The sequence below is a fragment of the Lytechinus variegatus genome, chromosome 2, assembly GCF_018143015.1.
Source record: "Lytechinus variegatus isolate NC3 chromosome 2, Lvar_3.0, whole genome shotgun sequence".
Classification (NCBI taxonomy): Eukaryota; Metazoa; Echinodermata; class Echinoidea; order Temnopleuroida; family Toxopneustidae; genus Lytechinus; species Lytechinus variegatus.
In genome coordinates this window covers 61139564-61271934 of record NC_054741.1, presented here as the reverse complement: position 1 = coordinate 61271934, position 132371 = coordinate 61139564, and the positions used below count along the sequence as shown (strand labels likewise).

Sequence of the window (132371 nt, the reverse complement as noted above, 5' to 3'; positions counted from 1 at the left end):
ACAGAAAATTAAGACTTCTCCTGCTAAAATTACAAACAAGAATAGCTGCAGTTGCAAGAAAGCAGGGATCAAATTTGAATGAAGGCTGTTTAAATGGAGTTCAGAAACACTAGCTGCATGTCAAGAACTTCTGTGAGAACTTCTGTACTTAAAAAAAGAACCATTCAAACTTGATCCTCCATTAAGAAACTTGGCAGTCCTCAAGACAAGAACGTTCTGATCCAGAATGAGGGCGAGAGAAACTCCGGAGTAACTGATTGGGCTACTTCCTACGAGAGTTCTGACTGAACCTCCTGTCACACGCACCAAAATGCTAAAAGCGAGCGAATTCATGACTCGTATCAAGCACCCCCTCTACTGTTTGCATAAAGAGAAGGGTGAGTCATGTGATGTTGGCACATGGAAGTGAATGGTGTAACTTATGCCTACAGTAAGCAACACAACAGAAAGGCCAGCTAAGGTTCAATTTCATGAGCATGTATACTACTATCACCAAAATAATAATGGGGAATCTCTCTGCTTTTCTATGAAAATTGGAATTTCACAATTAATATCAGGATAAATGACATAAAATACAGCCGCCTCTTTGTAATATATATTTATTTCACACTGAATTATCCAAAAAAGCTGTACTTACTTGGTTTTTCCTATACCATGCTTGTTAATTTGTTTCATAACAATCCCAACAAGAAAGAATACTAATAATGACTAAATTCATACACAAATTCGAATTTAAAGGAAAGGGACCTAGCATTTCCAATTCAGACAGTTTAATTGTAAACTTTCTTCCTTCACATCAGACTTTAAGTTTCCATACAAAATACATGCGTTTAATCTAAAAATGAATTGAAATTTTGTAAACGAACAATTTTAAGATTTCAAAACTTGATACAGGCTTTACAATGATTCAAACCAATACTCTTACTCTTTGTCATCAAAATAAAACTTCTTTGGGACTTTCTGGAGACAACGTATACCTTGAAAGTCAAAGACATTATTAACATACATGTACTAGTACATGTGTAAATGTAATGATAAAGCAGGAAGTGCCATCTATGCAGTTTCACTTGAGTTTGATTACCATCAGTGTTACAGAGGTTATCAAAAGGATAATATTGACAAATCAATGATGGGAACTATATAATGTCAAGCTAAATATAATACAGTTGATTGTGTATATAGAAATGATTAGGCTTCACAGAAGTGTTGAATATTCTGTCTCTTGAACTTATCTCTTTTTAATGTTTTAATCTTTTATTGTGGGCACATATCAAATAAATCTCTCGCAAGTATTGTTGAACGAGTTCATATGTATGTAGTTGGGTGCAAGCACTGTAGGTTACTCGTGCCTCCCCTGCTAATCAGACATTACTGTGCACGCTCGTAACTCTGACAATTCACCCTGAAAAGATCTGGTTCGGATTGGTGTGAATGTGAACAAAATTATCAAGTGTTTATTACCCTAAAAAAAAGTTCATGTAATTTAACAGGTATTTGGTGATCAAGTCAGTCTGAATACGCATAATGTTTGACCGGCCCAAAATCCAACATCACATAGGCGTGTGTGCTTGGGCCTTGGGAAAAAAATATTTACAGCCTTAAATTTTAGGTGGAAGTGAGCAAATCTAAAGATGCCCAAAGTTTGACATTCGTGAGAAGAGCTTGGTCTGAACATGGACCTAGTACTAGGTCCATGGTCTGAAGGACTTGCCAAGAGTAGATTTAGACCTGACCAGGGCCAACCATAATCTTGATTCTAATGAGAAATGGTTATGAAACAATGTGCAGTGTAAAGTGGAACCCTGTACATAACAGGATAGGCCTTGATGCATACCATGTACAGTATACTGTATATCAGCAGGCACGGAAAGAATATCTTCAAGTGGACAAGGCTCCATACTCCCACTCAGTCTACACCCTTTGCATTGTACCTCAATTTTTATATATCGGCCTATATATATCTGATATCATATCACCTGGTTTACGATCTACCTGCATATATCTGACTCTATTTCAGCTTTCCATTCCTAGTCCCCTGTCGTGCGTGCAAATGTAATCTAATCCAGGCTGACGCCTACAACAATGATATTTCCTGGGTTTTTTTCTTTATAGCTTTCGCTTTTGACGGATCGTATCAATTTAATTTCTTGAGTGAGAAACTAGATCAATCTAAATCATGTTTGTATGATGAAATGTATTAATATATGTGCAGGTTCCTCCATCCCTTTTCTATTGATACCATACAGTGTGATCAAAGAATGTTGAATAATACACTTCCTGTTTATAAAGCTACAATCAAAATCATGATTATGATCTGGATGTACGTATTGTGATCAACCATGAGGTAGGCCTACATGTTTGCAATTAAAATCCAGTCAAACCAAAAGTATTTCTCAACCTTAGACATCTAAATCTCACAGGGAAACAGTATCCAAATCATGAATTTGAAGATTGTATGGAACACTGGCGGATCCAGGGAGCGAGAGGGCAAAGCCGACCCGTGCCTCCCCCCCCCCCCCCTTTTGAGAGGCACAATTAAAATTTTCAATGTAAAAATGCTGTTAAAACAGAAGTGTGCACCCCCTTTCCAAAGTGAAAGAAGACCTTTTTTTTTTAAATTTCTGCTTGTCCAATTGATTTATGATTAATTTTCCTTTGAAAAATGTGCTCCCCACCTTTTCGAAAATCCTGGGTCAAAGTTCTGTGTAGAAGTTTTGAATCCCCCACCTAGTGCTATCATATGAGGCAAACAGAGTTGAAATGACGAGGAAGTTCTAAGCATTTTGAAATTGTGAACGGATGCCACACCAGTGACACCACAGCATAAGCTCATCTGGCCCAAAGTGAGATAGAAACACAAAAGATTTTTAGAGATATGACGGAGAGTACAATGAGAGTTCAGTTGCATGAAGGTTGTTTTGAAAGGAAAGCTTTTAATAGGATATCTTGTGATCCTATAATGAGTGACCATGTCCTGTACAAGTATGCAAACTAAATGTATATCCTGTGTTCACGCTATTGTCCAAGGGGACAGATAATTCTCCTATATATGTAGAACTCTCTCCTCTTTCCCTACATTAATATTATTAAAGGGGTTCAGAGACAAAATTTGGAAGATGGAGGGATGTAAGTGTGAACTGATGGGGCATTCACATCAAAGCAAAATGTAATGAATTGATGGCATGCCATTCAAAGCATATCAACACTGTTCGCGAATTGGAATCTGTGTCCATACCACAGAGTGTGAAAGGTAGATCCGTAGGGCTTGTCTAACAAAGAGTTGCGATTGATCCGTTCGCAAAATACATGTTTGTTCAACATATTTTCTAAAAATGATATATATTCATACATTCACTGTTTTCTGGACAATTGCTTCTCTTTGTTTGAATTTCAAAGGACAGTGAGCAGATATCCTAAAGAAAAAATTGTGACACTGATGGATTTACATATACTTATGATACTTACGATTGATCAGATCAATCGTAACTCTTTGTAAGACAGGGCCCAGTAGGTCAAAAGAGAGATAAATGAATGGGAGGAACCTCCTCTCATAATCTAAACCTGAGCTTTACAATTCAAGTTTTGTTATGTTATAATTTTCATATTACTCGATTGCAAACGGACAATAAAAATATCTGTATCTGAAAAGAAAGAAACATGTATGTTGATTACATGTACATAAGGTCTGAGCCTGTAAACTAAACAGAAGCTACATACATACATTGTACTTTCAACAATGTCTAATCAGGGTAGGGCATAAAAGTAAAGACCCCCTCTCCCCCTCCCCCCCCAAAAAAAAAAAATTCTCGAAAGGTAACTCACCACATCTAACGATTCCACACGGATAAGTCTGGCCATGGTGTTTTCCTCTGTATATTAAATCCACTTTAACACATTCTAATCGATGATTTTTAAAAAATTCTCTCCAAACGAACGATTCCAATCAATGCTTTATATCCACTCTAGATTCCAACCAATTTATATTTCAAATTCACTCTAAGAGATTCCAATCAATGATTAAAATCCACTCTAACAGATTCTGATCACTGTTTCAATCCTGTTTCACAGAATCAAGTCTCAGATCCACTCTAACAGATTCAAAACAATCTGGAACAATTCCAACAATCCTGTCCTTCCAAGAAACAGATTACAAAACCACTGCACAGCACGAGCAAGTCAAGAAAATAGATCAAGAGCAGTACATCCAAAAACAGAAGCAACTTGCAGTAATTGGTGCAGCAATGGTATAGGCCTAGTGGAAACGTGAATGACGGAGCTATCAAGTTTTGCACTTGAGGAACAAAATATTCATCGATACCTGCAATCTAACCATACCTATCTATCATGACTATTATACTGGTATGATGTATTATTGTTGAGTATGAGAGAGAGATTCCCAGGTAATGGTGTGAGTTTTTTGTTGACAGTGGCACTTCCCTAAACTTCCTATTCATGTTCATTAGAGCTTGGAAAGGAAATCTACCTGGCCTTAATTCCACTCACGTTCCTGTTTTTATCTCGGTCGGAAAGAGAAGAAAATAGAAGTCATGAACGTTGTGTCTATTGATCTGATCCAATTTTTTAAATGTGTATGTAGGAGTTGTACCAGTACAATTATGTGGAAAGTACACCCACAACATTTAGAGACAATCATGTCAGATTAATGCATATCATGTATACATGCAGAAAATTTGAAGGGTTTAGTGATAATCTGATATATTACCTCTATTGAAAATATTATGGGTGGGCCTCTTCACGTATTTTACATTAAATCAGGGACAATTAAGAAACCTGGCATGAATTGCATCCAAGAAAATGATATCCACAAACAACCGAACTAAAAAGTAGTTGGCAATATACATGTAACTACAATCCATAGACATTTTCTGGAATCTTCAAATCAGGCCCCCCCCCAAAAAAAAAAAATGGCGTAGATAGGTCCTCAGACATTGGGAATGATCTGACAAAAGGGGTAGACGACAATGGCCCGAATTCACAAAGGTGGTTTTGAAACCCCACAGTTGAGTCCATGGTTTATGCAGATTTTCTGTATAAATTACGCTAAATTTACCGCGTATCGGGCGCGTGTATAAAACATGTCAAATGCTGATGCGCGCTTTTGTTAGTGAGCCAAATTGATGCCTGTTACAATGGTTAGATACGCTATTTTATTCATGAGTCCACTGTTTGAAAAGTGGACTCATGAATAAAATAGCGTTGATAACCACGGCAACAGGCATCAATTTGGCGTACTGTGACAAAAGCGTGCATCAGGATTGGACATTTTTCTTACATGAGCCCGATATGCGCTAAATTAAGAATAATTTATATAGGAAATCTGCATAAACCGTGGACTCAACCGTGGGTTTTCAAAACCACCTTTGTGAATTCGGGCCATAATGTTTAAATAACTCTCCCCACACACACATACACACTAATATACATGTATATGGACAAAGAACAAGCCAGAAATTGTTGAAATCTTGAAAGCAAAGCACATGCGGGTTTTTCCACATTGCAATATCAATATTTAGACAATTCATTGCATGATCGGATAAAAAATAATAAAGCATAAGGTCAGCGATATTTTTAAGGTCTGGCGGGATATATGCCAGTGAACAATTTTTTGTTTGGCCTTATTAAGAATAAACTTTGGACGATACCGCAAGCCTAAAGTGGGCCTAGTTGCCAGAAATCAATGAAGTTTCTCTCTCTTTCTAAGGTTAGCACAAAGCACAAGTAGCCAAAATTTGAGTTTCAGAGTGAAGCAAATAAGTCCATGAATATCAGGTATAATTATTACCTAAAATATTATGTGCATATTAAATCTTGAATTTTTGAGAATTGTCAGTTTATGACTTAGACATTACCTGGAAAAGATCTTGATTTCCATGAATTAAGGAAATTTACACTGATCTAGTATTAAAGTCACAAACAAAATTATCTATATATCTGAAAGCAAAAGGACAGGAAACTTGTCAACTGCATGGAGTATAAAAACTCTGAAAAGGGGAGATTTCTTAGAATTAATGGGTGGTTTCAGACTGCCTCGAAGTTCATCAATTCCAGGTATTTTGCAAATGTAAAAGCAAATCACGTGTTATCTTTTTGAAAGAAAATACCTGCTAAATAGAAGGTACTTGTCAAACTTACTAGAACTTTTGCGGGGACTTTTCCAAGGTCGCAGGTATTTTGGCAATGTGGAAGCAAATTATGGGAACTTTTAGCCTAGCGTGTAGTTGGGCGCAGGTGCCGTGGAAGGCTGCTGATTTAGCGATTTTGAATCTTGCGCCTTGCTTGCTTTCGGACCATACTGCGCAGGCTCGGAACTTCAGGAACTTATCCCGAAGGGTATGTTCCAGGGCGGTGTGAATGCAGGAACAATTTTTAGCCTGAAAAAGTTCTTGTAATTTAATGGGGACTCTTGTGATCAAGGCGGTTTGAAACCACCTATCTAGTTCCATTCTACATGTATGCACCTCCTGGACACCTGGCCATGCAAATTACACGGTACACTGTTGTATGGGGTCAAACCAACAAGACCACAAAAAGGAAATGATGTCATTCTTCTAACACACTTGTTCACTGTCTACACATCCAGAAGTAATTGTGAAAACCTTGGGCTTCTTTGCTGATCGTAAATACATAATCACCTACGTGTACACATATTAATTATTTGGACAGTATACATGCACAGTACATTAAAGCTTAAACTGAAAGTCTGCCTAAACACTTTCAAAGAGTCAATAATATGAATTATGCTTCATCTAGTCTAATCTTACAAATGTGTCACGGCCATTGAATCTTTTTTTAATTCAATAATTCTTCATGAGAATTCATGTTTTGATGCATAACATATCAGCACCCCCTCTCTCTCTGACTTTTTCTTTTAAATGGCCCTATGACCGATGAAATTTATTGGTTGGATATTAAAAAGCTAATACCAAAATTTGTTATGTTGTATCCTGCAATTTTTAGACCCTTCCATGCTTAAAGGGATGCTCCGGCTGAAAATATCTATATCTAAATACATAGAGTAAGGTTCACAGAGCAAAATGCTGAATATTTCATCAAAATCAGATAACAAATAATGAAGTTATTGAATTTTAAAGATTGGCATTATTCTGGTGAAATAGCTATAGGCATGTCTTCATAAATATATTCATTACGTGGGCTGATGATGTCACATCACCACTTTCTTTTTTTCTCATGCTATTTACATGAAATCATAATTGTTTCATTTTTTTAGAAGTGTGTAAATGATGTGTCTCTTTATTATGAAATCAGTTGCAGCAAGAAATAACTAATGCACTTTATCAGTTATCGATCCAATTGTTAAAGTCCTTGGTAGAAAAATTTTGAATAAACCTAATTTCATATAATGAAATACAAAAGAACAAGTGGGAATATGACATCATCAGCCCACCTAATTCATGAAAAAATGCCTAAAACTGTTTCAGCAGAATTATTCAAATCTTAAATTCAATAACTTTGTTTTTATCCAATTTTGATCAAATTTTCAGCACTTTGTTCTCTGAATTTCAATTTATTTATTGAGATAAAACTACTTTCAGCCTGGAGCATCCCTTTAAAAAGTAGTTTTCAAAAAGAAAAAAAAAACCATCCAGATATTTATTTTCATCAGGCAACCAATCAAACTGAAAATATTTTTAAAATCAAAGATATCACAAAACATGTCCAATAAAACATGTATGCTTATTTCCTATAATCCTTAGCATCATAGCTTTTGATTGTAAAACGTGTAAATTCTAAACTTTTCAGTCACATAATCAAGGCTTTCTAATAAAAAAACTTCTTTGTTACCTACAATATACGTTTGCCGAGCATGCAATGATGCATGAATGATCAATCAATTAAAGCTTTACTCATGAATATTCATGAAATCGACTACTCTGATTGGTTCATCAGGTTAGAAGTTGTGGTTTCCCCAGCTTTCTGGGTAAGCTATTTTGCATCTGATTATGGACACCAAGTTGGCAGCAGAAGTATAATGCAGAATATTTAGAAATGAACTAAAACAACCACTGTTTTAGGTCTCATACATGTACATTGTAGCTAAAATTTAGGGCGTGTGCAGGAACAGCAATGAGTGCCTTGGCTAAAGGCTACAATGCCCCATGCTTAGAAATATTTGTTTTAGTTTTCACTTTAAAAAGATTTTACTTTTTAAGCAGGACCCCCTATTGTTACCGTAAGCCGATTCTAACTACTGATGGGGCTACATTGTGCCAAAAATACTATAAAAAAACTAATAAATACATAAATAAATAAATAAAAATAATAATAGCAATTCATGAGGCACCTTCGTAATTTGTGAGTGCCTGATCTGTGTGTGAAAAAATTCTCTACATATTTAAAAACATCTGTTCAATATTAGAGGTCATTATACATGTAATAATAATAATTATTCTAATTATTCATAATCATGTATTAAATTTTAGTATTTGTTAAATAATAATTTTCATCTATAAGTTGTTCTTCAAAACGGCATTTTGTAACATCACTAATCGTAGCTACATCATAACAAGCAGTTCAAGGGTCAGACTAATTGTATTTGCTTTGTTGACAAATGGATTGAGGGATCTACATCGGTCTGGTAAGAAACCTTCAATTTTTCGCCTTTTCATTAACAAATTTTTGAAACCTTCGTATGCATTAGGCATATGAAGGGGTAAAAATAAATAAAATCACCACATTTACGTGATTTTTATAGAATATGGATTCCCTAGGGGAATCCACCTTTGTTTTGGTGAGTCTCTTACTGTATAGGCAGTTCAAAGTCAAAATATAAAAAAAAACATCATCATCGACTTCCTCAAGGCTTGGAACAACCCACTCCCACTAGTACAAGGTTAGTAGGCTATGTTATACTAACCTCGTACACCGAACCAGGTTTGGCCCTGGATTTCTAAGTAGTCGTCAAACATCGCTTCATTGCAGAAGTAATATTTGCCGAAATTCTTTCTCGCTACTCACCAGGGTTCTTTCTGGTAAGTAACCATATAATCATAACCTTGATATTAAATTTGTAAATAAAAATCATACAAACAAGAGCAAATTTGCTTACCTCGGCTTGAAAAGTGACCTCGCACATCTGTTCTACAAAAATTAAAGGAAGCCCGTTGGTGGCGCTAATAAATTTCACAAACTTGATTCAGCTCCTTGGTAATTTTATAACTGTGTCTAAGTTCTTTGAATGCGCAATTCTTATGATTATTTGACTAATTATGGGCACCAATAATATTAATATCATCCTGCGGAAGATCTCATGTGCAATTGGTATATTATACAAAATAAGATACTTTGTTCCTTTGAAAATATTGATTAATATATAATGCTATTATCCTTCCCCATCTGTCTTACTGTATTGTAACTTGGGGGCATTGTGCTAAATTTCTTCTAAATAAATTGTATGTTTTACAAAAAAGAGCACTACATGCAATTACAAACTCTCATCCGAGAACTCCATCTGGACCTCTTTTTAGAAAATTTTATATGCTAACTATATTTCAAATAAATGAACTGCAAGTTGGATCATTATGTACATGTATAATAAAAACTTGCTTCCCCACATTTTTTATGATATGGTTAAAATGACAAAGGATGTCCATACACTTAATACAAGACATGCTGATAACATGTATATTCCTCTGTTGAAATATCAAACTTCACGTTAATCGGTAAAATATTCTGGAGTAATTACTTGGAATGCAATACCTGCTAATATAAAAATTTCCCCATCTATTGCCTCATTTAAACGAAACTACGAAAGTATAAAATGCATCTCATGAAGGAATCTTAAGTACTATGTAATTTACCCATCACAATTCAGACATAAATGTACCCCCCCCCCCTTTCTACATGTCTCTCTATATTATGTATGTTTCAATATGGTATTGGAGCCCAGCCTTTGAAAGGCCAATGGCCTCTGCTGGCTCCCCCATATTCTTGGTATTTATATTCATATGTTTTCTTTTTGTAAATATTTTATTGTATTTAAATGTTTTTTACCAGAAATGGAAATAAATAAAATGAATGAATGAATAAATAAATAAAATACCTTCAAAAACATAATTCAAGATTATTATTGGCGATAACACTTTTTTGCAATAATTTGAAATGATGACTAATAAAAAAATATTTTAAAAATCTATGCACCTTGAACGAAATCAGAAGTACAAGCTTTGTTCGATTGTCAATAATACGGTCTACCGAAGTATATACAATAAAAGATTGAACACTTCACGGACTTCGCATAATGCTTTGCGTCGATTTGCGTGTAAAATAGTTTTATAGGTGCCTTTCCCTTGTCATGTCTTTGATATGAATATAAATCACACGCCCTCTTTAGGCCAAAAATTGATGTTAGTGCAGTTCTACAGACAGCGATGTCAAGAGCAAGAAAAAATGAGGAACAGAGCCGGGAACAGAGTGCTCAAATACACCTGTAAGTCACCAAATGTACTACATATTGATTGGCAAGTGAAATGGAACAATATGAGATATAAAATTTCTTGAAAATTATCTTTTATGTGCAATCACATGAAAGCATTTTATCTGGACTCTAGGAATCTCCAAATTCTGTTTCTGTTTGTGGCAACTCACATAGGAATTTGGCAGGACAGCATTTTGCTGGTCAACTCCAAGCTGGTATGTAACCAATTACCTAGGAAGCATTTTACGTCTAGGTTAATCAGTCATAGTGGCTGAACGACAGATATTACTCTTGGTGTTTTTTTATTAAAGTGGAGACAATGGCAGAGTTGGGATTCCAACTCACAACCTTGCGATTATGAGTTCAATGCTCTAACCACTGGACCATTCATAGAGAGATGCAAGCGTCGTGCCTTGATTTTACCGGCACGGCGGTTGGGAACAACCTACCTCAAGCGATGTTCGTGCAGGCCTAACTCCACTTCACTACCACCACACTACGTTCCACCTACCCGAATATCGAGCCTGTGAACTTGCTTGGATACTTCGAGAGGCAAAAGGTGGGGAAAAAAATATTTATTGTAAAAATTACGGGGAAAAAAATATAAGAAAGAAAAATAGCTTAATTTCTTGCTCTACACCCTTATTTCACTCCATGTCCATTCCCCAGTTATCCTCAATATCAGTGATCTTGGCCAGAATCTAATTCCTCACACGTATTGTTCACGGCCGATATCAAAACATCACATGCGAGTGTCGCAGGTCAAACAGCATGAATATTTAAATTATATTGGATGGCTCAGAAATCAGCCGTGAATAATACGTGTGAGGATGGAATTAGATACTGGCCCAAAATCACCAATTTTGAAGATAACAAGAGGATGGACATAGAGTTATATTTTTTTTTTTACAATAAATATCTTTTTTTCCCGCCTTTTGCCTCTTGGAATATTAAAAACAAGTTCACAGGCTCGATGTTTAGGAAGTTGGAGCATAGGGTAGCAGTCGTGAAGTGGAGTGGAGCCTGCACGAACATCGCTCAAGGTAGGAACAACCAACATAAACAGAGACCAACATGACCGAAGCAGTTTGAGTTTTGGTCTAACATGTCTAACGCAAAACGTTACACAATTACAAATAAAATATTTTGTTATTTTTGGTGGGGAGGGGTGCATATGGAACTCTTTCCAGAAAGGACATTAGAACAATACATAGTCGGATCATGACGTAAAAATGAACGTTAAGCGTTTTATGACGTTTTATCCAACGTTTCTCCATGATGAGTTCGCCAGGCCAGGCCAGGCAGTGGCAATAGAGTGGCTGGGAATGCTGAGCCTCGGCCCCGGCGAGCATCCCGGGGAGCTATGGCGAGCTAGCGCTACGAAGAGCTGGCGGCTGTGTTTTGAACAACTTACCAGATCCAGAGTTGAAACGGTGGAACTTGCATTGCTGTTACTGGGAGACCGTTGAACTGTGACGAGTGACATCTTCAACTTGATGATATCTTATTTTCTTGTTTTGATGATTGAAAATTTAACAATTCCTCTCAAGATCGAACTGTTTACTTGGCCTGGGCTTGGCTGCGATCGAATCACTTCCGTAGCAGCACAACATATGATAGTTCGCTGTTCATCACATCAACGAAATATCCATGTCGATATAGCATCAGCGAAAAAAGGCCCCAAAAGGTCGAAAGGAGAATGAGGAAAAGAAAGGGAACGAAGAACACCGAAAAAGAAGACATTGGATTATATTATATTATAATTACCGTATTATTATCATCATCATTTATTCGGCATAATAAACATGTAATCACTGCGTAGGTCAAATGGATGCCGGTTTCTAAAAGAAAAGATTAAATTATTCTCACATTTAGCGACAACGGCCGCGGCCCCCTCCTCACTCCTTTAGCAGTGGCGTAACTACGGGGGGGGGGGGGGCATGGGGGCACGTGCCCCCCCCCCCCATCGGCTGGTTAAAAAAAGAAAGAAAGAAAAACGGGGAAAGGGAGAAAAAGAGGAAGAAAGGAAGAGAAACGTAGTGGGAAAGAAGAAATTATTAATATTCTATTATATTATAATTATGTTATATTACTGTATATTATTTTTGTCATAACTTTATGAAACATAATTTGCTCAGGGCATATGTCTTCATTGTTCTTGGTGCTCGCATTGTCTGTTTAACTAGATATAATAGATCAAATATTTTTTTCGGAATACTATACTTTTCAAGTATATTTGAGAGACGTGACGTTGTCATCAAGTCAATATACACCAAATATGTTTCCTCGCTATTATTATTTTATGTAGTGACATATGCTTCTTTTTTCATGACTACTTAAAGTGATCGCCCCATTTTAAGGTCTTGATATAAAACATTTCCTGCCCGTGCTTACGTTCGCATTAAAGGATTGGTGAGATATTCATGAATTCGTGAGTCCTTAAATGTCCCTTTTTCTGATCTGAATATCAAAAATTTTCAGCTCACGCTTCGCGCTCGCATCAATTGGTTAGTGATATACGTATGGTCTTAGTAAATTCCTACAAACAAGCCTTAGAATGTAAAGGTATTAATGAGAGCCCGGGATATGGGCAAGTAATAGTTTGGTCAGGGTTAAACTTTTCCTTTTTGAGCTCCCAAGTTTTCTCTTAATTTGACTTGAAAGAGTTTATGGAAGTGCTCTTCACTACTTGATTTGGCAAATTATTCTAGTCAGATACTACTCGATGTGAGGGAGAATTTTGTCTATCTTACATATATAAGCTCTAGTTCTGGAGTCTTCATTAAATTGGAAGAATTTTGAAGTCTCAATCATCGGTCCCTTGAATTATTCGGAACACTTGGATAAGATCTGCTCTGTGACGTCGGTAGGATAATAAAGGTAACTTTAATTGATCCAACCTTTCCGGGTAACCCTTGACCTGTATACTCGGAACTGCTTTTGTAGCTCTTCTTTGGACTCTCTCGAGTTTCGCCTGATCCTTCTTTAAGCATGGATGCCAAATCTGTGAACAACGTAGCTTGAAGCTCTTAGGTTCAAGGAATGGGAAAGATCTCTCAATAAAATCCTAAACGAGACGTTCTTCTCTCTTCATACAAAATGTTGCTTCCGCGCTCCGCGCGTGAAAACTATAAAATTGCTATTCACTTTTGTTTCCCACGCTTTTTTCTACTCCGTTTTTACCCTTCTCGGTTGTGGAAATCGTATATTCTTGCCAGAAATTAAAAAGTATACATGGGTGCAAAGAGTATGATTTTTTTTTTCACATTACATTGACACAAAATTTTGGCTCTTCTGTTCGGAGCGGGTAAACATACCACCACTCCCCGAATCCCGAAATGCTATTTTTCTTCCGCTTTTCAGCAAGTAATTTTTGGCAAAGCATCTCTTCGAAGGGGAGGCATTGAATTCGTGCCGTGCTGTATGCAAAAGTATGTACGATACTAAACTTTATTCTATATCGCTGCACATCCATCTCCTGTCTTATTTTGCGCCATTGACTGGACATTTTGATTATCACTGAAGTTTCTTAAACAAAAGGAAGAGTTAAATATGAGCGAAATTACACATTTTTTCCCAAAATAAATTACAGAGGTTTCGGTACATGGGGAAGAAAAAGTCCCTCTTCTAGCTTACACCATTCCTTTCACATTTCGAGCTCGTTTTGCTTCTTAATCGAGTTATACATAATCTAAGAAATATCAAAAATTAGAACAGGTTAATTTTTTGAGAAATTTCTAAAATTCAGAGCTACAACATGTTTAATGCCATTCGCGGGAAGGAAAGGGTCCGTTTCCTTCTAAATATACCCGTCTTCTACTCAGTTTGAGACTTGAGTTAACGAAATTTAATGTGGATAAACTTGTTACAATCAAATCTGATGTGACCAAGGTACACAACAGTAGGCCTGTCATTTATGTTCTCTATTGTAGGTTTTAAGCTTCCGCGCTGGCGCGGTAAGAGGAATTTTTTTCAAAATTCTTCAATCAATTCCCATTATTGGGGCGCTCATTATTTATTTAGAAAGCTATTTTCTAATCACAGCAAGTCAGTATTAGAGTTGAGGGTGCCAGATACGCAAGAGACGCATTCTTTTGATTTTAATTTGATGAAATATCAAAAACTCGTGCTCCCCGCGGGAGGGGTGAAATTCCCCCCTCCCTCCTAGGAAGTGCGCTTCGCGCGCTGTTTAAGTGTTGGCACGCCTTCGCGTGCACTTACCGCCCTCTCCAAAATTAAATCCTGGCTACGCGGTTGCATGTATGATGTTCAAAATACAAATTCACTAGGATGTTTTTCTTTCGATGAATCTTTACTTAAACCGAGTAACTCCTATTTCCTTTTCCTATTATCTTTTTGCTTTCTTTTGCTTAATTACCTCTCTCGCGAACGCATGTCATGTTTGAAAAAATTGCCTTTTTCTATTCCCTTATCTTGTTCCTTGCACACCAAAATGCAAACTGTCTGAAATAAATCTGTTTTACAATCCTTTTCTAACAATGGTAATTGCTCAAAATTAACGATAGCATGATATCGGAGGAGAACCAGAGCATATAACAAAATAATTAATAAAGTAGAAGATATCACCCCCTTATTTGAACGAAACTAGTCTTTTACGCTTTTAATTGCATCAATTTTGCACAACTTGGTCGCTTTGGTCTCCCGCATAGGCCTGAATGATTTCTCTCAGAATCGCATTATTTAGAACCTTGTCTAAATTAAAATAAATAATTACTACGAGCGCGAAGCGCGAGCAGATGTTTTTAGCATACATTCTGGCCTGATCGAAAAGTAATCTGTTAATAATATTGCTTGCAGATATATATAAAGACCATTCATATTTCAACAATCAAATAATGAGAGCGCAAAGAGGGAACAGAAATTCTTTGACATTCCGACCAAAAAAATGGACATTCTAAGCACTTTTTTAAATTATGAAAATGATTGCAACTAAACAATTGGTGTGAACGCAAAACGCGAGCGAAAAGAAAAAGAGAGATTTAGAACTAGAAACGGGACACTCTATTCATGTTTTGTAAATCATGTAAAGAATGGGTAATTGAGTGTTTTCCTGCATTAATAATATGAGCGCGAAGCGCGTTTATAAAATTGTTGAAATTCTTATCTGAAACTGGATAATTAAAGCACGTTTTAAATACAAAACAAGCTGCGTATCTCAATTAACATGCGTGCGTAATTCTGAATACATTTTTTTAAATGAAAATCAATGTTAGCGCGAAGCGCGAGCTGAAAATATTTGTTATTCTGATTTGAAAAAATGATGAATTCAAGCACTATTTCAAGCACTGTAAAGGAAAGTTGTGAAGTGGATATGGATCGCACTTAATAAAGGATGCAAGAACGAAGCGCGAGCTAGCTGATATTTTATTATTATTTTGACCTAGGGCCGAGACATTCTAAGGACATTTGTCATTATGGATATGATTAATATCTTCCTATCCCTCTTCCTAAATGCGAGATGAGAATTACTCATTAATGAGATCTTAATAAGGCCAATGAGAGCGCGAAATATGAAGGTCCGAAAACTGGACATTTTACTTCTCTAATTATGAATAGGATGCATGGGTTAATATATTTTTAACAATTATTAGTGCGAGCCGAAATTTTCAACACACTGTCATGAAAAGGTGATATTAATATAAAGGTATGCATAATTTACCAATCAAAATGCGAGCGCGCAGCGCAAGCTGACACAATTTGACAATCAAACCTATGAAAAGGGATTGGGAATACACGTGCAGGTATACTCAGTTGTTGTGTCCTTACAATACATTTTTAAACAGCCATTTGTAAAAGTTATCAGCAAAGTTTCATCACTTTTAATACCAAGTGTTAGGCAATAAAAAGAACGAATTGAAGATTACAATTGGAGAAAAGAAATTGTGTAAAATCCAAATTATACTAGGATCCTAATTAATCCTACTTTACAAATCAAATAATGCGTGCAAAACAGTGCGAGATGAAAATATTGACAGTCAGACTATTAAACGGACATTTTACAGAGCCCTTTTTTATAATCAATTTGTAAATCAAACAAAATAATGAAAGCTTGCTGTCCGAGCTTTAATATATTTATATTTTGTATAATGATTTCAAAACTTGATATAAAAGTTCCATAACACTTTACTGAGCAAGATATGTAACTCATCGAACATCTAATGCGAGCAAGAAGCGCGAGCAAGATATTCTGAAATGATTCCCCCCGAGCCTTCCCCTGATCTTATTTTGTTCACTCGTTTTCCTCTTATTTTTTTCATTTTGTTCCTTCTCTCTTCCTTTTTTTTCTTTTCCCCCTTTCCTTTTTTTTGCTCTGCCAGTAGGGGGTGGGGGGGGGGGGGGTGGAGGGACTGGATCCGCCTGTGCAGTAGTGCACGTTTTTATGTAAAGCAACATTATGTCCAACTGAGAAAGTTTAGAACAGTGAAACATGTATTTTTAACCTTTTACGACTGGGATTGCGATATACTTTTACTGGGTTGGATTTAATTTTATCATTATTGTTATTTTATCTTATTTATTTATTATTATCATTATTATTATTATTTTCTTCTTTTTTTTTTTTTTGGGGGGGGGACACTGCTTAACCTTTAGTGCGTATTATTTTGTCAATTTTTATTTATTAACTGTTTCAAAGAACGTGTAGCACAAGAAGGTGAGAGGATTTGAAATGGGGAGGAGGAGGCTGATCAATACTAGTCTGCTATGCAGACTCTGAATGGCTCGTGAGGTGGGATCTGCTACTGGTTTGCGAAGCAAACCAGCCTGAAAGGGCGAGCGTAGCGAGCCTCTGAATGGCTCGTGAGGTGGGATCTGCTACTGGTTTGCGAAGCAAACCAGCCTGAAAGGGCGAGCGGAGCGAGCCTCAGTAGACCTAGTCTGCTATGCAGACTCGTTGAATCAGCTAAGGTACACACACTGCAGATGTGGGTCTACATTTGTAGACTAGATCAATACAGTGACAGAGGAAGAAGGAATGAAACGAAAGGTTTGTCAACGAAGGAAATTGCGGTTTTGTCAAAATGATAAAGGTAAACCTTGAATATGGCGATTCCGGACCAAAACAAAATGATCAATCACATCAAAACGAATTTATGAATAAGGTTGTTGCTGTCGGGTAACATACTCGTGGATCAGGATTTCATAAATGGATTGCATTCCAGCCCTTTCCAATCAAAACAGCCGTATAAATTTTTTTTTAGACAAGTGACCAACAAAAACAAAGAATTTCCTAAAAACTGTCTTACTATAAAACAAAAATCAAGCTCAATAATTTGTTGGGGCAAGGGGGTAGGGTGGCAAGACCCATGCAAATTGACCCAAGACAAATTAAATTACTTTAAAAAGAATCAAATCAAAGGTATCTAGCACTCCATGGCTATTGTTTATTTCATTTTTTTGGGGTAAAATAATATTTCATCATTATCCCTTTAAATCATTATTTCTGTTAAAATTTTAATCATTCTTAAAACTTTGTTATCTTTATATTTTCATTTATTCATTCAATTTTATTTATCTATATATTTTATTTATTTACTACTATTATTTATTGATTATCATTATTATTATTTTTTTTGGGGGGGTAGGTCTTGCCACACCCTGCATAAATGTAATCAGCAAAGTACTGAGGAAGAATAAAATACAAAAAGAGTGATGGAATATATATATGTTTTATGAAGGATGGGGAAAACAACAATAGATTGATGATAAACAAGAAATTGAGAAAAGATAAGAGAAAGAGATATAGAAAATGATGAAATTTATCTTTAATTTGATAAGCTTATTTGTAGGAGGAAGCATTGTCATCCAGGTAGGTGTTTTGTAAAGCTGTTTGTAAGTTGAGAGCGACTTTAAGAACGACTGGTGATCCATTATTGTGGTGAATGGTACATTCATTGGCGATGGTTTAGCACATAAGAAAGGATCACCAGTCGTTCGCAAAGTTGCTCTTAACTTACGAACAGCTTTATGAAACTGCCCCCAGGTTATGAGCAAATACCCACACAAGTATGAACAAAGAGCAAAGTCATGTACAAAAGCAGTCCATAAATTCATCACTTTCTTTTATCACTTAGACAGTTTATTACAAAAACAAAAGAACTCCATTTTCCATCTCATGAATTATAACCATTTGATAAACGTGTGGACATGGACAGCTTTGTAAGAATGGTTTTTCTAATATTTAGCTTACTCAGCAAAAAAAAAGAAAAAAAATTGAGGAAACCTCACATATTTCATAAATATCGATGTTACTTGCTATAATTTAATTTAGAAACACACAAATAATACCAGGTCCCATTGCATCCATACACTTTTGTGACATAAAACATGTAAACATGAGCAATGAAGCCATATTCAATTAAGATGCAGTGACATGCATGTAAACTGATAAAGCATGTGCCCCTACAAGGAAAGTGTGACATATGTCACAAGGGGGGCAATAGAGTGTCGCAGTGTGACATCATGAATTTTCAATTTGGCATTTCAGCATTTTTTTTATAGCATATTTTTGGTAGAGCATGATAAAAATCCTGACCCAAATATGGTGGGAATCGGTCCGTGTGGCCCCAATATGACCTCATGCATACATACTTAGCCCCATTGAAGTCAATGTATAATGGGCCTGGTTCTAATGTTAGGAACCAGGCCAATTATATATTGACTTTATAAGGGGCTAATTATGTATTCATGAGGTAATATCTCAGGCCCCCGTGGACCTATTCTCACCATATTTTGAAAGTGGGGTTTTTTCATCATGCTCTACCAGACTATGGCATGAAAATTGCTGAATTGCACCCACAAACACACAAAAAAAAATTTAAGACGGCATTCCTTCGGTACTCTATGTATTAAAGCTTATCCTTTAGACCATCAGCCAGTTTGCAGTAAAAAGGCTATGAACAAAAATGACAATCAAATGTGTGACTTAAATAACTACAAACACTCTTAAAAAAACCTTACCAGGTACCTGTAAAATAAATGAGGCTTAATATTACTATCTATGCCTGGCCATACTATTAGGAATTCATTAAAAAAAAACTAAGTACATATATAAAGTCAGACTCGTGAATTAATAAATGAATATATCATATCTAATTCAGTTCATTAATTCATTTATATCACCAATCATTAACATTCATTTATATGTTAAAAAAATTATTCAGTAATACACTGTTCTGAAGAATTTCTCTTGTATTTGTTGCTTTCTAATGTATCTTTTTTTATAATTGTATGTGATATATATGTAATGTTTTACTACAAATGTTTATATTGTGAGCAACATGAATTTCCATGTGGACAATAAAATGAAATTGAGTTGAATTTGAATCATTCAGTAAATATATATGGCATGATTGCATTCCCATTTTATCATCTTTTCAGTTAAGGGGATGAGTTCTGCTTTATGACATCAATTATAGGGGAGTATGCATTTGTGCAAAAATGCGAACGAAACCGATCTGGAGGTGTGTATTGATGCGAACGAAACACACAAAGAGTTCATTGCAAATCTTTGAGCAATAGGGCCCTTGCAGTTTCCAACACTGTATTATAATTTGGTATTGAAACCTTCTCTTTTGAAACAGGGCTTCAGCTATTTAACTCTCCAAGAGGTGAAATGCAGTTCGTACAGTATATTCATATATATATATTTTTTTTGTACAAACAATCTGCATCTGACTTCTTTCATAATAAACTTTACAAATAACTATTTATTACAACAATACAAGTTCTCTACATAAATTGCATTTATAATTTTGCTAAAGCTGTCCAGTGCCCACGTGGTGCACCCATTTTGACACAAACCTATTACTCGACTCACTCGGAGATAACAAAAAAATTTACAGGACATACCAGACATAAATACAGAAAGCAGAAAAATCACTCATTCTTCACTTCTTCGGAAAATACCATACTTTACAATAAATACAAAAGAAAGGCAGAAAATATACAAATGTACCAGAAAACATGTACCAGAGCACATATACCACATTGGTGTAGGATCTCACAGGGAAATTGTCAAAGAGACTGAATCAAAAATGAAAAAAAAGGGTTAATCACAATACTTTAATTCACCCTGTGTTAATAACAAGACTGTAGTTCAATAAATAATGACATATTGTATGAGGAATTACAACTAAAACAATGCTTGTTCAGATACCAAACATCTTGAATTCATTCTTTATGATCAAATAAACCTTACGGAAAGACTTTCATGGAGTTCTTAGAGACCCTCTAAGAATTGAAAAAAATAAATATCAGTAGATGATTATGGCATTAGCAAACAACATGGAGATCTGTGTTGGTATTTCCATTGAAAACACATAGTCTAGCATTTCTAGAATTACAATGATATGCACTAAAGTGAAACTGGCTTGAGCAACCACCTGTACAGAAGGGCAACCCGTAGAGACTTAGGGGGTGTTGCAAGAAAACATTTGCAATCAATTGCAAATATTCTGCTGCAATTTTACATTGAATAGATCAATTTTAACAATAGAAAATCAGATTATGCTGCTTGTTTCAAGAAGCATACTAGCAATCAATTGCAAACTCACAATTAATTTCAAACCTCATTACTGATTTAGGGATCGGAAAATAGACTTGCCATTGATCGCAAGTTTCTTGCAAAGCCCCATAAGTTTAGTTCCTCTTCAAAAGATTTCTCCACTGACACATTACAGGAACCTGCTCTTAAAGACCACCAGCTCATGAAGACCGACCTTCTTGTCTTCCTCAAGTGGTCTTCATATTAAAAATGATTCACTATTGAGCTAGATTCAGTGGAAAGGAATAGCTCTTGAAAATCATCTTTATCTTTGGAAATAAAAAAACTGCAAAACAAAAATATTAAAGGGGAAGTTCACCCTGAAGAAAACTTTGTTGTAAAAATAGCAGAAAAAATAGTAAAATATATTGGTGAAGGTTTGAGGAAAATCTGTTAAAGAGTAAGAAAGTTATTAGAGTTCAAAGTTTTGGATTTGTGACGTCATAAACGAGCAGCTGCCCCATGTGTTATGTAATATAAAATGCATAAATTTCAAATTTTGCATGGTTCCTGATGACTTAATTTTGTTTTCTATTCATGATCGGGTGTGAAATGATTTGTCTATTGATATACAAAAGGTACAGTGAAAACCATTTTCAATTTTCGGAGAAAATGAAATTTCAATGATTTATTACCATTCGCTATGTAGGAATGCTGCTCGCATATGACGTCAAAAATCAAATAATTGAAATTCTAATAACTTTTTAATCATTTGATGAATTTTTCTCAAACCTTCGGCAGGGAGAACTTCCCCTTTACAACAGTCATTATCTTGATGATATCCTCCAATAACATAAATGATCAGTGATTGGTTCAAGCCCACTCTTCCTATGAATGACTGAATGGTTGCATTACATTCTATCTCACCATCACTAAGCCCATTTACTATCCTGTGTTATTAGGGTATGTCAAGTTGCCTTAGAACACTTTAGTCTATTGATTAGGAGGATGGGGGGGGGGGGGGTAGCTAGGGTACTCTACTTAGAATTCGGTACAAATTCAGATCGCACATGGATTACCAGCTGTTAAACGAGACACTGCAGTGTATTCATAAATGGACCTGGTGGGTGTTTCATAAAGCTGTTCGTAAGAGTTGAGAGCGACTTTAAGAACGACTGTTGATCCTTTCTTGTGGTGAATCGTATACACCAAATTGTTCATTGATGATGGTTTAGCGCATAAGGATCACCTGTCATTCAAGTCGCTCTCAACTTACGAACAACTTTGTGAAACAGGCCCCTGAAATGTAAAGGCAGTTCAATTACTTAGGTGCCGATTCAAGAAATTATACAGCTGAAATCTTGCAATATATTGATCAGCATTAAGCGGACATCTCCAACTTAAAAGTTTTGATTTCTGCAGAAGTTGAACATTTTGTGATGGTTTAATTTTGCTCATATTGTATGAAGTCAAACATCACAAAAAAATTGACTTTTGTATAAGCTTCATATACAAACAATAGCACAAACAACAACTCATGAAGAATACTGAATAATACACAGAGCAGTATATCTTGACCCAAGTGTGGCATGTATCCACTCATTTTGTTATTTAAAATTTCTTTGCATACGCTTCGGAGTATTAGCAATATTAGTAAGATTCATTTAGTTTCATGAATTTATTTTCCATTATCCTAAATATTAGGAGCTCATTAAGAGCACATAAAGACCTGTAAAAGCAATTTTCATTGTGTCCAATTCATTGTAAATAGTGGGATTATCATAAACATCAGGAAAGACAACCTTTTACACAGCATTATTCAGAGGAATCAATTGATTATAGAATAGAAAATAAAAATACATGAATTTACCTTTTTCTTTATTAAAACATAAGTAGCAAAACAAGTTGCATAATTTATTACATGGAAACTACATTACGTGTGACAGTACAAGACAAAAAAGTACAAAAGAGCAAAAAGCTGGTATCTCGACAGCTGATTCCCCTAAGAATCATTAACATTCTGATCTCCTATAAAAAGAACATCAATTGTACCACTTTCATGCTGAAGTGGAGTTACTCTGGAGTCCAGAAAGAGTTACTCCACTTTGGAGGGCAGTATGAAATTCTAAGATGATTTCGATCTGGATTCAAACCGGAGTACTCAACCCACTTCGAGAAGAGAGTTACAAATGGAGTTAGTCCGCACCGGAAGTGCAGCATCGCCTATCTCGCGTGTAACTTCATTCAATACCGCATAGGGGAGATTCTGCGTGCCACACATATGGTGCAAACTCGCTTGGAAACTTCTCCAGACTTCACCGCTGCGGAGTTTGCCAATTTGAAAGGGGGTGTAATGTTGTCCAAGCATATCAACTCAACCCGGAGTAACTCCACTTTGCCTGCAGTATGAAATCACCCTTAAAGAATAATCTGAAATCATTGAAACTTTTCTTTCACTTTTTCTGTAACAAAATACATTCTCTACATGCAAAAAAAAACTTTTCAAAAACACTGATTTGGTGAAGAAATCGTGAAAAAAACTGACAGACAGGGTGCAAACAACTAGCATTAACATTTACCTTGTTTATTTCATGTGTACACAGTTTACAGCAAATAGACAACTTTAGAATGTGTTTTAGCAAAAATAAGGTTGACATACATTGGTTCCTTTGATATATATAAATATATTCTGGTGGTGTTTCTTAAAGCTGTTCTTGAGTTACACATGTCTAGTGAATCATTCTTTTGTCTGAACTCACTCAGATTAATGAATCCTTCTTAGCCATTTCATAATTTTTCTGTAATTTCTACATTTTCCCACCTCAATTTAACATATCTATTGTAGTTTTGATTGAAGTGAAAATATAAAGGTTTTCATTTATTTCCCTTCAAACAAGTTCTCGCATAAAGTGATAGGTCCTGATACAATACGAACATGTTCAAAACATCAAGATTTAGCTCTTCTTTTGATATATATTTTGATTTATATCAGTGCTTTTGATGTAAATCACACCTGCACACTTTAGTTTTCAGTTATAGGAAAAGTCATGTGAAACTTTCCGATCAGCTTTATGAAACAGCTCCAAGAGAACATGGAATCACTCTTTCTTCCTCTTTCATCACACACAGTGGTTATGCGAGTTTTACACGTTGGTATATAACAGGGCAGTGGTACTTATTATCTGTCATTCCAATATAGTGTAAGATTTACATATCTTTTACAAAGTTCTGTCAGCAATCCTTGAAATTAGAAATATAAGCGTACATTATGTGTTGTGATTGTGAACCCAATATAAAGTGCAGTGGTGGATCCAGTCTTGTATTAAGATGCAATACCACTTCACAGACTGTATTTTTTTATAATTAAACCTAGGTTCGACCCTAGTCTAATCTATAATGTAAATTCACACTTCTATGGAATGCTGGGCTTCAAAATATTTCTTCCATATTTTGTGGAAATTATAATGTATCAATCAGTTCACTAAAATTCACAAAATTTGTGTATTTTCCTAATTTCCCCATATAGGCCCCAATTCACAAAGGCGGTTTTTAAAACCCTCGGTTGAACCCATGGTTTATGCAGATTTTCTGTATAAAAAAGGTTTATTTACTACATATATTAAAATCGTAATATTATTTTGTCTAATGCTGATGCGTGCTTTTGTCACAGTGCACCAAATTGACGCCTGTTGCCATGGTTAAGTATGCTATTTTATTCATGGGTCCACAGTTTAAAGAGTGGACTCATTAATTCAAAATAGTGGACTCAGGAATAAAATAGCGTACTTAACCATGGCAACAGGCGTCAATTTGGTGCACTGTGACAAAAGCTCGCATCATCATTGGACATGTTTTAATACATGCGGTAAATAAGTGTAATCTATAATCATGGGTTCAACCGATGGTTTTAAAAACCACCTTCAAGACTCTAGTGTTATTTTGACAATTTTTTTTCCAGCAGAATAAGAATAATAATGAGTTGACAAACAGCACTCCATAAAAGTGAGGTCCAAGTAACCCCAATTTGCACCCATAAAGCATCCTAAAGGTGTTTCACAGAGAGTGAAGCGTGATTTAGAACCATGCTGAAACGCCAGGGCAAACATGATACTGAATGCTTAAAACAAGTGGAATGCCTCTGGCCGTCTCACCTGCATCACGCGATTCAATATAGCAGCAGTGCTCACTTTGAATACTACTCTAACTCGCACAAGATGTTCAGTGATACATGGTTACTCTTATTTCCCTTTTTTATGAACTAGACCAATAAACTTACAGAGATATGATGGTTATTCAACAAAAAACCCCAACATGGCCAAAGTTCATTGACCTTACATGACCTTTGACCTTGATCATGTGACCTGAAACTCGAACAGGATGTTCAGTGATACTTGATTACTCTTATGTACAAGTTTCATGAATCAGATCCATAAACTTTCAAAGTTATGATGGTAATTCAACAGATACACCCAATTCGGCCAAAGTTCATTGACCTTTGACCTTGGTCATGTGACCTGAAACGCGCACAGGATGTTCAGTGATACTTGATTACTCTAATGTCCAAGTTTAATGAACTAGACCAATAAACTTTCAAAGTTATGATGGTAATTCAACAGATACCCCCGATTCGGCCAAAGTTCATTGACCCTAAATGACCTTTGACCTTAATCATGAGACCTGAAACTTGCACAAAACTTTCAGTGATGCTTGATTACTATTATGTCCAAGTTTCATGAATCAGATCCATAAACTTTCAAAGTTATGATGGGAATTCAACAGATATCCCCAATTCGGCCAAAGTTCATTGACCCTAAATGACCTTTGACCTTGGTCATGTGACGTGAAACTCATGCAGGATGTTCAGTGATACTTGATTAACCTTATGTCCAAGTTTCATGAACTAGGTCCATATATTTTCTAAGTTATGATGACATTTCAAAAACTTAACCTCAGGTTAAGATTTCGATGTTGATTCCTCCAACATGGTCTAAGTTCATTGACCCTAAATGACCTTTGACCTTGGTCATGTGACATGAAATTCTAATAGGATGTTCAGTAATACTTGATTAACCTTATGGCCAAGTTTTATTAACTAGGTCCATATACTTTCTAAGTTATGACGTCATTTCAAAAACTTAACCTCAGGTTAAGATTTGATGTTGACGCCGCCGCCGCCGTCGGAAAAGCGGCGCCTATAGTCTCACTTTGCTTCGCAGGTGAGACAAAAACCTACCTTATGCATGAATTGAAAAATTGAAGTCCATACACACTGTTACGTTATGCAAATCTCCCTCTCTTCCCCCCATGTTCTTGTACATGTGTACATGGCTTTTGCAATCATGACATTTCAATATACAGCAAATATAGGGAAGTGGTGATTTTCAGCAGGTAGGATAGCGACAATGAACAACTCCACTAGAAAATAAAATAACTCCTGATAATATGTACAATATTCTTCTAATAAATCTGTTAGCTTCATGAATTCCTCTATGTTAAATACATGTATATTTCATAACTTTTTTTTATTTGTCTCATATCTTTGTTATAAAAATAAGAGTTGACGATGATGGTGGTTGCATGACCGACAGAAACAGCGATGAAGGAATAAGTATTGTATCCACTGCTATATCAGGCAAATGTAGCATGGTGGCACAGATCCCTGCAAGTGACGTGCATCCCAGTAAGTGAAAGAAGTTGATTCTTAGTGGTAGACGTTTATCTACAAAACAGAGACAAAATGGGAGATTTCAGCAATACATGGTGTGTCTCAAACAGACACTTCGTACGTCATCATTTGAGTCCTATCTTCTCCGTTCGCTTGCACTATGTGGCTTGCATTATGACTAGAGTTGTAACTTGTATTGGAGCGCTTGACGGTGGGCGCCGTGTGATTGTTGCGTCCAACGTCCGCCTTGGTCGATTTACTTCTAGCAGGAGCGCTGTTAGCTGGCTTCTCCTGCCCTCGCATCATGGACTCCGCCTCCTCGTTCATCTTAAGCGCCGTGACGAATGAGATGGGTCGCCGGAGCCGCGACCCCTCCCGATTTCTCATGGCTACGTGCGGCATTTGAGGTTCGACATGGTTGGGGGCACTGTTCGCTTTATGATTGTTGTGCTGCGCGTGGATGTTGTTCTCGTGGTGGTTCACGTTATTTGTTTTCATGGCATGAACATTGTTCCCCTTGGTGCTGTGCGGGCTGTGCCTGTGCGGACTGTGCACGCTGCCCGTCGAGGGCGTGCTGCTCATCTCCCAATCACGGTGGTTGTTTCGGCGCGACGCAGGACTGTTTATCAGTTCGCTGCTCCCGTGCAAGGGTGTGTTGGACTTGCTCTCGTTGCCGAAGCTAGGGTCCCTTCTTGAGTAGCGTATCCTGTTGTCGGTCTGTGGGGATGAGCTGTTAACATCGTGATGTTGATATAAGTGGACCTGGTTGTATGGGTTGACGGATGATGGTGGTGGAGGTGGTTCGGCTTCGCAGTCGTCTCCCTGGCTTTCATCTCCTAGACCTTCTCTCCTGATGTCTGAGAAATAAGGTGCTGTGTGGTTGTTACCTACAGTAGAGTGTACCTGTCAGATAAAACAAATGCAAGGAGAGCATTAAATATAATATATGATTTATTTTGGTGAGATCCTTTATTTGTACTCTTATCAGTACTTTATGGCCTAGAGCAATTTATAAATGGAACCCCTATTTACAGGTCTATTAAGAAATTTCAGTGGCTTAAAAACTTTCAGCTCCAGACAGAAGAGAACACAAGGAGAGCACATTAAAAAAAAAAAAGTGGAATGCCTCTGGCCGTCTCACCTGCATCACGCGATTCAACATAGTAGCAGTGCTGAGTTTGAAAACTACTTTAACTCACACAGGATGTTCAGTGATACTTAATTACTCTTATGTCCAAGTTTTATGAACTAGACCAACATACTTTCAAAGTTATGATGGTAATTCAACAAATACCCCTAATTCGGCCAAAGTTCATTGACCCTAAATGACTTTTGACCTTGATCATGTGACCTGAAACTTGCACAGGATGTTCAGTGATACTTGATTACTAATATGTCCAAGTTTCATGAATCAGATCCAAAAACTTTTAAAGTTTTGATTGTAATTCAACAGATATCCCCAAATCGGCCAAAGTTCATTGACCCTAAATGACCTTTGACCTTGGTCATGTGACGTGAAACTCATGCAGGATGTTTGATGATACTTGATTAACCTTATGTCCAAGTTTAATGAACTAGGTCCATATATTTTCTAAGTTATGATGACATTTCAAAAACTTAACCTCAGGTTAAGATTTTGATGTTGATTCCCCCAACATGGTCTAAGTTCATTGACCCTAAATGACCTTTGACATTGGTCATGTGACATGAAACTCTATTACATGTTCAGTAATACTTGATTAACCTTATGGCCAAGTTTCATGAACTAGGTCCATATACTTTCTAAGTTATGATGTCATTTCAAAAACTTAACCTTAGGTTAAGATTTGATGTTGACGCCGCCGCCGCCGCCGTCTGAAAAGCGGCGCCTATAGTCTCACTCTGCTATGCAGGTGAGACAAAAAGCATCCTAACTCCCAATCCTGAGTTAAGCTATTCCTATGATTAATTTTGGCAAGATCCTTAATTTGTATCATCATTATTACCACCATTACTTTTTTACTAGCTTTCTTCCTACCACCCAAAGCACTTTTTGAATGAATTGGGTATTATTACTAATAGAATGGAACTAACAGGGTCTATTAGAAGATTTCAGGTGTTTAAAAACTTTCAGCTTCTGTGCATTTGCTTGCCAATTACAAATAATCGAGATTCGTATTAAAACCTCTTCAAACAATTATACACATTTCATACAAGAATAACATATTCCTTAAATAGAAAAGACAATCTGTTTGAAACCAAAAGTTCTCCTATTCATCAGCCTATTGTCACCCATACATCCACTATATACAAATTACAGATTACTATAAAAAACTTTGATTTATATTCAAAACCCTAAGAAATGGCATTTTACTTTTTTTAATATATTAAAAATTCACCTATTTCTTAATTCAATATTTTTCAAATTAAGGATGTATAAATAGCCTTAAATTTGCCATTAAAGATGTGTCTTGAGAGCTAGATGTGAAGATACATAAAATCTTCATAAAATGAATAAAAATTCTGGTACCTTATGTGTTTTCAAAGTTAATTATTGTTGGCGTACAGATAAATAGTATTCAGTAAGTGATTCTTAAAGGACAAGTCCACCTCAACAAAATGTTTATTTGAATAAAAAGAGAAAAATCCAACAACCACAACACTGAAAATTTCATCAAAATCGGATGTAAAATAAGAGAGTTATGACATTTTAAGTTTCGCTTAATAAATAAACAGTTATATGCACATCCTGATCGGTATGCAAATGAGGAGACTGATGATGTCATCCACTCACTATTTCTTTCATATTTTATTACATGAAATATGGAATATTCCAATTTTCTCCTCATTGTCAAGTGAAACGATGATTAATTCCTCCCTCAACATGTGGAATTAGCATTGTTCAAACAATATGGTTCAGTCAAGTTGTTCCTTATAGTCAAGTCTATGAAAAATGAAATAGTGTATAATTCAAACAATAAAAAACACAAAGAAATAGTGACTGAGGGACATCATCAACTGTCTCATTTGCATGACTGAATTGTGCCTATCACTGTTTTGTGAAATATATGCGAAACTTTAAAATGTCATAACTATCTTATTTTACATCTGATTTCGATAAAATGTTCAGCATTATGCTAGTTTGATATTTCTTTATTTATTCAAACCAACATTTAGGTAAATTTAGTTCTGTGAAAAGTGAAATGTATATGTATGATGTATCCGCAATCAAGTCTCGCGCAACTTTTGAGACCATATCTGCGACCCTTGGATAAGCAATTCGAAATTTATTACGCAACAGTTTGCAAGTGCAAGTTACACCCAAAATTGATCAAGTGTGCTTCCATATATATAACGATGCAAATTGTGCTTTTAGCAAAGATTCAATTAGATTAATTTATCGTTATTTCTAATAATGCTGATTAAACTTGATTCAATCTTGTTTATGATCAGAAGTATCGCTGACAATATCTATTGAAAAAAAAGGTATAAATGATCAGAATCACACAGTCTATAAACTGATCGCGCTTAATTTTTGCTTTTACATTGATCTATTACCAGACACCATATCAGCAGCAAAATTCTATGAAGAATATCACTTGTGCTGTAAAGCCTTACAGAAAGAAGAATATGAAAGAAATGTACAGTATTGAATTTGACAACCTATTCCATCACCTAAGTACCCTGTAACATAAAATAAAAAACAAATTTTATGATTCATTTTTAACTCTCTAGCATATGTCTGTCTTACAATTATTAAACATTTTTTTTTCAAATGCTATAGGTCTAAGAGGACATACATACATATTCAAATTAAATTCCAAGTATACACTTAAAGTTGAGATGGAATTTGTTACTTAAAATTTCCAAATAACAAATGTTTCTGTTTCTGTTTATGATAACTCCCGTAGGAACTCGGCAGGACAGCATTTTGCTGGTAAACGCCAAGCTGGTATGTGGTTTAGCAATTAAATGTGGTGTAGCAATCAAATATGGTGTGGTAATAAAAGAAATCTTATTTGCTTCCAAGAGAGTTTTCTATTCGATATAATGATGCAAAATTTACAGTGCATGAGTGTTGCAACTGGTACTAAGGATATGTTGATATACAAATTGCTTGATGCATGTTGTTAGTAACCACGGCAACCGGTGATGTGCTCCGCCATCTTCCTCCTCTTCCTCCTGATGATGGTCGGGGCGATGATGTTGGTGCGGGTTAAACGGTGATGCTCACTTCTACGTGATGAAAAGAAAAAACACAAAAAGATACACAGACCTCACCTGATGTTGTTTGTTATTGACGGATGGCGCCATCGTGCGTTGAGGTGTGACCGTCGTTCTTCCGCTCTCCACCCTCACATGGACCTGGCTGTCGGCGACACCATTACCCGTTGCGGTGGTGGTGGTGGTGTGCACCGGCATGTACATTGCCGCAAGCGACACCGGCTTACTCTTGAAACCAACATACCTGGAGAAAAAAATGTAAATGAAAAAAATTATGTGAATGATTACAAAGAAAGTGCCCTTTCATTTTCAAAGCTGTTCCTTTGACTGGCTTTAACTAAACATTTTTTTAAGATTATGCTCCTTACATGTCAAAACCAAAAACTTGCTAAATGATTTAAAAAAAAACCCTGGAAGATTCAAAGGTCAAATCCAACATACAATGTGAGAAAAAAAAAAAATTTGTTCTTCAATGTTTATCCAAACAAACCTGTTTGGGTGAAATTGGCTCTGCAAAACCTTCAAGATAATATCCATTTCAAGATGGGCTTTCCACACATTAACTTATGACATACAGAGTTATTGAACCCCAAACAGGAAAAAAATCAAGATGGATGGTGATGACGGAGATGACAATGATGATAGTGATGATGATGATGGTGCTGCTGCTGATAATGATGATAGAGATGGCGATGATGATGATAGTAATAATGACAAAGATGATGACAAAGAAGACAATATTGATGATGATGATAATGATGATGAAGAACATGATAATGATGGTTTTTATCTTATCTTATATTTTACCTTGATGGCTGTGGACCACAGAACACCTCCATACAATTCTTAAAACATCCTTTATCAAACGGATTGTGACCACTCTGGAATTTACCGGTTACCTGTAATAGTAAAATAAGAAACATGTTTGAAAACCTACTCTCTCATCATAATGGTAAAAATTAAACAAAGTTTGAAAATAAAATCACAACCCATCATTTCATACATTATAATAGAAACATAATATTTTACTTGAATGGACTAATCTAGAATTAATGATCACAAAAATATTGTAAAAATTTGTTATGGTGTGTTTGGAAATGACAAAATATAACTTTTTAAGATAATTTTGATTGCTGCCCTCATATAAAGAACCAGCCAGTATATTACTATTTTTTCAACTCCAGATGGCAGCAGACAAGTACACTTCAAGGACAAAGATTTTGCAATACTACAAGCCCCCTTGAGTTATACACTCTTGTCACAAAAGATCATATCCCCCAAACCCCAAGAAATTAGAGACGGATGTAAATTTATAAAAATAAATATAAATGAAACTAAAAGCCATGTCTAACCTATATGTACAAAGGTATCATTAAAAACCATGTATCATGTAATTAAAAAAAGTTGTTCATGGTGTTCTGGATGTCAATATCACCATGGGATGGCCTCTCTTCTTACCAAGAATACGAAAGGAAACTTAAAATAACTCTTCAAATTGAGCTAAGGAAATACCTTGAAGTTCCTACAAACAAAAGATGAAGTGTCAGGTCTAATTAGGCAAGGAGGGTGACAGGAAATGCAGGGGATGAGGGGCAGAGAACATGTCATAGGGTATACAACCAAAAGAAAAGTAAAATCAGGATACACTGAGGGGAAAGGGTCAAATAATATTCTGCTTTCATACAATGATTTACACTTACAATTTTCTCTGCCATTTTGCTTACATGAGGTAGTAAAGGGGAATGAAACCTTTGGAACAAGTAGGCTTGTGTCGAAACAGAAAAATCAAAGAATAAGAACAAAGAAAGTTTGAGAAAAATCGGACAAATAATGAGAAAGTTGTGAGCATCTGAATACTGCAATCCCTAATGCCATGGAGATCCTCCCATTGGCAATGTGACAAGGATGTGTGATGTCACATGTGAACAACTTTCCTTTGATGGACTATAAAATATTCCCCAAATGTCTCTTTTTGCTTTTTCTTACAGTGATACAAACTCTTTGTCCATGATGTATTCTTTAAAAACCTGTATTACATGCCCTCCTATAGAAAGAACACATGATCTACTGATAGATGTGATAAAAGAAGCAGTTTAAGTGAAATATATACTAAAGTACATGTAATGGGGAGAGTTGTTCACAAGTGACATCACAAATCTTTGTCGCATTGCCAATTTGAGGATGTCCATAGCATTAGTGATCACAATATTCAAATGCTCATAACTTTCTCATTATTTGTCTGATTTTTCTCAAACTTTCGTTGATCCGTTTCTTTGATATTTCTGTTTTCACACAAGCTATCTTGTTCCAAAGGTTTCATTCTCCTTTAAAGAGCAGGACAAACTTCGAGGAAGTGTGTGATTTTCCCTTTGGAACTCAGACAGTGCTCACCAAATGAATTATTGGCCCATTCCCTTCAATTTGTTTTTTTTTAACTCACTCATGCAAGAAGTATATCATTAACTTCTGAAAATGAAGGATGATATGCTTTATAAATATGTGTCATTTCTTGATTATAATTGTGATTAATTTTTGATAAAGGATTGATAAACTCAAATCTCTTTTCCTTTCTTTGGGATGCACATTAATCCTGGTTACTGCACTGTGGCTTGATTGCACAGTCTCTATTAAAGTCAAGTATGCATGGCTTTGTCAATGTCATTGCTATATAATGAGAACTTCCAAGTATGTATATATATGGTGAACTTCTATCCTGGAATGAAACTAGAAAAGAAAAATTACAGAATCAAAGGGAAAGGGAGGAAAAAAAAGTGTAACAAATTATAAGGAAACCAGGGGGCCATTTCATAAAGCTGTTCGTAAGATAAAAGCGACTTTATGAACGACTGGTGATCCTTTCTTACGCGCTAAACCATCGCCAATGAATATACCGTTTACCGCAAGAAAGGATCATCAGTCGTTCTTAAAGTCGCTCTTAACTTACGAACAGCTTTATGAAACACCAACCAGGAGAGGGGACATTTCAAAATGGCTATTCTTAAAGTTATGCATAACTTTACGAATAACTAGGACACCATTCACATACTTTCTAAAACTAGTTTACTGGAAACCGGTTCAGGAAACCAATTTGGAAGATCGCTTTGCTAGCGTTCCCATTTGATCATCCGAAAGTGTTTTTTCTTGTTGCTATGGGAAAAAACTCTCAGTGGGTTTCACGTGAAATTTGAAACCATAGTGAAGGCATTCTATATACAATGTGTGGAGTAGCGCGCTCCAAATGTGCGAAGATTGCTCCTGAAGATCGGTTGTGTCCTCACTTACACTAAAAACAATTTTACGAGGCAAAGCGATGTTCAAAACTGCATCGTGAGGTGGTTTTCTGAACTGGTTTGGAATATCGATTCCAAGACCGATTCAACCGTTCTCGTTACACGTTAAGGTGTTTCCAATAAACTAGTTTCCAGTAAACTAGTTTTAGGACGGTAGTGAGAACAGTGTCTAGAATACATGTACGTTCTGGTGCAGTTGTGCTCTATGGCAATCTTCAAATTTCCCTTTGTGTTCTAACAAAGTGGGATTTAATTCCTATAACAAAATCAAATTTCAACAAATAAAACTGACTTAAATTACCACAACTTGCAATATAATCATATTCCTCAAAAATCATATTTTTCAAATCAAATGACTCATAATGTAATTTAGCACAAGCACGTATTCCATTCGTTTGTAAAGTCATGCAAAAATTGAGGAACAGCTTAATGAAACGTCCCCCGGGATTTGCCGGGTGCTCAGGTGCTGCTATATACTTACCTGCTCGTTGGTGGTGCGTCCCTTACAGACGAGAGATATATGGAATACAGTAAGCACTATCACTGGTATGAAGCATAGGGTATCTATACTCATCACAACAATACTGACATAGCAACAAAGTAGAGTGAAAGCAGGTCAAGGAAATCAGAACATCTAAAAAAATATCATTGAAAAAAAGAAAATACATTTAAAAGCTTCATTTAAATGCTCACACACTTGGGTGAAAATTGTGTGAAAAAAGCATGCAGTGTTGCATTGCACATTGAGGAACTACAGTACTATATAAAAATAAACTGTATTATTCATTAAAGCTTGTCAAAATAACAGTAGGACATAGAGAAAACACAAAGTGAAAGTAACCTTAAAATCAAAGATCACAATATGTTCACAAGACAAATGTACTCTAGCCCAGCTGAACAGCATTATGCTCCATTCATTGTCAAGCAGAACCAAAAAAAAATGGTTTCCATTAAGCATTTTACATGATATAACTTATCATTTTTTTTAAAAGAGAAGAAGGAAATTATGTATGAGGCCATCAATTACTTGAAAAGAAGCGACAATAGAACGGATAGGTTTATCGTAAAATGCTGCCCATAATGAAGGGAAATAAAGCTCTCATCAGGTTACTGTATTTGCAAATTGGTTGGGTGACTCCATGCCTGAGTGATGCACCGACTTCCTGTATCATTTTGTCTCATATTTATCAATGAGTAAATGTGACAGTGCTGGTGAGAGAAAGCTGTTGGTAAAAGGCAGAGTGGGATGCAGACCTCAACAGTTTGGACTTTGATAATGATGGTGATGGAGATGATGATGGTGATGAATGATAAACATGACAACAGTGCTGAATGATGATGAAAATGATGACAGTACATACATAATGGTGACAGTAATAACAACGATGATGGTGATGAAGATGATGATGATTAAGATGATGACTATACTATGCATAAGTTGATGTAGATTAGGATTGTAAATGACAATGAAGAAGATGAATGATGATGATGGTGATACTATGCAGAAATTGAAGTTGATTAGAAATAAAGATGATGATGGTGATGATGATGGTGATGATGATGGTGATGAGGATGAAGACGATGACGACTACGATGACGACGATAATGATTGTGATGACGATGATGATGATCGTGATGATAAACGATGGTGGTGATGATAAATGACGGCAGTGATGATATTGCTGATGAAGATGGTAATCAAAATGATGACGACCATGATGGCAATGATGATGATGACTTGTAGAAGTTGAAGCTGACTAGGATGATGACGATGGTTCAGGAAGTCATGATTATGGCAATTGTTATGATGCTCAAAATATAATTTTCAATGTTAGGGATAAGAATAGTGAGTGATCTCTTTATAACAATAAACGTAGAGCAATAATAACAACAAAGACATGAAACATCCACCCATATAAGCAAAACGATAAAGCCATTGAACAAAATATTTCTATCTACATGTAGACTCCTCACTGCTTTTACATAAACAAATTGCAAATAATTGCATGAAGGTTAATCCATAAAAAAAATATAAAGGCCTATAGGACCAATATATGAACAGACACTAAAACAGCTTCAAAATCTAATGAAATCTAACACGTTTTCACAGCATCACAAAACACATTGATTTTGCATTCCATCTAATCTATCTACAGGAAACGGTGAAAAGTCAGAAAAAAGCATGAAAAATTAGCTATCTATTGACACAATGACAGGAATTGGGGGGGGGGGGGGGGTGTGGCGGTGTGACACGGATTCAGCTGTACCTGCTCGTAAGTCGTTCTTCCTCTGGATGAGAGCGAAACGTGGAAGCCTGTTAGACCGAACACAGGCAGAAACGTGATCCCTACTATACACATGATGACCACACTGAGAGTAAGAGTTAAGTCATGTTCACACAGTTTGTTAGGATAGAAAATCATGTTCACACAGCAATTGTTAGGATGGAAAATTATGTTCACACAGCAACTGTTAGGATGGAAGACATTCAATGAATATGGATTAATACGAACTGAAGATGGATGCTACAAATCTGTACAATGCAATATCAAATACAACGGCAAAACTCTTGCTTATGTGAGCCAAAACTAAGCCCCTCCCCCATAATTAAATGTGTACGATCCCCGGATTCAGAGGGCACTGTAGGACACACGGACGCACTGTGGATGGCCATTGATACCAACATCAAATGCCATGTATGTTCATATGGGAAGAAAAAACACCTACCCAATTTGCATTAATGATTTGTCCATGGTCTATACCCTATCAAATCTGTTATTTAGATTGTGATGAATTAAACAGATCTACAGACGTGCTCAAAAGTTAGTGAACCCCACCAGAAAATGGACATATAACTTTCCCGCACAACTGTATGTTGTGATAATATCTATCCTTAAGATAGATTCTTTAAAAAAATGATTAAAAATAAACATATTTTAAAATCAAGTAGTATGCCTATCATTCTGTTTTTTTAACCACTGAAAGTGGGACAGAAGGCTAATCATCACAGTTATTTAGTTAAAATAATTCTGCACCTAGCATTCTGGTTGTCAATTTTTTCATACATGTATCATTAATTCTTTGATCTCTGAGTTTATTTCATTTGCCAAATAAATGATGAAAATGATAATACGAAATCTTTAAAGTTAGACTTCAACTCAAAAACTTTTAGCAACCCTGACCCGAACATTAAAATGACATTAATTGAAGGTTGAGGCTATGTTCAAGACAGGTGAGACATTCCCTGATACATTTTCTCATTGAACTACTCACATCCAGAAATAGATTTTTGTACCACTTTGCGAAACAAGGACCATGGGCCAATTGCATTATATGAAATACTTAAATTTGTACTTCTAGTTGGTGGAAAATCAAATTTAGCTTTATTTTTTGGTTTCGTTTGTACTTCTATTTCTGCAACAAGTTCCTTGTCTAACTGTTGGATTTTCCTTAAAGGGGAAGTTCACCCTGATGAGGTTTGTGAAACTGTAAAAATAGCAGAAAAAATAATAGGAAAATATTGATTTTGAGGAAAATCCATCACGGATTAAGAAAGTTATTACAGTTAATTTTTCTTATTTTGTGATGTCATATACAAGCAGAAGCCCCAAGCGTTATATCAGGCATGTCAGACACCCAACCTATTAAATTTTGAGGCAAAATCAGTAAATATATCCAATAATAAAAAAACCATTACTGCAGATCCTTCACATCATAACTATTTTAGGGCACACACCATGATCTGGAATACTCCCCAGGGAGTGGAGGATGTGCGCACATTGTGTGCGGGAATGACAGATTTAATCAGAAGACTGGGGTAATAATAATCTGTAAAGCGATTAAAAACATGTTGTTCCGATGTATCAAGCGCTACATAAAAGTGGATTATCATTATTATCATATTATCTAGCAATGAAATTGAACAGTGATACGCATTTTGGGGGATTTTCTAAAAGTAAATATAGGATTCAAACTATTTTTTTCATATAAACTATAGTCTCATGAAATACAAACATTTTGTCATTACAAAGCACAAAATCAAAATCTAAGAATTCCCGAGATTAAGCTGATGACTTTGTGTACAATAGTGATGACAACATGGCTATGAAGTCAGAGGAATGAATAAACTTGTAGCGTCTAGGCTTACAGGCTTAGACAGCGCTGAAGTCAGAGAGTGACGACATTCAGAGGATCGCATTCAAAATTAGTCAGCAGACGATTGCATTAGAATGCGTTCCCTCGAGCACACGAGCAGCGACCATCAAAATCAATGCCAAAGGAATACATCTGTATGATGTGTCAAGAAAGCACGAGTTACATACATGTACTGTACTATTTACATGTCAGTTTTGACCTAAACCATCCTTTTTTTCCGCTTCAGTCTGAAATGACAAGAGGAGGGGAGAAGAGAGTAGAGAGGGATGGGGTGAGAAATTGTGTGGTTGAAAGAAATTATTTAATCACGATTCTCAGTTTGATATTCCAAAAGATCAAACACAGCAGAGTAGAGTAATGCTTACAAGTTAGAAAGCATGTGAATGCAATAATGAGAAAATATGTTTTAAACCCCAAGCGGAAAATAAATCACAAGCACTTGGACAAAAGGCCATTAAAAAGAATTAACACAGAGTGAGGTATTCATGTATGTAATACTAGTACACGATCCTCTTTCAATGCACTGCTTGATGTATATGACAATATCACCAGATTTATAATCGGTACTACATTGTGTACACACAAACGCAGAGTTGCAGTTATACTGCCGCACGTACTAATTTCTACCCCCCAAAAAGGGAGAAAAGAAAAATGACGTGATTGAAGTTTCATGTTGCATTTTGTGGATTAAGGAGGTAGCCCAAATTAGAAACATGTCAATATTTTGTCAGTCCCATATTCATTACTTGACTGTGGGGCATGCAAAATGACACGTGCTTTATACCAAAAGCTAGAATCGCTATTTTTGTTCCCCCTATTGTAATGAGAGAGTGTTGTGAATTTTTGCAAGAATGACTGAATAACATGTATCTGAAAGAGTTCTGGTCACAAGATTGGATAAACCCGACTAGAAAATGTTGATATTTTCTTTCACTTATAATAAAATGATTTGCTTAAAAATAAAATTTGTATTTTGTAAAATTTTATTCCTTTTTTCAGGCCAAAAATAAAATGTAGTGAATGCACATACACATAGAAATGCTTGTATGGGACTGCATACAAATATATGGTCCCATTAATCCTGTGCAAGTTTGCAGTAGACCTCACTAATTTCTTATTCTTCCCATATAACCATTAAAAAAATGTAATGAAACTTTCACTTATTCCACGACTGGGGGCGGGGCCCATTATCACAAAAACTAACAATTATCATGACTTTGTCACTAGCCAATCATAGCTTTGCATTCTTTGATGAATGCAAGAAAGGAACAAAAATGATTATAAACTCTCCCTTAAAAACTCCTTAAGGATACTCTTTATAATATACATGTAACTTTGTTGCACAAATAAATCACCGGAGGCTCCGGGTTTAAATCTTAGCTTGGAAAGAAGGGTGATACCGGTAATCAAAATATGACATCACAGGAAACTCTCTAAATGACGCTTGCTAGTTGTACAAGTTGGAAAACAAACATGACAAGCTCAAGCTCTAATTGCCATGCAATTGAACTAGTAACCCAGGCATGAGTAAGACATGACCTAACTAATGGGAATTATGGGACCATCTCTTTACACAAAAGTCAGTGGCAATCAGAGATTGCTGTCTTTTCAACATTTCCTCAAACACAATTTTTTAGTACTCTCGAAAGTTTGGAAACAAAATCCAATTGAAAGTGAGATCTAATTCTGTTCAGTATGACTGATGAAGGTGTCACTTTTCATTGCTGTAACACAACTCCCATTTGTTGTCTTATACATGCATGTTATGTTATATTGCTGTATCCAAATACATATTATATCGTCGATTTGACAGTCCCACAGGCTCAATACACCAACCTAGAAATGTTCTTTTCGAAGAAGTTTTTTTCTTGAGTTGTGTTCCTATGGGGTCCTAGAACAAATTCAGCTTGGTTGCCCAAAGTTGCCGTTCGGGCAATTTTGCTAATTTGCATAATTCCAAAATGGCCGCCAGATGACATCTTCAAAACCTAACTTTTAAACCCCTTGACCCAAAATGATGAGTAATGACTCTTTTTTAAGGGGTTTAGGGTGTGTAGAACCGATTTCTATCATTTTTGTAATATAAGGTCATCTTCAGGTCAAATCCAAGATGGCCACCAGATGCCATTTTTAAAAATTGACTCTTGATCCTTTTGCTCCAGAATGACGAGTAATACCTCTGTTTAGGGATTTTGGGGGTGTGTAAAATTAACTTCTGAACACTTTGTCCCAGAATCATGAATAATACACCTTTCCGTGAGTTATTGTTAAGTTGATTCCATTTGTGTGAATAATTAATATTAGATCATCTTCAGAAAAAATCTAATATGTTCACGATGGCTGCTAAACACCATATTACTACTTCCTGTGACTATTGAACCAGGTTGAAGTACTCTCCCTAAAAGCGTACACGCTGTCCTGGAAGAGGTTTTATGTGTAGGAGATCATGTAAAGGGAATTTCAGTAGGCGGTTTCAAACCGCCTCGATCACAAGAATCCCCGTTAAATTACGAGAACTTTTTAAGGCTAAAAAATACCCGTTAATTATTATTGCATTCACACCGCCCCGAAACACATCCTTCGGGATAAGTTCCCGAAGTTACGAGCATGCGCAGTGTGGTCTGATAAGCAGGCAAGGCGGGAGATTCAAAATCACTTGCCCAGCAGCCACCCACGCCGCCGCGCCCAACGACACGCTGGGATAAAAGTTCCCGTAATTTGCTTTCACATCGCCTAAATACCTGCGACCTTGGAAAAATCCCCACGAAAGTTCTCGTAATTTCGCCAAGTACCTACTATTTAGCGGGTATTTTCTTTCGGGGAAATTACGCGTAGTTTGCTTTCACATTACCAAAATACCTGGTATTTTCTGATCGGGGTAAATTTCCCGATCAGAGAATACCTGGAACTGGCGAACTTCGAGGCGGTCTGAAACCACCTTATAAGAATCATTCATTTCTTTTAATCACTCCATTTTTAGTTCGAGGTCAAGTCATGTCCAAGATGGTAAATGATAAGTGTTCACTCGAATAATCCTAAAAAAAGGTAAGTGTATGTACAAACCCATATCATAATCAATGATGTATCAAAATATGCATACAAATATGCAATTGACATGCCTACATGTACATATATTTGTATTCAAAGTGATAGCTGGAAACATTACACCCTTGTGGCCTTTAGCTACTTGTGTACACCAACGATGTCTCAGTAACAATTCCCTGCACTTACATGTACCCATGAAAAATTTTGGCTCAATGACAATTTCTTGAAGGGAACAAAGAAGTAAGACCTTGAAGACTTTGTGATGGAGGATCAGTAGTTGACATTGCCAAAGATATACATGAAAAATGACAAAACCTTCACAAGAACCTCTCTCCAAAAGCAAAACAGAAACTGGTGTATCTTCGCTATCCATGCTTTGGACAGACTGGTGTATTTTCATTTTTTTTGTTTTTATTGGGGGGGGGGGAGGGTGGGGGAGGATGGGAATGCAATCTTTTTCTGTGTGTGTCAATGTACTGAAATTTTCAGACTATTCTTAAATGATTTTTCTTGTAATATCTGACTAATATTATTAAAAATCATTTTAAAATTTTATTACAAAAATATTGTTGATTTTTATCTCACTTATTTTACCTACTCACAAATCAACAAATATTCCTTTGATGAACATACTAACTACTAGAACCTCATTCTGCATAATCCAGCATAGCATACACAGGCCCACATTGGGTCACACGAGGGCGTGCTGTGAAAGGCAAAACCAGAATACATGTACATGACTCACTTGAAAGGGAAGGCCTGCAACAACTATAAACATCAGTAGTGACACCAAAGGCTAATGACAACATGGATCTATGAGGACAGATGATACATATCCTTTATCAGCTTCAGTGCTTGACTTGTAATAATCAACAATAAGCTGAATCGATTGGAGAGATCTATGACTTAGAGTGAGGTGGAATAATTTGTTTTCAATGCTGTCATTTTTGCATGAGGAAGATCCGTACAGGATAACAGGAAATACTGTACATGTACAGACACCTTTATAAAGCAAATGCGAACCAGCATCCCTGTATATATAGCACCAGCTCAAGTCCTCAAGCATGGTCAGGTTCCTTACCCATAATGCAACATTGAGCAGAGTAGTCTTGTAATATAGACCCATGTGAATGATAACACAGCAATTCACTAATATCGCAATAATTATGTCAAAAAGTAGCAAAGAAGGTACCCTTCCTTTTTCTCTAAACAAATATGAGATTGTCCTCTGTATCTAGTTATCTCTAAGGGTATATCTTAAGACTAGTCATTTATAACATACAGTCAATGAGAGACAACATGAGAGTATAGGTCCGTTCACTCCCCCTTTAAAATGCTTGTGGCAGAGTTCTCAGTAAAATATTTACACCATGTGACAATGCTTCTGGCAGAGTTCATGTGACAATTCAAAGCTCTCGAGAGACAATGTAAAATGAAAGTTAATTTCTGATGAAGTAAAAGAAAGAAAGAGTGGGGGAAAAGTATAACTAACGTAGCTGAAACGTCTTTCAAATCATTATTTTCGCAAAGGTTAAAAAAGGGTGTTTAAACGCACCCCTGGGTACTTTCCCAGCTTCCATCTGTAACCATCTCAGGTAAAAGTGTCCCGGTAGGAATAGGCCTTACATATATGAATGCAATATTGTGTAAGTTTGGGGTTTTTTACTCCAAAATTACAAGCCACTATTTTTTTTCACAGCCAGTTATTGAATGTGAATAACATAGTGTTATTGACAATTTTCTGAGATAGGTTTCAATTGATGAAAATGGCAGAAAAATCACAAAATCAAATCGATAACCTTGACAGTGGGAGTGCAGAATGAAAATATTTGCCATTTCATGAATCAGTTGGCACTCATCATGTTTCAGAATGACTATGTGCAATTTCAAATGCACATTCCACATACAGGTTAGAGAAAAGACCCCGCACTCAGTGTTAAATTGGGACATCATTACAAGAACATGTAGAAATCAGTAGGCCCCACTTGGAAAGGTGAGTAATAATTTGTGAGTTTCACAGCTTTCCACGTCATTTTGCAGGGAGAATAAAAATAAAATATACACCGCTACGGTTTCCTCTTTTAATGCTTATAGGGTCTATATCACTAGAAAATATAAAAAGGAATTCATACACACAGACATAGGGATACAAGTACGGTTGTCCATCCATGTATGATATGGTGGTCCCATAGACACGTTTCTATTATCAGGCATTTTAATTTTTTAAATTTTTTTTATTTAATTCCTTAACTTGTACACTTGTTCATTCTTAATTGTTTGAAATATTTTCTTTTTCTAGATGAAAAATCCCATGACAAAAATGAACTCAACCTTTAATAGAAGAGAGACTTCCTAATTTCCAATGAATAAAGTAATTTCTTCCTGTGCATTCTCTATCGGACATATACATGTAGGCTACATGAATGATAACTGCACAACACTCACATAGACATGTGAATGTAGACACATGGGCAATGGAAACAATCCCTGCATTTTGGCACCAAATCTGACATTATTCACTTTCCTTTTCGGAGATAAAATTACACGCATTAACCCTATTCAATCGGCAAGTCCATTCCAGTCACTGACTTCACTCATTTACCTCCGCCTTTGGGAGTGGCAGGGTTAATACAATAGTCCATTGTTTCCTAAGGGGGATTTATAATGGACTTCCAAACAAATCCCCTTAACATCAAATATGATCATCCCTAAATCTGCTTGTATAAGCCATGGTATGGCAGTCTGACAAGTAAACACAGCATGGCCGATTTATTTCTACGGGGGTCACGTGTGAAAAACTGCAATAGCATAGCTCATGCAACATTGACTTTCTCACGGGACAATATATAAGTTCCATGTAATCTGAATACTAAGGAGAAAACCCCGGGGGGCCACTTACATTAACGAGTGGATACCATGTGCGACCAAAAAAACACGTAAAAAGGATGTCTTTTTCACGATAGGGCACGTTACGTACGTAACGTGATAAGGGTGTCAAAAACACAAAAATAATGAAAAAAGGGTATCTATTTCACTAGGAAAATTATGTGTTTAGGGTCGAATTTGCGGGATGATAAAACAAAATTAAAATGTTTTATAAAGGATGTCCTTTTTGCCCCAACACTTCGTGTTTAGAGTCCGATTTGCGCGAGGTGTAGAAGGTGGGGTCGTACTAAACCAAATAAGGTAAGCCGACGACTGAATGACCCGTTACAATGAAACATTCCTGTAATTGTTTAGGGGTTCATTTCAGGGAATATTTGCCAATAAGAGTATCGTTTTGACTTGTTTCCAATACTGGTTAAGGGTAGGTTTTCACACGCCAATACTTGTTAAGGGGTGCATTTTCAGAATATGGAAATTACATGTTTAGGGTGCTTTGCGAAACCTCGTGGTCGCGCATGGTATCCACTCGTGAATGGAAGTGGCCCCCCGGGGAGAAAACAAAGCATGCCAATGATGCCTTCTACAAATACAACCATTTCATCTGAAAGTCTCTTCAGTTTTTTAATTAAATGTGTTGAGCAGTTTAGCACTGTGACCTATATCTCTTTTCACTACATGCCATTACTTATTTTTCCCTTCTTTTATTTTCTACTCTTTCTCTTCTTTAAAGGACAAGTCCACCCCATCAAAAAGTTGATTTGAAAAAAGAAGAGAAAAATCCAACAAGCATAACACTGAAAATTTCATCAAAATGGGATGCAAAATAAGAAAGTTGTGACATTTTATAAAAGTTTTGCTTAATTTCATAAAAACAGTTATGTGCAAATCCTGGTGGGCATGCAAATGAGGAGACTGATGACATTATCCACTCACTGTTTCCTTTCTATTTTATCATATGAAATCGGGAATATTCTATTTTTCCTCCTCGTTGTCAAGTGAAACGACGATTAACTCCTCCCTGAACATGTGAAATAATATATTAGATGAATCAGTCAAGTTGGTCCTTATTGTCAAAACTATAAAAAATGAAACATTGTATAATTCAAATAATAAAAAACAAAGAGTGAGAGACATCATCTACTGTCTCATTTGAGTTGTGCATATCACTGTTTTGGTGAAAAATAAGCAAAATTTTAAAATTTCATAACTTTCTTATTTTACATCTGATTTTGATGAATTTTCAGTGTTTTGCTAGTTTGATTTTCCTCTGTTTATTCAAATAGACATTTTTCTGGGGTGGACTTGACCTTTAATTCATTTCATTCATCACCCCTGCTCCCACCATATGATACAACTCCTAATGAGTATTGATAATTCAAAGATTCACTTTGAATTGAAATCACATGAGAAACAAACCTGCACTCCCTGATGACACAATAGCTTGAATGAATTAAGATTATCAAACGTTGAGGTTGTAAAGGTTAAATAAACACTGCATGAGTAGTATCGTGAGAGGCGGATTCTTTTTTTTCTGAATACCCTCACATTTCATGCATGGCTCGGTCACAATGAGGCAGAGAGTCAGGGGAATACCCTCATCTTATTTGCATAGAGACCTCTCCACTCAATGATGTCATAATGACTACCTCTTCTCCAAACAACCTAGTCTCCATCACCAGTACACACATAACATTTACACCACATGTTTGTAGCTTGCATTGTGGGTATAATGCCTGAGCAGTTTGTCAAACCATGCAAAATTAATAGTGTGTTTATTTCTTAGAGCTACATGTAGCTAGAATTATAAACAAGAAGTATAATCAGAACATAAACACAAAACACAGTTTATGGAGGGGGAGAATATCAATTGCATTGTTTGTAATACCCTCTTTACCAATCACCAATTAAGTTTGACCTCAGAAGTAAATGTCACATTCATTTACATGTAATGTATGTCAGAATTGCATTTTTATTGCATTTCATCAAACTTTTTGCACCTGAGGTTCTACCAAATTCACTTTTCAAACATCATCTTTTTATACACTTAATATTTGTGTTTCAAGAGAGATGTTTATTTTAAGACTGACAAAAAAATGATTAAACATAATTATAAACCCTGATTTGAACTAAATGTCCATCAGTTTAAAAAAAATCAGTCATATTAGTTCAACAAGGATTTATCTTTTTTACATGGTATCACCAGACATACCAAGTCTCATGCTTTTATAGGTGCGAGACTCCCACCTTTGGGACTCCTTAGCCCCCAAATCTCCTTCTCACGCCTAGCTGGTCTTTGAACTTGGCATCTCTGCATTACAGCCAATGTTCTGATCAAAGTATACAATCTATGGTTATTCTTGAATATGAATGAGTAGAAATTGATTGAATGTATCATTCTGTTGGGAGATTACCAGGGTCCCTATCCACGGCAGCTAGCCTTGAGGGGGAACATGCGCAGCGGAAAGGTCACATTTGCCTCCATGGTCCCAGGTGCATGCTATCCTCTGGGAGATCTGGGCCGGGTAACAAAAACAAAGGGAAATTTAAATGGGGACTCGGGGCAAAATCAGCCCCCGAAATGACCTAAAGAGCCATGGAAAACTAATAAAAAGCCCCTGCATTTCCCATAGGTTCTAATATAAACTGTAATACAATGTAGCAAAGTTGAGCTGGTGAGCTAAAAAAATAGACTCGGAAGAAAAAATTCCCGAGGTATTAATTTTTTCCCTATAAGAGCAGTGACTGATCCTGTATGATATAGTTGATTTGTACGATTTATTTATAATCAGAAGCTCAATAAAATCAATCATTAAGTCATTCATATCACTGAACGTAAAGTCAATTACACGATTAATCAATAGGCTATATAGGCTACATGTATACAGGAAGGCCAAGAAAGCTGTTTCATGAAGCTTGTCGAATGTCACTGATTGTCATTGACAAGTGCCAACTGTCAAAGGCTCCTGAAAATGATCCTTCCATTTATTTGGCCTAGATTGAATTTGTCAGCGTAGGTATGTCTTGTACATTGAAACAATGCCTCTGGCATTTTACTATGATGATAAATCATTATCACGGTCAAGTTGATCACGGTCATTAGATCCTGTCTTGCCCGAGTACATGTACATCATATGCACATTCTCAACTCCCTGGGGAGCATTCAAGCAAGAGCTCCCAAGTTCAAATTCGTTTAAAGTATACTGCATTTGATTTTGCATCCTACGGGATACCATACACCCGGCAACGTGTACACTGTACATGTACATGTAGATGAATATCTTGCCAAAAGATGCTCTTGTCGGTGGGATTTGAACACAAGACTCTCCTGCGAAAGAGTCAGGACCACTACACAACACCTCCACCTTGCATCTCTCCTACCAATCCTCTCTCATCTTCCTCCTCCAATTCACCCATCTCCTGGATCATCCTTACTTCCTTGGGAAGGAATCGTCTCCCTTGTCAGACATCGGTGATGGGAGCCGAGACACCATGAGGCATACAGTGACTCAAATTCCAGCAAGATGATAGGAAAGTTGACATCCAAGCTCCCCTAATTCACCCCATATCCTCTCTACATCCTGAGCCCTACCTACCAAGAGCTTTCACACCTGCCTTATCACGATATACATGTATACCCTGGTCCCGACTTGCGATTGATCTGATCAAGCCAGCAACGTCAACGTCTAAAATGCATATTTGTTCGAAATATTTTCTAGATATAATGCATATTCATACATTCATAATTTTCTTGAAAATTAAGCGTGCTCCTCTTTGCTTACAAAGAACATTGTGCAAAAAAATTATGTTTATGGATTTCCCTATAGCTGACGAGGATTGGATCAATCATAACTCTTTGTATAAAGACGGGGGCCACGGTATTTTGCCAATGCAAAAGTAAAGTACTTGTAATATCCCCAAAAGAAATACTGCACACGCAATCGGAAGACATGTACTTTGTTAGAATTACAGGAACTGTCACAGGGGTATAAATTTGCAGTTATTTATTTTTTGGGGCCATGCAAAAACTTATGAGAGCTGATGATGAGAAGCAAGGAAAATGTGAATCTTTTATAAAAAAAAAATGTGAGAGTCATCTTAATTAATGGCTCATAGCTACAAAAACTTTATCTGGCACATAAAACTGTGGATACGGGAACTGAGGCCTGAAGAAGTTCTTGTAAGTTACAGGTATTTTTCTTTTTCCAATCATGTGACAGTAAATACATCCCTACTGCAGGAAAGCCCCTTAAGATTAAGGAAAAGAAATTATCATACTCTTAGTTAAAAAAAAAGGGTCAACAGAATTATGTAGCCATGCATGGTAACAAAATACTGTTCATGAAGTATTTCCAAATTGTGTAAATTTATTTTTCAATAAATTATTTATTCATTTTTTCATTCATTCATTCATTATTATTTTTTTTTTTGGGGGGGGAACTAAGTAGTCAAATTCTTGAATGGCTTACATGCAGTTAAACTCTATTGCTGTAATATGGCTGGGTAGAATAATGATAAAATATATGAAAGAAGTGTTTTTCTCTTGTATAGAACAGCCTCTTTATGGGCTAAGGCCATTTTTGTTGAGAAAAAAAAACCCAACACAAATATTACAGATGAAGATAAACCATAGCTGTCATCTATTAAAGAGTAAATACAGGCACATGAACTGTTACATGTAAGTGGTTTTATACTAAAAACTAGCATGTAATGACATTGAATTTCATGTACAATACTGTAGACGATGTATAATGTACACAATACATGCTCATCATTGAATGCTCCCAAAACGTATAAAACGACACCCTTGCTAATGCAGCTATGATGAGTATTATCCATCAGCAAGAGACACTTGTTGCATGCTTCTTTGGTGAAAGCATTGAACCACTGTTTCATAATCATTATTATGAAATACACCAGAGTTGTGGTGCATGAAGATCTTTCACTATGAAAATTGAAGTGAAATTATTATTAGCAATTACATTTTTAGTGTATTTTATGTTTTAGTAATGTACATGTATGTAGAGCATGTCAAATGTTATAAGCATTAGCTAGCTTAACAAATATGAGCCATGTTTAGATGCAGCGTTAGTGATTCTGATATTTACCTTTTCACATTTATTAATAAAATTGGAGGTTATGTTAACTCAAAAAGAGGAGACCGATAAAGTGGAAGAGAGAAAGAGAGAGAGAGAGAGGGAGATGGGGGGGGGCACAGAACTATACAGAGTATACCTAATAAAGGAGCCCCACTGTGACCTTTCAGCTGATTCTGGATACATTAAACTGTTTGGGATGTTATCCAGCGACAACATTTCTCCCTGGCCACAAAGCCAAGTTGTTCCACCCAGAACATATTCATGATGCATCAACAGAAATCATAACATTGATGCGAGTGTCTGCGAGCCAGCCATCTCTCTTAATACAGCTTCCGATACCTTGCCGGAGCCCCACAAACTACTGATATTTCAATGAAAAGATGGATGACGAGAAAAAGAGTGTTGCCACACGGGAGAAGATGAAGAGGAAGTAAGGGAAGACGTGATGGGATAATTATGAAGGAAGAGATTGAGGGCAAATGTAAATGATTATTTCTTTTAATTTCTTTAAAGAATAAACATCAATGATTTATTATTTGAAAGAAATTGATTTTGCATAAAAACACAGAGAAAAAGATTTGAGGAAGAGAAAGGTGGATACAGAGAGAGTACAGAAACAAAAAGGGGGAAACTGGAGAGGAGAGGAAAATGAGAGAGGCAAACAGAGAGGGATTTTTTGTGTGGAGTGGACTATAGGGGCCGAGCCGGAAAAACCAACAACCTTAAAAAAGAATCATGAAAATGGAGATGTAGCTTGTCCAGAGAGAGTACAGAAACAAAAAGGGGGAAACTGGAGAGAGGAAAATGAGAGAGGCAAACAGAGAGGGATTTTTTGTGTGGAGTGGACTATAGGGGCCGAGCCGGAAAAACCAACAACCTTAAAAAAAGAATCATGAAAATGGAGATGTACTTGACAAACCCGATGCGAAGCAATCATACTTTAACAACACCATTCCAAGTCGCTTTCCTGAACTGGTTCCCACTGGACCGAGCTAGAAGATTTAACACCATTCTAAGTCGCTTTCCTGAACTGGTTCCCACTGGACCGAGCTAGAAAATTTTGTTAGTGCTCAATATGTTCACTATGTCAGCAGGATTAATCAATCTTGTTGCTATGGTAACATTCTAATCAGTGTGCAATAGGTCAAAGTTTTCTCAATATTTATGTACTACTTCATAACCGCTGCCTTATTTACCTTTAAATATTTTGCACAACATATCACAGTACTTCCGGGTGAAGATGACTTCAGGTGAGCAGTACCTTTCAGTCACTTGTGAATCAGTTCATGAGGCAAAACGATCTCAAAAAGCTTAATCGCAAGGTGGATTTGGATACATTTTCACAATCATGCTGCACCGTTTCCTAATGCAATAGCAGTAGCTTTTACAAGAAAGTGAATGTGAATGGGGTCCAATTTATTCAAATCACTTTCAATACCTGATAAAAACAACAATACAAAACAGAACACTTCATATTTCAACAAACACCAAATGGTAATCAAGAGACATATCATTTTCCAGGGAGAATTTCATATAAAGAGGCAGTCCTAATTCCATGGGGAAATGTACCAAATTGCTCCTTTTCCCCATTTCGCATCATACCAACCACAAGAAGCAGGAGAAATATGAAGAAACAAGCATTATATTAAATAAGTAGAATTAAGAAATGGCAGTTGAAAATCACGAAATTCTGGATTCAGAGATGGGTAGCTGATTTGCAGTTTTGCAGTCATATTTTCATTTACATTCAATTTTCGGATTGATATGTAATTTTCTACAAAGGGCTTTAGAAAAATGCATGTTTTGTGTATAGTACAATGGTTGGGAAGCTTTGTGGAGAAAAATCAGCCTTGCACTTATTGTATTAGTAATATAGAAACTCCAACTATCAATGCATGGAAGATCAGAGAAATGAATATATGTATGAAGGAATATAAAGTGAGAGGAATAATTTAGAGATTAATTATTAATGGGATTATCAGTTTTGGCAGATAAAAATCTCTCTATACATACATGTATACATGTAATAATATATCATGCTGTACATGTTGATGACCCATAAAATACAAAAATCTGTTCAGTTTGGAAAAAAGAAGAAGATAGAAATCAAATGAAAACAAAAGTGGAACCATAGGTAAAACAATTCCACAGGATGTGGGGTTGTTTTAATTTTTTATTTTTAAGAAATTACTTTAAATCTTCTTACAACAGCAACATGTATGTTAAGGTACATAGAAATCAGGAATAACCAGATATTCTTTAAATAAAACTGGACAAATAGTGATGAAAAAATTTATTGGGAAAAGGGTAAATAGTAAAAGACCCAAACAGCCAAAATGGCATAAACAATCTCATCAATTAGTTGTTCACGCATGCAAGGAATCTAACAGCCCATATAGGATACAAGGTCAGCAGATAATGTTAATTTGTTGCCATAGAACCTCTGAAAGCACTTGAGAGGATGCAATTAAAATGCTTGAAATGTTTATAAAAGAAAAAAATTGTCTGATTTGAATACATATAGATAGACTGAACAGGAAAGGTCATTCCTTAAACAAGCATTTTATCATTCGTGAGACATGTAAATTATTTCAATTTTTTTTTAAATCCAAACTTCGAACAGAACCCCCCCCCAAAAAAAAAAATATACACTTAAAATAATACATTCCCTTGAAAATATCTTTCCATGTATTAGTAACATTGTGCACCCACAACAAACTAAAGCTGACTATTATTTTTCTTAATCTGAAATCAAATCTCAAAGTGGTGTCTGACAGCAAGATAAATCACCAATACTTATCGCGCAGATATCTAGTCTGCTTGGATAATCACCTAGTAACAAAGAGATATAGCGCTGCATATAAATTCCTATTGGGTAGCCATTTACCTCACCTGGGTCGAGTGTAGCAAATGTTGATCAACACATACTAAAAGATGTTAGTGCCGAGGCCGGAATTGAACCCCAAACCCTGTGAACTATAATATAGACTACAGAGACACATCTACTAGACCACGACACCTCTCCATATTCTATGTCAAATGGGGAAATATGAATTAAGAATGTGAGTTGCAGTACAACGGCACTTGGTATTGGTGAGAATTTGTTTTGAACACCCTCGACATGTAAACTGAATGTGGGTTTACAAAAATGATACCAAACCTATCAACCAATAGCCCGACACCTCCTGACAATGGTCCCAGCACCGGCCTCAGTTAAAGTTTGGTGCTATGGCTGGTGTAAAAACCAGTCACACACCAACAGCAGCTCCCAACATCAAACTTACCCAGTGGGTTGTTTCTATTCATCTCTTAAGCATTTTACCCACTCTATAGTGGATTTGGCATATCATACATTAAATCATATAAATTAATATCATTACTGTTATTGAATATATTTGTTGAAAAGGATACGATATAATTGTTTGGTAGTCTGAGATGGGGGATTTGGTCTCCAGCACGTAGATTAGACTGAGGACGAAGACGGACACCATGTGCATCGTTAATGAGAGAAGAAAAATAAAGAAGTAGCGGTAGTTTCTCCTCCCGACACAATTATTCACCCACGGACAGTGATGATCGAACCTCTGTAAAAGAACAAAGAGAAGAAAATATACAATGGGTGATTTCAAGTTTAGTGTTGACCTTTTGGTGTTGTTGTTAGGTCAATTTTAACACGAGTATTACACCAAACATAAAATTGAAAATTCTAAAGATTATCAATCTTCCTGTATAAATTCACTGTCATATAAAATGAGAGAGTACAGTACATGTACATCATAAAGAAGTCAGATTTATCAAAATATGTGATCTACAATCTGATATTCCAGGCTACAATTTAAAATTGACATGTCCAAATTTAAAAAAAAAAGGTTCACATAATCATTGGCACATTTTGCCTTTTTTTTTTTTTTTTTGGGGGGGGGGAGATTAAAAACCGCAAACATAAAAGGGGTGAATTGCAGCATACTACATGTATCTTTACAAATACATTTCTGAAATTATACCTGTATGTCCAGTATGATGATAAAATCTATAATATCAAGGTACATTCAAGTTTATTAAGAAAAGTAAAACACATGACTAATGGTTTGGAAAATTCATTAACTAAAGAATCAACAAATGAACAGTAAATATGCTTCTGTAACATTGTAATGATAGAATGATAGTCATGTTGAACCTTATTCAGAATTTCAGACTGACTTTAAAAAGACAAAGGAATTTAAGAATATGGTGTTATTAAAAAGAGGATAAGATGTATCCAAATATGTAACACTTTAATATGAAGTATATATGTAAATTACATAATCACTGAGTATACATGTATGTAATGGTGGGTGTTTCATAAAGCTGTTCCTAAGTTAAGAGCGACTTTAAGAACGACTGGTGATCCTTTCTTGTGGCAAATGGTAGGTTCATTGGCGATGGTTTAGAGCGTAAAAAGTGATCACCAGTCATTCTTAACTTACAAACAGCTTTATGAAACGGACCCCAGTACACATTGAAATATCAAATGGTTTTAAATTGAAAAACTCAAATGTAAATGATTTTCTTATTTCAATGCACACGGTGATGAAAACAGAAGTTGACATTTGTCTGGTTCAAACAAATAATAGCTAGATGGTGATCAAGGCTTTATTGGAAAGTAGATCAGTTGCTCTGGATGATTTCTAATATGCAGTATGAATACATATTTATCTTTTTATTTTAACAATGCTGTACATCCTTACAATCTTTATACACTCCATATTTTTTTTAGATTTCATTGTTCGAAATAGACATGAAATGAAATACTCTGAAAATTTGCTTTGCCCAATTGATTGTGGGCCCGGCAGTGGCTGTGCAGTGCAAGATCGACGAGGCTCTCTCCTTTTAATCGTCAAACGCCAAACAGGGTAGCAGCAACTACCATCTCTTAACATCTTTTGGTATGACGTGGCCGGGGTTTGAACTCCCGCCGACAATCTATATTCATTTCATACCATACATGTAATTATATTCATTTTCAAATTTCTTGCTTTCACTGTGAAGGTAATGGTCTCAAAGTTTCAAAATTTATTGATCAAAATCCACACATATTGGATCATTTTCAATTTTGCAAAACAAACACTAATGTGGACATTAAAGTGAAACACAAAGTTACAAATCCAATTACGGTCTCATATCCGTACATGTATCCATGTGGAACATAATTTGAGGAGGGGGGTAAGAGAGAATCTGCATTTCTGTTGTTTTTTCTGCTCCTGTTCATTCCAAATTAACTTTTGTATTGAACCCAATAGCTTTAATTCTGTTTTTTCTGGGCTTTAAAGCACTTATAGCCATACTGATTTTTTTTTTCGATGGAAGGGGGGGGGGGGGGGGTTAAGGGGAAGGCATGCAAACAAAAAAATGATGGAATGTTGGTTGCAAATGTCTAGACTTATGTTATGATTCATGCCAACTGTTTGCTGCTGCTACCAGTCCATACAAACCATCAAAGCTGTATGATAAAACTGTATTTGATGATGGTAAAAGATCACATTCTAGGGCAAAGCTGGCAGCATACCTGAACCAGGCATACAATATCATTAGCTTGGTTTACATGACACTCTTCCAAGATACAGACTGCCAAGGGGAGGGAATGATCTCTTCTGATCTTTAATAGGCCAATCTCTTTTGTGATAGCCCATTTACACACTAGGAAAAACGTGTATTACACAAAGGGCCTACATGTTACCTTTGAGATTCGCACAATGCTATTAGGTAAAGCAAAGTTATCATCAGTTGTGGGTTGCTGCGCCCCGGATGATGTGGCAATTCAGTGAGCCCCTTTTTCTCCTAGCGTGCCCAGGGCGCGGCGCGCTGTTATTCATCCCGCCGCGCCCGGGACGACAGATCCAAGAGCTCTGCAATATCAGCCCTAGCCTTATACGAGATTCATCCCGCCGCGGGTGGGATGAAATTACGTCAGAGCCAGCACTGGCCTTTCGTCCGACCCGGAGGTGGGATGAAATTACGTCAGAGCCAGCACTGGCTCTTCGTACGACCCGCGGGTGGGGCAAAATTACGTCAGAGCAACACAAAATATCAGTCGCGGCCGGCCCATATTTTCTTTTGAGGAGGGGGATGCCAAAATAAACTTTCGCTAGTGGTATAAAACTGAGTGACAATACATCAAGTTGATATTGTAAGTTTGTTTGTACCTCTCTTCTTTTCCCCAAAATTGCGTTTATCAACTTTCATATCTAATTCATCTTTTCTTTATTTAAATAAATGTTTTGTGTGTTCTTTTATTTCTAATGTTTAAAGGAGATTTGGATTTTGCGACCAATTTTTTTTATGTTCTGTTTTTTAGCAAAGCTACTGGGAATATTATTATTAGCAGACTAGCAGAGAATATGATTGATATGCTGAATACAATACAATATTATTTATATAACTTTATAATTCATGATAAAAAAATATAAACGAGAGGTAATGGTAGTGGTGGTAATGACGATGGAGCAGAAATATTCGGAGCTTCAATCCAGGGACACCATTTCATACAGTGTTTGGTAGACAAAATGCTATTAGGCCAAGGTAATGGATCGAGACTGTACTGACCAACTAGATTGGTTTGAGACAAATTAAGAATTTATTGTATTTGATTATAATAATAATAATATAGGGTATTTATACTGAGCACATAACCACCTTGTTAGGTGCTCAAGGCGCTCCTATATTACCCGGCTAAGCTAGGCTTTCAAAGCGCACACAGCTTCTTGAGGAATTACTTCTAACGGTATCATAAAAATCATATATATATATGCATTTTTCCCTTTCCCTTTTCCGATCCCCGGTTTCGACCCCTCTCCCTCAAAAAATAAAGAAACAATAATTAATACATGTATAAACCGTATAGGTCTAGCTAGCTGGCAATGTAATACACACGTTGTGCTTTATATACCAAACCGGCAAGAACGCGCAGCTAGCTTGCATTATTATAGGCAAGTTACATAAATAAGGATTTTGTTTATTAAAAAAAAAAAACAGTATGGATCAGAATATTCACATTTTCAGGTTTGAATACATGAAAATTTTATCAAAAATTTTAGCTCAAGCTTCGACTTTGCATTATCAAATTAGACTTAAAGATGGAAATGTGGATAAATATACATGTATTTTCCGTCATCTCCCCCCCCCGGATATTATGACTTGTGACCATCTGCTACTTTTTTTTAATGATGAGCAACTCTCTTCTGCAATAATGACAAGCAACCCTGTTCTATTTTGACGGGCAACTGTCACGAGTATAGCCTCTTCTCATTATGAATAACGACCCTCTTCAACTAGTGACGACCCTTCTGAATATTGAACCCTAAGCTTTTCCAAATATTTTGACTGACCATGCTAGCGACCCTCTTTGATTATGAATAGCGATCCTCTTTCTTCTATTATAACTAGGCCTAATTACAATCCTTTCTTACTTTATTATAACGACTCTCAGCTTACATGTCTTACTTTGTAAGATTACAATGACTCGCGTATAGCGACCATCTAAATGACTGGGGACCCTTCCAATCTTATGTGGGGGTGGCCTGTGTTATATCCCCGCCCCCCAATAATTTAAGGTCGATCTTAATATTAGGCCTATTTATGATGAATCACAATAAGATATGATTTTAATGATGAGGAGGGGCTATGATCGTGATTATGCTCAAAGCTTTTTGTAGATCTTGCCCTTAATGCCATATGTCTGCTGCTGGGGAGGGGGGGGGGTGTCTCCTCCCCTTTAAAATTGAAGTCTCATTATGCAACTGATACCCCGATCATCGGATACCTTACCTTATCAAGGCCAATCTGATCCTTCGTCTGGCCTTATGCCACAGTCACATTTCCCCTATGGCGCCGTAATGTGAGTCGAAAACAGCATGCAGGTTTATTTATTTTTATTCAAACCATGACACATGTTCATGTAGGTAGTACCTGGTACAGCATGTTAAAACGACTGTTTTCGACTTGCCTTACGGCCGCCGTAAGGGAAATGTTACTGTGGCATTAGATGAGACCAATCTTCCATCGGACCTGCAATGAAATACCCCGGGATAACCTTGCCTCGCTATAACTCTGCAACAAACTATCGCTAGGCATGCCATAGTCATAGCAGTGGGAGAGCCCCATGATTGTCGCTGTGTTCCTTCAGTATCAAGGCACACCGCTACAACACCGAGATAAACCACTTGTGATATATAATGTGGGAGCGTCTTGGTCTAGTGGTTATGACTCTTGTCTTTCAATCTGAAGGACGTGGGTTCATTTCCCCACCCTCAAGTATTTCTAGTGTATCAGAGTCTCGTCACTCATGAGGTCACAAGCCTACATGTGTTTTGTATGGAGGTCATAAAAACCACATGCTGCACAATGAAGGGATACATTAAATTCATCCTGGTACTGTGCCAGGATAACTTTTCTTCTGCAAATGTATTTATAGCAGGTTTATAGTGGTGTCGCCATCCTGTGACAGCACTGGGATAAATTTGAAAACCAGTGTGACGACAACGGTATAGGAGGAAAAAAAGAGTAATTCATACTACCAGAACACCTGAGCGGGTTCAAGGAGGCTCCAAAATTGATGCTCAGGTTTCAGAAGGAATTTTTATTGAGAAATAATGTGATCCATGATTCAGAAAGGAGACATTGCAGTGAGAAAAAGCTCCTGTTTCATGACAGCAATTCTTTTTCACATTATTCCAAGCAAAAAGGACCAATATCAAAGAGAAACTCAATTCTTTAGATACTTAATTTGTGATACATGTATGATACTAAGATTGTGTACATGTTCATGTTGTATGTAGGCTAAGCCTGAGTCATATCGATTATTTTGAAAACCGGTGTTCGACAGCTCTAATTCGATCGAACATCGATGCATCGAATATTGAAGGAGGGGAAATTTAGTCTTTTGTTTTTGCGTCGATGCGATGCGCTTTGCATATGCACTACGCACTGATGGTATGCGCTGGCGCGTTGCACAAGCAGATGACAGAGCAAAGTTTGTTTGTATTTTCCATGATCACAAAACACACAAAAAAAAGGCCGGGGACCAAAGCAGAATTCTTCCCAAAATATCTTCAACAATGATATTTGCAGATGACAACATATAAGTTTAAAATGAAACAATAATAAAGACATGAATCACGCAGAGTCGATCCGAATGATTTTCGGTCGACTAGCATTCGCAGTCCATTCACCAGCCCCGTCCGCAGCTCCGTACACTCACTCTCCTCCCGAAACGACAGGCGTGCTTGACGTCAGCGCCAGCAAACAAGTGCAATCAATGGAGAGCGCTGTAACTTGCCTGAGATTGTGTAGTTGGATCCAAAATGAGCTCCAAATAAATTTATGGGAATAAGTACGTAATTTTCTCTGGATGGTCATTTGAATTGCTATTCAATGCTGATATAACGATTGTGAGGAAAGATTGTGGAATATGAGTTATGACGATGTTCGAGAATTAATCCTGATAATGACAATCCAGTTTTTTAGACGCAATTGAGCATGCGATCAAAATGAATACGAATGTTTCGAATCGAGCCCTAAATTCATCTAAATTATTACGATTTAACAAGATTTTATGGTCATACTAAGAATATTGACGATGTCAGCAAAGTATGTTATGTTCATATGGAAGAAATAGTACTGGGATTATTTCTATTGTTATTCCATCTCTGGACGTCTCCTCCAAGCTCCGAGAAAATAAGCACAATGCGCATGCGTGTTTGATGACGTATGACATATTTTCCCATTCATGAAATCAGAGCCCAAAGTTGGGCACAAACTAGCTTCAAATTGATGGGAAAAAATATCAAACGCAATTTTCTCTGTTCTGTCATGTAAAATGTTATTATATGGTGATATTACGAACTTGAACAGAGTTTTTGCATGTAGACAATGTTCGTGAATCAATCCTGACGTGATGATTATTTTTTTTAGACAAGTGCACTAGCTCGACTCAAGAAGTCAAGTCGATCGTCACGAGATGTCCGCCATTGAAAATTGAAACGAAATACAAACGTTTCACATCAAGCTCTAAATTCATATTAATGATTATCATATGCAAATTATTGTTAAATATTACGATTAAATAATGTTCTATGGTCATGATTTTAATATTGTTCATGAAAGCAAGATTTATTTTACGTTGATCGCGTCAATTTCCGGCCATTTTCTGGTTTGATTAAAGAACAGTACTGCGCATGCACGATCGATGGCCATAACTTCCATTCATGAATTCATTGTGCATAAAATATCTCGGCACGAGCAGACGAGTAAGACTCGAACTATGATCGAAATAAACTTCAAATTAATAGTGAATAGCATCATAATTACTCATTCGGTTTCATTTTGGGGGCAATAGAAATCAAGTAAGTAGTAGTAAAGTTGGACATTACTGATATTTTGATGATTGATTGTGTAAACCAAACCGACGTATTTTTTTTTTTTTTTCGATGCAACGATTTTGCAAAATCTGCACCGGTGTTCGATGACATCGATCGAACACCGATTTTAAAATCGATTCGACTCAGGCTTAATGTAGGCTATTAACGCCCTTTCAGAAGCCTAAAACACCCCCCTAAATTTTGAATAAATTTACCTATACAAATATTGGCTTTGAGTATTGGGATGGTTTGTGAATATGATGATGAACAGAATATGTAATTTTAATCATTATTTTACATATTTAAGATCATTTTTAAATATCTTTAAAAGCTAAAGCATTGCAAAAAGAAATTAATCTTAAATCTTGTACACAACAAACAATTCTTATCAAAATCATGATATTGTACTTGATGTGATGACCTATCAAAACAAACACTGAGCTTTATGTATCAATTAAGGATATTACAATGCATGTTTCCACTTCAATGCTTTCCATGAATGCCAAAATGACTCATAATAACAACTGAAACCACTTCTTCTTTCGCTTCAAATTTACACATTCCATAATCATTAAAATTCCCCTGAAGGGTGTTTAGAATGTCTGGTATACAAATAAAATCCCATTTCCTGAGCAATTTGCCTGAGAGCAAAACTAAAATTTGAGAAAAACAGATTGATTTACACAAATAATTGTTTTATTACATAATTACGGGGGGGGGGGGTAGTAGAGATGTAAACTAGTAGTCGAATTGCCAAGTTCTGCAGAAATCTGGAAATCCAACCCCCCAAAAATGTGTCAATTTGAAAAAATGCAGAATACGTTGCTTTTCAAAATAAAACTTGTCTCTTACATTTTTAATGCGAACAAGAAAAAAAATCCAAGGGATATCAGGCCAATCTACCCCACCCCCTACCCACCACTGTTTTTTATTGAAAAAGGGAACAATATAAAAGTCTCAAATAATGGGAGTGAGGTCATATGTGGAAGGAAGGTGAATGGAAGAATTGGTAGAGAAACATCATGTCTCATAATAAATCTTTCCTATTTCATTGTTTTACCCCTTTTCTTTAATTGCACCTGAACATGTCATCTTTTATAAGAACTTCTTTAAAGCAAAATTAAAAAGAAAGTTTCCTTTTATGTACATTGCAAGTAAGATTATATGGAAGCCAAGTACATCTATTTTTATTCTTCATCAGTTGTAGGCCTACACATTGAAGAAAAGGAGTGACCAGTATTACGTACATGTACAGTACAGACCTGGGCATATGCACATGGATATATAATTTGCTAAAAGGTAAATGCTAGTTTTGGTAACGATATCAAAATGAGTTCGTACAGAATCCAATGAAATGACCACTAAAGTGTCTGTTTGTATAAATAAAACGCATGTGCCAAAGGATTCTGGAAGAAATCGTGTAATTGCTGAGAAATCAGCAAATAAGCACGGGATTCGGATAGGGCGTCGGGCCCGACGCCCTAAGCAATAATTATATATTGTCCCACGTGCGCTTATCTGTGTTGGGGATTTTCGGTGTGAACATTTTTCAGCGTAAATTTCAAGATTTCACAAAGTCCAGTTAATGTAACTGTACCAGATCTAGATCCTCGATGATATACTGGCAATTAAGCCTTGTTTTACAGACTTTCTCATGAAATCAGTGTTAACTGCAACTACTGGAATTTCTCTTTAAACATTTACTACCAAATAGTTATATTCATGTTTGTAATTTGTTGTTTTATGTCACTCACAAGATAAAATAAAATTTAAAAGGCAAACCATCATGAGAAACATCTGAATCAAAAGTTTGAGCAAAAGGTTGCCAACCGGTGGCGGTAAGTGACACAAATGCAGTTAGGAGTCAAAACAACATTTGTGACGTCAAATCCGACATAAAATCTCTCTTGATAAATGTCTGTAGGCAGGACTAGAGTATTGCTCATGTGAGTGATGCATGGATACGTCATTTACAGACATTTACCCCACCCCATTTTCTAATCTCCTTGTGCTCTCACTGTATCTTCTAAGTATAATACATACATGAACATGACATACATACAGGTGTGCTCAAAAATTTAAAGGGTAAGTTCACCCTGAAGAAAAGTATTTTGTAAACATAGAACAAAAAATAATAAAAAAACATTGGTGAAGTTTTGAGGAAAATCAGTAATGTTATTAGAAATAAAAATCATGAGTTTTGGATTTGTGACGTCATAACCGAGCAGTTGCCCCATATGCTACGTACTACAAAATACATGAATTTCATATATTTTTAATGGTTCCTGATGACATTTTTTTGTTTTCTTTTCATGATCGGGTGTGAAATGATTTGTGTATTGATATACAAAAGGTACAGTAGAAACTATTTTCAATTTTCTAGAAAAATGACATATTTCATTGATTTTTTACCATTCGCTATATATGTAGGAATGCTGCTCGCATATAACGTCACAAATAAAATAGTTGAAATTCTAATAGCTTTTTAAATCTTTGTTGTACTTTTCTCAAACCTTGGGCAATATATTTTATTATTCTTTCTGCTATTTTACATTTTAAACTTTGTCAGGGTGAACTTCCTCAATAAACAGTGAACCCCACCACATAATGTACTCCTTCATGCTGAGTGTTGAATGTAGACAACAACACTGCCATGTTTGCAGAGCCCAGAGAAACTAACTGTATTGAAATGTAATATTTTATCACCTGACTTCACAATTATCTAAATGGCAGAACTGTAACACTTTAAATATTTTCCTTTTCTGGTGGGGTTCATTAACTTTTGATCACCACTGTACAAGCAAGAGGTGGAATAATGAAGAGGTTACAGAAAAAGTTGTGTTAACCCCCCCAAAAAAAAAAAAAAAAATCAGCCCCCCCCCCAAAAAAAAAATCAGCCCCCAAAATGAAAAGCAAGTTTGAAGGGATTGTACAAAAGTTTGTAGGAAGTTTATACATGTAGTTGGAACTCCATACCTGGTCATCAGGGGAAGTAAGGGTGAAAATTGGTCCATTTTAGGAATAATGATCATTTTTTTAGTTAGCCATTTTTTAAGAAGTTGGGTTTTGGAGTGATTAACTTAAAAGAAAATGTTAAACAAATGTTAGCACAAGGAAATCAAAAGTATGAGCACATGTTTTACTGTTTGCTTTTGGTAAATAGCTGATCATTAATAGCATTCAAGTTGAGGAAAACACAACCAAACTGTTTATAATTTAGCAAGAATATTCTTATTTCATTTTGTTGTTGTTGCTCTTTTTCCATAATTCCGACCCTGAATGATCAATTCCGTTTCCTGAAAGAAATTATGAATAACAAATTGCATTCGAATGTAGGAAAAGTAAAATAAAAAGAAAAAAAAGAAACTAGTAAAAGATTGCCTTGGGAAAATGGGAAAATTATATGTTTTCCAAATCAAATTACAAAACTATCACACCCAAGTCTGAGAAAGAAATAAAAACATGCTATATATGCATACGATGACATTTAATTTCTTGATGTTTATTTCTTTTTATAAGGGCACAGCCAAAACAAGCTGGAGGGCAATTAGAGGCATCAGACGGGGAACATGATGGAGATGATGAGGAGAGGGTTGGAGAAAGGAGAGAAATAGAGGATAAAAAGCTGTACAGTAGTAGTTCTCTATCAGACCAAGTTTCCTCAATCTTGAGATTTTAGCCCAATCGAAAATTTGATCATAATTGGATAAGAAATAACAAAGTTATTGAATTTTAAAGATTTGCATTATTCCAGTGAAACAGTTCTAAACATTTCTTTATGAATATTCATTATGTGGGCTGATGATGTCACATCCCCACTTGTTCTTTTGTATTTTATTATATGAATAAGTTTATTTTAAAAATTTCAACCAAGAGCTAAAACAATTAGATTGACAACTTATTAAGTGCATTAGTTATTCATTGTCGCAACTTATTTCATCGTAATGGAAACACATCATTTACACATGTATGAAAAAAAAATGAAACATTTATGATTTCATGTAATAATATAAGAAAAGGGAAAATGGGATGTGACATCCTCAGCCCACCTCATGAATATTCATTACATTGTGCATTTAACTGTTTTCACAAAATATTGATAAACTTTAAAATTCAATAACTTTGTTATTTGTTATCCGATTTTGATGAAATTTTCAGTATTTTGCTCTGTGAATTTTACTCCATTTATTTAGATATAAATATTTTCAGCCCAGACCATCCCTTTAAGGCTGATGGTTATGAGCATGAAGGGATAAATAGGAGAGAGGGGAGTGGACTAATCTTTATGAAGACATTTAGACAGGATATAGTCTAGTGCAATAAGTTCCTGTGAAAAAGCACTGCAATGGAAAACAGGCTAAAATAATCAATGGGAAATGTTGGCATTAATTATCATTTCCACCTACACGTAGTACACGACCAACACGACCTAGTCGTAGATCGGCACTGATAATGGAGCATGTCGACGAGGTGACATGTGGGTAGTGGAGTGTTGAGTAACTTTCTGAAATGGATAGGGTAGATGGATTAATGCTTTTGTGACAAGTCCGACTGATTGGCACTCCTGTATAATGAAGATATCAATCTCATTGTCGCTTTAATAAAGAAGTACATGTACTATACCCTAGAGGGACTGACAAGCATAGTTCTTCAATACTTGAACAGTTCAACATAAACTTACTCTCAGAAGTGTATAATGTGGTCTGCTATCATTTTTTTTACGAATACTTGTAATTACACCCATGTAACCTGTTGAATGTTATTGAAATTTCCATCTATAGATTTGTACATGGGCCCTCTGGCACAAAGCAATGGCTTTGTAGGTTTGAATCATCAGCAATTTAAGACAAATCTTTATTCTCTTGGAATCAATCAGTTTAATCAAAGAAAAATTATATTATTAATAAAAGAGGTACTGCCTACCAAAAATCCAGTTTTTTTTCTCTTATATTGAATTACATTAATAGGCTTATGCAAGTGTTCAGGTTGTAAGGAATAAGCTTGGTTCATTAAAAAAAATGCAGAAAATTTAAATGGGCTGAATAAAAGATAGGTCAAAGACATGTGTACTTCTGACTTTTAAACTTGAATATAAACAAACTTACGATATCCCATCTCGATGTACATGTAGAAGCAAAGTGCCTATCAATATTTTATTTATCATTATTTTATTGATTCATTTTTTTTGGGGGGGTAGTCGAATATAATTTTAACCATCCTCAATAGTCCATGTATTGGCATGAATCTGATAAATAAAGAAAGCCAATGAGTGTATGTGGTTTTGCCAATAATGATTTATTTATTCTTTTTATCATTTTTTTTTTGGGGGGGGAGCCTCCCACTCCCTCGCAGCGTAAAGCGATAAAATGCAAAAGTACAAAAATCAAAAATAAATTTCACTAACAGCACACACAATATGAGCATGAGCATGAGAACCATTGTGTTGCAAAGCAACAAATAAATTATCAACAGCAAAGAGGCATTGACTCATCATCTACCGTTTTATATATATGGTCAGTTCCCCCATGTCTGCGCGGTCTCCCAAGTCTGCGCACCCGCGTATCTGCGATATTCTAGTAAAAGAAGATACGCAACGAACACGAACTTTACACATGCAATACATAGACAGGTATTCATTAAAAAATCCGACTCAAAATGGTGGAAAAATAATGAATTCAGGGCATTTCATGTGACAGCCTCAAAATGCAGCCTTTCTCATCAAAATCCCTGAATCGTGTGCAAAGTGAATGAGTGCGCAGAAATGGGGTACCATTTTTTTTTCAATTTGAAAATGACTGCCCGAGGCTTTTTTCCAAGAAAATCATATATTTCTTTCACATTTTTATGAGATATTTGGTACACTAACTCATTATGATGTAAGGAACATTATCAACTGAAAGATTTTGTGAAATAAGAAGAAATTCATGTTAAATCTTAACTCAAATTGTTAGGTGCGCAGACTTGGGGCCCACCATCATACATCCATGTTAAAATGTATGAAAAAAGTAGTAAATTTGAAATTAACCAGCCAAAACCCCAATGAAAAACAGACATAGAATAGTTTACATACCTCAATACAATTGTTGCAGACACTACAATGTGAGCATCTTGGTGGTCTATAAAAGCGACAGGTTGAACACCATTTCATACGGACTTGGATACCTCTGATTTGGACAGTTTTATACAAGGGTGCCCTCAAGTCATCATCTCTGTCTTCGTCTCCAACTGCAGCTAAGAGAAATCAAAACTTGAATAAATATCATAACACAGTCATATTTTGATCATGACAGGAAGTGTCTATAGGATGAAAAGCATAAGGCTTATTACATTTATAGGGTTTCATATTGTCTAAATTCCATGAAAACATCCAAAAAGCTCAACTGCCAAGCAAATTAAAACTCCGCTATTAGAATAATGAAAATGCTATCCCTTATCCAACATCCTGAACAAGAAAAACCTCTACCTCAAGCAAATTATCGTCGATTGAAATTTAGAATGACTTCCAGTAAATTGCTTTTGGGTTCAATACAAAATCAAATCAGAAAAAGAGGAGCTCCTTTTAAAAAAAAAATCCTGTATTTTCCTTGCAAGGATCCGAGTGAAATGAAATGCTTACTTCTTGGGAATACTCCGGGGTCAACAAACGTTGCTAGTAGGAAGTTGATAAGGGCGACAAGGAATAGGAGAACGTCAAAGGCAGCTATAGCAGGGTGGTATTCACACGTTATGATCAGACCTCTTAATCTGAAATCAAAGTAAAGAGATTCAAATGGATATTAAATGCAAAGAATGACAATAATTTCATTCATTCACTTTCCAATTTACTGTATGAAATAGAGCCACAATACAATACTGTCCTTGGAGAATCATATCAACAAATAAATGACCTTCTACATGTAGTAGTCGGGGCATGTATTGTTTCATTTTCAATTTCTACATGTACATGTATAAACTAGTATTTTAAAAGCTGATTATCCTAATCATTGACCTTAATAAGCGCAGTGGCAACTGAATACATGATTATCCTACATTTGCCCGGTTAATTCTCCATAATTTGTGCGAATTCATGTGTGTTTGATGGAGATATTGTACGGTTTCTGGAAGAGGCAATGAACACAACATGTTTTCATTCGTGATTAAAAGTCAAGACTCGATATTTCCATTTTCGGATGAGGAGTTGCTTGTGCTATAAATGTGCTTTCAAAAAGTGAACAACAGAAAATGAAAAAAGTTTGGAATTAATCTTCACTTCCTGTGTCAAACTGTGCTCTACAGTTGCACCTAAACAAACTGGGCTTTAATACAATTCTGAATGCTCTCAAAAAGGGGCAAATTCAGAAAACATGATTTGATATCAAATTTGCATTTGCAAATCAATTGCCCGTTGAACATGTAACTTCAAATGCGAAGATAAATGCATACTCTGTATACAAGTACAGTAAATGTACGCATATCAACAGACACATTAGGTGGTGCTGTACCAGCCCGAGCTTGCTCAATCTCGAGATTAAAAAAACATCATCTCAACAAGCGCAAGAAGAGGAATTCGTGCTCGAGCGAGGCATCAATACATTATGGTCCGACACCATGAATAAATACATGTAACCCGGGTCGAATCTTCAGCGCGTCTCCACCTGCAAATTAAAGGGATAATTCGAAAATAGCGCGCTATTTTTCAAATAATTCTAATTTTACTTTATAAGGGCCGTCTGCACCATCCCGAGTTTTCAAATTAGCGCGCCATTTCTGATCCGGCAAATCATCCCGATCTGAACAATCTTGAGATTATTTGCAATGGAGACGCAATTATCGGCGCTAGTTTGTTGGATTTATCTCGAGATTGCATTCCCAAGTCAACTTGGGATTATTTGCAAAATAGCGCGCTATTTTATGAATTATCACGCTAATTCGTAGGTGCAGACGCGCTCGGGATTATTCATTCATGGCGTCAGAACATAATGCATCGACGCCTCACTCGAGCAGGAATAGCTCTTCTTGTGATGGTGGAGACAGGGTTTCTTGAATCTCGAGATTAATCGCATAGAGGGCTGATCGGGCTAATATCTTGAGATTGAGCAGACTCGGGATGGTGCAGCACTGCCTTCAGGATTGCAATCTCGAAATTAATCAAACGAACTATCGCGATAACTGCGTCTCCATTACAAATAATTTTGATATTGTTCAGATCGGGATAATTTGCCGCATCAGAAATAGCGCAATTATTTGAAAACTCGGGCCGGTGCATACGGCCCTATATACAGCCATCCATTAGCACCCTTATCTTGCAAGGCTAATGCCCCCCTTCCCCAATCTCTAACTCATCGTTTCCATTCCATTGGGTGCCTAACCACAAATTCCATTTATATAAAGTTGTCACTACTCAATAGAGACATATATATTCATCCCTAAATCCATACATGTATTTCCTTGCCAAAGGTCTGTTGACCGAATGGAGTAAAGGCTAGGTCAAGATTTCAGAGAGTTACAAATATATATATGTACATGTACAAATCTTGGCCTGTAGACATATACATTTTTAAGACACAATGAAAGCCGCTAATTAAAAACTATCAATGCAAATGACTTGGAAAATAAAAATCTTTGAAAACTATAATTCTATGTGCAATTGTTCATAAAGGCAGACATGGATTTGGGATTTTTTTAGAGGGGGGGGGGGGGGGGTGGCGGGAGCAAGGTTTTGTTTTGTGAAAAATAAGCAAAACTTTAAAATGTCATGGCTTTCTTTAATATTTACAGCTGATTTTGATGAAATTTCAGCATTATGCTTGTTTGGGTTTTCTCTTTTAATTCATATCTACTCTTTGTTGGTGTGGACTTGCCCCTCAAATCAAAATTAAATATACAGGTACATGAGGGGAATATAAATTAAATCAATGAACCTGTACTGTATTCATTTGTACATGTATTGTCTATGAACATTTTTGTACAAATGTATGATAAAAACAAATTACAATACAGATCATTCCACCCTTCATTCCCCATTCCCCCTAATAATGCCTTGTACAAATTTGAAGGCCAATATTTCAATGTATATGTACCACATAAAAGATGAACGTCCATGCTACAAAGCATCTGTATCATATATGGATGTAGATCAAAGCATATACATGTAATTCCACCTTTTGGTGGAATGGAAACGAATCAATACTTCTTGACCGGTGGAAAACCCCTCGTCCTACGCAAACAATATCCCGCTTTTCTTGGAAGGTTAATTTTAGAGAGGACAGCCTCATGCAAGTGTCAGTGACACTTGATGTTCTGTATCCACGCTTTCTCCATCAAACCACCTCTAAAGCCATCTAGATTCCACCGAGGTACAATTACACGTGTCCATAATGCACTGCATATACATTTTCAAATTGCAACACTGCGTGTGAATATCATGAGATCCTCGAAAAGTAAAGCAGGAGTTCCAAAACAGTTTAGTTTAAAAGGTCAAGCTCACCCCCATCAAAAAGTTTACTTGAATAAAAAAGAGAAATTCAAACAAACATAACACTGAAAATTTAATCAAAATCAGAATAAAGTATATTTCCCTCATTTTTTCCCAACACAGAGATACATGTACAGTATGCAAATGAGATTGTGATTATGTCACTCATTCACTCTTTCTTTGTATTTTATTTTGAAAATGTTTTCACATTTCATTTTTATCACAGATTTCACAATTACAAGATGCTTCATCAAATCACAATACAATGTAGGTTGCAACAATGTCAATTCCACATGGAATCAAGATTCAAACTGGTTCACATGTATTGTAGTAGTAAGGAGAATTGATCTTATTCTATGATTCTTCTCTTTTCGTACATGTACTTCTTCCTAGGGTTTCATTCTCATTAAGCTTGTTGGTTTTTCTCTTTCGAATATTAACTTTGTTTTGTTGGACTTCCCTTTCACAGAGTACATGTAAATTGCTCCGGGTTTTAATAGTATAAAGCTGAAATTATTATTTTTTAATGTTTGTTTTTATTTTCTTCTTTCTCTGTTAAAAGGTCTTTTTATGAACATGCAAGAATATCAACGTGCCCTTTAACTTCTTCCAGCAAGATAACATCCCGATTCCCGAAAATGCCTATTTAAGTAATGTACATGGCAGATTGAATACATCTCCATGTATTGTATGCAAACTACATGTACATTTATTCACCAACTTTAGAAATAGATGAGTACCAGCACATGATTACAAAATGACTGACATTTAATTAACTAGAGTACATGTACATTTTAAATTTTATTATAAAACTTGTTTCATAATTTAATATCCCATTTACAAAAAAAATGAACTGATGAACATGAATCTCAATTTAATTTATAAATGTAAGGTACAAGTAACAACATGCAATGTAATGTTTAAAAATGTCATTCCTTGAATAGCATCAAATCAATCTAGTTTGTTTTTCTTCAAATGGTGTTGATTTTGTATAATTTCAGTCTGTTTCCGAGCCATCTGATCGAACTCCCACTTTTTGACATTTATCTCTCTCTTTTATTCAAAACACGTCTACTCCAAGCATTTTGCGTGCCTGCTATTCTGATATGCGTGCCATGTCAACATTGCAGTACAGTACATGTATATCAAAAGAGTCTCATCATTAATCACTTTTCCTAAAGAGTTAAAAGCTAAAAGATTTGTTCATGCAATGTTTATTAGATCACTAGTACTTATTTTCAGGTCAAAATGAAAGAGCGAGTTTGATTCCAACGGCTGTACAGTCATGTCCAATCATATCCCCTATATTAAATGTCATGCAGAACTCTCTAGAAAGGCAGTATACATGTACATGTACCAGTTTATATGGAGTCTACATCTCTACATGCAAACGAGTTTAAACACACATTCCAGTGCGGACTACATGTAGTTGATATTTGAATTCGTACTGATTTGACAGTTGAAACGTTATCAGAAGAATTATCAATTCTTACTACAAGAAGGTGAAACCATTGGCTCCGATATTGGATAGTATAAGTCCCTGCAAGCTTCAAGCAGGTTTCCAAATTGTTTGCAAAAACTTTCAAAACTTTTTCATGCTCTTTGTCAAAACTCAAATTTGTATAAATTTACATGTACATGTATACGTACATACATGTACATGTGTACAGTAATATGGACAAGTCCATTTTGGTCAACTGTACATGTAACATGTTTATGTACAGTACATTTATGTAACAGCAAAACTGGACTAAATGCAACAGTCTACGACTAATAATTCGAATTCCTCCAGGTCATTTTCCCCATATCCACATCCATGTATATGCAGAATAATCTGCAACTGATGTTACAATTATTTGCATACTTTCATTTTTATTCATTTTCTGCTCCTCTTTTTTATTCTTCGTGTCGAGCTCTAGGAATCTGATTTACCTATCAAACAAATTTTCCTGAGTCTACCGTAATCAACTACTGCACTAAACAAATTCAGTTTACAAAGAGTTTGGAAATGGGTTTACTCTTATGGATAAAATTTCTCTAAATCTGCTGGAGGGAATATGTACAGTATTCTCTAAAAAAAAATAGCTGACTCTGTAACTCTGACGTCAGCAAGCTTTGTTAAACAGCTCAGATTATACCACTATTTGGACTAGACACATTTTCTTCCATCTCCTTTTCAAATCGCTGCCTTACAGTTTACACATGAGTAAAGTGAATTACTTTACTTTTTCTGTAAACCGATAATTTTCATAATTTTTTTCTGTCATCAAAAGAATTACTTTGTGACATACATGTAATCCATCATCTATTAGTCTACATGGACCATTCTGGGAAATCAAAGTAAATTTGTGATAAGAATTTAAAAACAAACAAGTGGTGTACAGTATGAACTGTGGTAATCTGCATTATTAGTGTAGATATACATGTAATGTAGTGTATTTAGCTCCTAAAATATCAAAAGAAACACATTGTGATGTTAAAACACATATTTAAGAATAAAAAATAAACATGTATTATTTCTGGTAATATTGTACTTACATTTGAATAGAATTTACATAAATCAAGCAAGTGACGGACTTAATGTACCCCCCCCCCCCAGAAAACACACTTTTAAACAAAACAAACATACAGTGTGTATCAAACTGAATGTTACATAATTCTACCTGTATGGATCTTGAGAAAATACTAACATGTATATACGTATTGTACAAACAGTACCGTATACATGTATGTCCATGCCTCCTCTTCACAATTCTATAATTTACTACATGCAGAATTGCACTATAAAAACAGTCAGAACAACAGATTTGGTTCACTGAACAAATCATTCTCTCCTTTAGTGTAATAGTATTAAGTTTATTGTGACTGGAACATATGTAGTGTTTCTGAACTTCTCACTGACAACTTATCTTCATCTGATATGAAACTACTGGTACATGTATATTACATACATGTAATCCACATGATGGCAGAATGGCAGATGCATAAAAAGAAAAAAAACACTGGTCATTTAACACCTAATTGACACCTCTGCCATAAATATATTATCTTTATTCACAGCATGATATATTACCCTAGAAAGTAATTAGATGTACGGTACTCATTCATGTAACTTTGTTGGAATCGATGTGGTTTATTAATGGGGTACATGCACAAGTTTCATTGCCGTCGAATGATTTGACAAATTATCTTTCGCATATCTGAAGGTTATGTCATAAAGCTGTTGAAAAGGTTAAACATGCTTACACGTACAGTACGAGTGTATACACAGAAGTTTTCATACCCACTCAATCACAACAATACAGGTCTGTAAATTCTGAGAAATATTAAATGCCTCAAAAAACCTGATACGTTTTTTTTATGTGTGTTCACACACACACACACCTGAACCAGATAAAGTTCCTGTAGTTATGAGCAAGCAACAAGACTAGCATTCTTAACACGACAAGTTTATTTTTTACAGACATTATTCTTGCCTCACATTCAATGTTCTTGTAATGTAATTTGCTTTCGCACTGCAGCATCCATGCGACCTTGGAGAAATTCCATTTGAAAGTTTTCCTAATTTGAAAAGTATCTACTAGCTTGCAGGAATTTTTTTTCAGGAATATTCCTCGAAATTCCCTGCTGTCATAATGGCAAAATTCTAGGTATTTTCTATTACCAAGGGGTATGAACGCACCTAAAAGACTTTGATTATCGCAAATCAAATTGGAGTTTTAAAGGTCAGGTCCTACCAAACAATAGTTGATTTGAATCAGAAAGAGTAAAAGCAGACTAGCATGGCACTGAAAAAATTTCACCAAAATTGGATGAAAAATAGGGTTTCAAGTTCTTGCAATATCAGGTTTTGCTTATTCTCTCAATGTGTACTGTATATTAACATGGCTTTATATTTTCAATGAGCAATTACACCAAGTTTTCCATCATTGAAGGGATATTAATAAAAAAATCTCAAGATGATGATGCATGCATAAAATAGTGAATGTGTGGTGACATTGGTTTCCTCATTTGCATACCAGATATGATATGGCTACATGTATCAATGCTTTGTGAAAATATGGAAAACTAATATGCTTTTCACACGAAAGAAATTTCCTGTGGTTAAGCTTATAGCCCACTTCGGTTTTACACTATGCTTTTTCAAAGTGGGCTAGCACAGTAAATAATACGGTACTATCTGACCCTGCTAAGAAGCAGGGTTAGCCGGCTGAACTGCGGTGCTTAGACCTGCAGTCTAGCCGGAAACCAAACCGGGCCAATCAATGAGTCGAAATTGAATGTTAATCTGTGCGGCAAATCATGATTATTCATGAGTTGTGATAGCCCGAGGTTAAGGTCTTAATCCTGGCTATTAAAAAGCAAATAGTATGGGGTTAAGAAAGACAGTCTGAAACCAAAAAAAGATAGTAAGGGGTTAAGTAGTGTCCGGGGTTAAGGATACCGTGTGGTCGAGAAAATGCAGAGTGAAAAGTAATTAAGTTTCTTACATTAGTTTTAAAACTAATTTCAAATAATGTGTACTGAGATCTGAAATCCTTTGTTTCAGAGCTTTTCCATGATCCTATACTCTTGAACATCATCGACATTCTGCAGTGCTTTAGGCCAGTTAACCAGGCAGATAATTCATCTACAGCCACTGTCACGCACTGCCATGCACACCACCAAACACTTCTCCCAGCAGAGATTCATATTACAAAATTAAATGCTCGTCAGGCTTAACCTCACACTGACGCGGCTGTGCACGGGATAAAAAAATAATGATTTTTAATGCAGTTAGCAAGCTACTCAGTATTTGAAAAAAGTCAAGGATCCTTGTATGAATGTATCTCTCACTCTCTGCATGCTAAATGTAAAAATTGCTGTCTATGTATCTCTCTCTCTCTTTTATATCTTTTTTCTCTCTTTTATATCTTTCTCCATCTCTCTTCCTACTTCAATCGCTTACCGGTAATCCCTTTAGATGTCCATTAATTGACTTAATTTGACTTTGAAACATGTACATATAATACATTCATTCATTCATTCTCTCTCACCTCCTCTCTCTCTCCATTCACTTGTTTTCTCCTTTAAACCATCTCTGTCCTTCTCTTGCAGGAATCTTTTCACATGTTCTTTTTCAGCATTTTCCATCATTTCCTTGTTTTTCTTTCTCTTTTTTACATGTAGCACACATTCTACCCATGGTCAGAGGAACACTTTCCCCAATTTTTCTCTCTAAATTTTCAATCTCTCTTGCTCTTTCTCCTTCATCCACTGTGTTACCCATCCCCTCATTCCATCACCCCCTCTTTCCGTCCCCCACTCCCTCCCCATCCCCCACTCTCTCCCTGTTTCCCGCTCTCATCTTCTCTCTCTCTCTCCAGACATACATATCACTGGGAAGCTCTGGGGCTCTCTCACGTTCAGAGCAACCATGGCTTGACATGAATATATGAATTATAGCGGGACGCCACGCAAGTCGCTGGGAGCGATGCACAAGTTGCATTTCATTAGAGATACGTTGATGGAATAAAGCCGCCTCACAGCTCTCTCCCTTCATGGCGGGAGGATAACTGCATCGCAAGGTCACAGAAAAGCAGAACATACAAATTATACACAAAATGCATGTATAGTTTTAATTTTTGCCTGCATCTTAATCCCTCGTTTATCTGGTCTCCACCACATCTCTCTCAACTACTGTATACCTACATCTACTTACATGTACATGTAATACTATGTGATAATCTTTACAAGTAAATAACACAGAAATATTGTTAAATGTCATTGATAATTCCATATTAAAGCAATTTATCCATGTTTAGGAAACAGGAGATTGAAAAATAGGAGTTTGTCCGAAAGGGTGAGCTTGGGAGAGGGAGGGGGGGGGGGGGTAAAGCAATGTATGATTTACTCCCTGATAAATTGGGCCAGTATGGCTCTTTGAATGATTAAAGCAACATATGGTTGGACCAGGAATGGTTGGATATACATGTACAAGTAGTCAAGTGAAAATGGTTCATATTTCTTTAAAATAATAATCTTGAGAAGAGAACACATACGGTACATGACGTTTTTTATGAGTATGAAATATCCATTGTGCTGAAACACAATACTGTAGAAGCATTACATTCCTACAGGCAATTACAATAGGAACATTTCCATAAATATGTTTTCATGATTTCCTACATATATGCAGGCTATCTAAAAATCATAGTCAGGAGTTGATTTTGGTTTTAGTTTCTTAAGTTGAAAAGCAACTTCAGCATCACATGGTGGAAAAATCTCATATATCTGTGACTCCGTTCCAAGGCCTACACATACAGTACATGAAACTGAAATCAACTTCCTCAGATTTAGAACTCGTGCAAACAAAATAATGAAAATTAGACTAGAGATACTTTGTTTGTATACATATCTTTGGATGTTTGAATTTTGACCCAGTAATACCAGTATACATGTATCTCTGACTTCATACTGTACAAATTGATGTACATGTACCTGAAATCAACTCCCTTAAATTTAGAACTCTTCCACATCATTACAGTACAGAACTTGTAATTTATGAAAAAAAAAACGATATGCTATAATTTTGTTGATAAAAACATTATAAAAATGTTAGCAGCTCTGTACAAGGAGTCCACATTGAATTGTGAAGTTTGTTTGTGTTTGTGTGCATGTGGAAATGTCACAGTTCAACTTCCAGAACTACGCGAGCAATTAATCTTTTTTATTGGATTTCTGATAGCCCTTGCAATATGAGAAGGAAAAAAAGAGTATGCACATGAATGGAAAGGCTATTCAGAGCAAGTGATGGTCATGAAAAAGAAAGTTACACCAACATAATATAAATCACTCTAATTTAATTAAGGGTGACTCTATTGCTCATTAAAGTGTAGGCCTATTCCTTTTTAGAAAGCTGAGGACAATAATGGGAAAGCTGAAGTCAGTCCTTATACTGCAAAAACACCTATCATTGAGAATAATGTTTGGGCTGAAATGTTGATTCAAATACATGTACAGGAAGTTAAATGCATGCAACTTTCTGATTTAATTACCTGTACATGTAATAGCCTGATCAGATGATGTGCTCCTCATGGCGTCTGGTCAGGCAAACAAAAAGCAAAGTACATTAATTGCAACATTCCCAAGAAGTACATACAAAGAGAGAAAGAAATATACATGTACATGTACAATTTCCCACCGAAGAAAAAACTTTCTACTCAAAGCAAATACAGTGTACATACTATATTGCTTGGTTATCAGTTCTGTGTCTTCTTTCTCACCATTTTTTAAATTTGTAATAAAATTGGCAAATTTTGTTTTGTAATATTGGTTTGATACTTCGATTGGTACAGCAATTTCCTAGTGGCTACATGTAAAGTTTATTTCGTAATTATCTGTGACATTGTTAGAACATTTTTTGTGTCATTAATTACCTTGTTCATGTACATGTAACTTAGCCCCAATGTCTTGATTTTTTATTAATAAACCAGTTATCTATCTATTCATCTATCTATCTATCTATCTATCTAAACATTATCATTAGAAATTTAATAAATGATAAATTATATACATTATACATGTACATGTATAAAGAGGCAATGATTTTACTATGCTTCTGTTTCTCGATCACAATATACTGATCCTGAAATACTATGTGGCTGAAACCGCTGGGATTTCATCCTGATCCAAGATCACATGACAAACGCTAGCACTAAAGTCTGCAGGGACAGACCAGTGGTTTCTGCATCGTGCATAATGATGTCAGATGAGCCTAAAATGTAGTATAATTTGATGCTAATATTGAGACTTGGAATATCTTACTGTGTAATGTTCTAAATCATCGTATGGATACCTATTTTAAAATCTGTGACTACATGTATGCTATCATCCTTCTTGTAATAAAAGCGAATCTAGTCGTAATGACATAGCAGTCGTACAATTTGGCCTTTACTCCAAAATAAAGGCTTGCAATCTTTCAAAATTGTAGTATTCTTTCAATTAATTTTAACCTCAAATAAAATTGTATGTTCCATTCACATTTTCAGAAAATGAGATTAGTTCCACAATCGGATCACGAACAGTAGTAAGGTGTGCAGTGGCCTTAAAATAGGAGACTACATGTATATTCACTCATATACATGTACAGTATGTATTGTGGCTACTTCTACATGTATGTACAGGATTTGGAGTCTAGTCTCCATCCAAGGCATGGTCAAGGTGTGTGCCATGTGAGAATATACTGCAGTGTTCCCCATCCCAGTCCTTTTCATAATCCATTTCACATCCACCGTGGTTTTCTACTTTTCCTGTTGATACATTTACATGTGGATGTGACGAGTTAAAAAGACAGGTCACTGTCACTGAGCCCGTTCTTGTGTGCGAACAAATGTGTTGAGTCTATGAAAATAGCAAACTAATGAGAGAGTCAGGGGCAAAATATTTTGTCTTTTTTTCCAGATGTAATTTGTTATTTTTTTAAAGGGACATACTTGTCATCAGGTATTAGACTAGTGGCTAAAGGCAGTTACAGACTTTGTCCACAATACAAAATAAAATATTCAACTTAAAAAGGCAAAATGAAGAAAAAAATGTATATTTCTACAACTTTTTTTCTATTCAATTTAAGAATTCATTTCATAAAGAAATACATTGCAAAATCATTTTATAAATAAATTCACATGTGGAATTAAAACAAGAGAAACAATCCTTGCAGTCTCGCCTGGATAGCAAACTGGCCTCTACAAACTTTATTTCGTCACTTGTCCTGTCGGATGATCCGGGACGGCCAAAGGGCCTTTCGCCCCCCCCCCCCCCTTTGCCATTACATGTTCAGTAATTTCCCTCCTAGATGGCGATAACCTCCAAACGATTTTTGGAAGGAGGGGGCAGAAAAATTTATACACCACTGTATTCTGGTTTTGTTGAAAACTAACAAGAAAAGAGGAAATATTCACTTCTTCCTACCACTCCATTTTGTATATGATTCGATCTTCAGGTTTTGGATTTTTTTTTTCAAGTCAAGAAATGGAGCCTAAAAGAGTCTTAAATACTGATCCTTTAGGAGCCCTATTTCATTAAACTTAAAAATTTGCAATTAGCTGTTGAAAGCTTCTGTAATCATTCAGTAGATTGGCCAATATCACAGGAATTTATATCCAGTCTTAATGAAATGGACCCTAGTGTTCAACTCAGTATTGGATTAATCATTGGCATATTATATGCCAAAAAATATGCATTTTTTTTTTTTTGGGTGGGGGGGCTTCACCAAAAACTGATTCTGTCTAATTCTCATTCTACAAGTACAGTCATGTACATGTACACAGTGATGTCAGTAATCTAACATCACCTGAAATATCTTACAATTGAGGTCAAACTCAAGAAAGAAAGGAATATTCTGCATTTCCTTTGTACATGTAGTTTTGAAGTAAATCTATAAACTTTCTGGGATATATGGACAATAGAATTTAGGCATTTCCTGTTAAAGGCCTGTGAAAAATGTGAACATGTATCAAGCAACCTTTACTGAAATGGTTTTCATACCGTCAACTGGTTGACAAAATGGGAGAAGGGTTACGCAAGTGGTCATGCGTCATGAGGTTGCCCCCTTTTGCGTTACATGGTGATTTTTGCTTTCGCGATGCACTTTCAACTTTAAAAACATTTATCTGACAAAGTATACACCCTATGATAGCAAAAGTATACATTTTCTGAAAGGAAATTGCACAAGGAATCCAAATCTGCACTAAAAAATGGCATTAGGTGTAAGGCAACAGTTTTACATGGACTTGAATAGGGAAATTCTGATATTTTTTTTAATCTCATGGTTTTTGTCATAAAATTTTGTGTAGTCCCCCTTTGACAAAAATAATGCTGTATTATGACAGAACACATTTAGAGCTTTCTAACCATACATAATTGTGTAGGGTTCATGTTCATTAATGATCTGAAAATTGACCCCGACTTTAGCCCAAAAAAAATCATGCGTTTCAGGAATTGTATACTATAATATATCAGGTGTTATAATGCTTGCAATACCAACATTTGTTGGGTTTTCTTTGCCTTTTACATCAGAATTTATATTTCAAAAGGAATTGATGGTACATGTAGGTACATGAACAATTCAAAGGAAAAGTAACAATTGAAATGCAAGTTACACAATTTGCTTACCGAGGCTCTTATTACAATGATCTGCCAAGTGATGATGACATGCAAGAGACTAGGTTTAGGAGTAAAGACTGAAACAAGTTTGCAGATGCTGTATGTACAAACATACATGTACATTAATATGACTACTGCAGCTTCATGAAAGAAGTTTCTAAAGTGCAATTAGAAACATCATATCCACATAGTCTGTGTTTGATAGTTTAAAGCCATGGCGGGTTTTGATCAGTTCAAAGCCAAAATATTGTATGCAGTCCTTTGGTGTGATAGCATTTGAGGTAGGTTATGTCCATTTGACCATTTCACGTAGACACTTATTGTTGAATAATGTCAGTGTGTATATTTAGTGAAATATGTATACATGAATATGTACATGTAAGAAGACATCAGTGAAGATGTACAAACTTGGTGCTTTTAAGAAAATAATGCTAAACCTTCTAAAATTCGTAACACATTTTCTGGATGTTTGAAGGTCATTGACCTTTGTAAGTTAATAATTTGGAGGATTTGCCTTAATACTGAGCAGTATTTTCATCCCCTCAAACTTGTAGGAAGTGTTTTTTCTTGTAGGTTGATGGAAGTTTAGTGCTAACAATAACTGTCATTCAAATATGTGTCAATCTGGAAGAAATGTCACAATTAAGACATTGCAAATTTATCAGATTTTTATGTTTCAACCTTATCACACAGGTCTATGACATGGCCAAACCTACTTTTCAATCATTAGACAGTAAAGTAGAGTATGTTAGCTTTAATTTGATACCAAGTTTGTAGGTTTAGGCCAAGTTTTGACAAAAATATTGATGTTTTCCCAAAAATTGCACCAAAAATTGCATTTTTCCATTGGCTTTGTACAGGCGGCGCCGCTTCCGGGGGCGCCGCTTCCGGCACCACCCCTCATCACCTCTGGTGTCCTGACTTTTGAGAGCTATAACTCAAGTTCTATAAAGTCTACAGCAATGAAACTTTCCAGGCTATTGCCTTATTAATTCAGCTTTAAAATGATACTAAATTTGTTGGAATAGCCTCTATGGTTTTGAAAATAATTAAGAATTACTATAGCATGAAGCCAAAATGTGTAACAGCACCACCCTTATTGGGGGGCGAGGTCAAGACGCATGACCATTGTACATGTATTTGTCATTTGAACAAACATTCTGACTCAAACCTAAATCATAATTATGCCAAAAATAATATCAATGAAACCAACATCACCAGGCCTGCACACTCTCCACTAGCCATTGGAAACATTTCAACATGAATTTCCAAACTAAATTGTTGGGCATACATGTACTACATAGACTTCGATTGCACCTGTTTTTAGACATGCTAAAACAGAATTTAAGATTTTCTGAAACGGAAAAGGCAGTTTTTAGAAATAGAAAATCACTGTCCCTAAATGTAATTGTAAACAAGATCTGTAACCACTTTTTGCCACCAGATGGTGAGAATCAAGCTTTTAAAAATATGATAATCATTTAGCATGTTTTGACTGAATGTTTATTAGAGAAAAGGTAGAACTATCACTGAATGTGATTAATACCCCAGCTGTATGTTGTTACAATAGCAACAGTTTGTAACACATGGAAAAACATGTCTTGCCCAGTATTACATGTTCCCCAAGACCAAGTATCATAATTGGTTTAAACAGATGAAGTTCAAAATGCAAGATTTTTGCCTAATTTTTTGACATATATCTTGTTACCATGGCATTGCATTTTCCAACACTTAGAAAAATACGCCCTGCACATCTTTACCTCAAGACCAATGATTTTGATATTGCCTCCCCCAACATAGTCTACATGTAAGTTCATTGACCCTACGTGACCTTTGACCTCGGACCTGAAACTCAGACATAATATTTTCAATAATACTTGATTAAAATCATGTCCAAGTTTCATGAACTAGGTCCATATGCTTTCTAAGTTATGCTGTCATTTAAAAAACTTAACCTTCGGTTAAGATTTGGTGTTAACGCCGCCGTCGTCGTCAGAAATGCGACGCCTACAGTACATGTATAGTCTCACTCTGCTACATGTATGGAGGTGAGACAAAAACCGAAAAACTCTACCACATTGAATGTGCACAGAAATCAAGCTGACGGCATGCGGGCGGCAGGCCTCCATTCGACATGAGGTCCGAGATTAATGTGGGAGCAAAAGGCCGATGCCACTTCTAGGTTACATATCGCATGTAGTGCATCACTCCATGCATTGACTTTTGGACATGTGATGCTTTGTGAAGAACGGAGGTCGGGGCTGTCAAATGGGGGCGCAAAACAAGGCAAAACATTTTATGAATATTTTTATGAAATATGAGACGGAAGATGAAAATAAACATTGCAATCAAAAATAGACAAATAAATAGCTCGGATTGTTTACCGGACTGAATCCTGCCGAGTTGACATTGTCTGGCCCGTAACATTACGGGTATCACTTTGCATCACTCGAACCCGGTAAATACCCCCCCCCCCCCATTCTTTGATAAGAATTGGGGTGTCATCTGTCACCTCAATAAAAGTCATGAAACTATTTCTAACAAGCAATCCATCCTCCTACATGTAGTGTGATGGTCAAGGGAACAGGTCAAAGGAAAAGCATCCCTACATGTACCTATATTAATACTTTCCCTATGATCATTTTATTTGATGTATATGATCAAACCTCTTGAGTCAAGGCCTTGTGTGTGAGATGAGATGATCCTATATCTAGCCGGCCAGGCATGCATGTTAAAGAGAAATGCCAGTAGTTGAAGTAAACACTGATTTCATGAGAAAGTCTGTAAAACCAGGCTTTAATAATTGTCAGTATATCATCGAGGATCTAGATTTGGTACAGTTACATAAACTGAAGTTAGTGAAATCTTGAAATCTATGCTGAAAAATGGTCACACTGAAGATCACCAACACAGATAAGCGCACATGGGACAATGTATTATTATTGCTTTAAATTTCAGCGCGACGCTTGACCCGAATCCTGTGCTTATTTGCTAATTTCTCAGCAATTACACAATTTCTTACAGAATCCTTTGGCACATATTTTGTTATTCATACACACAAACACTTTGGTGGTGATTTCATTGGATTCTGTAGGAACTCATTTTGATATCGTTACACATGTACCACAACTGGCATTTACCTTTATGCTTGTTCAGTGTGTGTAATATTGTGTACATGTGCGCACACGGTATACAGCTGCCATGTGACATCATGTGACTGGTCAGGTGATTAGCTGAGACTAAATGATTTCACTGGATGAGAATATATCTAATTTGTTTTACACATAAAGGCTCATGCTGTCAACGCTTCATTGATAAGCATGTGAGCGATTGCCAGTTGGCCTTGTATCAATCCCCTCTATACATTACTACTGGATAATATAGGCTATACAGTGAATAACACTTTTTGGGGTTTGAATCTCTCACAGATAAGAGTCAAGTAGGTCAAAACATTGTATTTTTGCATCTACATATAAATCAATCTCATGCCATCCTGATACTTGCACGATTTGGTGTCACGCATTGGCACGACTCAAGTCGTGCCAGTGTGCAAACTAGTCGTGAACTGGCGTGAAGTGTGCGTAAACACGTCGTGACTGCGTGCCATGTCGGGACGAGAATTTTGAAATGTTCAAAATTTTGGTCACGACAAAATTTAGCGACCGGGTCGTGAACTATGCGCAAACTGTTCGTGAACTCGTCGGGACGATGCGTGCCATGCCACGACTGTCACGAATGGTTCACGAACAGCTCACGTCGTGTTCATGAATAGTTCAGCACGACACCGTCCGAATTGCGCAAACTCGTCGTGCGAATGCGGCAAGTGCGTAAACTATGCGCAAACTATGCGTGAACTCGTCGTGCCAGTTCGTGTCAATGTGGACACTGACGGGCACGCATTCGTGAACTCGTCGTGAAATTGTCGTAAAACAGTGCGGGAGCCTCCCAGTTCGTGCCCCAAAATTGCACGACTTGCCACGACAAAATCGTGGCCAAAAGTCGTGCAAGTGTCAGCCTGGCTTTAGCTGGTCCAGGTAGTTGGGCCTTTCCAGGTCAAAGCTTTGCTTCTGATAAAATTTACTAGACGGGTTCGGACCGAGTTGAAGGAAATGAGCTACAGTAGGGACTTTTTGAAATCTTGAAGGGATCCCAACAAATTTGATACCATTGGAAAGCTTGTGAAAATAATAATGGTGTTTCAATCAAGTCATCGTCTGATATATTGACAAAGATACTCTAATTTAAAGGGGAAAATATGCAGATTTTTTTCAGTCAAAAAAACATTATAGGCTTGTTTCAGTGTGGAGACAGTAGCTTTTTAAAATCTTGAAGGAATCCCAACAAATTTGGTACCATTGGAAAGCATGTGAAATAAGAAAAAGAATAGTCCTTAAATCATCTCATGATGTCAAATATTGACAAAGATAATTTTGTTTAAAGGGGAGAATGTGCAGGTTTGTTTTTTTACAGCAATAGTAGATTTCCATAACATACACAAAGTGCAATGAATAGGGCTGCTTTTTAAAAAAAAGTGATTGTGCTGCTATGTGAGGCAGGAATGGCCTGTTATTATACATCATTTTATTCATAAAACTTTCTATAGGGTTTTTCCTCCTCCTTTAATGTCTTCATTCTTGTTTTACATGGGTGCACGATTGCATACTTGCCAACATTTGAAATCTAAAAAGAGGGACAAATTTGGCCGGGCGGCCCCCTGGACCCCCGGCCGGCCGGGGGTTCAGGGGGCCGCTTAGCTTAGGCTCCCGACTTGGTTCAGGGGCAGCGCCCCAATTGGGGCCTCAAGGGGGCATTGCCCCCTTGAGGCTAAAAGAAAAATAGCACTATGGAGGGCCATTAGATGCTTAAAATGATACCAGAATCACATAATATATATATTAATAGACACTCTACACACATGCACCAGTTCTGTAGTTCAGTATCCATGATCTTGAAAATATTCTCCCCTGTTGATCTGTCAGAGCACTGTTGCAGTGACAAAAGTTTACATGCTACCTGACCAATATTATCGTCATAAGTTTTCAGGAGTATTGGGTACAGTTTCACGGCTCCTTGATCGGTACTGCCATCTGTAGTCTGTAAGGCTGATGCTTGACTTTACTGACCAAAGCTTTCGCATAGCTGTCTGCTAGGGTACAAAGGATGTTACTTGTTTTTGTCCGAGCAGCACTGTAACCCTTAGCAATTTTTGAGTCGGGAAAAACTTGTCTGATTCTGAACAAATCACCAGCATGCCATGGTCAGAAACATCAATGTTATTGTTATGTTCCACGAACTTCCACCAAAAAATCAGTAAATCTTACCTCAGCTCCAATGACAGAGGTATCCTCTTTGGGCATAAAGGAAGATATTTTGGACATGCGAGTCGCATCGAGATCCGCCTTTTCATTGTCGATGTGTTTTTTCTTCTCGGCGTGCCTTCTTATATCATTAGCTCCTCCACTTGAGTCGAGATTTCAAATTTATGTCCTGCCGGCAACACATGCAAAATGCAAATTCAACGCCTTTCGTGCTTGGCTTTATGACATGAAATCGTTGTTTGTACTCCCCTTTAAATTTCTGCAACCGTTTTCCACTCATTTTGATCAAATCCTCTCTAGTTTTGCGAAATAATCCCGTTAAATCCACGATCGTCGCTTACCCCGTGAACAGCTCAGCAAGCGTTAATACATGTCCCACATATAGAGATCGGTGCTGTGCATACATGCGTTGTGCACAAGTACATGGGCACTCCGCATCGCATGCAAACAAACCACGTTTTCGCAGTCTAGTCAGTCGCATGTGTACACCGGTCACACAGCGGAAAATCGACTTGGGAGAGCGATCGAAACTTGACATACCGTACACATGACCGTACATGTACCATCGGTCAGTGTCGTTGGTGGGTCTGTAACATTACGTGTATCGATAGCTCAAACCCGGAAGTCATAGACAATACTGTACACTTCGTAATATTGAACACGCGCAAACACTTTTTTCTCTTTTTTTCTTTATTGATTTTTTTTTGTCTAGGCTCAAAAATCGGAACATTCCGATTTTTCTGCTCTACAAAATTTTAAAAACGGGACAATTCCGATAAAAACGGGACAGTTGGCAAGTATGCCGGATTGCAGATACAAATTCTGTAAGTGGCATTTCACTAAACTCCCTAGCTACAGCACTCGCCTAGACCATCTATTCAACAAACATTTGATGCAAATTTCATTTTGTAGAGACATTTTACACAAAAAAATATTGCAAAAAAGCTTAATAGTCCTCTACATGCATCGTACATGTATGTAGAATTCTAGACAGGTCACTCAATACGATATACATGTATCATACAACCAAAAACAAAACAATCAAATAGATCCTAGGTATTGATAAAGTACACTTATTCTACATATAGATCTAGTCTAGTCTATTTAAACGCAAGATCTAGAGTAAAAACCCAAAATAGGGACCCATACTGGCGGGGGACTTGCATGCATGTGATACATGAACATACCTGCTATTGAATTGTGCACACACAGTAGATCCAAGTTGCTGCTAAAAAAACATTTCAGGGGTTAAATCCAGGGGTAAAGCCATGATTTTGACTTTCAAAGATTCTATGACCCTACATGTAGCTCAATAAGTCATCATGGACTCCAAAAGATCGATGACCAAAAAAAATTGAAAACTATCAAAAATGAAGAATATTTACCATTTTCCCCGACTCTGATTTGAACTTATCTTGGTAAATATTGTAGTCCCACATGTAGACTTTCATGGTGTTGCCATGAAAATCTACATATGGGACTACATGGGACTGCAATATTTACCGAGATTAAATTAAAATCAGAGTCAGGAAAGAGATGAATATTCTTCATTTTTTCTGATAGATTTCAACTAAATCAAAGTAATTTCAAGGAATTATGGAAAAAAGAAGGCTATTCCATGAATTTAAAGATGTGAAATGTGAAATTTTAGCAATTCTTTTTTCAATTTTTTTTTTTGAGGAGCGCGATTTTTTGCTCTCCTTATTTTTTTAAGGAGCGCGGTAGGAACACCGGCGCGATCGCGCTCCTCAAAAATGAAGGTCTGACATTTATTCACATTGAAGAAACTTCCTTTTCTTAATGCCACATTAAAATTATGGTAGTAACCAATGTAAACTAAGTCCATGTAGGCTAGATGGAGCATTTTATGCTCTTACCTTACCGCAAATACTGGAAGACTAGAATGCTAAATTACAGTCAAGCTTCCAGGTCTATCTTCTAATATTGTCAGCTTCCTTCATGTTTCAATAAATTAAGGAGGCAGTGGGGCAAGTTGGTGAAAATTTAATTCTCATATCTGATTAATAGTAGTGGGAATCATAATGCTTATCTTTCCAGTGTTGGTCTAGCCTGATTTTGAAGGTGACTGTCTACTGTGGGGACTTCAACTACCTCAGCTGGGAGAGAGTTCCAATCATTGACTACTTACTTACTTACTCGCTGACTAAAAGCTTGCTTTCTCACATTTGTTCTGCATCTTGGCTCTACAAGTTTGAACCTATGACCTCTTGTAGTACTGTCAGCTAGTTGAAAAAAGTGGTCTGGGTTAAAGGTAAATGCCAGTTTTGGTAACGATATCAAAATGAGTTCGTACAGAATCCAATTAAATGACCACCAAAGTGTCTGTTTGTATAAATAAAACGTATGTGCCAAAGGATTTTGGAAGAAATTGCGTAATTGCTGAGAAATAAACAAATAAGCACAGGATTCGGGTAGAGCGTCGGGCCCGACATTCAAAGCAATAATTATACACTGTCCCACGTGCGCTTATCTGTGTTGGGGATAGTGCTGTTGTCGGGAACAAAAATCCATGTCGACATGTCGCTTAAAAATTAATACCGACATCGACAATGTCGACATGAAAAAGGGACCATAATTTAGCCTAGGCTCCCTAACAAAAACAAGTGGAATTGCCTCTGGCCGTCTCACCTGCATCACGCGGTTCAATATAGCAGCGGTGCTGACTTTGAATACTACTCTTAACTCGCACAAGATGTTCAGCGATACATGGTTACTCTTATGTCCACTTTTTATGAACTAGACCAATAAACTTACAGAGATATGATGGTTATTCAACAAAAAACCCCAACATGGCCAAAGTTCATTGACCTTACATGACCTGTGACCTTGATCATGTGACCTGAAACTCGCACAGGATGTTCAGTGATACTTGATTACTCTTATGTACAAGTTTCATGAATCAGATCCATAAACTTTCAAAGTTATGATGGTAATTCAACAGATACACCCAGTTCGGCCAAAGTTCATTGACCTTTGACCTTGGTCATGTGACCTGAAACGTGCACAGGATGTTCAGAGATACTTGATTACTATAATGTCCAAGTTTAATGAACTAGACCAATAAACTTTCAAAGTTATGATGGTAATTCAACAGATACCCACAATTCGGCTAAAGTTCATTGACCCTAAATGACCTTTGACCTTTATCATGAGACCTGAAACTTGCACAAAATGTTCAGTGATGCTTGATTACTATTATGTCCAAGTTTCATGAATCAGATCCATAAACTTTCAAAGTTATGATGGGAATTCAACAGATATCCGCAATTCGGCCAAAGTTCATTGACCCTAAATGACCTTTGACCTTGGTCATGTGACGTGAAACTCGTGCAGGATGTTCAGCGATACTTGATTAACCTTATGTCCAAGTTTCATGAACTAGGTCCATATATTTTCTAAGTTATGATGACATTTCAAAAACTTAACCTCAGGTTAAGATTTTGATGTTGATCCCTCCAACATGGTCTACATGTAAGTTCATTGACACTAAATGACCTTTGACCTTGGTCATGTGACATGAAACTCTTAAAGGATGTTCAGTAATACTTGATTAACCTTATGGCCAAGTTTTATTAACTAGGTCCATATACTTTCTAAGTTATGACGTCATTTCAAAAACTTAACCTCAGGTTAAGATTTGATGTTGACGCCGCCGCCGCCGCCGTCGGAAAAGCGGCGCCTATAGTCTCACTCTGCTTCGCAGGTGAGACATAAATCATTCGATCGTGGAACATAACACTCTCAATCAAATGTATTCACCTTGACACGAGTGATATCCCCACACTAGATCTATATAATACAGGCTCAGCTCGGGAAAACATATATTTTCACTAAGCTAGAGTGAATTCACTTTCAAAATCACCGATTTAATCCACATCTTTTTCTGGAGAATCAAGTTTTGTACCACGATCCGGTCTCGAAAGCATTGCGCAATAACACTCGGAGCCAATTTGAGAATCACCAATTACAATAGTGATCATTGCGTATTGTACGCTGGTACACATGTGCTGCAAACGCAGGCTCCTCAAATTGACAGTAAAAAATAATGAAATCGACCAATAATTTCAGTATCACTTCAGCGGCGATCCGTGCAACGATCTCAAAACAAAGGAAGGGAAGTTTTCTGTGACTTCGTGATTTGAAATAAGTGCTCAATTGCGGCGGTCACAACTTTGACAAAAACGTTTATGTGAAAAGTAATGCATTGAGGAGCAACGTATTATCAAGCACGGTGAATAGCGATGGGTACATATGGATGGGTACGGTGAATGCTACTACGCTACGCTCGCTATACGCACTAGCTAAATCTAGAGCGCGGGATCGTCGAGGGGCAGCTCGATCGGGCAGGCCGGCCCACACTCAGGCACTGACGTATTTCTGCTGCCGCGCAGCTCGCAGGTATTCTTTTTTCATTTAATGTGCCGCTTTATAGCTGAATAAACCTTTTAATCGCGCCACTTACTGTGGATAGAAGCTTCTAACTTTTCAGCTAAGCTTTATACTCGTGACTTTAGGCTAGACCCCTTTTTATTTTATATGTTTGCATGTCGATGTGAGTGCGTGCATGTCGACATGTCGGAAACATTGAAAATCCTTCGTATGTCGACATCAATGTCAATATGAGGCCTATCGACAACAGGCTAGTTGGGGATCTTCAGTCTGAACGTTTTTCAGCATAGATTTCAAGATTTCACAAAGTTCAGTTTAAATATGTAACTGTACCAGACCTAGATCCTCGATGATATACTGACAATTAAGCCTTGTTTTACAGACTTTCTCATGAAATCAGTGTTTACTGCAACTACTGGAATTTCTCTTTAAGCCTGTCGACTTCATGAGTGATCTTATACACTTGAATCATGTCACCTCTCTTTCTTCTGTACTCCAAGGATGAGAGGTTCAGGTGTTTAAGCCTGTTCTTGTATGGAAGATGCTTGATCCTGGAGATTACTTTTGTTGCTCTCTTCTGAACTCTCCCGACAGCCTTTATTATAGCATCAGCAATGTACTGTGGTGACCAGATGACATTTTCATATTCCAGGAGTGGCTGCACTAACCCTTTACACAGTTTGGGGATAGTGGTCGAATCAAAACACTTCTCTTTAATTTGATACCAAAATCATTAAATTTGGTTAACAGGATCATGTGTCAGAAATGTGTTGAACTTTGATTTTTCCCTCAAAACCATGAATATGTTACGCGGTGTGAATACAGTGAAAAGCACTGGTTCACTGCTACTATCCTGCCTGCTGAGAATCTACAGGTAGGAATATGGTATGCCAATGCTATATTGAGCACACACTTTTAAAAATCATTAAAATATCACTTTTTTGACTTAATTACTAATTTCCATACATTTGCCATTCAATTTTCATTAGTAACTTAGAATAATTTTTGTTTTGACCAGAGCGCTCAAAAACTTGAATTTTGGGCATATTTTTGTGTACACCTCTATTGGCGGAAAGTAATGTGGCAAGAAAATTTTCATTTTTCAAGCGCTATTTTTCATAAAGAAAAAATAATTTATTTTAAGAATCAAATTTACTTAAGAGCAAAGTTATATAATGAAAAGCTGTAATGGAAACTGACAGTGTAAAAAAAATCAAGCATTTGTCCATTACAGAAAAAGAGAAAATAATCCAAACATTGTCAATCTTATTTTGCCACACATAATACATATACGTTGTTCATTGAATGAGTGGGTGAAAAGGGTGAATATTTTGCTCTGTGTGCAGTCACCTGATTATTATTAGTAATGGTAGACGAGTTCTTTTTATATACTTTTATGAATAACTGAATAAAGACAAAAATCAACGAGCCCTGTCACGTCAGGACTTTGCATTGTTAACCCCCTAACTAATGGTAGCTGCATGATAGCGAGCCATCGGTAACGGGGAGAAATTTTAAATGAAAAAAATGTTTTAAAAAAACTCATCGAAACAGACGGCTGCCAGCGCAGCTGTCTGCGAGCTCACACTAAGTTGACTAACAACAAACTACCGTTGGTGAATGGGGATTGAAATGTCATCAATTGTTAAGGAAATCCCCAGAAACAACAGTTATTTCTGTCTATTTAGAAATAGAATCGAGTCGAGACTCTCACATCTCAGACTCAGCCTGCGCCGCCCGATCTGAGCAGAGAGGTCAAACGTCGACGGTACGATACGGTGTACTGCCGTGTCCGCCGTCCCAAGACTCCCAGCTCGACTCTATTCGGCATGAAATTTGGTCTGAAAAAAAAGGGGAAGATAATAATACTCACGGAAACGCGAAAAATAAGCCAGATGTACCAATCACAAGGATATAGGCAATCGTCACAGGAATATATCTTGTTGAAAGTTTACATTTCCCTTTACAGCAACCCATGTTGACAGATATACACACGACATTTAGCGATGGAAATTGACTTCGGATTTTCCCTCTTGGTGAGCATCGCCCATCTTGTTGATGTTAGTTTTTTCACCTCCAGAGTAAGGATCTATACGCCTAAACAAATAGTTCTTGACTTTGAAAAAATAAGAAAAGTGTGATCATATTTGGTATTTTTTAGAAGTAAAATTGATTTTTTACCATCATGAAATAACTCAAAAATATTTAAAGAGATTCAATTTCATTTTGATAGTTGTTTATTGAAATGCGCATTAATACAAACTTTATCGAATGCGAATAGTCTAACCAGAAACGCGATGCATTGTGGGTCATTGTAAGATGGCGACGCCCTGTGTCCTGTAAATTTTCCCGTTACTACTGCAACTATTGCCGTTATTACACATCAATGTGTGCCATTTCGTAATAAAAATGGGAGCACAAGGTAGTAAAGATGATCAGAATACAGACACTAGACGGAACATAAGAAAAGATGTTCGAATAATGAATTTTTATGAGGTCAGTAAGACTCTGTATCAACCGACTGATAATTCGCAATGATTTTCCTCTTCATCGTACAGTCCCATACGTGTGTATTGGTGTAGGGCACCCAAGGGTTCATTACCATAGGGCCCAGGGAACTCCCGCCCGCTACGCGGGCGGGAGCCCAGGACCTTACGTGTAATTGACCATACTCGCCTGATTAGCGTGAAGTATGGTCAAAATAATTCTCTGAATAAAAAGTTAAAACAGAAATCAAGCACCACGATTATCAGTAGAGGCGCTGGTCAGAAAATTGGGATCGATCGTCCCAGTTTACAGGGACTGTCTCAGTTTATAAGGATTTCTTCACACAAGAAATCTAGGAAAGTTCATTCACCTGTCAAGTGCCGACACCAATCAAGTGTGCTAGTCAATGTCAGGTTTCATAACAAGATTATTGGAAGACCGTAAGTCATGAAAAATAGACGGTGAACAGGGGGGAATTGAGGTCACTGAATCTATTTTTTTAGCACTCTCAATTTCCGTAATTGCTGTCTTTTTCCCCTAGGGGGAAGTGAAAAAAAAACGTCCCCATAAACAAGGACAGTCTCAATTTATCAAGACATGATTTGTCTTGGTTTATGAGGATATCCTTGTTTTCTGGGACAATCCCAATTTTTGGACCAGCGCCTCTACTGATTATATGGATGATGGTCTAACGAGTGGCACTCACATTGTACGAGGTTAGTATGTACTATACAATAGATACACCTCGTACAATAGACCGTGTTTGACCCTGGATTTCGAAGTAGTCGACAAACATCGCTTCATTGCTAAAGTAATATTTGCCGAAACTCCTTTTCGCTACGCACCGGGGCTCTTGCCGGTAAGTAGCAATAGTTTATTAAATATGAAAATAATAATAAAATAATAATCATAAAAAAAAAACAATTTTGCTTACCTCGGCCTCGAAAGTGACTTCGCTTGTCTCTTCCACGGAAATACAAGGAAGCCCGTTGGTGGCGCTAATAATTTCACAACCTTGATTCAGCTCCTCTGTAATTTTATAACTGTATCTAAATTCTTTGAATACGCAATCCTTATGATTAATTTACTAATTATGGGCAGCAATGAATGAAATACCTTCAAAAACATAATTAAAGATTATTATTGGTGATGATAACACTTATTTGCAATTAATTTAAAAAGATGACTGATAAAAAAAAAATGAAAATAATATACGTGCCTGGAAAGAAACCAGCAGTACAAGCTTTGACGAACGTCAATAATACGTATACGGTATACCAAAGTCTATACAATGAAAAGATTGGACACTTCACGGACTTTGCGTAATGCCTTGCGTCGATCAGTGTTGTAGTCAAGGCTCAAACCTCCAAGGCCAAGGCTTTAATACCCAAGGCCAAGGCTTCAATAACCAAGGCTGAGGCCAAGGCATGGAAACCCAAGGCCAAGGCCAAGGCCTGAAAACCTCAAGGCCAAGGCATTTCAATTGTACAATATATGGAAAAAAAAATAGACAACAATGCTTAGGCGGCATACATGACACACAGGACCAAATGTATAAAAGGTGTGAGCGAGCAAAATTTTTGACCCTTGTACATTTAAAACGAAAATAATTTCATGATAGATCATGTAAATTTTGACATAAAATTAAAATAAATATGTAGTTACCTTTGTACATTTAATTATTGTTCTAGGCGATTCACATTGCAATAATTATTACCAAGGTGATCTGATCCTGGCATGCCCATTCTCAACATATATCTTTCTCCTCTACCTGGGACAGGGGAGGCAGAATGTATATTTTTTTTTTGGGGGGGGGAGGTCAAAGCCAAAAATGCACTTACAGTATAAGTCAAAATGAAAATTTGGGTGCAGTTCAGCAAAGCTTTTTTAAGTGATTTCTAATTGATAAGACAGATATTTTGATTTAGGCTTTAATTTCCCGCTATAGAAAGCATAGCGAGCAAGTGGTTTTGAAAAAAAAAATCAATTTTGAAGTTGTAAAACTCGATTTTGGGTCAATTATGGTGCTAATCACTGTTAAAAGGGCATCCTTGCGAGATGTTGTAATAAGATGTAATAAGAAATGAAATTTAAATATTTTGAGCTGTTTTTGTAATCATGAAAAAAGTGTGCATCTTACTAAACAAATTAATGCGAGCACAAAACACAAGCTGAAATTTTTACTGACCAGAAAAGGAAGCTGTTCTGGACTGCATTTAGTGACTCATAAATAGGATACATAACTCACCAATCAAATAATGCGAGCGCAAAGCGCGAGCTCAAAATTTGTAATATTCCGACCTTAAAACTAGACATTCTAAGCATTTTTTTTGTGTGTAAATTGAATGCGAACCTTACTTAACAATAATTTATGCAAGCACAATCCAAAATTTTTGATTTTGAAACCTAAAATTTTGCTCTGTATGCCATGCTTGGCCCCTCAAAATTGTTGGGCTCATCATGCCATTGATGCCATAGCCCATTTGGAAATGACGAAATTGAAGTTTGTGTTCAAGTTTACCGAATCTTTTCAGAATATCATTAAGACTTGTTGGTCAAAGAAAATAATACAAGGAAAACCTAATGAATAGAAATCAACCTTGTTATCATTCTTTAGAGTAAGCTATTTTTAAAGTATGAAAATTGTTGTCAAAATTGCAGTCAGATCTGTCAGAATTATTCCTGTCATAAAATCACTATAATCAGTGGCATACCGTGGGTCACGGCATTGGGGGGCACCAGCAAAAACTTGGAATTGCCTAGTGAGCGCGCGCGCCCAGTTGCCAGGTATACTGACCTAATAGAGATATTTTTATAAGGACAGTGCCAATAAATGTATCTCACTAGTCAAATAATGCGAGCGCGAAGCGCGAGCTTAAAATTTTTGATATTCAAACCTAAAAAAGGACATTACAATCAATCTTTTGTAATCATGATACGTACCTGTCTCGCTAAATGCGAGCGCAAAGCGTGAACTGAAATTTTTGTAAATATTGACCCCAAACAGGAAGATTTTAAGGACTATATTTTAGGAATCTTATCTATTAAGATTATACACATCTCACCATAGTCATCTAATGGGAGTGCCAATAAGCACTTGCTGATTTTGTTAGAATTACATCTAAACATGCACGTAAAGCACTTGTAATCATGATTAACATACCCATCTCACTAATCAAATCTTGCGAGCGCGAAGCGCGAGCTGAAAATTTAGGAAATTCAGACCTGAAGAGGGGCATTTTAAGGCTTGTTTGTAGGAATTCAAGAAGACATTACGTAGTTCACTAACCAAATGATGCGAGCGCGAAGCGCGAGCTGAAAATTTTTGATATTCAGATCAGAAAACATTTTAAGGACTCATTCTAGGAATTGATGGAGAGCAGACATCTTTCACCAATCCACTACTGCGAACGTAAGCACGGACAGGAAATGTTTTATATTAAGACCTTAAAATGGGACAATCACTTAAAGTATTCATGAAAAAGAAGCATACTATTGTACATGTAAAAGAATAACTCGAAGTGCGAGGAAATATATTTGGTAGTTTGGTGTATATTGACTTGAAAACGGGAGGTTTTAGTATAACAGGATTATATATCTCGGTAAACAGACAATGGGAGCACCAGGAACAATGAAGACATATGCCCTGAGCAAATTATGTTTCATTTTTATGAAAAAAAATTTTCTTATGTAATGTAACATAACATAATTATAACATTATAATGAACATTAATGTCTTCTTTCCCACTACGTTTCTCTTCCTTTCTCCCTCTTTTCCTCCTTTTTTAGTCAGCCGATGGGGGGGGGGGGCACGTGCCCCCATGCCCCCTGTAGTTACGCCACTGACTATAATCCTAATCATAATTATTATCATTATTATTGATATTGTCATTATCCTTATTAGTCATGATTACATCATATTACCAATAAATAATATTAATTTTCATCACTTCTCTTTGTTACATAATTATGTGATGATAATTGCAATTGATGGCACTGCTAAGTACACTTACTGCTTCTGCTGCTGCTGACTGGTAGTATTTAGTGTCATTAGATGTACAGAACAATTGAAACATTTATAATTACTTGTATAAAACAAATGAAAGTACAAAATACAAAATGCCTTGAAAAAGCCTTGAAAATGCCTTGAAATTTCAAGGCTCAAAATCCTCAAGGCCAAGGCCCTCTCAAGGCCAAGGCTTGAATGTTCAAGGCCAAGGCTTTGAAAAAATAGGCCTTAAGGCGCCTTAAGGCCAAGGCCGAGCATCAAGGCACTACAACACTGGTATGTACAAATTAAGTCAAGGTACATGTATTACTTTGTCAGTTTTAAATTTTCACTAAATACTAGAGTTCATTTGCGAAATATTGATAAATGGTAATAATTTTTTACTGCGAATGGGATCTTGTGCTTTCCAATTATGCCCCTTGCTCAATTCGTATCATATCTAGAGTAGATGTGGACTCTCTGGAAAATGTTTCTTTTTTATTCGATTACAAGAGATAGACAATAAGATCATGCTGTGAATAAATGTTCATGACTACGGCTGGAAATCTATGTCTTGTAAAACTACCAAATGGCTACAGTTCAAAATTTAATAACTTACATTTAATATTAATCCCAAAACATGCTGAAAAAAGTTAACAGAGATAGTGTTATGTCAATATTAAAATTGAATCCTAGAATTCATTTGTTTGCATTTATGAAATGTTTATCAATGATAGGCCTAAGGTTTTATACTGTGAATGGGATCTCATGCTTTCCAAAATGCCCCTCACTCAATTCGTATCATACTCAATATATCTAGAGTAGATGTAGACTCAGTGGAAATATTTGTCTTAGATTCAAGTACAGAAACACTTGCATTTAATCTTTATCCAAAAACTTGGTGAAAAAATAAACAGAAAATGCTTGGAACAACAATAACAAACTTTTTTTTAAATTCAAAATAGCAGGCACGGGTAAGTTGAAAGATTTGAAAAGCTGCCGACTGTGCTTTGCCTATGAAAAGTATGATCTTGACCCAAATGAATAACAACTTCTTTTGTAATCATAATAAAATGAGACATTAACGGCCAGTGATCTGGACAATTTGCTGTGTTTGAAATCGGTAGTATTTTTTTCAGTTTGAATTAAAAAGAGGTTTCTTTTTCTATTTTTGATTCTGCAGAGAATAAGCAATGGCCAGGTACTAACCTCAAGTCTGTTATTGGTAAGTGTTTCAATAAATACATTGTATATATTTCTATTGTTTGTTAGAAGTTTGAGGTAGTCAACATTTTTGTTTTCAAGATTTTCTCTTTATGTCATCCATTAATTCATGAGAAAGCATATGCTTAACCAATTGCACACATTTCATTTTTGTCTCACCTGCGAAGCAAAGTGAGACTATAGGCGCCGCTTTTCCGACGGCGACGACGACGGCGGCGGCGTCAACATCAAATCTTAACCTGAGGTTAAGTTTTTGAAATGATGTCATAACTTAGAAAGTATATGGACCTAGTTAATAAAACTTGGCCATAAGGTTAATCAAGTATTACTGAACATCCTATTAGAGTTTCATGTCACATGACCAAGGTCAAAGGTCATTTAGGGTCAATGAACTTAGACCATGTTGGAGGAATCAACATCGAAATCTTAACCTGAGGTTAAGTTTTTGAAATGTCATCATAACTTAGAAAATATATGGACCTAGTTCATGAAACTTGGACATAAGGTTAATCAAGTATCACTGAACATCCTGCATGAGTTTCACGTCACATGACCAAGGTCAAAGGTCATTTAGGGTCAATGAACTTTGGCCGAATTGGGGATATCTGTTGAATTCCCATCATAACTTTGAAAGTTTATGGATCTGATTCATGAAACTTGGACATGATAGTAATCAAGCATCACTGAAAATTTTGTGCAAGTTTCAGGTCTCATGATTAAGGTCAAAGGTCATTTTGGGTCAATGAACTTTGGCCGAATTGGGGGTATCTGTTGAATTACCATCATAACTTTGAAAATTTATTGGTCTAGTTCATTAAACTTGGACATTAGAGTAATCAAGTATCACTGAACATCCTGTGCGCGTTTCAGGTCACATGACCAAGGTCAAAGGTCAATGAACTTTGGCCGAATTGGGTGTATCTGTTGAATTACCATCATAACTTTGAAAGTTTATGGATCTGATTCATGAAACTTGTACATAAGAGTAATCAAGTATCACTGAACATCCTGTTCGAGTTTCAGGTCACATGATCAAGGTCAAAGGTCATGTAAGGTCAATGAACTTTGGCCATGTTGGGGTTTTTTGTTGAATAACCATCATATCTCTGTAAGTTTATTGGTCTAGTTCATAAAAAAGGGAAATAAGAGTAACCATGTATCACTAAACATCTTGTGCGAGTTAGAGTAGTAATCAAAATGAGCACTGCTGCTATATTGAACCGCGTGATGCAGGTGAGACGGCCAGAGGCATTCCACTTGTTTAAAATATGAATGAATCCTGAATTGCCACAAGACATCCTCTATCTGATAAAAATGTGCATAATTTTTTATACCAATTATCATGTTATAGTATACATGATTTATGTTTTTCTTCAAAAGGTATATTGATCAAGGCTAATCTATAATACATGAATGTTTTGTTGGACCCCCCCCCCACTGTCCCTCTTTAAAAAATACAACACACAACAATTTAATCAATTCTCTTTGTGTATCTATGTAGGCTCTATCACAGTAGTACCGGTATATACTATGTTGATTTTGTATGAGCAGACGAAATGAGCTCTCACTAGATGTGATGTCACACTTTCTCCTTAATATGAACTCTGTGTGTACATCAGACAAACAAAGCTTGACCTAGAACTGTTCTGTGAAGTATCACCTTGAAACTTGATTGTGGTTTGTTTTTGTTGAAAGAGGGAGGTCTGTAGAGCCAGGATCAGCTGTGTCAAAAAGAACATTTAGAATGTTCTCATGGAATTTTGAGACTCATTTGAAATTGAATTTGATAATATATCGAAGTCAGTGAGATATTTTACAAAAAGGCACCCTTATAATCTTGTCAAATCTTTATTAAAAGAACTATTTTCTCTTTCTTTTTTTCTCATGCCATTTTACTAAATCAAATAACCAATGAAAAAAATGTTGTTTGATTACTCTAATATCACTCTCCTCACATCAATTTCAAGTTTCAGTATGATTACTTTGTAAATGCAATGGATTTTTGCCTGCTTTTCCTTGACAAATGAATTCTAATATTTCCAGTGCTATAACATTAAGAAATTATTTCAGGGAAAATATTAGTTAACAAGAATTTCAAATCTGATATTTCAAACACCAATAAAACAAATTGAATAGTTTCATCAATAATAACTTTCCACCAAATAATGGATATTGATTTTTACTCATTAGATTGATTCGCAATTTATTTTTCATTTTTAATTTTAATTTCAAATAAATCATTACCTTTTTCCTAATTTCCAATCGGTGAGAAATTATTTTGAATTTGATCCCTTCATTTGCGTATCATTTAAAAGTATTTTACAAATTGTTGTCATTGTTTTCTTTTTATCTAGGGGTATTTTCCTGAATACAGTCAGCCGTTAATAGAGCGCATCTTTACTTTAGAAAGATCAAGTGGAACTGTAGACGAGGATAAGTTTTTTGACGTTGTTGATAAGATTCTAGCACCAAGGTCATCAGCCTCTTTGACAAAGTTTTACTTTGAATCATTCTGTGGATCTGAATCTTTACAGGAGAAAGGTAAGTGACTTCAATTCAATTCCTTTGAATTCAATAATGGAATTTATTTCATCAAATGCATACTCAATGGCATGCTTATATGACATATTACATTTACGTTCACATTTACAATGAGGAGACAGGAGAAAGACATCTACAATAGCATGATACCCTTATGGATTAAATATTTGAGGTCAGTCAGTATAATGAATTCTAAAGAAACTGGAAAAATGTAAATTATTTCACAATTTTCAGATCAAAGTCTTCCTGAAGCCTTCTGTAATGTTTTTTAATTACATATGTGACCAGGCACTATATAAAACACACACAAAAATTAATAGAAATGATGTTGCAGTTAAAACATTTTAAAACAAGAGACTCTAAAGAATTAATGCTGATATATAATTAAGTGGGTGATCAGGATACATTGTATATATAGGCATTGTCTCTCTCATTCGCGAAGGACCTGGTGAAGCCAACATCCCATTTCTGCCATCTCTTGCCAACCAGAGACTCGAATATTCGATCAACAAGGCATTCTAGACCATACACACTACCCAAATTCAGGACAAACAGATTAAGAGACAGTGCAATCCCATATCTTGTTAAACTATTGAATAATCTTTAATCATTTTCCACACCCAACTTAATGTTTCCACTATGTCCACTGGATGTTCCCGATTTTGTCTATTGTAACGTACATTTGATAGTCATATTTTGTTTATTTTGATTTATACATAGGTAAATACAAACACTTATTTTAAAGAACTCAAGAACTCTGTTCTCTATATGCTTTATTAATTAAACAACTCAGGCACCTCTTTTTTTTTAATCCAAATAGCCCTTTATGGAAAAAAAATAATTTCATTATGACAAATCATACCTACCTGGATAATTTCATACTTCAAGATGTTATTTTTCGTTATCGTTGAAATTTTCCGAATTACGTTAGTTGCACTGGCTTAAAACACGTATTCCAATATAATTTGTTTCTTCCTCAGTTTTCCATTTGTTGCATTATAATTACTATTACCGATGGTTTTTTTTTCCATGTTTGTTAAATACCCAAACTTTTTAACTTTGTTCCTGTCTCCCTGTCTTCTTCTTTTTCATTCCGTCTTTCGTTCTAACATGTTTTCCTATGTACTTTATTCTTTCTCTGAGGCTTTCTTCTCATATGCTGAGTATTTCAATTTATTTCATATATGTATAATTATTTTGTAGAACAATTTTGATATTTGGCTGTTTTGTTCCTATTTGTATATTTTTAAAATGTCTGTATATAAACCATACGTCAACTGAATGTAATTCAGCCTTTGGCTGCGATTTTCAGTGAGTGTTGAAATAAATAAACCATTCAATCAATCAATCAATCATATATCCTGATGATTTTGTACCAGTCTATTGAAGTATGTTCTCCAAATTTTATGCAAAGATGACAAAGAGAAGATTACGGCTTCAAAGAATTTGATGAAAGTAGTTATTTTTTTGCCACCCCATTCAAGTTGATGCTTGATTTTTTTGGGGGAGGGGGAGTATCGATGCAAGAACCAATAGTCTTAATTCATAGGAGTTCAAAGAGTGAGAAATATTCAGGCCTTTATAAAGCATGAATTATTACAACTACAATGTAAAACCCTAAAGACAAGAATAGCTTTAATTAAACTTGTCAAAAATAGCATGTAGGATTGATTGGTACATTATTGGTATATTGATTGGTTTACACTTTGTAGGAAAGAGCATACTCTCTTAGAAAATAAATGAAAATGAAATCTGACTATTCTGACCAAAATACTGCCGTTTTGTTGATTTTATGGTACTGGGTCACATATTTGAATTTGGTGACACGACGTCTGCTCCTGCGACATTACTTCAGCTCTTAATATCTCAGAGGGCATATGTTAGAGTTATGATAGTAATAGATTTTTTGGTTAAGAATAGTGTAAAGATTAGGATTAGGGTTATTAGTTTGGAGGTTAGGGTTCATGTCAGGCTTAATGTTCGTATTTGTCATGGAACATTGAATTAAAAAAGTGAACTTGTCATCAAATTTACTTCACTTTCTGTCTCCATGTGTCATCTACAGATGTGGAGCTCCTGGTATCCACCGCCTTCAGTCTCTTTCTAGTCTCCTGCGAGATCTCCCTGGAGGCTTCGACCCTGGACCAGGAGACACAGCGGCTCCTGGTACACTCTATCGTATCCCAGGAAACCAGTGGAGCGGGGCTAGAATGGATGGAGAATCACTGCGGGGAGCTTCTGATGGGCATGCACCACTGGTTTCTGGCTCGGATAAACTCTGTAGATGATGTAGACTCAGTGAGTTATTACACAGATAGCTTTGTATTTACTAAAAAAAAAAACGAACCCAACAGGAATTCAATGAAAGTTATTAGCTAGGTTACATTTATTATATTTTTTCATTATATTATTTATATCCATATTTTGAATATTTATCAGTATTCTATTTGGTCAGTTGTTGCTCATGTGATAAGAATAAATTTTCACTAAATTATAGGGGCACTCAATATTCATTTGAGCATGTGTGATTCTGGCCCAGCCATATGATGTTATGGCAACATTTGAAAGAATGGAGCCTTCAACCCAATGTAACTATATATAATTCTGTTAGAGATATGGTGATTTTTTACCAAAATACCATATTCACCCCCGATCTCCCAGAGTTTAGCATGACTTAAAATGTGTGGGTTTATTGTCTCTTGACAGTAACCAAAAACCAATATATTTTTTTGAAGAACATAAGATGTTTCAAGAATTTCACACCCTCTCATGAGCTTAAAAGTTTCAGTACACTTGGGTATCATGCATTTGGTTTCTGAAATATTTCAAGAATCACATATTCACGTAAGTACGTACATATAAGAACCTGATATGTGGTTACAAATGTGTTTTACAATCCAAATTCAATTATGATTTTTTTTTAAGTGGCCTTCAATAGGGGTGAATGTGTTGTCTCTCATTTTGATTTCCAGGCAACTGCAAAGGAATACACCCTACCTGACCATGAGGGCGCCCTACTATCTATCGGCATGTGGTGGGCTTTGTCGAGTGGTTTACCATCTATCTACACAGAATCCAAGACCAACTCTTCTAGTGTTTCTTCATCTGGAGAATCTCCTAAGACTCGGGTAATCTCTTGTTTCAAACTTATCAGCTCTGCAAAAAAAAAAAAAATTCCTACACTTGATTAAGTCAAACTTTACTCAGTCTTTTACTTGAATGAGAAGTTTGGTTTACCTAAAGACAGGCTTTACTTTTAGAAGCTGGAAAAAATCTGGGTAATTTATTTTTTTCTTTGTCCCCACACACAATCACCAGCTTTCTTACAGGGCCCTGTATTCTATTATATAGCACTTATAGACATGGTTTGAGTTTAAATTGACTTCAATATCATATGTTTGGTCTTACGGTACCTACATTACTTGTTGAAATGAATATAGTCCTTTTCCAAGAGATTATCCTGACCTGAGGCCCGTTACAGAAAGAGTTGCAATCAATCGCTATTCTCTTTAATTTGAATTCATTGTTATGCCTTGTCTGATTTGTATTCTCATGAGTTTTCTGATGTTGTTTTCAAATTTTGTTTGTACTTGTGAAATATGTAAAATAAAGTCAAATCAAATCAAATCGCAACTCTAAGAATTGTGCGCAACTTGATTTTCAACCAATCAACAGCGCGCATTTGGGACTTGCGTTTGATTTTTTTGACTTGCGTTTAATCGCAACTCTTTCTGCAACGGGCCACAGGATAATAATTTCCTTTAAATGGATGAAATATCTATAGAACACATTTTTTTAATGCTACCTCATTTGATTTGTGTTTATCTATCTATGCAGGTTTCAAGCAAGCAGCCCTGGACGTTGTTGTACAGCAGTAGAGAGCATGGGTTGAGTGTTAACAGACTTCAACATCACGTTTTTGGTTACAAGGGACCTACAGTACTCGTCATTAGCTTTGAGGGAGGGTTCATGTATGCTGTAGGATTGGACACAGAATGGAGGTATGTATTGTTGTGGTATACAAATAATGAATGTTTAGGTGTGCAGTGGAGAGAATACTTCATGAGGTGAAAGATAAAGGCCCGAATTCACAAAGGTGGTTTTGAAAACCCACTGTTGAGTCCATGGTTTATGCAGATTTCCTGTATTAATTACGCTTAATTTAGCGCGTATCGGGCGCGTGTATTAAACCTGTCCAATGCTGATGCGCGCATTTGTCACAGTGCGCTAATTTGACGCCTGTTACCATGGTTAGATACGCTAGTTTATTCATGAGTCCACTGTTTGAAGAGTGGACTCATGAATAAAGACAGTGGACTTATGAATAAAATAGCATATTTAACCATGATAACAGGCGTCAATTTGGCGCACTGTGACAAAAGCGCACATTAGCATTGGACATTTCTTACATATGCGCCCGATATGCGCTAAATTAAGCGTAATTTATACAGGAAATCTGCATAAACCGTGGACTCAACCGTGGGTTTTCAAAACCACCTTTGTGAATTCGGGCCATAATGATCCATTTAACAAGGCGTAGCCAACTGAATGGATCTTTATTTCATCTTTCACCGAAGTATTCTGTCCATTGCACGAATGAAAAAACATTCACTATTTGGTGTATATGACACCTAATAATGATTTTTATTGTCTCACCTGCGAAGCAAAGTGAGACTATAGGCGCCGCTTTTCCGACGGCGGCGGCGGCGTCAACATCAAATCTTAACCTGAGGTTAAGTTTTTGAAATGACATCATAACTTAGAAAGTATATGGACCTAGTTAATAAAACTTGGCCATAAGGTTAATCAAGTATTACTGAACATCCTATTAGAGTTTTATGTCACATGACCAAGGTCAAAGGTCATTTAGGGTCAATGAACTTAGACCATGTTGGAGGAATCAACATCGAAATCTTAACCTGAGGTTAAGTTTTTGAAATGTCATCATAACTTAGAAAATATATGGACCTAGTTCATGAAACTTGGACATAAGGTTAATCAAGTATCAATGAACATCCTGCATGAGTTTCATGTCACATGACCAAGGTCAAAGGTCATTTAGGGTCAATGAACTTTGGACGAATTGGGGATATCTGTTGAATTCCCATCATAACTTTGAAAGTTTATGGATCTGATTCATGAAACTTGGACATAATAGTAATCAAGCATCACTGAACATTTTGTGCAAGTTTCAGGTCACATGATCAAGGTCAAAGGTCATTTAGGGTCAATGAACTTTGGCCGAATTGGGGATATCTGTTGAATTCCCATCATAACTTTGAAAGTTTATGGATCTGATTCATGAAACTTGGACATAATAGTAATCAAGCATCACTGAACATTTTGTGCAAGTTTCAGGTCTCATGATTAAGGTCAAAGGTCATTTAGGGTCAATGAACTTTGGCCGAATCGGGGGTATCTGTTGAATTACCATCATAACTTTGAAAGTTTATTGGTCTAGTTCGTTAAACTTGGACATTAGAGTAATCAAGTATCACTGAACATCCTGTGCGTGTTTCAGGTCACATGTCCAAGGTCAAAGGTCAATGAACTTTAGCCGAATTGGGTGTATCTTTTGAATTACCATCATAACTTTGATAGTTTATGGATCTGATTCATGAAACTTGTACATAAGAGTAATCAAGTATCACTGAACATCCTGTTGCAGTTTCAGGTCACATGATCAAGGTCAAAGGTCATGTAAGGTCAATGAACTTTGGCCATGTTGGGGTTTTTTGTTGAATAACCATCATATCTCTGTAAGTTTATTGGTCTAGTTCATAAAAAGAGGACATAAGAGTAACCATGTATCACTGAACATCTTGTGCGAGTTAGAGTAGTATGCAAAGTCAGCACTGCTGCTATATTGAACCGCGTGATGCAGGTGAGACTGCCAGAGTCATTCCACTTGTTTCCATATGAAATTCATGAATTTCGATGCAAGACATGCTCATGCAGTGCAGTCTCGGTGTGCTAGTGCAATGGAAAAATCGTAATTTAATCTAATGAATATCTTTGTGTAATCTTTCTGTGTAATTTTATGTATTGAATGCATTTTTTTTAATTTACCTTCTCTCCATATAGTATCTCTGAATCTCTGTATAGTTTGTAAACAAGTACTGGCCTATTACAGCCACTGGCTGCCATTCATGTATTGCTAATAAACCATTATAATTCTATTATATATTCTGTAGACTATGCTAAATAATAGCTTTTGATTGGTTTATTGTAAAGAAAAGCTCTGTGTGTGCACTATACAATGCTATGCACACATCACTATTGTTTGTGTGTAAGTAAAGACGCATTCTGTGTGTATTGTGAATGGAATGTGACTTGGGTCACACTGGCAGTCAGCTGGATGTGAATCGAGTCAAACAAACTGGGCAAAGAGTTAACAGATATTATGTTACCCGTCACCCTGAAGCCACCTGTCCTGATAATAGAGATTCTCAGTTTCCGATGTTATTTGATACTCATTCCAATTTGAATTCAAAGAGTCGCCAGAATCGGTGTCACATTTATTTTCTCCTCTCTCATTTTATGTTTATTTTACTTGTTCGTGCCAGAGAGGGTACAGTACCATGGGGCGGTTCAAGCTGTGTAGCTGTCAGACTTGCTCCAGAGTACAGTATTATTGAAGGTAAATTCTTACATTCTACCTAACACTTCTGTCACAGTGAGTAAAAGTCATATAAGTACATCCTGTCGACTGAAAGTTAATGAAATGTTTGGGTAATATCTTACAAAATAATAGTAAAGGCCTGGTCCCACTGGCCGACGGACACAAAACGTATGCATTATGGATGCAGCGGACAAGCAACATTTTGGGGTGGATCCATCCTTTTTCATCCGCTTCAGACAATGGACAACATGTGCGAAAAATGAAATCACTGTGGACGGATATAGAGCGTATGAAACACTTATGCAAAGAGTTACACAATGGATACCTAACGCTTTCCAACGGATGGCAAGATTCTTTTTCATCTTACATCTTCTCTGCATCCGTAAGTGCAGTGGGACCAAGCCTTTAGTAACTTTCTGTGAGTCCTGGGTCACTTTTCATTGTGAAAGAGAATCAAGGGTAATACCGGGATACAATTAATGTATCTGAATAAATTGTGAAAGTTATCAACCGGAAACCTACTGGAAACTGGTGTGTAGTATGTACAAAGCCTGTGGGAATTACATCATTCAGGGCCAAAGAGTTAACACTCATTGCTATTTACAAAAATATAGCAAGTTGAATATTGTATTATGGTGGATGTCATATAAAAGAGATGGTATGCATAATTTCATTTCTTAAAAAAATGCACAAAACTGGAACGTTTATGAGAGCGCTATGTGTTACGGTTCAATGATCAGATAAGGTACCTTTTTGTTTTCTCAACATGTGAATAATGGTTGAAATAGCTCAGTGATTTTGTAAATAATCCAACTTGTCCCAGTATGATATTATTTTCAAGTCACCAAAATATTTCACATGTGAAGAGGGGTACAATCCAATTTTTACATCATTGCTTTAAGTAAGAATATTTGTTTTCATTATGGAAGTTTGATTTTTTTTTATCATTGAATTCATAAAAATTGTTTGGTAATAGGATTTACCTCCATAGGCCTACATATTTTGTTTTCCTTCTGCATATCTACCATAATAAGTTTTGTAGTCCAAAATGTGGACTATGCTTCATCCTTTGTTCCCCACCCAAGTTAATATCCCTCTTGATATTTATCCATCCATTCAGAGGGGGAGTACATGGTGTTATTCAATGAGAAATCACGCAACCTGCCGAAAGGACTCTTCATCGGCCGAGACCCCAAGAGGAGACTCCTATCTATAACAGAAGGTCTTCAGACTATCACTCATAAAGGACTTACTGCCAGTGTCGTCAATGCAGAGGTTAGTGATGCTACGTATGCCAACAGTCAGCAGCATATCTTTCATGCAAGAACTCTTTAATCACTAATCTTCATATTCAAGTGCTGTGGTCTAGTTCATGAATCAAAAGTTTGTTTTCTTTTATCATAATCTTATTATAACTTCATTACAGGTTTGGGGCTGTGCCAGCTCAGATGTGAAACAAGAACAAGCTAAACAGAAAAAGACTGAACTCAAAGATGCTGAAAGGAATGCCAAGGTATTTATTTATTTATTTATTCATTCATTGACATAGTATGTATGTGTATTTAATTTAACTACTTCCATGGGGAGTAAGATTTTATTCTCCCAAAGTACTATGTACAACTTTTCCCCTTCATTTTAGTAGCCAAATTGCATCACTGACTGACAGAAATTGACTTGTTGTTCATGGGGATGAATGCAGGAATGCAAATTATTTGTGTTAAGGCTATGGGTCTCTCATATAAATAAGCTGGTAAAGCATAGCAGTTTGGAAAGTAATATTTGAGAGATTTTTGTTCAATTCACTTAACACACATCCAGAAGTATATAGTACTGCAAAGAAGTCAATGGTGAAAGTGTATTCCACTCTTTTCCATATATGTTCTCATATTTACAGCAAGGGGTTGTGTCATACAGTGTCTTATTTTAAATCAGGGGTCTGTTTCATAAAGAGTTACAAAAAAATGTTAACTTTGCCAATATGAAAACTACCATGGTGGGTAACGGGGCTTAGCAGCCAATCAAAACTAATGATTTCTTGGTAGTAACCATAATGGCAATGTTACGACAGTTGTAAGCCTCTGTGAAACAGGCCACTCATATACAAATGGCAGTCGTAGCGAAGAGCCCTGGTGGATGTTTCATAAAGCTGTTCGTAAAGTGAATCATATCTTACGCACAGCTCCAAGAAACACCCACCAGGTGGATGTTTCATAAAGCTGTTAAGAGCGACTGGTGGACATTTCTTAATCACCAATGAACATAGTCATCTACCACAAGAAAGGATCACCAGTCATTCTTAAAGTCGCTCATAACTTACAAACAGCTTTATAAAGTGGCCCCCTGTTTTCTTTGCCTTTCCCAGGTAAAGCTACCAGGCCAGTGGGACAACAACCCAGACAGGCTTCTCTTAGATTGGGGCACCACCAGGACTGACTATGCTGATGCTTACAGGGAGGAGAAGGAGCAATCTTGATACAGGTCAAAATATTCCTTCCAAGTACTTCCTATATTAGAAGCTGGCAACTGGGACAAGAAGGTGTACAACTCAACTAATAATGTGCCAGTGATATCAAATACAATATAGAAGATAAAGACTGCCCATGTCTCAAGTAATATTTTATTTTTGTATCATATTTTTCCATATGTAATTTATTATAATCCCTTTTAGTTTGATATTATGGATGATACAATGTATGTATATAATGGTACTTAAATGTCTTAGGTCCTTAAGAGGTTTGCTGCAATCTTTTTTTTTTAATGACACCATAATCCAATATGTTGATGACTGATAATAATAATAATATGTGGGTGTGTCGTGGTCAGTGGTTGCAGTAAACAATTATTTCATGAGAAAGTCTTTAAAATCAAGGTTAATTGCCATCATATTGTTATAGATCTAGATCTGGTACATTGAAATAATCTTCATGAAATCATGAAGTCTTAGCTAAAAACTGATAATTCGATGATCACTAACAGTAAAATGCATTTGTGGGACAGTGTATTAATATTGCAAGAATAAGTTTACTGGTTCATCAGTTCAGTTTGACTTTCTTTGTAAGGTGTGGGTTGATATATAATAATAATACTTTAGAGCACCTCACAGGCAGCACTTGTATTTTGCTCTGCAAGTTTTGGTTCATTTGTGTGTTTATATCTATCTTTATTGTTTATAAATTGTGACATCCTGTTTATTAACAAACTCCCTCCATCTCTCTTCTCTTGACCTCTTACAAAAACATCTCAAAACACACTTATATAACCATAAATCTTAACTTGTCTTATGCCATCAACGCACTTTGTATCCTCTTGAAAAGGTGCTATATAAATTCAATTATTATTATTATATCCATTTTTAAATTGAGAATGAAACAGAATATTAATCTAATGAACTATACTACTACTAATACTACTAATATTAGTTCTGAGGGTATTCACTTCAGCTCTTATGAACTGTTTCCCAGGCGGGTCCTGCATAACATAACTGATCGATCGCAAGCTTGATTTTTACGATTGATCGTACATTGTAGTCCATGGAATCAATCGTATAAAAATGTTCTACGATCATTGCTAAGTTTTGTGCTATGGGCCCCAGTATTGTCACCATCTAAATGACATGACGCCACACTTTAATCATGTTTGTAATTTCCACACGCTGCTAACTGGACTGAAGGAGCATTCCACAGTGCCCAGTCATATGAGAAGTCTGTAGTAATCTTTTCTACGAAACAAATCGTTTCAGGTATATAGTATGCAGCTATGCATTAGAGATGTGAGATTGTAGCTGAATACTTTGTATTTCTTAGTATTAATTTCTCTATTTTTGTCTTGTTTCAGACATTAGGATTTTAAAAGGTCAGTGCTAAGAGGTAAACCAAAAATATAGGAGACAAAGCATTCTCATTTAGGTGTACTGCAGTACTAGAATATTTCTTTGATCTGTGTAACAAACAAGTATGTACTCTGCTAGTTGGTTTTATTATATACAGTGCATCCCACAAAAAAGGAAACCCATTTTCAGAATTAGATTTCACAATTAAATATGTTTTTACTATAAATTTGATACTCATGGCAAGAGTGGAATCTCATCTCGAATTTGAAACCAGAAGCTTATCAAATTGTTCACACATGGCAGCTTACGAACAGTAGATATTGAGGCATATCAGGAACGATTTGCTCAGAAACTTCCGTGTGAATCTGAATCCACTCTCATTTCAGGGATCAGTGAGAGAAGCTTAAAGAATACAAAAGAAATGCTAATGAGCCAATCGTCGAAAATGCACGGCCGTCGTATCATGAATCAATCTCGTCCAATATTTCTGCACAACCTGGTTTTGACATTAAAATATCAAACTCGTCTTCCTAAATAATGCATGAAGTCTTCGTCTCATATTAGATAAAGAAATAAAGAGGAATAATTGAATTATATGATTATGTAAATGAAATATCATAATTCACTTGCATTTGAATTAAAAAGACATGGGAATCCTTTTTTTCTGTGATGCACTGTATAGTACATGTATACTATAAACATTGAAAGCTTTACATTTTCTAAAAATCTCACTAAAAATTACATTTACAACATTCCAAGTGCCTTTAATGTGTTGCATTTCATTTTACTTTGTGTTTTAAGAATTTAAGAAGAACATTTAAAAAATGTTTAATATATTTGTTTATTATATTTGTTTATTTATGATATGTATTTTATCTTTTGAAAGTATAATTTTCCTGTTATAGGCATTTTCATATGCTTGGTACATCTATTGTTACTAAAATGTGGTAGATTCATCAATTGTAGAAGTGTTTGTTTCGCTCAGTGATGCATAGCTGTAGATTTTCTCAATAAGAGGCTGATACAATCATGTAACGAAGTAAGTCAATCAAGTCTTTGTCAAAAATTGAAGAACCATAGCATAGCAGCTATTTCAGAGCAGATAAAATATTACCGATATATCATTCACCCTGAACCTAGGACAAATATGCTGTGATGGTTCACAAACTTTTGGCAGACTTCTCAGCATCTTTTGTAATTTGATGGACATTTGAAAATGCATTGCTCTGTTTTTTTTTCCTCCATGTTTTGCTGAGTAAACACACACTATTGTATCAGATGGCAGGATGTAGCAGGTCCTCTATTCTTAAAGAAGTCCGATGCACATTATGCGATTTGTTGCGAAACGAATAATTTCAAAGAAATTGTAATAGCATTTGTTATGAACATTCCAGCAAATTCCAGCGATCAGGGTTCAGAATATTGGTAAGAACTACTGAAATCGAAATTCAGTCTAGTTTGAGCCTCTCAGTAGGAATAAAAGCAAATTTAATTTCAAATCGTAATGACATCATCATCGGCTGAGACTCTAAGCCGATTTGGACTTTACTCCAACCACAGGGCTAATCGCAAAGCAAAATTATGATTTTATTATCCATAACATAGTGCCGAACATCAAATAAAATGATGTTACTTCTTGGAACCTTCACATGTAATGCAAAATGCGATGTATTAAAAAATCATGTTGCATCAGATCGCATAGTGTGCGCTTGGCTTTAAAGAGAGGGAAAGACCTGATTAAATCCTCACTTAATCATGAGTAGTACTGACTTGGCATTACTACTGGTAGGCTTACATGAATGCTTACATGTAATTGATGAATGTATATAATTATGTGTGATAATACAGACATCTCATTCAAATGATTTGTGTATAATTGAAAAAATGGACAGAATAGCTAACATAATCCAGTGATATGACAACTACTTAATATTATCCATGGTATAAATGAGTACTAACATTTATATTACTTCAGTATTGAAAATGCAGGTTTGTCAGGAAAGTATAGAGATTTTTGCTCTTTTATGCTTATGATACTTGTTTATCTTATAACAGATATTTTCATTTCACTATGTGTACGTGTGTTTACTTGTACCAGTAATATTTTAGGTTAATGTACGTACTTTTGTGATATTAGACTATTTGATCATGCCATAAAAATTTGTCTTTCTTCCTTTTATTACTGTTTTAAATACAAGGAGACATTTCAATGATATGTTGTTAACATTGTTGTTTGTCATTGGAACAGCAGAGCTTAGGGTTGTTTTCCCAATTTAATCAGTTCATTCAGACTCAAGATTGTACACATTTGAAAGAAAGTTAATATCTTTTTTTTCTTGAAAATGAACAAATTGATTTTTCGTGGGGATTGTTTTTCTGTGTGGGAGGGTGGGAGTGTTTTCTTTCCTGCTCAAGTTCATGCCAAATTAGCATTTTTTAATTGTAATTTTATGATTTTATACTTTACTGGGTCTAATTTTCACTTTCCCCCTTTTTTTTGGGGGGGATGTATTTGCAGGATCATTCAAACTGCAGATTCTAACAAAGTTATATAGAGTAACTTTAATTGGACAACTCAGATGTCATACGATGTGCAATTTATTATTAAACAATATATAATACTGAATGTTCTTGTTTTTCCTGTGTCATGTTTTGATGTGTTGGTATCTTATGGGAACCTTTAATATATATAAAAACAATTGATATTTTTCATTACAGATATATAATGTACTTGTTGGTAGTTTTATGATCTTATCAACAAAGTGGAAGGTTTTTAGTTAATGTTTACATATGCTTGCAAGGAAAGGTTCTCATTATTATTATTTTCATTTAAAATTATTGAAAATTTAACTTTGAAATTGTGATTGCTCTCAAGTATTGAATGAAAAGATGGGACCATCTGGCAAAAATTGTTTTCTTACTCAAAAGAACAGTTGAAAATGTTCCTCTGCTAATCTTTTTTAAGAGGGGAAGGAATCAACATTTTGAAAGTGCTCCCAGGATCGGCACCTGGTATCCACATTCTGTCTCTTATGGTGTATTATGAATATAAAAGCTTGTTGCTTGATCCACTTTGAAGAAAAAACTACAACACCTTAACATGTAAGAATGTATCTTTGGTTGTTTTATCAAAGTATTTTTTTAGAAAGAGCGCCATCTTTAGATTAAACCATGAAGATTCAGGAATGCCTTATTTCATGAGGCACTTTGCTGTTCATTTCCCCCCGACAAATTTGCCCTCAACCAATCAGATGCAGGGACTTCAGTAGCTTATCACTGGCATATTGCATCATACCGCCTGGCACTCAGAGCTTATGGGTAGAGTTACTGAATACCTCTCAGACAGAATTATGAATATAAAGCCCAAGAACAAGTGAAAACAGACACTGCTTTAAGGGAATTTTTGATGCCTTTCTTTTAAAAATGCGTCAAGTTATTAGGAATGCTAGAAGATGCCTCCTTTATTTATTTTTATTTATTCATACATTCATTCATTTATTTATTCATTTATTTGTTTAATTAATTAATTAGTTCATTTATATTTTTATTCATTTTTTTCATTTATTCATTTTATTCTATTATTTTTTTTCATTTTTTTTTTTTGGGGGGGGGATCAAATCCTAATTGCAACAGAACCTTTTTAACACATGTAGTGTAATGTCAAGTGCAAATAGAACATGCTAAACCTTGCCAAATATCGTTAAAATATAATCCTCATTTCCTGATTTCAATGTAGCTTATCACTGAGCTATCACAACACAATTTTGAAGTGCCAGTCTATAGAAGCTTCGGAAATGATATAACGTTGATAGAAAAGGCCAGGGATTGCTATAGATATTTTGGTTTACATGAGTTTCCTATTGGTAATAGAATATTTATTCTAGCTGATGTCAAATTATTACAAACAGTATCTCAATTAGAGTCTGCTGTCCTTATTCCTTATGAGAGTGTAAAAATATATCAAGTGATACGGTCTTTTTGAGTAATTTAGTAATATTAGATCCAGGTGGGTGTTTCATAAAGCTGTTCGTAAGTTAAGAGCGACTTTAAGAACGACTGGTGATCCTTTCTTATGATCAATGGTATACTTATTAGCAATGGTTTAGCGCGTAAGAAAGGATCACCAGTCGTTCTTAAAGTCGCTCTTATCTTACGAACAGCTTTATGAAACACCCACCAGGCATGGATTCATGTATGGGGGGGGGGACAAGACTTATGATAATCACGTCCATTGGGACGCGATATCGCACTGTGTTTATTACTCAGTGCTCACAAGTATTGCCAAACAAATTGGATCCTTTTCTCTTTCCCCTTTCACATCGCAAACTGGTAAAAGATAAGCTGGATTAAAGATACCCAATTTAATGTCGTAACATCCACTTTTCGGACAGTTGGAATGCATATGAATTCCTAAAAGTTTGTCAGATTTCTACTCATAGACCATGTTATTTTATGAATGTAATTAAGACATACGTCCCTTTAATAATAGTTATACGTGAAGGATATTTCTTATATACATATAACGAGGGCCTGTGTGTTGTCATCAGAATCTGAAAGGTGGCCAGTCCCATTATGAAGACCGACACCGTAGTCCCAGGGAGTTAGTACCCGAGTCATGACTAACACTTTCAAAATAACATGACAAGATAGACATGCCAAAAGGTAGAGAGTCAGAGTGAGTCATTTACAATGAAGCTGATTTTCTTATTGCCCCCATATAGGTCTATCTTCGTTCCTCTAGCACCCATCCCCATATCAAAATGTCAGCCATTAGTCTTTTTAGTTTCTATAATCTGGAGGAAGCGCCACAGGGGCTAGGGGGTGGTCGCCTCTATGATTTTTCAAGAAATTAAGGTAGAAAAAAAGAGAGAAAGGGAAAAGAGAAAAGAAGAGTATAAAAAAGAGAGGTATATAGGTAGTGTAACTATATTACCCTGGCCTGTAATTCAATAAGAAAAAAATATATTAGTGGGGGCCTAGGTCGTCTCCCGCCCCCCCCCCCCACCCTATCAAAAATACCCTGGAGCCACCCCTGCCCAGAAAATTATCAAACAGGTATTGGTAACAGAAGAAATAAAACAAAACATTTTCACTTTTTAGTTGCCTTCTTTGACTTTCCGATTTTTTTCATTTAAACATGTTTCCATGAGAGCATTAAGCTTCGTTCTTGTCCTCTAAATATCCAATGCACATGACCTCATCTTCATCACCTCTTCAGTACCCCCACCCCGCCCGCCTCTGTTCTCTTCTCTTCAGTACCCATGTGGTTAATTCTTTTACCGTTTCCAACTCGATTAGCACCTCTTTTCTACTTCCCGTCGTTCCTCTCACTCAATACATTTTACCTCACCCGTGATCCCTTCCCAGCTCTCCGTACTCTGCTAAGTTATATCGCCCTCTTACGGAAACGGGTTGCCATCGCTTATAATCATATCCTTCATATAAACCTACTTTCATTACATTTTAATATAAATATTACCCCTCTCAACGCCCCATACCCTCGGGGGTAAAGAGCCCCCAATCGAACATGATAACCACCGGGCTGGATAACGGCCAGAAAAGGAATCGTACCCCTTTAATTTCCGGTTTAGTAGAGATGAAAGATGCTTTAATCATTCCAAAACATGATGTTATCCCAGGTTAAACTAACGACCCGAATATTCATGTATTCACAAGGCTTTAATAGATCATTATGTTGTATTTATTGTCCAAATGAAAACATTTAATGCTGTGTAATTAGACTCATGTAAAGAGTTGCCCGAGCTTTTCACATTTTAAATGAGCCCCTGCCCCCAAGTAAAAATAACCAGCGGCATGTCCCTCTTAGTGTTTTTTTTATAGATCAAATCTCCCTAACCCCTCCTCCACTATCTTACACACTCTTAACACATATGCGGCTTTGGCGTAGTCTGCTGTGCAAACCCTCCACTCGAGTTGAAGGTCTGAATGTACAGCCTATTCATGCCTTGTGTACTAAAGACCCTCTCGCTCCTGAATTGAAAAGCAAGTTTTGTATGTGCTAGTCTTTGCGTGGAGACACGCTTGTTGATCAAAGTTTCAACCAGGGTCTGTGCCTGCAGACTAGCTTTGGCAGCGGCAAGGGGAGGGAGAGGAGGTGTAGGAGGAAGGCAAAGGTGGACCCTTGGCGGGGGTATCCTGTCCACTTTACCCATCTCCGCTAGACATCAATCATGATCCCTCCCATCTTCGATGGCAATATCATATCTAATTTTGGTAAAATATGTCTTATCACTCGAAGATGTGGACACAAGCCCCGATTTGGTTGCGACGAGTATCCGACTCAGAAGGCAGTAAGCCTACACGCCCCTGAGAAAGATCTATGGTGTGTTCTTATGACCGACGTGACACTCCTGTCCATCCCCAGTCATGCAACCATATCGTGCCTGTCAACGAATGAATTCCTGTATCAGGTGTCCGTTCGTATCACCTGGGTCGAGCACGGAATATTTAGATCAATATACTAATGCTGCAGAGGGATTTGAATCCCATACTTTGTGATAAAATTGCCTATATTTTCTTTTCGTAAAATTACATTGTATTTTGATATTATCATGATTATACATAATGAATTATATAGGCTATCACGACGTGTACATAATTTGTTAGTATTTCGATAAGATATTTTGTTTTATAATCCCAGTCTCATGACCCAACCCGACATTATGCTATCTTTTTTTGTCATTATTTACACACTAATCGTTATTGTGGATTATCGTTCAAATCCAAGTGCTTCTTTCAATCGCCTTAATCATGTTAATCCTTCATTTTTTTAAATTTATATTTATTCGTACATTTTGTAAGTGTGTGGAGGCTCTTTTTCTGCTATTTTTTTTATTTCAAAGGTGAAGTTTTTTCTTCAAATTTTATATGTGTTATTGTATGTAAATTTTCATTCTATTTCATATCTTATGTATATGTTGCAATATCAAACTTGTATTGTTTTATTGTGTTGCAGGACCCCTGTAAAGCGTGAACAATAATCACAGGTAGAGTATAACAGACCAAGATTTTACTGAGAACTAATCATGATAAACGAAACAAGTTGGCAGAAAGTTTACTCCTATCGATTAATTATCGACTAACCTAAGGTGCCGTGGCCGAGTGGTCTAAGGCGCCCGGCTATACATGAAAAAGTCCGGGGTTCGATCCCGGCCGCGGCAGCTATGCGCGTGAGCAAGGCATATAGGCATTTAAATCTACAATGCTCTTTTATCCTGCTTTTAAATAAATGGAAATGATGTATGCATTATTTGTAACTAGGTATGAACTTGTATTGAAAATAAATGAATAAATAAAGTAAAAAAAAAGAAATGATCAATAAGAATAAAAATAAACTTAACTTGAAAAAACAAATGAATAAATTAATGAAAAAAAAAGTGATTTGCAAAAAAAAAACAGCAGTTCAAAGCATATTCATTGAAAGGCATAGATATTTCATCCTTTCGGTATATATATTCATGCATGAAGTCAAAGAAATTGTTTCTCCGTCAAGTCAATGACAAGTCGCCAAATAAAAAGTTGCCTGCTTCGCTGCTTTAAGAGGTTAAACAAATCGAACCATCTTTTATACAATTCAGTCTATCGCTATTTTGGAACCTTATTTTCAACCTGTTCAATAAAATGAAGATTGAATCACTCGTTTTGTGGTCATTGGCTGGTTTTCAAAAAGGAAGGTACTTGGGATATTTATGGGACTTGGCAGGGGTCGTACGGTTGCTAGGCCTATATGCTTTCGTCATCATCTCCCCCGGGGTTTCCTTTTCATCCAGTCTATACTTTCGGTCTTCATGGTCACTCCATACAGACTTGTACTTTCCTCCTCGCTTCATCTATTCTATATCGCCCCCATTGTAGCCAATAGAGGGAGTGTTTATCGAATTGTGTATCTGAAATGTATTCAATTATATGAACTTCTAAATTCAGGAAAGTTTGGTGATTTTCATGAAATAAAAACTTGCTTATTGAGTTATATATATTTTTAATCATAATCTATAAAACCTGTAAGATGTAAATTGTCAACATCTTTATTATGTATGTTCTTCAATATTTACCGTTTATCATCTTCATGTCGTGTTCTTTAGTGAAGAGACCGAATGGAGGCAAATTAAACTAACATGGTAAAATTTGAAATCGATTAGCTCTCTCCTTCAAATTCATCGACAGCTATACCTCAAATACTCCTGTATCTTAAAACGTTAACGGATCCCGGATGCCTGTGTGCGCGTGTGCGTGCCTAACTGTTAGATTGTTTGTGTGTGTGTGTGGGGGGGGGGGCTATTGGCAAGATACGACCGAGCTTGTCATTTGTAGCAGTTTTTTAACGGGAAATTAAAGGATTTCATGCACAATTTTGGTGAATTTTGTGAAAATGTTCAGTCAAATAGGTTTTCAAAATTTTCTGGAGGGGGGGGGGGGCAACTGTCCCCTCCCCTGCTGCGTACGGCCATGGGGGGTAGGACCCTTTCCATATCAGCATTACATCAGTGCGTTTGGTTTAATCACTCCATGGTTTAATGCCAGTACGGTGTAACTTAGTTTGCTATGCAGACTTTAAATGGCACGTACGTAGTGTATCACAATGAACATGATGAATGCAAGCCCTATATTCCCGGGAAGCAAAAATTATGTAGGCTACTTTATAGACTCTACCCTCATTGCACGACGCAGAGTGACGCAGGAAGAAGCGCAACATGTTACGCCCCTGAAACGCCCAAATGTCAACATGTTCAAGAACCAAGTACGGGTTTTTTTTTCCATTTCAGAAGGTTCACAGAAAGAATCCCCCAAAACCTCCATATATACACGGCATTGAACTTTAGTTTTGAGATACTTTTGATGATGATTTTATTCATTCTCTTTTGTTTCATTTTTCTATTTTGTTGGACTGGAAATTCAAGTATCTCCAACTAACAAGTTGTAGGTCTTATCTACCCCATCTCCATCATGACGCTTCAAAAAGTTTTGAACGTGGAGTGAAGTCGATGTCAGATTTCATCCAATAGTTACTTCTAAGAGTAAGATCTTGAATTGATGAAATAAAATGTTTAATCTAATTTGTTTTTTTTAATCATATACACTATAAAGAGGGCAATAAAATTGGCGGATTTGGGGTGGTTGCAAACTGGTTCAAATATCGATCATTGACCCGCGCGTAAGATAATCCGTCTGAAATTTCAAACAGACGATCTTAAAATAGGCGCGGACTTTGAAAAACAAGAAAATTTATATTAGGGTCGGACGCGCTGTTAAGTGACCTGTCCAGCCGGTGTGATATTACATAAAGAGGATGTATCTTTCTGCTCCTCACCGGGAATGATGACAGGGGTCGGAACCATTGCATCCCATGAGCGGAAATAATAAATTGAAGAAAAAATATGAAGAATAAGAACGGGATGCACAGATAAAAGGAAGATTATATATTTTCAAATGAGAGAGAGAGAAAGAAAGAGAGAAAGTGACGAGTTTGAAGCAGAGGAGGATAAAAAAGGAGAATGAAATGGCACTAAGACGACGACAACTATGATAACTAAAATGATGATGATGATGATAATGATCGATGATAATGATGATGATGATGATGATAATAATAATAATAATGATGATATAAATAATTTTGAAAACAAAAATTGAAAATAAATGAAAAAGGGTAATACTAACCATAATAATTATAATAGTAAGGATAAAGTTAGAGGCTACATAAAATAGGCACAATTTACTTTAAAAGGGTCATGTTTTTGAAGACTCGGTGGAAAATACATTTCGGCTTTTTTCAGAAAAAGCGTGTATTTCCCCACTTTAGGGAAATCGCGTGCTAATTACAACCAATCGAGAATTAACACGATAAGGCTTTCATCTCTAGTTTAAGTAAGATTTCCGACATATCACCGGCAAAGCTCAAGTTAAGAAGCGAGTTTCAACGGAGTTCCAAAGAGAATTACGTAAACGATATACTTGACTGAAATAATCTTAATGAATAATTATATGCAATTTTTGAGGCGCCATATCCACCTCGTAAGAAATGCCCAAGGCGCACATTATAATTACTCTAGGACTTGGCTGAAAAAGAACTTACTATACACATTCACCAGTTTTAATGTCATGAAATGCTCCGATTTACTCCTATTTAAACATGGTGTACTGCATAGGAATTAATTTCCTGCAAACCCTAAATTCAAAAGATTGTTAAACACAAAAATCGGATATCAACTTTCGCTGCATGAACTTCAAATTGATGGCGAACCTCATTTACCACACAACTGCTTTTCACTATGGGTGCGTCAAATCACTTTCAACTTATACGAACATCTTTATGAGACACCTTCAGGTATATCCTTAACCCCACCCCCCTCCCACCGCCTTTTAAGAAAAAGCGCCCTTTTTTTACAGTGAGTTATGAGGTAAAGATTTTCTTTGGAACCTGTTGCGTCCCTTTTGTGGTTGAAAACGAATTATTGTGAATTCTGAAAGAAATTGGAATATTTTTTTCTGCCCCCTCTTTCATGAAACCTGTCTCCACCCCCGCTCTCTATATCCTTATTTTTATCAAAATCATCACGAGGTGATTAGGATCAGAGGAATCCTATGATTTATGAAAGATAAGCAATCATTTCCTGCATTTTTATTGGGGAAAATTTCCGCCAAAGGTTATAGAACTGGGGACAGAACTCGTGAATTCTAATTTTATAGCTTTCAGCGGAAAACATCATGCGTGTTTTAGGGTCTTTCATATGACCGTGATTTTCACCCCCAGAACGGTCTTATGACCATTAATCAGTATATTTTTTAAATGATATTTATTTATGAATAGTGGCACTGCAAGAAGCTCTTCTATCCATGTGTTTCAGTTTTGTCGTTTGCTTCATCTACTTCGTCTTTTAATGTCGATATCTTTCACTTTTAGAGGGTGGTGTTGTAAGTCACTCTGTCGCAGTTGTTTCTTTTTGTTGCCTTTTTTGTTTATTTTTCTCCTCTTTTCTTTTTTTCCTTGATTTTATTTATTTTCATCCCCCTTTCTAATGCTTCTTTTCTTTATAATGTCAGGGTTTTTCACATCAATTCATTTCATTTTGCCTTGTCTTTGTGTTCCCGCAACTTTTGTGCTGTTTTTTTTTTTTGGGGGGGGGGGGTATCCATGTTCCAGCTTTTGATTTCGTTTTTTTAATTCCTTTTTCCTTTCTCATCTCCTACTGCATATTCGGAAGAGGGGGGGGGGGGGGTTCATTCATACATTTTCTAAATCTCCTTTTTTATTGCAAGTTTAAAAAAAGATCAATGTACAATGTACATCACCATGCAGATCCTCCAATATCGATCTACAAATAGATGAACAAATAATAATAATAATATAATAATAAAAGCCAATTTTTATAAAGCGCTTTTCACAGAATGGCTCAAAACGCGTTACAGCATATTATTACTAAATAAAAAAATTAAAAAAAAAAGACTCACGCCATCCAGTAATTTTAGCTTAATATTTGATCTTTGTTTACTTTCTCCCTCCCAAAATATAATATCATAATGCCAAGTGAACGCACTGAAGAACGGCCTAATCATTTCCTTTTTCGTTTGAACATCTATCTTTTTCCGTATACTGGCCGATCATAATTTCATAAAACTATAGACTATGAAAGTAGCAGCTATAAGAAACTGTAAAATTTAAAAAGGCGCGCGTGCTTTTGCTAAAATAATATTGAACAACAAACAAGATAAGTCTTAAATTCCTGATTGTAGATTCGTCACAACGCAACAAGGCCGCTTGAAGGTAATTATACTCTTAAGACAACAATAACAAAATTAAATTTTCTGTCCTTCCACTTCTAATGCCCTGTATTTTTTGGAGAGGGATTAATCAAGTTGATATGGATCATATTTCTGCATTAAACTTAGAGAGCAATTCTTTGTTGTGATCTCCCTGAAGGACTCAGGTGTCTGGGATTCATATTCATGAACTTCAAAGGCCTGCATGTTTAAATCTCCGAAAGATCTTTCTTCCATTGCTTTGGTCACAATATTTTAGACATTTATGATGAAACTATTGGCTCATTGGGGAGGCCTGAATATTGAATCGGATGACCTTCAGAAAGCACATATTGGGGAGCATTTTACTTAATTCTGGTCTTCAAGTTCGAAATTGATATAATGATCATTCTCTCACACCTTGATCACGATAATGTTTAAAAAGTCCCACCCTTGTTAGCCATAAGCTATGGTGGGATTAAAAACAATGATGCGTCGATGTCGTCTGCTCACACACCCAAGGGTACAGGCAGGCAATCTGTCTGGGGAAACAATCTCGATAAGTTGTGTCTCGTCATCACGTGCACTGGTTCCAGAGTCTTCTCACAATCATCCTTTTAATTTCGATTTAATTTAACATGGGGTTTTACAACTTATTCATTTTTCACTGTTCTTAGTGACAACAAAAATAATGCAAGAGAATCGCGTCTACCAGAACGCCACAGGTTCAGCCATAAAAGACTTTCCATAAACCCTTAAAAACCTACATGCATAAACCACCTCAACCTGACGCCGCCATCGACAACAAGAAACGTTCAGGATAACAGTCCCCTAACGTCACAAATTGAAGAGTTTTCGCTCAGTGACGCACGACTGATTCAAGAACACAGTAAATCTATTGAAATGCCTGTCAAATGACAATGAACAGCTGGGAGGTCTTTGTCGAAAATTGGTGAAACGGAAGAGCAGTTTCGTCCTAAGTATCGGAGCTATGACGAAAATTACAAATATGTTGTTTGTCCAGAGCCCGGTACGAAACTGCCGTTTTGATTCACCAATATTCGACAAAGACTTCTTGGTTGTTCAATGCATGAAGGGCATTTTACAATATATTTTCTATGTTCTTGAATTCGTCGTGCATCGTGGAGCGAAATATGCCTATCATCTTGTTATTAAAAATGAATTCCCACATAAAAATATATGTTGCTGTTAAAGTAAAGTCCCCACGTATTTATGCATTTCTCTGTAATATTATTTTACTCGACATCAAATCATCATACACAGAAAGAAACTCAGATAAATGGAGGAACAAACGAGCAAAATAAATCGAATTAAATGAACGAAGTAATACGAATCATCTCAATAATATTATCATTCATAATGATATCTAGATGTGGTTCTTTTTTATGCTATCAATGTATAAATCAAGAAGCCACGGGCAGTTGCCAGTGATTGTTCTATTTATGGAATCATTAAGAGGAACGATTACTCATCAGTTCTACCAATTTTGTTTTCAATTTCAAACTTCATTCGATCGCTAAGAGGATGAAGCAGTTGGTATATAATCTGACGGTCAAGGTTGGGAGGAAAGGGACGGGTGTGGTAGGGGCACCCTAAATTGATGGATCAAGGTAACAAACGCGGTTCTTAATTTTGTCTACTTCAAACTTGTTCTATATACATAAAACCTGTTCAACTGATTATCCCCCAAATAGCTTGAAATCATCGAAAACACCTGGTGGTTGTTTCATAAAACTGTTCATAAATAATAAGTTACGAGCGACTTTACTAACGTCTGACGATTCTTTCTTAGTCTGCTTTGCAAACCCTTCACTCGGGTTGAGGGTCTGAATGTGCAGCTTACTTTTGCCTTGTGTACTGAAGGCCCTCTTTTGTATGAGCTAGTCTTGGTGCGTGGAGACACACTTGTTGATCTAAGTTTCCATCAGGGTCTGTGCCTTCAGACTAAACCTTTCTTGGGAACTAAATCAACAAAAATATGGTGTAAATCATTAATTTACCACACACAAAAAAAATATGGTGTAAATCAATAATTTACCACACACACAAAAAAAAACACTCGTCGTTCGTTTGTAAAGTCGCGCGTTACTTACAAACAACTTTTTGAAACACATACCGGGGCCCGTCTTGTGGAAATCCATCATTTTTTTACAGGAAATTTGCAAAATGTCCTTTGTAAAAAAAAAAACCACACACACACCAAATTGTCAAGAAAACGATGACTTTACGGATATACTTTCATACCTACAAAAATTCCTTGAACAAACATGCATTTCATATGTTGACTTTGCTGGCTTTCCATAGTTTCAATTGATTGGATCAATCGCAACTGTTTGTAAGACGGGCTCCTGGTATTTAACAGCGATTCGTTATTCTTTTTTTACATGGTGCATCCCACTGTTGTCTACAAATTTCATTCAAAACACCAACTTGTGAGGAACAAATTAGTCCTTGAAAGTTTGTTTAACGATATAATATCAAGTTCATGACCGATGTCCGATTCCATGTTTTGATTCTTGTCAAAATTCATACTGCGTAATGCATATTTGCTTGTAATTACTTATTGCTAATAATAATAATCCCCTAAGCGATAGGTCTTCCTATATAAAAATATCTTGAATCAAACTTTGTGTAAGTCGGCAGAGTAGGCAATTACCAAAAACTGATTGATCGTTAAGATAAGGAAGATGTTTCAATTTCCTCATTAATGTAAGTAATTTGAAGACAGTCAAACCTTGTGTTGAAGTGAATCGAATCTCTAATTGGAAACGCTAACTTGATGGATTGGATGGTCTAATCTTAAAGGAGATTAAACAAGACAGGGGCAATCAGAAGGCCCATTAGGTTGTTGAAGGCCTGTAGGAAATCCCGCTACAAATTTTATGATCTCGAGTTACGCGATCGTTCGACGCTTTAGTGATTAAGTTGATTCCAAATGACCACTTAAGTACCTAGTCTAATCGCGACCTTCCTGTCGAATATACATGTATGCATCGACACACACACACACCATCACTTTTTTTCAACATGTTTTTATTAAGGATTTCATTCAAATGAATTACATAAACTGCAGATAAATACAAAAAAATACAAATCTTCATTTCGTATCAACAAGGATATGCAAAATAAGTACATATATATTTACCGAGAACTGAAGCAAATAAGGACGGAATGAAACTCCTTAAAATTATACTTTATATCTGAAAAAAAGAAAGAAATTACTTAACTGAGCCCCCAACCCTATATGTATTTTAATAATAATTGATATTAAATGGCTAAATGATTTGCAGGAAAACAGAAATCAACCTAAATGTATTACCATTGCATCCCATTTCAAATCAAGCTTCAACATAACTTTACATAATTATACACACATACACACACCCACCTTAACAACCATACAAACATGCACATACCATGCATACGTAAACAAACATAATATATACAAATCTGCATAACGAAAGTTTGACATTTTGGCGCAATAGGATACAGAAAGAAAAAAACCCTGCAAATCATATTGATACAAGAGAAGAGGAAATTGAAAAGAACTAGTAAAAAGAAAAAGAAAATCATCAACATTCACACCAGGATTCACACTCGCACCACACTAGACACATCCCAAACACACACACACACACCCTCACCGTCACGCCAAATCTCCCTCAACCCCTACACACACTTACACAAATACTGTCTTATTTATTTCATGGATTTTCATGATGACAAACATGACAAAAGGGTTAAAAATACCTCTCCATTTAAAGGTCAAGTCCACCCCAGAAAATTATTGATTTGAATTGATAGAGAAAAATCAGACAAAAATAACGCTGCAAATTTCATCGAAATCAGATGTAAAATAAGAAAGTTATGACATTTTTAAGTTTCACTTATTTTTCACAAAACAGTTCAATGCACAACTCAGCGATATGAAAATAAGAGAGTCGATGATGTCCATCACTCACAATTTCTTTTTTTTTATTGTTTTAATAATACAATATATCAATTTTTACAAATTTGACAATAAGGATCAACTTAATTTAACCATTAAATTTTTAATTAATGGTAATTCCACATGTTCAGGGAGAAATAAAACTTTGTTTCACTTGACGAAGAGGAGAAAATTAGAATATTTCATATTTCATATTTCATACAATAAAATACAAAAGAAATAGTGAGTTAGTGAGGTCATCAGTCTGCCAATTTGCATACTGACCAGGATGTGCATATAACTGTTTTGTGAAATTAAGCGAAACTTTTAAATGTCATAACATTTTTATTTTATTTTACATCCGGTGTTTTGCGTGTTGGATTTTTTCTCCTATTTTCAAATCAACATTTTTTTGGGGTGGACTTGTCCTTTAAACAATTACATAATGTCATATCATTACTCCAAAAGCATTCGTATATTATCAATTCAATTTTTAAATTCAATTCAATTCAATTTTATTCAACCATAAAAATGTGTATATACAAATCATACATAATTATGCAACAAAATATGGCTAGGACCATTAAAAAAAAGCAAACTGCTTGTAGAGAATGGCCCCCAAAACAATAGCATTGACATAATTTACAATCAGAAACAGAAAACTAAGAAAACACAAATTTTATCAGCAGATATATAAATGTATAAACATACACACAACATCACACAAATACACACACACACACACACACACAAACCCTGGTGATTTTATAAATTTTCCATTAAGTAGGCCCTACACATTTTTTTGAAACAGGATACAGTTGAACAATCTTTTAGTGAAGTTGGGAGTTGATTCCATTTTTTTGTACCGACTAAAGCTAATGAATTTAAAGAAGAAGAAAGTATCACTTTTGGAACATGGAAATTATCTTTTTTGACTATTATCACGAAGTCTTCTTTAGACAGTGCGAAAACATTTTTCCTATGCACTTTCCTATATTTCAAAGCAAAAGGGAGAGGTAAAAACATTGATAATGATACCTGCCTGAAAGTCCCTTATACAGTAGAGAGAGAATTGGGGAAATTCACGAAACATGAATCTATATTTATCCCTGCACAACATCCACATCCCCTTCGGAAATTAGCTTGTCTCAACTCTAAACACCGTGCTTCTATCAGCCTTCTAACTTGAAGTTGAAGTTTACACACACAGATGAACTCGTTTATTGTTGATGATAAACAACGACGAATGTTCCGATGAATGATGAAACATTCGTGCACCGTATATTCTGCACATGCTCATGCATATCATCGCCCTATGTAAACCTTACAGGTGACATTTATGTCTTCATTATTACTAATTTCCTTCACCCCCTCCCTAACCAATTAATTGCCATCTTCATAATCCACACAAATCAAATCTATTACCATATTTTATGCTCTTTGCTTGAAGTCGGAGCATTATGTTCATATTCCATAGGTGTGAAGGAGGTATGAGGATCAGTCCCGATTGGGGGTAATAGACTAGGAATACTCAACACTTTGGGAGCTGTTGGAAGGTGTCTTTCAAGCCTTGGTGATGTGCCGCCTTCAGCTCCTATAAAAGAGGAAACATTTGATTTGGAATATGGTAGGTATTATCTTGTCGCGTTAGATTTTGCTCACTGTGGTTGCATGTACAGCAAAAAGAAAAGAAGATTTCAAGAAAAAGAAGATATTAAGAAAAATCATATCCATTATTTTTATATAAGCCTAAATCTGTATGAAAATCGCAATTCATTGATCATTTTCATTGTTGCTAGAACGTTTACGGATATTCACAAATCATTCTTTCCTTGATATAAATATGAGATCATGCTTGTAAAAAAATTAGATGCTTTGTATTGAAACATATCTTTTCCTCTTCAAAGAGCATTTATCTGTAGTTCCTCTATACCAAAAACATGGAGCTCACTGAAATGCTGATGACACCTCTAATATTGATGGATTTTGTCTGACAATCATGATGATTTGGAAAAGTGCTTTATCGCGAAAATTATTTTGAACACGAGTAGGCCTACGTTTTGGGGGAAAGGTGCGATGAAAAAAAATCCAGATGCCCTCCTTTCTCTTGATGATTCACCAGGAAGTCTTCTCTTTCCCTTCAGCTCCTAAACTGTTCAATAATCCAAGGTTTTATCCCAGCAAGTCCCTCACACAGACGCAAACACCTTTTAATCTTTGCAAGATTTATTCGGTTTAGTAGCAATTTAACTCGATTTTAATGTTGGTATAATTATTTTTAAAGAATACCCAGTATTTTTAATGATACCGCCATCTACGATCGAGATAGTTGCTGCGATATGCTTACTAAAATCCCCAGACTGTGTGAAGTTATCTGGATTTAAAATCATTACACTAGTTGTTGGTTATATTAGTTAACCTACATGAATATTTTGCAGTTGAAAGTTGCAACAAAACGCGCGCGAAAGTAAAGGCCCAAAGTTAATCATATAAATTGAACAAATCACTTGATTACCAGTACTCCAGACATGTTTGACTAATGCTTTGTCGCACATTATATACTTAGTATATACTTATACTTAGTGACCAGTCATGTCTTCAATTTTGGCGCAAGTCATTTTGAGACCCTGAAATTGGCTAATTAGCTGAAAAAGGCTAAGTGCATCTGCCTTATTGAAACAAAAAAAAAATTAAAGAGAAATTTTTACAACGTTTCAAAATTTGAAACGCCCTGTATATTACTGAAAACATTGTCACATTTCCAAAGAAATATGTTTATATTCTGTCATGTGTTTGTAGTGTTAAACCTCCAGGTAATTTGGTTACACCTATTTCTGTGGAAAATGCACATTAATGAGTGATCGTGCGTGAGGTTCATTTACTGTTAGTGCACAATAAGATTCTTTTTATTCCTACCAATTAAAAGAAATAACTCTTCCCTTGTTTAAACGAAGATTATATAAAAATATTTGCTTTAATACTTAAAAATGGAGTTTTATCGCGGGAATCAGAAAATAAAACACGAGTCTGAGTGGAATTATAGATGCTGAGGTGATTTTGGAAATATTTTGTGTATAAGGGTCGGGGAACGTTTAAGCTCTAAGCAATATATATATAAAACAATTAACATGGGAGACAGAACACAAACTCGATTGTAAAAATGGAGACCGCAAAGAGTGAGTAACATGGCGGGAAGCCAAGCATTTAGAAGGGGAATTTACTTGGAGAAGTTGGGGGGAAAAGTAAAATAAAATGCTATTTTGGGAAAAGGCGAAGGAGAATAGTGTTTATGACTTCTCTTTCGACGCTGTTAACGAGTGACAAATCTCATGTGCTATAGGCGCTATAGGGCCTAGACCGACATCCTTTTTGGAAAGTTATTCTACTTTTCGGTGTATGTCTTTTTGTCAATTAACTATTTTCATTCTTGTATATGTGTTTTGCAGTTTACAGCCACACATTTTAAAGCTAATAGTTATATTTATATAAAAATTTGTTAGACGTTTTTTCAGGATATGGTACCATGTGCGGTTCTACACCACCCCCCCCCCCTCGAAAAGAAATAAGGGATACGGGGAGGGCCGGAGGGGAGGGGGGGGGGGGCTTAGGCCATACAAAAAGTAGATGGAGAAGGAGGATGTGGTATCTATTGCAGAGAATTTACTTTATAATCATAAATGTTGTGATAATTAATATAATTGTTATGTTATACAAATATATCAACATATTGATACATTTATTATGAGAATAATACCTGTTATAGGAAGACTACCTCCCCGACAATTGTAAACATTGTACACATCTCTCACTATTTAGAAGTAAATTAGTGACAAAAAACGGGCAACAAAAATAACACAAATAACATTTGTTTCTTATTTTGCTTGTCGAGAAGGGGGGGGTATGGTCATTTTTTTAGGGATAACCTGTTATTTCAAATAATGTTACCCATTCTCATCATAAAAAAAATGACGGGTCTAAGATTTGGCTGATTACTTAGAAAAACGTTGTTTATCTTATTATGATGATTTACCAAGTTCTCAAGAATTATAGGATCAAGGAAATTCCTGGGATTTTCTTGCTAAAATCGCTAATATCATTCATTTTTAATTCATTTCTAATTTCATGGTTTGTGATTATGTATGATAGAACACTAATTCTGATTGGTTTCTGGGCTGTGTTTTAATCAATCCGCGCATGTAACATTGATCTGGATTGACCATCACCATTTAGCGATTGATCGCTGACTTTTGTGTTATGGGGACCTGGGGAGCGTTTCATGAAAGGACTTGTCAGACGTTTTATCTGACAAGTCCTGTTTTATCCGACAGTTTCTATAGTAACAGTGCTTCTCAACCAATCAGAATCCAGGAAAGTTGTCAGATCTGACAACTTGTCGGACGAAAATATTGATGAAACGCCCCCCTGGTCTGGTTTTCATGACATTATTAAGGGGATGCTCCGGGCTGAAAATAATATATTTTAGACATATAAAGAAACATGAGCCAAACAGAACACTTGACATTTTGATCAAACTCGGACAACAAAATAACAAAGTTATGGCATTTTAAAGATTTACATTATTCCGGTGACAAAGTTCTAGGCATGTCTTCATGAATATTCAATGAGCAAATTGATGATGTCATATCCCCACTTGTTCTTTTGTATTTTATCATATGAAATTAGGTTTATTCAGATTTTTGCTACAAAAATTGAAAAAACTAATTGATTTGATTTTATTGATTAGGTTAGTGTATTTGGTAGTAATTACTGCAACTTATTTCATTATAGAGGAGACACATTATTCACACATGTATGAAAAGAAGAAACAATTATGATTTCATGTAATAACAGAAGAAAAAGGAAAGTTGGATGTGACATCATCAGCCCACCTTATGAATATTCATGATGTCGTGCATAACTACTTTCACAAAATAGTGCTAAACTTTGAAATTCAATAACTTCGTTATTTATCATTCGAATTCGATAAAATTTTCAGCACTTTGCTCTGTAAATTTCACTCTATTTATTAATATTAAGATATTGATATTTTCAGCCCGGAGTATCCCTTTAAGACATACTCTCATCCATTCTGCCCATATTATATTGTTCTGTGAACAAACAAGTGCATATTTTCATTGTGAGTGCTTTGATGGGGGCATGCGCTATTGGTTTCATTTGTTCTCATGGGTCATTTGCATAAAAAGTTACTATCAAACGCAATTCGATGTCAAATCAATTAGACGAGCGCTTTTAAGATTTGGCTATGTTGTTTTCAGAGTTTAAGTGCATTTTTCCGCCATGGACCCCTGGATCATTTTCAGAAACGACCCTGTACCGTTCCATAACAAGTCCCTATTGCAACGATATGACTGAAGTCAAACTTTTCAAGTTCTAATTGAATTTAAAAAAAAGTAGATCGCATCATATTGGTGAGCATACGACTTTCTTTTACTAAGCTGTCGGCGTCTCTCTTCTATGACATCACATTTCTGTCGTCTGCTCACATATCACTATAGTCCATGAAGAATACTTGACAAATCGATGGTGATAACACCCTGTGCTTCCTGAACACAAGTCTCCGGTGACACTTAATGTCATTCTCTCGATCTGCCATTCAACAATTTCAACATTATATCATCGTTTGAAAAAGGGAAGCAAAGTAAGCGTAAGTCTCTGCTATTGTTGTTCTGACGTTTTTCCTTATAAGAAAATGAAATAAAAGGAAAACTTGAATGATGGAACAAAAACAATAATTCAAAGGGTTGGTCCGCGGGCTGAAAATATTTATCTCTAAAAAAAATAAAGCAAAATTCACAGAGCAATATGCTGAAAGTTTCATCAAAATGGGATCACAAATAATGAAGTTATTGAATTTTAAGGTTTATCAATATTTTGTGAAAACAGTTATAATATGCACATCGTCATGAATATTCATTAGGTGGGCTGATGATGTCACATCCCCACTGAACTTTTTCCTCCCACAGCAAAAAATATAAATCAGCATCATTCGATTATTTATTGAACAAGTTACGAATCAGATCACCATTATATATTATTTTGATTAGAGAGAAAGTTTTCATTCTTTTTTTTCTTATGGAAAAACCTTGTGTTTTGCCAGTGATGTCATGTGTGACGATTCTTTCTGTGTGTATTATACAAGGAAACTGAATTCATGCAGCACTACAAATCATCGATGACTTATAGATGATGTATAATATCTCACGAATCGCATAATTTGTTCGTTCTGTCACATATTTTATATCAGTTGTCCTACACGATTGGGAAATCAGAGATAGAATTGCTAATTGTCCTCTGGATGATTTCTCCCACACCTTGTTGACAGTTTTTCCAAGATTTAGAAAGGCATTATGACTACAATTCATATTGATTTATTTTGAGGATGGTTCTTCTACATGGTTATTTGATATTGGTATATACATGTAGAATAGATTGTGTGAATAGCTTTGCATTTGGTCAGCAATTAAAAATAATTATGTTAACATCAATCTGAAATTGACCTTTTTTGTTCCTTCTCTTTTTTCAATCCTGTATATATACGCATATGTAAATAAGTCGACAGTATTTTTTTCATTTCCAAGGGGGATCCACAGTTTACAAGCTTTGCTTTAGCGGACCCCCTCATTTCCATTTATGCTAAATTCACATACTGTTTTTTTTTTAAGAAGTAAGAATGTTGATCTGTAAAATTGTATCTGATTTATATCATTTTGTATTATGTTTTGAATGGAAATGAATTTAAATTGATAAAATGCTCCTTAAAGAAATGAAGACATGTGAAATGGTTATTATTTAAAAGACAAGTCCACCCTAACAAAAAAAAAAGAAAAAAAGAAAAAAGAGAAAAATCCAAAAAGCATGGCACTGAAAATTTCATCAAAATCGGCTGAAAAATAAATAAGTTAAGACATTTTAAAGTTTCGCTTACTTTCACAAA

General features: G+C 36.0%; 2 protein-coding genes across 3 annotated transcripts; one reads left to right on the top strand and one right to left on the bottom strand.

Moving 5' to 3' along the window:
• Positions 1-26187: 26187 nt before the first annotated feature.
• LOC121408540 (palmitoyltransferase ZDHHC5-like) lies at positions 26188-91103 on the bottom strand. 2 transcript variants are annotated; one of them, XM_041600031.1, is made up of 8 exons: positions 90893-91103; positions 66311-66438; positions 65765-65925; positions 52712-52884; positions 34600-34702; positions 31636-31727; positions 30886-31072; positions 26188-27528 (listed from the first exon to the last, which is right to left on the bottom strand). In XM_041600031.1, exons 1-8 carry the CDS (start codon positions 90994-90996, stop codon positions 26728-26730), a joined length of 1749 nt encoding a protein of 582 aa, XP_041455965.1. In that variant the 5' UTR covers positions 90997-91103; the 3' UTR covers positions 26188-26727. The 2 variants fall into 2 exon arrangements, with proteins under 2 accessions (XP_041455965.1, XP_041455966.1); XM_041600032.1 differs by having other exon boundaries at positions 65765-65919.
• Positions 91104-91313: 210 nt separating this feature from the next.
• On the top strand, positions 91314-109871 carry LOC121408539. Its single transcript, XM_041600030.1, has 10 exons — positions 91314-91515; positions 96678-96719; positions 99073-99259; positions 101325-101557; positions 102232-102387; positions 103097-103260; positions 105826-105899; positions 107002-107156; positions 107308-107394; positions 108244-109871. The coding sequence occupies exons 1-10, from the start codon at positions 91429-91431 to the stop codon at positions 108352-108354; spliced, it is 1296 nt and encodes a 431-aa protein (XP_041455964.1). The 5' UTR covers positions 91314-91428; the 3' UTR covers positions 108355-109871.
• The last annotated feature ends 22500 nt before the right edge of the window (positions 109872-132371 follow it).

What these genes read in the sequence shown, in the direction of transcription:
- LOC121408540 (XM_041600031.1), bottom strand. Translation starts at nt 90,996, where the DNA reads ATGGGTTGCTGTAAAGGGAAATGTAAACTTTCAACAAGATATATTCCT. An exon ending in CCCCGGAGTATTCCCAAGAA is followed by an intron (nt 65,926 to 66,310) that starts GTAAGCATTTCA and finishes GATTTCTCTTAG; the next exon opens with CTGCAGTTGGAGACGAAGAC. An exon ending in TCAATAACAAACAACATCAG is followed by an intron (nt 27,529 to 30,885) that starts GTGAGGTCTGTG and finishes TTTATCTGACAG; the next exon opens with GTACACTCTACTGTAGGTAA.
- LOC121408539 (XM_041600030.1), top strand. Translation starts at nt 91,429, where the DNA reads ATGGGAGCACAAGGTAGTAAAGATGATCAGAATACAGACACTAGACGG. An exon ending in CTGTAGATGATGTAGACTCA is followed by an intron (nt 101,558 to 102,231) that starts GTGAGTTATTAC and finishes TTTGATTTCCAG; the next exon opens with GCAACTGCAAAGGAATACAC. An exon ending in GAGAATCTCCTAAGACTCGG is followed by an intron (nt 102,388 to 103,096) that starts GTAATCTCTTGT and finishes CTATCTATGCAG; the next exon opens with GTTTCAAGCAAGCAGCCCTG.